Source organism: Rosa rugosa, chromosome 4 (genome assembly GCF_958449725.1).
Source record: "Rosa rugosa chromosome 4, drRosRugo1.1, whole genome shotgun sequence".
Taxonomy (NCBI): Eukaryota; Viridiplantae; Streptophyta; class Magnoliopsida; order Rosales; family Rosaceae; genus Rosa; species Rosa rugosa.
The window spans coordinates 45,044,020-45,166,997 of NC_084823.1; the positions used below are offsets into that span (position 1 = coordinate 45,044,020).

Here is a 122,978-nt window from a genome sequence, read left to right on the forward strand (position 1 = left end):
AGATGATAAAAAAGATAACGCAGCAAGTGGTGCGGCGCAAATAAAATGAAAGCTAGGGTTTTTAGGCCTGCTTTGATACCATGTAAGAAAAATATTTGAGGTAGAATAATATTCTCATTGATACTAGAAGATTATATACAGACTAAGTTCTTGTACAACAAGTAAATCCCTACAAGTTAGGGATACAAGGAATATTACAATGATCTCCTAAAGATATACATAATTACAATATTAATTACAGAATATTCTTAACAATTAACACTATGTTAAAGGAAAAGCACATTATGAGTCTTCGTCAAAGCAACTGACGAGGAGGGAATCAAGGAATTACAATCACAGCTCAATCAACATTTAGTATCATTATTATAATTGAAATTTTCGTTGTAATTCTATCCCTATATAAAGGGACTATGAAATGAAATGAGTAGACCAATTCGATTTTACTTTTACACGTTATCAGCACACTCAGAGCAAATAGCCAAGAGAAAAAAGCCATAGCTTCGGAAAAAAAAAACCAAAACCCTCAAATAAAATAAAAAATCCCAGAAAATTAAAAGATTTTTTTTTTTTTTTCTGCCGCCAACCCCCTCGCTAGCGCCTATAGCCTGCACGTCCTCATCACAACGCGCATCTGCCTAACAGCCCTGCCTGCGCGCATCTGCCTGCACGTTCTCCAAGCGGCGCCGTCCTTCATCAGACCTAGATCTGATTCGTCGCCATTCATCAGGCTAGCCTAGCCTCGCAGCACCCTTGCCTCCTCGTCTGCAGCCCAGTTGCAGACCACCTTACACAGCCCAGCCTCGATCCCGTCGCTGCCTCGGCCTAGCGCCGTCCAACTCGCGACCTGCAACAGCCCAGCACCTTTGCAGCCTCCAGTTGCCCGCATGGTCCCTCGCCTCCACCCACCTGCAGTGCCCAGGCCCGGCCCTGGCCCAGGGCAGGCAGGGCGATAGCCCAGGGCCCAAGTTTTGAAAGGTGACGGCCTAGGGCCCAAATTGAAGCAGTAGATGGGTAAAAAAAAAATGTATTTCTGTTAGGAATATGAGAAAAGGAACAGCAAGAGTGCGATCTTTGGGCCCCAAAGTATGCATTGATGGGCAATTGTTTACAATATATAGGGCAGGCAGGGCGATAGCCCAGGGCCCAAGTTTTGAAAGGTGACGGCCTAGGGCCCAAATTGAAGCAGTAGATGGGTAAAAAAAAAATGTATTTCTGTTAGGAATATGAGAAAAGGAACAGCAAGAGTGCGATCTTTGGGCCCCAAAGTATGCATTGATGGGCAATTGTTTACAATATATAGAAGAAATCATTTTAGATGAGATTTGATTGATATAAAGTGATGTAATGTTTATTTTTCGGGGTATTGGTTTTTTGTCCCCCCCCCCCCCCCCGCGGTTGTATCATATTTTTTTTATCAATATAAAATATTTTTGATTTTTTTTTTATATAAAGGGCCCAATTTTATTTTTCGCCCCGGGCCTTGAATTTCCCAGGGCCGGCCCTGGCAGTGCCCCCGCGCCAGCAGCCCCGATATCAATTGGGTCTGCAAACCAGAAGGAAAAGAAGAGAAAAAATGGAAGGAAGAAAAAGAAAAAAAAACAGAGAGACAAAAAAAAAGAAAAAAACGTGACCCGGCCCAAAAAGAAAAAAAAAGCAGGCCTCTGCAGCCCAGACAAGAAAAAAAAGAAAAAAGCAGGCCAAGAAAAAGAAAAAAAAAACAAGGCCCCGCGGCCCACTGCTGAAAATAGAGAGAAAGCGTCCCAGTTTTTCTCAAGCCCAAAAACATCGCTACGCTGCATCAACACGCACGTGCGCTAGGATTGTTTTATTTTTCTCGAAATCAAGTATGTTTTTTTATTTTTTTATTTAATTTCATACTCCGGTATATTTAATTATTTATCATTAGAACTTTTGAGCATGCTATATTATTGCTTATTATATATGTGATATATATTCGTGGAATCTAAAGCATGTGAATTTTATTTATGTTTACTATTTTTTTAAGCATGCCTTATATTTTATTGTTTATGTTTTTATTACTTATGAAATTTTGAGCATATTTTTATTTTATCTACGCTTATATAATTATGCCTACGCATGCCTTTATATTATCCTATTGTTTATATTTTATTTTACGCATGATATATTATTGCTATTATTATGTGTAGAATATATTTTGTTGTATATTTGTGAAATTTGAGCATGCCATGTAATTTATTTTTATATATGTTATGTTTTATTCTTTATTACGTGCTATGATTATTACTTATTTAGAATGCTATACAAAAATTGCGTTTTGCCATGATAATGAAAATTCATGCGCATTATAAATACATACATACTGTGATAAAACATTTTCACATAGCATCGAAAAAAAAATGTGACCATTACGAATCCTGGTCTTGAAATCTAATTCATATTTTTGGAAAATAATTCACGTGGATGTCTTTATGACTGCGTAATTTATTTCTTCTCTCTTGTTTATATTGATGGCTGATCCAACTCGACCTAAATTTGACATTTTGGACTCAGAAGGACTTGAGTACCATCGTTGGATTTCCGATGTGGAAACTGCCTTTGTGTCAAAAGACTATACTGCCACCATTATCGACCCCAAAGACGATGTACCGTCTAATAAGGTGAAAGCAAATGCCTTAATGTTTCTGAGGCGACATATTGATCCTAGCCTACGCTGGGAGTACCTTCAGTTGAAGACACCCAAAGAACTGTGGGATGCCCTTAAGGGACGTTTTGGGAACATTCATGACACTTTGCTCTCAGAACTGACCGTTCAGTGGAATGAAATCCGCTTGCTTGACTACAAAAGGGTCAATGACTTCAACAAGGACATGTTGCGCCTCAAGGCACGTCTCAATTTATGTGGAAGGGAACTCACAGAAAATGATATGATCGAAAATACTCTTTCCACCTTTCCTACTTCAGCACTTATACTGGCGAACCAGTATAGGCTGGAGTATGACAACAAAAGAATCACAACCTTCAATAAGCTGATCAACCTACTGCAAGTGGCTGAGAGGCATAATGAGGTTCTCTTGAACAACAATGCCAGGCCCGTTGGGACTAAGAAAATTCCCGAGGATAATTATGGCAAAATGAAAGGTGGAAAGAACCCCAATGCAAAGGGGGTTGGACGTGCTGATCCTTACCCACATGGCAACAATGCACCATGTGGAAAAGGACGTGGGGGTTGTGGAAACAAGGTGCAAAAGGCACCTAAGAATCCTTCTGTCAAAAAGAAAAGAGTTGGCAATGAACCATGCTATAGGTGTGGAGTCATTGGGCATTGGTACAAGAACTGCCAAGAAAGCAACAGAGTAGCAGCCAATTACAAGAGGTATAGGGAGTCTAAAGAACAAGAGGCTCATTATATGGAAGAAATAGGCCATGACCCAGATGTCAACCTCACAATTGTAGACTTTAATGGCAACGAGGAACTTGCTCAGTCAATGGATGCTCTCAATCTTGATTGATCTGCTTTATTTATTTTATTTTCCAAAGACAGTTGTGAAGGCATAATGCTTCATTTTTAATTAGACTATTGCTTGGTCTTAAAGTTTATTTTCAATAATGGTTTGATGAATTAGATTTCTGAACAAGACCTTGATTTGATTATCGTTGGCTTATTAATAAATTTCAGATTTTATTCTAAAGCATTGAATTTATTTACTACACACATTTACATAGTTCGAAATAAGCACTATAAAGATGTAAAGCAATACATCTAGAAAAGAAAAAAAAATTATTAGAATGAAAAGATTATCATTCTACCTAAAATAGAAATACTCTACAGAATATGAGATATATTTTCGAGTTAATTAATAATACCTCCCATTTATTTGTAGGAATGAATCGAGGAGAACTTGAGTGCTTAGTTGATAGTGGGACTACCCACACCATATTAAGGAATAGGCAATTATTCATTGAATTAATAGCCTATAATTTCTCTGTGACTACGATGATTGGATCATCACGTACAAGTAATAAAAGAGCGAGGAACTGCCAAATTTTTGCTGCCTAATGGCACAACATTTAAAGTCACAGACGCTCTATATGCACCAAGAGCTAATCGAACCTTGTTAAGTTTCAAAGATATTCGTGCCAATGGTTATCAGGTAGAAACACACTGTGAGAATGGAACTGAATACCTTTATATGACCTCTAATGAATGTGGAAGGAAATGCATTTTAGAGAAACTTATGAGTCAATCTAGTGGACTGTACCTCACTACGATTCGGATCATTGAATCCTATGCTGTCACCAACAATGAAATGTGGGACACTGACTCATACAGGTTTTGGCATGACCGCCTAGGGCACCCCGGTCGTGACATGATGATCCGTATTTTAAAGAACTCACATGGACATCCCTTCTTTCGAGTGAAAAATAAAATGAGAGAAAAATCCGCCACACTGCAAGGTGTCGGTCCTAGTACTGCTCAAATGCATCCATTGCCTTTTGAAGTACCAGAAGCACTATCTCCCTCCCATTATGCCTCATTGACTATTTCAAAGGCACATCACTCGTTTTACAAAGCCTGCTCTTTAGCAAAAATAGGATCGAGACCTTCCTATGCTAAAGACACAAAACAAAACATTCCATTCTTACAAAGGATACAAAGAGACATCTGTGAACCTATTCATCCAGAATGCGGACCATTCAAGTACTTTATGGTTCTGGTGGATGCTTCGACACGCTGGTCACATGTCGCTTTATTGTCCACAAGAAATGCTGAATTTGCAAAACTCTTAGCATAGATTATACGTTTAAGGGCTCACCACCCTGATCACCCTATCAAGTCTATAAGGCTTGATAATGCTGGAGAGTTTACATAAAAAGCATTTGATGATTATTGCATATCTATTGAGATTGATGTAGAGCATCATGTACCCCATGTGCATACACAAAATGGTATCGCAGAAGCCACCATCAAAAGGCTACAAATAGTGGCTAGGGCACTGGTTATGCTCACCAACCTACCTATATCTGCATAGGGTTATGCAATATTGCACACATCTTTACTTATTCGTTTCAGACCCACTGCTAGCCAACCATTTTCTGCGTACCAATTGGTAACTGGATATGAGCCTAACATTTCACAGTTACACATATTTGGATGCGCAGTATATGTGCCTATTGCGCCCCCACAGCGCACCAACTTGGGTCCTCAGAAACGATTAAGTATTTATGTTGGATATGAATCTCCAACAATTATCCGCTACTTGGAACCCTTGACAAGTGTTTCTACTGAAGAATACGGTAACTAAGAAGCATGATGGGGAGAGAGAGAGAGATGACACCGGATGTATAGTGGTTCACCTTGCACTTGGGGCAAGGCTACGTCCACTTAGATATTTTACTATGAGTGAGGTCAAGTGACCTTTGTAGTGATACAAGTGTGGGGATCATGGATCCATCCCTTCTAAGAAGGGGAGGACTTCCCTTTATAGCTAAGGGAAGTCCCCATCTATTCTATATTTCCGATGTGGGATACAATGTACATATTGCTTCTCTTGAAGCCTCTTAGGGAGCATGGGAGGGTGGCCTCCCAACTAGATACCGGCCGACCTCCACCATGACAAAGTAGCTCGGGTGTCGGCCTACCGGATGCATGCCATAGGCGGGGCTAGCCATGTCGTGGGGCCCACCTATGAGGTCGTTGATTATGCTTGGCGGTATGTAATATATGTGGTATGTACAAGTCCCCCAAGTCCCCGAGTAAGAGGCGCTTCTTGGTTGGGGAGTTTAAATGTGATGCCGCCAAGTATGAGTGATGACCTCGTTGAACGCTATACCCATACTAGTCCCCCAACTCCGTAAGTAAGAAGGGACTCTACGGGTATGTTGGTGCCCCGGGGCCCTCATCAAGCTAGTACCTGCAAATAAGATGAGTGCACACAAAGCATATTGATTGCGCTAGGGCAATCGAAGTGACATTTGAGTCAAATGCATCGAGGTGCATGAATGTTTATGTGAGATGCATGTTACACAATGTGTGTATGCACATATTATGTAATGTTTGACATACGACGTATAAGTCGAAAATGTATGTGTTATGATAGTATAACGAAGTGCATATGATGCATAGATGTGTGATGAACTCGTTGACACATAATGATATGTAATGTTGTATGCACGTGATACATATGTGTTAGGATCGGGAGTGTTGTTAGTCGCCGAGTCCCCCAAGTCACGTAGTAAAACAGGAATTTGGATTTAGGCTACGGTGGACGAAGCCGGTAAGGCTAAGAATGAAGCTCCGGTATCGAAGTAACCATTGACAATACTAGTGAGACTATGGCGTGACCATGATAGTCCCCCAAGTATAGGTTAGAGGAAGAAACTCTAACTTACTTAACCCGAACGTATAAGCCATAACCTGATTGTTTGGCTCATGTGTAACGGGAACGTAAGAGATGAGCTCGCTCATGTTAAGCGGGTGTAAGTTTTGTCCTATGGTCTTATTAATGGGATGTAAAAGAAATTTAATTGTTGCGATCAACAATAGGTGAAAAATTTCAATATTTCCATTAATAGACCATAACACGAAAATATGAGCGTGAAGCTCAATGATAGTCCCGGTCGGGTACTATCTCCACTTGTGATAAGTGGTATGAATAAGTCCCCCAAGTATAGAGAATGCTCGGGAGGTGAGATGATTCAAAAGCAAAGGATTGGACCTTGGCTTACCCCGCCTCCGGTACCAAGTGGGGTTTTCTGAGGGCTTGAGCCTATGGTACCCGATAGGGTAGAATGAGGATTTGGGTCTCTGATACCCGTAAGGGTAAATGAGGACTTGAGCTTCTGATACCCGGAAGGGTAGATTGAGGACTTGAGCCTCTGATACCCGGAAGGGTAGATTGAGGACTTGAGCCTCTGATACCCGGAAGGGTAGAATGAGGACTTGGGCCTCTGATACCCGGAAAGGTAGAATGAGGACTTGAGCCTCTGATACCGGGAAGGGTAGATTGAGGACTTGAGCCTCTGATACCCGGAAGGGTAGAATGAGGACTTGAGCCTCTGATACCCGGAAGGGTAGAATGAGGACTTGGGCCTCTCGTACCCAATGGGGTAGAGTGAGGGTTTGATGCCTCTCGTACCTGATGGGGTAGAGTGAGGGCTTGATGCCTCTCGTACCCGATGGGGTAGTCTGAGGGCTTGATGCCTCTCGTACCCGATAGGGTAGAGTGAGGGTTTGATGCCTCTCGTACCCGATGGGGTAGCCTGAGGGCTTGATGCCTCTCGTACCCGATGGGGTAGCCTGAGGGCTTCTACAGCGTGGCCCGATGGGGTCACGTGAGGGCTTGAGCCTCCTTAACCCAATGGGGTTGAATGAGGGCCGGTGGGCCTCCTTTACCCGGTGGCGTGGCCCCGGGTAGAATGATGTAACTCTGTTGGGGTAACCGGTGGCCTTGGGCCCCGGTACCCGGTGGCCTGGCCCCGGGTAGAATATATATTGGCTTCGTAACCCCGCTGGGGTACCTCGCCGATTGGAGAGGATTTTGTAAGGACATGACCTTGGCTTACCCCTTGGGGGTACCGCACTCGGAGCGAGGATTTTAAGTGCCGCACGTAACACGTTGTTTAGTGTCACATGCATATATGTAGCAATTTTTATTGGTTTGCAATTAAATTAAAGCATGACATTAATAAATAGGCACAATGAATATGCTATTGAAAGTATCAAATGTTGTAAGCATATGCTTAGATTATAGAAATCGTTATTGAAGCATGTAAAGCATTTGTATTAGCTCAAATTGAAAGAGCGTAAGTGAGAACTTACTTGGAACCGGTCGAAAATGATATAAACATTGTAAACAATGACGGAGTTGTCCGAGTATGAGATTTCCATGTTTTGAAAAGTGGTGTCACAGTGTAGTGTGGATAATATATCCAGTTCGACTAATCGAGCCTTCTCAAAATAGAAATATATAGAGGTTAGCCCATAGCGTGACTATGATAAAATATATAATTTGTGAGGAGTGATAATTCGCTAAAGCTCTAATCAATGTGATTATGGCATGTAAATTACATGAAGTAACTTATGGAGGTATAGTGTATATGTGTGCACAAAATAGTACATATATGCCTTAATTGAAAGGTAATGCATAATAAGATTTGAGAAATAACCATGGGTATCACTTAAAGCGTACTTATCACATGGATTGGATGGTAATAGAATTCATGCAATAGTAGTCGTAGGTGAACTTCATGGTGGGGTAATTAATAATAACTTCTAGTTTGAACTTGGTGTAATATATAGAATTAAAGTTGTGTTTGTGTGGTGCGGTGAGACCACGTATATGACTAAAGCAAATATGTTTTGCAATTGTATATGTACGGGATCATGTATAATAGTTGGTACCGATGAAATGGCGTCATGGCCAGTCAAGTTTGACATGTGTCCTCAAGGTGAGAGTCATGCATGAACTGGTCATATACTTTGAACTTGGTCAAATGGTAGAGGCAAACACGTATAGATGCCTTTGTGTTTAAAAGTAGATGCTGCCACGTTCTATATGTAGCCACGTGCGTTAATAGTGGCCTATGGCAGATGTTAAAGCTACGTGCTTGCCTCCCTGGTGGATGCGTGTCAGGAGGCAGCAAGTGCTTTTAGCTACACACTAAAATGCATGGTATCTAATTGTGAGGGCAAATGAACGTGTACAACGGAGTTCTGCAGATTTATGGAGATATGAGAAAAAAAACTCATCTGTAAGTTGCAGTGTTGCTGCTGATGGGTGCTTTGCTTTGCCCGGGAGTGCAAGCTTGAAGTTTATGCGGTGCCGAGACCAAGATATTCTGTCCAGGCGGAGGGACGCCAAGCTCAGTTGCTAGACCTCTAGTTTTTTTTTTTGAACCCCGGACGAGTGGCTGATACATTCCCGGAGACTAAGAGTTGGAGAGGGTCAGCGGGTTCCGGAAGCAAGTTCCGGGTTGGGTTACCGGGGGGTGCAGGCTGCCGGGTTCCGAGTTTGTCACCGAGACATGATGAAGAGATTACCGATGAGGTAACCAGGATGAGCTTCCGGGGAGCGAAGTAGCTGGCTAGGAGAGCTGTCGATGAAGATGATCTGGGATTCCTGGGTGCCCAGAGAAGTTCGTTTCTTTTTTTGTGAACGGTACTTGGCCAAATTGAATACCGGCTTCATGAGTTTCATATGCTGAATGAAGACGGGTCAGCGAGACCAAGACAGAGCACCGAGAGCAAAGGGTACCGATAAGGGCAGCTGGTAGTACCGGTGAGGGCATGGGGTATCGGAGACAGCGGTAGCTGTGTTGCTAGCGGTACCGGAATTGCAATTGAGTTCGGGAATTGACTATGCCGGCCGGGGTCCAGATAGGATCGGGGTCTTGCCTGTCGAGCGAGTTGAGCGAAAGTCCCGGCCATGGAGATTTCTCAAGCACGTATGGGTGCCCAGAGAAGATTTTTGGGTGCCGGAAGCACGTTGAGTTCCCGGAAACAGAGATATCAATAGGGGTATCGGTGGCTTGAAGCCTGAGACTGCCGGTGAGCAAGCTGCTAAGTTCTTACCGGTGTGCATGAGGCAGGAGGCTGTTCGAGGATCGTCGAGGTGAAATTCCCGGTGGGGTACCAGAGTTCGTGCATCTGGACGGAGGTTTCTCAGAGACTGGAAGAGGCACCGAGACCGAATATGAAGGCAACGTTGCCTCCCTCAAGGCACCATAGCTGTGAGCCTCGAAGCTTTGGGTGTACTGAGCAAATGTTCATGCGGCCCCCCTTTTTTTTTTTTTTTTTTTTGGAATCGGTACTCGGTGAGAGATACCGCTGAGTTTGCAATAAGCAAGGTACCGCTGCAGATGCATGGGCAACTGGGGAGATGAAGTGCTGGGGAGAGAAGCTCTCTTCTCCCCCTTGTTTTTTTTGTGTCTGTTGCCCGAAGTGAAGGAGACCAGCGAGTACCGGTGATGACAGCGGGTACCGGTGAGGCAGCAGGTACCGGTGATGCAGCAGGTACCGGTGATGGCAGGGGGTACCGGTGATGACAGCGGGTACCGATAAGGGCAGTTGGTACCGGTGATGGCAGGGGGTACCATGAGGCAGACCAGAGCGGGTGGGTTGACGTACGGGACTATATGGCTAGACCTTGATTCTTTAATTGGTAGCGGGGTGTTGTATGGCAGCATGATATATTTTTTTTTCTATGATAACTTGCATGGCAGCATGTATGTAGTGATTGCAGTTGTGCACATAGTGACCGAGTAGATCAATTATAGACATGTACCTGAGGTTGCTCAAGTTGCTGCAAGGTTGCATGCATGTGTGAGAGCTGCTCGTGCAAGCAGCTACACGGCTACTCGTTTGAGGCCCAAAGAAGAGTTGAGGGTGCGGGGTGTGTGCATACCCGCTAGCTTGTGAAAGTACCGGAGGCTTAGGGATGGAGGTACCGCTGACTTGTGAAAGTACCGGAGACTTAGGGATGGAGGTACCGCTGACTTGTGAAAGTACCGGAGGCTTAGGGAGGGCGAGGGGTGTCCGGCATGTACCCATGTACCCGATGACCTTTGGTACCCGAACATGTCTCGTTGTACCCATCCATGACTCTTGCTCAAGGTCGGAGGCTCGTTACCCAAACTTAGGGGCCCTCCTCCTAGCGCCAATGTTTCTACTGAAGAATACGGTAACTAAGAAGCATGATGGGGAGAGAGAGAGATGACACCGGATGTATAGTGGTTCACCTTGCACTTGGGGCAAGGCTACGTCCACTTAGATATTTTACTATGAGTGAGGTCAAGTGACCTTTGTAGTGATACAAGTGTGGGGATCATGGATCCATCCCTTCTAAGAAGGGGAGGACTTCCCTTTATAGCTAAGGGAAGTCCCCATCTATTCTATATTTCCGATGTGGGATACAATGTACATATTGCTTCTCTTGAAGCCTCTTGGGGAGCATGGGAGGGTGACCTTCCAACAAGATACCGGCCGACCTCCACCATGACAAAGTAGCTCGGGTGTCGGTCTACCGGATGCATGCCATAGGCGGGGCTAGCCATGTCGTGGGGCCCACCTATGAGGTCGTTGATTATGCTTGGCGGTATGTAATATATGTGGTATGTACAACAAGTGATCTCTTTACCGTTACATTTGCGGATTGTCACTTTGATGAGACAGTCTTCCCGTCATTAGGGGGAGATAGGAAAAAGGATTTTCCAAGGGAACAACAGGAATTGTCGTGGTTTGTTCCCACTCTATCTCATTTTGATCCCCGCACTTCACAATATGAAAGTGAAGTGAAAAGAATAATCAATCTTCAGAACGTAGCAGATTCGATGTCTGATGCGTTTACTGATATCGTAAAAGTGACGAGATCACATATACCAGCTGCAAATGTGCCTGCAAGGTTAGAAGTCCCCAACAAGGGGCACGGCGCCGCAGATAGAGGCACTGCAACCATACTTAGTGGAGGTGTGGTTGAGGCCATGGCTCCCCAAAGGAAGAGGGGGAGTCCACTTGGTTCGATTGACACTCACCCAAGGAAGAAGAGGGGGAGTAAGGCGCAAACCGATCCATTAATCATCAATGTAGAGAACCCCTCTCATGAGATTGTCTTTGATTATAGTTATGTCCATGAATCAATACTGGAGGACGCTCCGATGTTAGAAATCATTCCAGAGAACAAAGAAATCTCAATGGATTATGAGAGTGCGTATGAGTTGATGGAAAGATCTTCCATACACATTGATGATGTATTTGCATACACTGTTGCTCAAGAAATCATAGAGCACGATGACATCAAACCAAGCTCTGTTGCAGAATGTCAACAAAGAGCAGATTGGTCTAAATGGAAAGAAGCAATCCAGGCAGAGCTAGATTCTCCGGCAAAGAGACAGGTATTTGGTCCGGTAGTGCTAACCCCACCAAGTGTAAAGCCTGTAGGACATAAATGGGTCTTCGTCAGAAAGCGTAATGAGAAGAATGAAGTCCTGAGGTACAATGCTCGCCTTGTGGCCCAAGGTTTCTCACAGCACCCTGAAATTGACTACGAGGAGACATACTCTCCCGTAATGGACGTTATAACGTTCCACTACTAAGTTAGCTTGGTAGTTTCCGAAGAACTGGAAATACAGCACATGAATGTGGTTACTGCATATCTCTATGGGAATCTGGATTCAGAGATATATATATATATATATATATGTGAAAGTGCCTGATGGCCTTTCATTACCCAAGTCAAGTGACTCTAAACCACGGAGTGCGTTTGCAATTAGGTTGAAACGCTCACTTTACGGATTGAAACAATCCGGGCGGATGTGGTATACTCGTCTAAGTGACTACTTGATTGGGAAGGGATACAAGAACGATGAATTATGCCCCTGCGTATTCATAAAGAAAACAAGTTCCGGATTTGCAATTGTATATGTCGATGATATGAACATAATAGGTACTCTTGATGAAATAAGAGAAACCGCAAGCTATTTGAAATCCGAATTTGAGATGAAGGATCTTGGGAAAACTCGATTCTGTCTAGGTCTTGAACTAGAACACCGAGTTTGTGGAATACTAATCCACCAGTCTGCGTATGTCCAAAAGATGCTCAGGTGATTTAACATGGATAAAGCGCATCCTGCTAGCACTCCCATGATCAGTCAAACTTTGGATGTAAAGAAAGATCCATTTCGTCCAAAGGAAGATGACGAAGAGGTGTTGGGAGCAGAAATTCCATATCTAAGTGCAATAGGCGCATTATTGTACTCGACCAGACATTGCATTCTCAGTGAACTTGTTAGTTAGATTTAGCTCAGTGCCAATGCAGCGTCACTGGAATGGTATCAAGAATATTTTTCGATACCTAAAACGAACCATTGACTTGGGACTGTTCTTCGACTTGGGACTGTTCTTTCCCTACAGAGAGACAAGAGGGACCGCAGATGGAACTGCAATCCCTAAAGAAAATATTGATGGCAAAAGAGCCACTCACTATACAACTCATGCACCATTTCGTCTTTGACTTGGCATAAGGGGGAGTGTTAAAGGAAAAGCACATTATGTGCCTTCGTCAAAGCAACTGACGAGGAGGGAATCAAGGAATTACAATCACATCTCAATCAGCATTTAGTATCATTATTGTAATTGATATTTCTGTTGTAATTATATCCCTATATAAAGGGACTATGAAATGAAATGAGTAGAGCAATTCGATTTTACTTTTACACACCAATTCGATTTTACTTTTACACACTATTAGTTCTTCTTAAAAAAAAAACACTATTAGTTCTACTTTTGAATTAAATTTCAAAAACTTTAATATAGTTATTAGCTTATTGCTTTAGACAATTTACAACAAATTCCTGTGGTTTTTTTTATATATATATTTTTTATGAAGTATTATTATTTTGTAAGTGCCCCACCTAAAGTTAAATCCTAGCTCCGCCACTGCTAATAACCAATAAGAACCCTAGGCGACTACCCTACAACTAAAAGGCAGTTTCAACAATCAATGTTTAGCAAATTCATGAGTGAGAAATGAGGGAAGTAGAGAATGTTGAAAACATGGAGAGATTGAATTTACATATTTACATAAACTTTTAGGTATGTTTTAAAATCTAGTTCTTGGAAAGAGACTACAATAAAAAGACCAATTAGCAAACTACAACACTCAGATGTGGCAATGAAGAGAGCCACATCGGACAAAAACACAATGGCACCATTCTAGAAGATGGGAAAATTATAATATGGTCCCGTATCATGGTACATGTGGTGGTTCGGATTGATGTCATTGAACCGTATGATTTGTACTTATTTCTGATTGGTCTTATAATTTTATTTTAGGGTCCTTGACCAAAAGCCCCAAAATGAGCCAAGCCCCAAAATGAGCCAAAGTTATCTCACTTACCCCAGTAAGAGATTTTTATTCTCACTTACCCAATATAAATCGAAATGACAATTTTAACCTTCAATTAATTAAAAAATTACAGCTTCAGACTCTCTCTCTGCAGACCGATCTCTCTCTCCTCTGTGCGTCTCTCTCTCTCTCTCTCTCTCCCCAATCACCACCTCCGGCGCGGCATCGATTTACTTCAACGACGAGTTCTTGTCGAGATCGGACCGGAGTTTTGCCCCCGTACAGAAGGACGGTGTTTTTTATCCAACCGGGGAGAAGCGTCGGCAAGGATTTGAACGAATCGGCGAGAAGCATCGGAATCGTTATCGGACTGAACGAGGTTCGGGTGAGTCTGTTTCGCCAATTTGTGGAACGATGCTTTGATTTCGGCGAATGAGCTCGTCTCTGAAACGCCTAAGAGCTCGCAGGCGTTCTCTTCGGTGAACTAGGTCTGAGTTGACTCGGCTCTTTGATTTCTTATCAAAGATGAAGAGTCGAAATGAGTGAAGGTTAATTGGGTATGAAATAGAAATAGCCACCGATCAGAATTTTGTCTTTGATTTTTGAAATGGTGCATTTGCCATTGTAATGGTTTTGTTTTGGGTGTTATCTTCTTCCTCTGGACATTTATGGTTTATGTTCTATTCATGGTTTGCCTTTCTTTTGGTTTTTGTGTTGACTGCTTGTGTCTCAATGTATAACAACTTAAAAGGAGGGGCATGCTGTGTGTTACTTCAATAGCTTTTCTGCGACTTGGGTGATTTATATTGATTCTCAATGTAGACTTGGAAAGGAAAAGGGTATAGTATCAGATTGGGCATGAATTAGTGAAGATGCTCCTAAGAAAACAAGGTAACTTTGACATGTAGAGATGCTTTCTGTTATGTGTAGTGAACTATTTCGAACTATTCCATAGCATCCTGTACTTTCAATAGACGTGTATTGCCCCCCAATAGATGTCTGATAAAAGTCTATTGGAGGGCAATACATGTCTATTGGGAGGCAATAGACGTTTAAATTGATGCAATCTCTGATTTTTTTTCTTTAATCAAAGTTTTATTTGTGTAATTTTAGGAAAATTAGTTCTCATTTCGGTAACCGAAACGTCTAATGGGGGGCAATATATGTCTATTGGGGGCCAATAGACGTTTTGAATTGATGTAATCTCCTCATTTTTTTTCTTTAATCAAAGTTTTATTTGTATAATTTTAAAAAGATTGGTTCCCATTTCGGTAATCGAGACGTCTATTGAGAGGCAATATATGTCTATTGGGGGGCAATAGACGTCTACTGGGGGGCAAAACACGGCTGATAGTCGTCTATTGGGGGGCAATACATGGCTGATAGTCATCTATTGGGGGCCAATAGAAGTCTATTAGGGGGCAATAGACGTCTATTGCCCCTCTATTAGGGGGCAATAGATGTCTATTGGGGGCAAAAAAACTTTCCGGTGAGATTTTCAGCAATTTCCGGTGGGCGGCAGCCAGTGACCGGAATCCAGCGACCGGATTCCGGCGAAAGTTGGCCGGATTCCGGAGACTGGTGACCGGATTCCGGCGAAAGTTGGCCGGATTCCGGCGACTGGTGACAGGATTCCGGCAGCCGGTGACGGGCTCCGGCGAAGTCTCCTATAGTTTTTCTCTCTTCCATTTTCTCTCTCTCTCTCTAAGTAACAAAGGGGTGAGGGGTAAAATGGTATTAAAAAAAATTAAAAACAAAAAAAAAAAATCTTAATGGGGTATTAGGGAAGACTCCCTTAGAGTGTATTAGGTAAGAGGGAATTAAAAAAACTTAATGGGGTAAGGGAGAAAAAAATCCCTAGAAATGGAGTAAATGGACAAAACCCCTTTATTTTATTTTCACCTCCATGCAAGGTCCCCACCAAATTCGAGTGATATTATTGACTCGGACCACTACATGGCAATGCCACGTGGTAGTGGGACCATAGAATAATTATCTCTAGAAGCATTCTCGGATCTCTTCTTTTAGTTTTTCTAGTCCTAGTGCAATACTAGTTGCTTGTCGGTGGTTGTTTTTATTTTATTTTTCAGTACCTAAAAGCAGCCTGTGATTCTACTAAACTCAACCTGAAACATCTATAACTGTTTCAAACATTCAATTAGTACAAAGAAAACTGATATAATTGTCATTTCTTTTCATAACTAGACTATTATTATTTCATGATCCAGATAAAAAACACCATATTGAACTTTGTTTCCTATGTTTGGTACACAGAACCTCTCTAAGCAGCCTCTCTGCGCACAAAGTAGAGCCAATCTTTATGCAGAGAAGGGGAATTTAACTATAATTAAGGAACCGCCAATCTTTATGCAGAGAAGTACTATAGGACCAATTTTGTTCGGTAGGTTTTGTCATGTTTCTTTTGTTGATGCAATTCTCCATGGTTGGGAACTTGGGGATCCTCCATCTCCTACCATTCTGAAGAATGGAAGGTCCAACAGAAACAATTTAGAAAGTCTATTTTTTTTCTTCTAGATAATACCATTTAGAAAATTATTTGCTGTTATATCAATTAAAGAAAATCTCAATGGCCGTTACTCCTTTAGTGGTTGAGATTTTCTGAGTTATGACAAAATCTCTCTACGGTTCAAAGTTAAAACAAAAAAAAACCAAAAAAAAAGATGAAGGCCGGAAAAGCCAGTGGAAAGTCGGTTTGCACTTATTAGGGAAAATCATAAGGATAGCTACTGAGATTTTCTTAGTTATGATAATATCTTTAATATCTGACACTATGCACGTAACATTAGTAATTGGGCAAATAGCTAGTTTCATCGAGGTATTCATTACATATAATAAGCTGAAAGTTTATTTACTACTATTACGAAATTTCAAACATGGAGTTGAAGAGCGTCTATGTGGTGCTAATGATAGTGATTCTATTCATCAGTACTGGATATGCAATAGATAAGGAATGTCTCGAAGATTGCCGCTTTAAATGTGGAGGCGAAGAATTTTGTTTCTATAGATGTATAATACAGTGCCCGGGCCGAGCTCAGATACCTCTGGACGATCACGCTCACCATTACTATTGTAAACTTGGCTGCTCTTCAAGCCAGTGTCTCAAATATAGCAATGGTACACATTCGATCTCCCCTTTCTTTCTTTGTGTTCTCTCTCTCTCTCTCTCTCTCTCTCTCTCAAATACATACGTATGCTTAGTTATGTTTTCATGGCAGATAAACTAAAGATGAAAAGTTGCATGGATCACTGCGAATACACAATCTGCAACATCAAAGCTGGAGCTCCTAGTCTTGATTAGTCCGGCGGGTTAATTTTATATGTATCATTGTGATCGGGCTTGTCCATGGCACGATGTCAGTGCATGATGGGAATTTAATCAATTTATGATTCAATAAAATGCCCTTCTAATAATAGAATTAGAAACTTCGAAAGTTTGTATCTTATAGTTCCTTTTTCTTGTTGCGGCTAGAGAGGAATTCTTCAAATTTAGTCAGTATCATTCATTTTTTATTTCCCTTACAATTAAGCATCAATACTAGGGTTTTCGGAGAATTTTCTTCTTCGACCAAACTACACAACTCGTCCCTGATCTCAATGGCGCAGATTAGGGTTATGGCTACTCGTAAATCGTAATCCCTTCGACTTTGCAAGGGTCACGCTGGGTGCGGCGGGAGCGGCGGCGTTGCAGAACCCTCACTGGTATATGGTTGGGCGCCTACTCGGGAACAAGACTCGATTCCCTGGTTTCAAAGGGACTATAACTTCGATCTGGAGTGTGAAATCCGGTCTCACCGTCCAGGATGCCTGAGATCGTTTTATTTTTAACTTTGATCACGAAGCTGATCGCAATAGGGCTCTGCATGGCGAGCTGTGGTTTTACAGGAATACGATGTTGTTGCTTGGAGACTATGATGTGATTGGTTTGGTGGAGACAGTCCCTTCATAGTCTCCAAGCCCTTTGTAACTGTGAGCCCCGGAAAAATATATCGAGCTTAATGGAGATTGTATGCGAAATTATTCAACGATCTCGATAAATGTCAATATGCTCGAGGAAATTTTCAGAAAGTGAAATCCTCAATCTAGGAGTTGGATAATAAAGTACACGACCTGACGAGTTCATGAAAATTTTCGGGAAATTTTTCTGATACCCGACCTATTTGTTATGATTTTCCAAAATTTTGAGATTTTGGAAATTAATTAAGGAAATAGAAAATGGGTGGAGCGATCCTAGCCATCCACCGTCTCCACCCCTTGATCCTAGCCATCCATAAACCCACCAACTGATCACAGCCGTCGAAATTAAGTTAGAGCAGCCTATAAATAGGCCTTGGCTCGGTTGGACGACCAGAAGGATCGAGATAGAAGCTTGAAGCTTCTGACCCGAAACGGAGTCGCCGACCCGAGAAAGAAACCCGACCAAAGTGGCGTCTTCCGGCCACCGATCGACGACTGACGACCACCATCTTCTTCGCCTCGCCGTCGCCAACAGCCTCCTATCCTTGGATCGTCCATGCAACGATCGTGAACGGAGAGTCGAAGGCGAGAAGCAGCGCCTGATCCGCCGGTTCTGTGGTGTTTTCCGGTGACTCCGACCACCGATCGACTTGCATGAGGTATGAAAACAATCCTCTCGTCGTGCTCTACCTGTTGGTGTAACTAGTTTCTGAATTAGGCTGAGTTTAATGATCTGTGTTTTCTGGGTTGGTACCTGACGCCGCCGCGATTGTCGTCGCGGGCAATCGTTCTGGGTTTCTCGATTCATTTCCGGCATCCTTGAGTACGAACTCGCCCCTGGTCGAACTTAATCCGTGTTGCTTGTCGAATTTGGAGCTTCGAGGCCGGAATTGTTCTTTGTTGCAGAACTCGTGAACTTGGTTTGGATTTTAAGCACCAAGCTGAGTTGATAGAGGAAAATTCAGAAACTTGATATGTGGATTGGTGCTTGATTACTTTGTGATGAGGAGATTAGCCTCGGCCTTGTTTTGGTTAATGTAAATTGGAAGTCTCACTTTGAAATTTTGAACTTTGATAATTGTTGTGCTAAAAACGCAGAGCTTGTGAATTGAGGAAAAAGAAGAGCAAGGAGAGGAATTCTGGTTTACCGTGTTCTTCCATGGAGAAGCTTTTCTGCTGAATTGGGGCTTCTGTTATTAAGTAGAGTTTATATCAAGGTGGGTAGGTCCTCTTTGAAGATCTGTGAACCAAACTGTGTGAAATGGGTGAATTTGGTTGCACTAGTTTTCTGTACGTTTTGTATTGGTAATGATCAAGTCATGATTATATCCTGCTGGGTGAGACAAATGATTAGAAACTTGAGTTGAGTTCTCACAGGTTTGTGGTAGTTGGACAGTGTGTTAAAGCATGTTGAAATTGATTTATGAAGCTTGGAAAATAGTTTAAGGTAAATGGGTGTCCATAGTAATTTGAGTAGAATTACTATGTGACGAGAACATTAAGTGAATTCAAATTGAGATGTTAAAGGATTTAGGAGGTGAAGGTAAATGCATAGAAATTGTTTATATAACAATTGCAAGTGATGTGTTCGGTAATTGTCCCGATTAGTGAGTTGGTCGTGATTGGTCAAACCTTGGTCAATCCTGGTCAAACTAGGAAAGTGGTCGGACAATTAAAGTGTCGATTGTTTCCTTAAATCTTAAGGAAAGTTATTAACGATCCTTATGTCGGAACTTAGGACTCCAGTTACCCGAGAAACGGAAGGTTCGCGACTCTCGAAGTACGTGCAGGAAAGCATCGGAATCTAGGTAGGGATTCAGGACTCTCCTCGGTTAGTGATTTTTTATATATATGTTGTTATTAAAAAGATGCAAGTTAAGTGGTACGGTTTGGTTAAGTTAAAATGCAACGCATACTAACCAAATCGTGAGAAATGTGATGGCTTGAGGGCGAAAGGGGCACTGACTTCCTTGGGTTCGATTCCCTAAACCTCCGGAGGGTTAGCTATACCGGTTGGACGGTGCGCGATCGCAATGACAACCCTATCCGTGTGTGTAGCTAGGTAGCGGACGCTCTCGCTACGCTTACCTGGTGATAACTTAAATTGAGGTAAGGTCGTGTAGTGGGTCTATGGGACCGGCCATCAGGTAAAACTTGGATTTGGCGCCGTATTTATTTAAGCATCATGCATCAGTTTTCAAGTTGAAAAACATTAAAGTTTGTCGTTCCTTTTAAAATATTTGGTTTAAGCATGTTTTCATACTGGAGCTCCAAACATTTATCTGTTGATTTTCAAACCTGGTCGAGTTAGAGTTCCTATTGAGCAACGAGGACGAAAGCTCACCCCTACAACAGTATGGATGCAGGTACTGTGCACTGGTGACGGGACAGTAGCGGACGGAGCTGGGTGTGCGGAACAAGTTCGGTAAACTGTCTCTGGACTTTACCCTAATTTCTATTTCTCGAACTTTGTATCCTGAAACTATGCTTGTGTCGACCTAGTTAAATTCTTATTCCTTGAATTTTGTACCTCCCGAGTGAGTATTCATTTCAAGTCTAGACGAACAAATTGAATTTAGTGATTCAAGGATTTTCACCTCAAAAATATTTGTAGCTTCCGCTGTGCTTATACAAAAAGTTTTCAAACAAAATGTCTAGCGGTTTTCTAGAATGTAAATCGAGCGTTCGGTTTATGTTTTAGAGACTCGCGGCACTGTGACGTGCTTAAGCTGGTGAGGTGCAGCTTGGGGCGTTACAGTAACAAAGCAGCCCTAACCCTGATAGGGTCTGCGATTAGCCAGGTAATTCGTTTTGATCAGTCGGCACTTCGACGGAAGGAGGAGGAACAAAGGATCCGACTGGTGATAGATGTTCGGAGTCGGGTCCGGAGCTGGATGCTTTTTGAGTTCTCACCTACGGTGCAACCTGAGATCTCGCTGGTTTATGAGAAAGTGAAGGGCTTTTGTCGTGAGTGTGGTCTATTTGAGCATAGTGAATCGGGATGCGATGGATTCCTGGTGGCTGAGAAAGCAGAGTTTCAGCACGGGCCGCCAGCAGCAGCTATGGCAGGACTGTCGTTGGCTATGGGTGATCTGTCTCCGGAAGATGCTAGTGATCCAACGCAAGAACAACAACTGCCTTCTTATGATTCTGGAGTGGGCATGGAGATGGTGCTGCAGCAAGTGGACTCTGGTGTTGACGGGTCGGGTTCCAGGATTCCTGGAGAGGTGGTAGCCCATGCGTCATTGGGGGAGAATAGGTCGTCTGGACCTAAACAGGGTGCAGATGTTATTGGTACGTCGCATGGTATGATAGATCATGGGGATGTTGCATGGATCAAGAATTGGAAGTCTTTGGTTCCGGACGGCTCTTTGACCAAAGTGGTGCCAGTATCGAGTTTCACTAAGGTGAAGAAAGCAATTCTGAACCCGGAGCCAGATGTGGGATCGTCTTGCTTGGCTCGGGTGGGGACAAAACGAAGAGCGAGTGTTGGTCTGATTATGGCAGGTAAGCGGCTGTTGTCCCCGGCTCATTCGGCTCTTAAGGTGGATGAGAACATGACTCTAATGTTGCAGCATAAAAATGGTACACTACAAGAGAAAATGTCATCGGCGACAACCCAAAGTTGTTGTAAAAAGTCAAAATTTCTCGCTAAATTTAAAATGTGACGACTTTGGGTTGTCGCAACCAGTTGTCGCCTTATGTGTTTTACTGATTGTCAAAAGCGACGAAATTACACAGTTGTCGTTTTTCCAATATGCGATGCAATTGGTTCCTCGCATATCACAAATTGTGACACTCACAAATGTGTTACCAAAAACTATATGTGAGACTTTATATTTGTCACTATTTTTAATATACGAGGCTTTGTTTACGTCGCATATTCCATATGCGAGGTTTGGATGTTTGTTGCATTTTCAATTGGCGACGCAATTCGTTCCTCGCATATGACATCTTACAAGACAAGAGAGTGCGTTACAGAATGCTATAAGCAAGACTTTATATTTGTTACAATTTCCAATATAGGAGACCTTGTTTACGTTGCATATTCCGTCTGCAAGGTTTATATGTTTGATCAAAAATTTATATGCGAGACTTTTTTTTGTTGCAAAAAATAACTGCGAGGTTTCATTTTTGTTGCATATATTAATATGTGACACATATGCATTTGTTGTAGAAAATTATATGCGAGGCTTCTTATTTGTCTCCAATAATTTAGTCGAGGAACTTATTGCGTCGCATATTGAAAAAACGACAACCCTGTTATTTCGTCGCTTTTGACAATCAGTAAAACACATTACGCGACAACTGGTTGCGACAACCCAACTGTGTCGCATATTTAATTAAGCGAGAAATTTAGTCTTTTTACGACAACTCTGGATTGTCGCCAATATCTTTATAAAGATATGTCAAATTAGCATAGTTGTCGAAAATATAAAATGCAAGATTAAATATTTGTTGAAAAAAATAATAGGCAAGATCGCATATAATGTTGCATATAATGATTTGCAACATATGCAAAAGAATCATTGTTTGTTGCAAATGACTTTAAATGAGGCTGGATTGTTTGTCTCATTTGATAATTATTTATTTAAAAATTTCAAAATAATTTGAATATTTAAAAAATTAATTTATTAATAATAATCAAAGATTTATTAAATCATAAATCAAATAGAGTTTACAAAATTCTACCCAAAAATAATAATAGCTAATAAAAAGAAAAATTGTTTGCCAAGCTAGACTAGCTAAATCCTAATCCAAAAATTACTAAAAATGACTTTATGAATCACAAATCTTCCTCCAAATCCTCTGTTTCAGAATTATCTCCATTGTTTTGGACACCGTCTTCATCTCTTCCAAAGACATCATCTTCTTCACTGTTGGGTACTACGATATGCATGTCAATGTTTTCTGTATCAGCAAAGCAGCCTTGGCTATTATTCATCAAGAACTTCTTCAACATTGTCATTAGCTGTGCATTTTGTGACCGCATAGTGTCCACAGTTGATTCAAGCTTCTTCACTTTATCTTGCATTACGTTCATCTCAGAACTCACAGCTGTTGAAGACGTAACAGTTGGAAGCTCCATGCGAGGAAACGACCCTAAACCACGAACTCTTTTTCCCTTCCTTCCACACTCTTCAGCCATGATTGGAATCGCATCACGCGCAGTAACTTGTACAGATTCTGGTGGAGTACCCTCTGGTGCCTCCAGGGTTAGTTTCTCCTTATGCTCTTCTCTCTTATTTTTCAGTCGATCCTACAAAAAAAAAAAAATTATATATATATATATATATATATATATATATATATATATATATATAAACAAAAATAAATAATTTATTTACTTATATATTTAAATAGTAATTATTTTCCCAAAACTAATACGACTTTAACAAAATTGATAACAATACTTACATATTTATCACGTGCAGCATCACTAACCCAATTGCTATTTGAATCTTGATACATAGCTGCCCAATTGTCTATGAAAGACAAAGGATTGCCCTCCTGCAATTTAAAAAAATCTCCCAAATTAACAATTATTCAAGATAACATTTTTAACTCACTTGAAACTCATTAAATTTACCTTGGCTGTCCTCAAAGCATGTTGAATGAAAGGCATAGCTCCGCCACGATGCGTACTCCTTTGTCTCTTTCGGCTAGTTGAATTCTTCTCGCATTTATCCTTTATAAATATTGTGAGGTTAATTATGTACTCTAAAATTTTTAATCAAAGCATAAAACTGTAATAATTCTTTTAAAAAAACATACAACAATAAAAATATTTTGAAAAAATAAAAGAGTAAAGAATACATACAATATATTTTGGATCGGTGTAGAGTTTATCACATAGCCAATGCCACTCCTCTGTCGATCTCTCACCCCATAGATCAGGTGGAGGAAGTGTGGCTCGTCCCTGAACAGGTGTGCCACATTTTTGGTAGTGATCGTGCAACTTCCACTTGAATTGAGTATACGCCGAGCGCATCTTATCATCCACAAAATAGATAATTTTTGTAAAAGTCGTCACCTTATAGGCCTTTTGTGAGAAAATTAAAGTTGTCACATATACATTAATCGACAACTAGTAGAAGTTGTCGCCTAATTTATTTTCAGTGAGGAAATTCAAATTGTCTCATAAACATTAAGCGACAACCCATTAAAGTTGTCGCCAAATTGATTTTCAGAGAGGAAATTCAAATTGTCACATAAATATTAAGCGACAACCAAATAAAATTGTCACCAAATTGATTTTCAGTGAGGAAGGTAAGGTTGTCACATAATCATTAACCGACAACTCACAGAAGTGGTCACTAAATCAGTATTCAGTGACAGAAATCTAGTTATCACATAAACATTAAGCGACAATTCACAGAAGTCGTCGCCTAATTAATCTTTTGCGAGGAAGTTAAAGTTGTCACATAAACATTAACCGACAATTGGTAGAAATTGTCGCTTAATTGATATTTTGCAAGGAATTGGGTGTCGCATAATGTCATATGGGCGACAACTGTCAATTTCTTGCAAATTCCTACTTTATGCGACAAATTGGTTGTCGCCGATGGGATCATGTACGACAACTGAAATCTCCTTATATTTGCCAAGCTTTTGCGACGAATTTTAGGTTGTCACAATGAAATTCCTCGCTTTTGCTATTTTCTCTTGTAGTGGTAAGATCATCATTTCTCCAAGGAAGAAAAAATTGGGACGCCCCCGTGGGAGTAAGAATAAACCTAAGGTTGCTAGGGTTTTGGAGCCGGAGCTGCAAGAGAGGAAACAACGCAAATGGAAGAGTCATATTGACTCCCATGGTGAGACTGCGGATTGTTTGCCTACGGAGACTCCTTCTCCTGAAGTTGATGGAGGGGATAAGATAGGAGAAATGAAAGAGGAGGCTACGGTCCCTCTTCCGGGGAACATTTAAATTTTGTTAGGTCGCAAAGATCGTAGTTTCTTAGGGTTTTTTTATCTTGCTTCGGAAGCTACTGGTCTTTGTATGGAATAAAAGCTCTAGAACTGTCTAAAAGGTGGGTGTACTGGAGGTATATTGGGTTCTTGTTCTTGTGTAGAATAGGAGTCTCAAGGTACTCTGAGGAACGATTCTTTCTGTCGACCCCTTAGGGGTGTTTCGTTTTTGTACTGCTTGCTGAATCTATATAATTGGCCGACCTCTTTTGATCAAAAAAGAAAAAAAAAGCATCAATATTCCTACAAACAAAACATATGAATAGGAAATTGTTTATCCATGTGATAAGCCTAATTTAGTTATACTATTACCAGATAGACGTACTGTTGATGAGCTAGAGCTTCAACCATGTATTTTTAGTACCCAGGAACTCTAATTCGAACTTGTTCAACATTTAACATGTGATCAATATGACATTTACTTCACCGCTAAAATCTATAATATGCGAAAAGATCAAAAAATGAAATGGCAGCCTATAAAACCAGCAGAGAAATAACAGTAAGGTTTAAGTCGTTATTTGTAGTACAAAAGAAAAATGGCCCACCCACGTGGAAATTGGACTTAAAAAAATAATATTCTCCAAGAAACCAAAACTATGATTTCTCACTTAAAACTGTGGGGACTATAACACACCATTTTTGGCCAAAATTGCATTTTCATATTTTCGTACCAAAATTTACCCACCATAAAACAATGATTTATAAGCACTTCTCGAACTAACATAACTCAGAAATCGAGATAATTTTTTTGTTACGATTTATCATAGTTAGAAAACAATATATATGGTGTTACTTGTTGGATCATAATTCATATACATATTTGTCCCCTAAAACATGGAAATTACTTGTTCTAAAGTCCAAATTTAATGTTGACTAATCCAATTTCATTATTTCCCTAATCTTGTAGTTTTGCTTAATCTTTGTGTTTATTTATATATATTTATTATGTTTTCCTTATCATGCTAGGAAATGATGGAGAATAATGGAAATGCACTAAAAAGTCAACCTTAGCACATTTTCTTACTCCGGCTAGGAGAAAGTGAGCTAGACAAGAAAGGAGGGGTAGCCGCTTGACCAAACGAACTCCGAATGAGTTGAAACTTTCCAGTTTCATCCTAGACATCCCAAGGATCATTTGTTATGAAGAGTTCCAGAGCTAGTTTTGAGTGGAAAGCCTTCAAACAGTCAGTCCAATTTGCTGAAAAAGGAAAACTGGAAAACCTGACCTGTACGTATTTCAGAAGCATTTACGGCCGAACCACAGTGAATTTAACTCTGAAATTTTACCAGGATGATCCCAACTCATGGAGGAACATTTTATATGAAGAAGTCAGAGGCCCATTCTATTAGTATAAATGTTGGCATTCCTTCTTCACAAAACTCTACTCATTAAAGAAGCCCAAGGTTGCAGCCCAAGCCCATAATTGTTTAATTACAATTGTTGTGGTTGCCTTGCTGTCAGCTTCCCATCTTAGCATGATTGCAACTTGCTTCTTCTTCAAAGACCCACGTGAAGACTTGAAGATCAGTTTGCTGGCAGCTTCCCCACCTTAGCTTGATAGAGAAATTGCAACTTGGTTCTTCTTCTCTTTTGTGTGGCTGTGTTGCTGTCGAAAGCCAAGACCAAGTTTGAAGAATTAGTTCAATTACAACTTGATAACCTCATCACAGTTTGCTGCGTTGCTGCCTTGTTGTCGTGGTTCCCAATCCCATCTCATCTTGCTATCTTGTCCAAGATCAAGCTTCAAACTTGAAGATCAAAAGAAGACCCCTCTTCATCATGGCTCAAGTAAGCTCATACATGGCATCTCTTTCAAAAAGTCAATGGTTTTTCATGGGTTCCCTTCCTATGTCAGTTTTGATTATGGAGCTTGAGTGTTTTGGTTTCTTGAGTTGGTTTCCCAATTGAAATTAGGAGCATGGGTTTACATGGGCAATCTGAAATTATGGGTATGGGTTTACCTACTCAAATTGAGATTAAGGGGTTTTTGAGTGAACCTACCTTCCTCTTCATACTCTATATATATGGGTTCTCTGTTCCTATTCGGGGATTGAAAATACTTTTGTGTTTCAGTCCCTTTGTTTATCAAGAGTTTATCTCTTTGGTTTTCTGTTTTTCAAAATGTCTTGTTCCATGTTGAAAACAATTTGAAAAACACAAAACCATTCATGCATATTCATCTCTTGCATCCCATGAGTTCAGTTGGGAATTGTAAGCTTCAAAGGTGAAATCTCCAAGTCGAACTTGCTGCGTTCATAGCTTGTGTCATAATTGAGATTTCTGAGTTGTTCACTTGTGTAAACAATTAGCAAGGAGTGATTACAACAGTCTAGTGAGTTAGTCTAGGAGGATTGCCGCGTCAGTGCAATCCAAGTGTTGTAAACTTGTAATCTGTTTCATTAGTGACTTGGTTTTGGTCTTTCAAGAGTAAAGGCCACGCAAATGTTTTCCCTTGATAGGGTTTTACTGCGTCAACAAAACATGTGTTCTTTATTGCTTTAGTTGGTTTGTTGAATTTACAATACAATCTGTTCATTATCAGTTCTCAGGATTGATCACCCTGTTGCAATCCCTGAGAAAGTTTTTTGAACGAAAAAATTGGCTGTGAGCCTATTCACCCCCCCCTCTAGGCTCCTTCTAGGATCTACACATTCCGAATTCTTGGTGGAGATATAATTGAAGAAATAAAGGAGCAGAAAGTGAACCCATAATATCCATACTCCACCTCCATACTTCCACTATCATACTCCACCTCATTTATTCTACTTTCATCCAACTTCCACTATCATATTCCTCTTTCTCTTCTCTATATAAACATCTCTTCATCACACTCATCCATCTACCAATTCCACCCCATTACATCTTCTTTCTCTCTTCATCTCCTTCATAAAACCTCACTTACCACCACCACAACCTGCATCATCTTTTCCATCTACCCATTCCATTTCATAGACAAAAAGCTTCACTACTCGACCATTTCACCACTTGATCATCTCTACATCTCATATTCCATCATCAACCTTTGAAGAAGAATAAGAGGAGTCTAGCATCACTTGAGGAATCATCACCACCATCACCATTTTTACCATGTCAATGCCTTCATGAGTTCATCTACACCATCCTCAACTTGATTATCACTAGTCCCTTCTCTATCCCTACTTTTTAGTTTGATGTTCATAAACATGTTGAAGCTTATGTATTTGATTATGAGTGAGTAGTTAGTTTGTTGGGGCTAGGGTTGAAAGCCCTAGCCAAACTTGTAATGAATTGATGTTTGAGTCTTATGTGATGCATTTTTCATGATCATCTTCACATGCTAATTCAAGAAGTGAATGCTTGTATTTGAATCTAGCTAATTTGAATACTTTGCATTTGTCATTACATGAAAAATGTTTAGAGAATAGCTATTTAGACATTGAAAGCATGATAGCACACTAGGTGTGTATGTGAGGGTAGTCAGTTAAAATCACCTAGATCTAGGATTGGTTTGCTTGCTTGATTATCTAACTCAAATCTTTATGCATCTAGGAGCAAGGAATTGATACTTATCCGGTAATATAACTTGTTCTTGGGTAGTTAGTTTCGCACTTATCCGGTGGAAATTGATAAAATAAAAGGAGTTTAGGCCTTAGTAGTCTTATCCGGATGCTAAGAGGGTAATTGGATATTTGGGATTGCATTACTTATAGTTTGAACATCAATGCATGCAAGGGAGGCTATGGTGAACAACCTAAAGCTCTAACTTCTATCCATTTTATCACATCTAATTTAACATAGCCTAGTTTACATTTCAAGTTTCATTTTGTGTTAATTTGATTCGAAACCATTTTCAAAGCCAAAAATCAAACCACTACACCATCTTGCATATATTCACCATAAACTTTGGTTCACTTGTGAGCTCTTGTTTATGACTTGTACATTTGCATATTCATCTAGCATCCTCTAGGTTTTCCTTAGCTAGAGTGGATTTTCTAATCCCTTGGGTACGATATCCCTTACTCATAATCCCTACACTATAACTTGGCCCTTATACTTGAGGGTGGCTATTTGGCTAACATTACTCCGATATAAAGGATCAGTGGAATGGCCGAAATATCTTCAAGAAGTAAAGAAGTAGAAAACTATATATATATATATATATATATATATATATATATATATATATATATATATATATATATATATATATTCGGCCATATATATATTTAGAATGGAATGGCATGTCGAATTATGCTAAATCTCAACTACTAAAGGAGTAACGGCCATATATATCAATGGTAGGAGAGATATATAATGGAATGGCATGCCGAATATTTCGGCATTATTTGCTGATATATTGTTTTCTACTCCTTTATCATAGTTAGACAATCTCAATGTCCGTTACTTCTTGAAGATATATATAGTGTTAACAAGATTTAGCATATTTCGGCATGCCATTCCATTGCACACGTTCCCCCAATGGCACCTTCTAACGCGCCAAACCATGTCAAACCTCATTTCTTCAAGTTTTTATGTTTACCAATCTCAACATTTGTAAAGCGTGATTTTTAGAATGTGTTCCAATTGATGGAATACCAAAATCTCTAACGATATTTTTTTAAAAGATTTTTCAAAGTCGAAACATAAGAAAATGTATTTTTGAAAAAGAAAAAAACTTTAATTTATGTTTCACAGGTTTAGACACATTTTGAAAATCATAATTTATGAATACTAAGTTCATGACACAGCTAATTTTAAATACATATATATAGTACATAAGGTGAACCATCAACTTTTATAATGTCAAGTATATGTTGGTTAAGTGAAATCAAAGTAAGCAGATGATAACCACGGTAAGTGGTTCAGTGGATGCAATGGGCCAGGTCTTGTCATGGGAACGTTCAAGATGTAAAACCTTCACGTCCTACATTCCAACGTTGGGTTGGTTGTTTAGTGTTATTTACTGAATTATAAACGTGGTCATAGGAGGGACTGCGGCCCTATTAGCTATTCGAGCTCCCAGTGGATTAATCTTTGGGTCTAAAAAGTGTTTGGGATACCACGAACAATCCAAAACGAGTGTCAGAAAAAAAAAAGGGAAAAAAAAAAAGAGTAAATGGATGCAAGGGCGGAACCAGATTCTAGGATTTTTTTTTGGGGGGGGGGGGGGGGGGTCCAAATTTAATTTTTTTTGTTGGAAGATAAACTTGTTTTTTGTTTTAAGAGAGAATACAAAATGTGGTATATAAAAAATGAAATATCAATTGTTAATTCTGTTATGCTTATTAAGGAATACAAATAGGAAAAGAAAGGAAATAAACATTTCAAATTTGATATAATTAACATAATGTAACAAAAAATGAAAGAACTGATAGATAATTCTTTATTAGATTTGAAAACAAATGCATTTTTGTTAATCGATCTATGGGTGGTCCATTAATGAATTTGAGTAAGAAATAAGCTATAATTATGCTAAACAAGGAAGCTTAGTTAAATTGTTTAGGATACCCAGGGGGGTCTGGAGTCTGGACCCTCCCAGGCCTGACTATAAAGTCCACCCCTGAGTGGAGGATCTGTATCCTCGTTGGATATGACATAAGCAACCAATTAATGACCATCAAACTTTTGATATTACATTGAGATTTTCTGAGTTATGACAAAATCCGTCCACTATTACACTAGAAAAGAAAAGAAAAATCTAGTTGAAAGTGGCTTTTCTCTGATTAGGTTAATTACAGTAATCAGATTTTCTGAGTTGTGATTTATATGTCCGTATCTGATTTTCACCAACCTATGATCAATGGGAGGGGAATGAAAACCATAAAAGGTGTTCTTGGGTCCCTGGTTTGGTCGACAAGGTGTATTTCAGTAGTATTCTCATCAAAGGCTTCAGAAGCTGAAACATATATACTACTATATATTACGAAAGTTCAAATTAAGATGGAGTTCAAGAGTATCTCTGTGCTAGTGATGATGGTGATTCTATTCATCCATACAGCAAATGCAGATATGAAGTCATTCAATCCAAATGGGGATGCGAAGAAATGTATATTTGATTGCGCTGATAAATGCCCAACAGGAGACGATCTATGCTTCTTGAACTGCCTACAAGATTGCCTGAAACAACCTCAGACACCTCGAGATCCCCATTACTACTGCAACCTTGGCTGCTCTGCAAGCCAGTGTCTCAAATTTAGCAATGGTACCTCTCTCTCTCTCTCTCTCTCTCTCTCTCTCTCTCTCTCTCTGTGCTTGGCTAATTGTGTTTTTCATGGCAGATAAACTGAAGATGGGAGATTGCGTGGATCACTGTGCAGACGGAATCTGCAAAACCAAATAATTAAGATCCAAGCCCTAGTCCTCTGTGTTAATTTAATATGTATCATTGTGGGCTTGTTATACCATATTATATATGATGTCAATGATGTATTGGAATAATTTTTTTTTTTTTTTTTTTTGATCAAGAAGAACTTCATTAATAATGAACTGCTTACAACGAGTTTTAGGCAACATTTCTAACACAGAAATGACCACTAGACTTCACACTGGAACTCTAAAATGACTGACTCAAGGAGCCAAAAAAGGCCCCGACTCCAAACATGCATTACAACTATATGACAAAGACAACAAACGCAGGAGCAACTCACTTGTGTCAACACTAACTCGCCACCCAGAGTCCACCTGACCGGCTTTTGATCGACCAAGCCAACACTCGTTGTGACCTAAACCCGACCAAAATAATTACTGAACATTCAGACCTGTGACTAAAATAAACCCAACACCGTCACCACCATATTGTCAACACCGTCAACCCACAACTGCTCCAAATCGCCATCGCCTCTGACCCAAACCCAGATAGGCACAACCCACTAGAAGGCCAATAATGCTCGTCTATGGCACAACCAGACTTTTTCGCTGACCCAAAACTAGATAGGAACCACCCACCGGAAGGCCGAAGCGAAGATTGTCTCTACCACATCTTGTAGTACACACGACCCAACAGCTAATACCTAATACAATTGGAACGACAACTAATACCACAAACCAAACCTTGGTCGTGGCTTAATACCAACAAAACAAAAACCCAAAATAAAACCAAACCCTAAAATAAAATTGAAACAAAAATAACCATATAGCCCAGTCCTGGCCCAACAAGAGGGACCAATCCCGAGCATTGACCCAGGAGAGAGGACGACCACAGGAAGCCTGCCAAGCCTCGCAACCCCGCCACAGCCTCCGTCGCCAGACGACTCCCTACGCCACCCCACCGCATTCGCCGGACCACCGACTTGAACCTACTGCCATTCCCGACGAGCCATGAAGAAGCGCCGCCCCAAGCAAACAAACAAACCCAAGCCCAGGCCGGATCCATGAATTCCAACCCAGAACGGATTGATCCGACTGGCACAACGCCGTGCCTCCAAGAACACGCCACCACCGGTCAACCTCCGATTGGTACGACAACACGTCACCACGAGCATGTCACCGCCAGACCTCCGATCCCGAGACACCGAACTAGTCCACCGCTGAAGCCGTCGAGTGGTGAAACCAAGCAGAATAACTGTTGTGATCTCCCCCTCCCCCATGGCACCAACTGCTACCGCGACCCAAACAGAGTCAACTAAAACTCGTCCAACGACGGCGCAAGGGCTCGCTGCCGGACAGGGATGGAACTCGAGAGAGAGAGAGTTTTTAGGGCTAGGTTATTCTTTCGTCACGTACTCTGTATTGGAATAAATTTACAATTGAATAAAATGTCCAATTATACATTTTAAAAAAAAAAGTCCAATTATACATTTAAAAAAAAAAGTCCAATTATAATGTGTTTTTATTAATTTATAATAACATTTACAAATTACAAGGGAGAGGACTCAGAGAGCCAGAGGAGAGACCAACATTTCTTTTCACGAGTGAAGACTTCTAATTTCATCGTCAATGATAGGACACTTATCGCCTTGCAACATCCTCTGAAAAGGGTTCTTGTTCTTACTATTTGGAACTTAAAAAAAAAATGAAAAAAAAAACAACAAAATTTTTTCCATCATAATTTGGCCTATATTCAGAGGACATGACTGCTATACCATTTTTTTATAAAAATTTAGAAAGATAGAAAATTTCATTTGGAAACCACTTTTCTTAACTAAGTAGGTTTGTTACTATTGAATTTTTTTCTATGCAGCGACAGTATAAGTGACCCAGCATCTATTAGGTAATTTCAGCCCTTACTATTTACAGTTAAACTTTTTTTTTAAAAAAATACAATTGATGTTGTCCAGCCGTCCATTTTGTTGATGGAAGTGCACATCGGTGCTCTGAATGTCTTTCCCGCCACTATAAGTTACAGAATTGAGTTATAACTTCCAACATAACTAAGAATGCACAGTAAAATTGATTGAAGTAATTAGAGAGTGAATGAGAACATGCATAACATGTGCGTCGTATGCTATAACCAAACACTAGTTAAACCCAACAATGAGCAATCCCAGTTTGGTTCATAACCAAGTGGGTGGCGTTATTGGCGGAGGGCAGTGGTGTTGTAATACCCCGAAAAATCCAAATTAAATTCCATGGATTTTTAGAAATGATTTCACGATAGTGGGAGCGAGTACGAAGCTTGGAGAAGTTGTGGAATTAGTTCGAACGATTTTATTTTCGACAACGAACGTTTTTTAGGGGGTCGAGAAAGTTGACTTTTTATACGTTCAAAATTTGGGAACACTTCCTTCATGAAAGTTATAGAGTTCGTCGATACGATCGCGTGCATATGTGGAACGCAATATTCGGAGTTCGTATGAATAAGTTACGAATATTTTAAAATTGGGATTTTTCTATAAATAGGTGGAAAACCTGAATTTTTCAGAAGGACGAAATTTTCTCAAAATTGCAATTTGGTCCCCCAAACTCTCTGTTCTCTCTCCTCCCTACGCAGCCGACCCGACTGACCCGACCCGGATCCATCTCCGTCCTCCGGCGTCCTCCGGCCACGACCCGGCCATCCCTAGCTTCGCCGTGAGCCGCCCAGTGGCCTGGTGCCACCGCCTTGCTCCGCCGCTGCCCCCAGACCTGGATCGAAGCCCCCCCGAGCCTAGCTTTTGACCCGATCGGATCTTGGCCGTGCCGGCGTTGCACGGGCCGATCCTTCCCATTTTCGTGATCTCCTCTTCCCCCTGATCATCCCCATGTAAGTCTTTCAACACGATTTTGAGTGTAGAACACTAGATCAAGGTTTGACTTTTTCGACGTCCCTGATTTAATAAGAAATCTGATCGGACGCACAGGATTAATCCGACTTCCAAGCTTGATCTAGGACGATCTAGGCCAAACCAGACTTAGCTCCAGGTATGAAAGACGATCAACTCTTCATTTTGAACCAGTTTGTAGTTGGTCACTTTGCCATCGGAGGTGGTTGACCGGCGTTGACCGCCGTCTGACCTCCGCTTGTGGCGGCGCGTCGGACCTTGTTTTTTGAGTTTTCATTATCTAGGCGATGATCTACGCATCCATTAGAGCGTTTTGATATATAACAAGGTTATGTTAGAAAAAGTTGATAAATAGTGGATTTACGTTTTTACGTTACTATTTAACGTTTTTACGTTTTATCTTCGGTTTACGATCTGCGAAGATCTGACCATCGGTTTTACTTCAAATTTAGATATGTTGATCGTATGACTGTCCCGATGACTTTGTGTGGTCACGGGCGAAGATCCGACCGTTGGATCTTCGTATAATTGTGAAGTAGTGATTTGGAAGGCGATTCGTGAGAATATGACCGTCGGATTATAGTATAATTTTGTGGAGATGTTTGTGAGGACGATTCAGGAAGATCCGACCGTTGGATCTTCGTGATAATTTTGGAGGATGATCCTAAGGGCGATCCGTGAGGATCTGACCGTTGGATCATCATTAAATTAGAATCCGACCGTTGGATTTCCGTATATGTGTGGTTTATGATTGATTTACTAAGTCAAGATAGTATCTGATTAGGTGATTGACGAATCGAGTTGGTGGACGATTCGGATCGATATTTGGCTTTTAGAAGACGCAGCGGGAATTAGAGGTGAGTAAACCTCACGTGGTTCATATTACGAACCGAATAAATTTAATTACTTTATTTTTATCGCAATTGTGTGAAAATATTTGTGGAATAAATATTTGTTTTAAATCATATGGACTTGATCAACTACGGTCCATAGGTAAGTAAAATGATTTCATTTTTACAAATGAATTTCACGGTTTTTATGCTTGAACTATAGTTGATATTAGTGGTCATCACTGAGCGGATGATTACGTATATATATATTTACGTGAAATATATATATTGGTTGATGTGTGATTGATGTGATGAAATGATTGAGAATTGATTGGTTATTATTATTCAAGCTATTAATCTCGCATTTTAATTGTTGAATAATGAAATGTTGATCATGTGGTGTGAAAGCTATTTTATATGCCCAAGTGTGATTATGTGGAAATTATTTTAAGAAATAAAGATTTATCTTGAAATAATATGTCTCTTGATGTGGGTGTACATATACATATATACGATCTATAAATGATAAAGATTGTATTTTGTGAATTTGATTATGTCTGAGAAGTACAGTTGTGAAGCCGGGTGATTCCTACAACCCCGTGCTTAAATGAATTACTGGTAAATATGTTTTGGTGTTATGAGACGTTAAGCCTGGGCCCTAGTCCCTACAGATAGTGCACTATTATACTCATAGGAAGGAAGTAGCCGACCTTGGGTATACATACTTTGGAAGTAGCCTTAGTATGCTGCGGCTTACCCGTATTTTGGGTATAGTAGACATAACCTAGTACGTGGATTTGTGATTTGTTACCAGTTAATCCGAAAATTCACTAAAAAGAGAAGTGTGCTTATATTATCCTGATCAAATATCTATCTGTGATATATTGCTAATATGTGAAGGTGTTAGTGAAAAGAGAATCAAGCATGCTTTGCTTTAATGTTATTTCACATATTAATGTTGCAATAGTTGTTGGTTGTGATCAGTCAAATGTTGAGTTTTAAAAGAGAGTATCGAGAATATACTTGCTTTTATGTTTATGTGATTTTTGGAGTTACCGTGTGACTGTGTTGATTGTTTACTTGAGTTATAATAAATATAATTGAATAAATCAACAGTTCTTTCTTGTTTACTCATACGGGCTGTCAAAAGCTCACCGGGTTTTGTGTTGTTGCAACTCCCGGTACACTATTCAAATTGTGTAGCGGGTAGTCTTACAGGTCAGGAGAATCAGGGCAGTGATCGTGCGGTTTAGAGTATTAGTATTAGATTTATAGCATTTGTTTTGTGAGGAGAATTGTGCTCTCTTGAGCTTTATAATTTGTTTTGGTGAGAGTGTATTGTAATAAGTAGCTTGAGGATTTGGTTTATGTAATTATCGAGAGGTGTAATGTACAGTTGATTTTGAGAAAAAAATTCTGAGATTATAAACAGGGTATTTGAGGTTCATGCTTCGAATATGAATTACTTAAATTCAGAATTCGGGGTGTGACAGGTGTGAAGTAGGGGAAGAGGAGGTACAAATAGAACAAATAATATGGACAAAATTAAGAGGTCCAAAGAGCACCAGGCCCATTTCAAAAAAAAAAAAAAAAAAAAAGAGCAAATAGGGAGGTCTAAAAAAAATCACCATTTACAATTCAATAATTGTTTAAATTTTCCAAAACTATTGACTATGCTGATAGAGGCTCACATTTTGATAATAATAGGCTTTTATTATTTCTTTTTTATTTTTTATTTTTGGTTCTACCTCATCTTTTATGTGTGTCTAGCATTTATTGCGTGTAGTGAGGTTGAAAAATGAAAATCAATGAAGCAAATAAAAGATTGTTGACGAGGATTGGGCAAAGGCTGCTGGTAGCGGATCGGTGAGGCTGTTAGAGTGAGGATTGGAGGTGGAGTCGACATGCGGAAGTCGAGTTAGGATGGCTCAAGCCTGCTGGCGGTCTTGGGGTTACGATGTTCTGGCGTCGTCGGCGCTATGCGGTGGTGCAATTCTGAGCAGGGTGGTAGGGACGTTGCAATCCAAGGCTGGGCATCGGTGTGGCTTGCCAGCAGTGTCAGAGACCAGGTTGCTGGTCTGGGTGCCTAGAGGATTTTCTCTTGGGCTTAAGCCTATGCCTTGGGTCTATTTGGCCCTTTGTAGGTTTATGCTTTTAGGCCTACTCATTTATAGGCCCGTATTTGCGACCCTGGTGGCTTTTGTATTACGGGATTTAGGTCGTCTTCGGGTTCGGATTTAATTATTATTGTTCTAAGGAAGCCCCCTCTGTGTTGGGTTGTCCTGGAAACTTTTGAATAAATTAGGGTTTGAACTAGACTAGCCGGCTCGGTTCATTTCCCATTAGTGTCAGGTTACTTGGTTATTTGAATTACATACATTGCTATCCAAGGGCTTCCTTAGTTAGGGTTTAAGCTTTCTAGGCTCTAGGCAGTAGCTCGATTCTGACAGGCTGTGTATTCTATGACTCTCTCTACTTATTTAAAGGATTGACAACCCCTTGTTCAAGGAAAATTATAACATGGTCCCGTACCATAGTACACGCGGTGGTTTAGAGTGATATTATTGGCCCATGTGACTCGTAGTGATTTATGATTGGTCTCTTAAATTAATTTTTTTTTTTAACCCCCTGCATGGTCCCCACCACATTCGAGTGATATTATTGGTTGGGACCACCACATGGCAGTGCCACGTGGTACTCCAGGACCACAGAATAATTCCTCGTTATTCAAAAAAAGAAAAAGAAAAAAAACAAATAGAAGATTTTTGTTTATTAAAAAAAATACAAATAGAAGATATTGTTATTGAATAAGAGCAAAAGTTTTTTTTTTATTGTCAATAATAGTGATTTGATATGAGAATATATGTCATTTTTTTATTGTCAATCTTCTATTTGGCGGTCTAGAGGTCGTTCCTGTTCTGGAGTTAGGTCAGCAGCGGTGACGAAATTGTCTGGCGGTGGCATACTGGCATAGACAACCATCCTTGGCCTTCTAGTGGGAATGTTCTTGTTTGATCTCGGGTTGGAGGCAATGGCGTTTTGGAGCAGTGGTGGATGGATGGTGTCGACAATTAGGTGGTGATGGTGTTGGGTTTTCTTTAGTCCCAGGTTTGAATGTCTGGCAATCCTTTTGGTCGAGTTTAGGTCACAACGAGTGTTGGCTTGGTCGATCAAAAGCTGGTCAGGAGGACTCTGGTTGGTGAGTTCGTGTTGACACAAGTGAGTTGTCTAGTCTTAGAGTCCTTACTGGCTAGACGAGAGGCGCGATGTCAAGGATTTACTGCTCCTGCGTTTATTGTCTCTGTCATACAGTTGTAGTGCAAGTTTAGAGTCAGTATATAGAGTTCCCAGTGGGAAGTCTAGTGGCCATCTCTGAGTAAGAGATGTCGCCAAAAACTCGTTGTAAGCAGTTCATTATTAATGAAGTTCTTATTTGATCAAAAAAAAAAAAAAAATTTATAAACAAGAAATGTCAAATGAGTAGATTTAGAGATGGAAGAAAAATCAAAAGGCAGTTAAAAGTCGCTTTGCATCAACTAGAGAAAATCAAAAGGAATTAATGTCCTCGAGATTTTTTGAGTTATGATTATATCTATCAAAGTATCAGTATCAAATTATATAAACTTTTCTTTACAAATGGCTGGGCAAGGAGGACTATTAATTTAAGTTGTGTTCATGGGGCTTCGGTTTGGTGAAGGCTTGCTTGGGAAGTATATTAGTTGTTTCATCGATCGAGTTCTCCAGCTTAATTAAATAGAAGCTGAAACTTGAATTCCTAATAGTAGTGATCAAATTCAAAGATGGAACTGAAAGCAGGTGTCTCTCTGGTGGCAGTGATGGTGACTTTGTTGATTTGTACTGGAAATGCAAAGCATGAGGTGGCGTGTTTATTATTTTGTGTTGACAAATGCGGACCACATGCCCCTGAATGTGCCCATCAATGTTATTCTTGATGCGATTGTGCATCTAATTATGCTTTATTGTTTTTTCTTCATTACAGATGCGGTTGTGCATCTCGTTATGTTTTATTGCTTTCTTTTGATGTTTTATGCATCACTCCATGTAATCCTCAATTTTCACTTAATATAGTTTGTCGTCTTCCTTTCAAAAAAAAAAAAAATGTTATCAAGACTGCATCAAGCAGAGACCTCTGGATCACATTACTACTGCAGACTAGGCTGCTCCACAAGTGGGTGTCTCAAATTTAGCAATGGTGCATCACCTAAGAAATGGGTAAAAGGCAGACATGTAGTATCTGCAAAACCAAAGCTCCAAGTCCTTGTTCCGGCCGTGTGTAGATTTAATTTTTATTATTGTGTGCTTGCCTCATGGATGGCATACTATATGATGTCATTGTCAATGTATGAGAATAAGTTTATGATTCAATAAAAAGCCTAATTTTAATGTGTTATTTTTTTTTTTTGACAGGATTTGATGTTATTAGATATCAAAGCCATAAAACAGGCCAGAGTCTAACAGAACTTACATAAGAAAACCCGGGACAAACCGGATAACCTATCTAAGCCACTCTAAACTCATTAAGATCTAAAGGGACGCTCGCTGAACAGCAAGCCTAAACTAAGCAAGAGTAGTCTCGCTCTCTAAGGGAGGAATATTCATCTAGTCTAATCTGCCAATCACGCAATTGTGGTACAAATATCAACTAGAAACGTCTTAGAATAGCTTATAGAAATTACCCCTACTTCAAAAGGCTTGAGTCCAGAATGTCTAGAAGCTTGGGGACTTAAGAAAGCGCGAGTCCCTTCCCCGTAGGGTTGGAACCAACACCATCTGCATCCTCCTCAGTAGCCAACAACCTCGGCATCAGGTTGCTCCTTGAGCTCTTCTTGAGTGTCTGCCGCATATAGCCCCTATTTTCAGAATTGAGCCGCATAGGCCCATTCCTTTTCTTCAGCCCAGTCTCTGCCTTTGGCCCATTTCCTGCCCTAGGCCCAGTCTTCAACCCAGCAGCTGACCCAGTCAAGCCAGCAGATAACCCTAGTTCAAAACTAGGGCTTCCCGCCATTTTTTCCGGACCATCTTCTTCCTCGCGACTTACCGCCGCATTGAGCCAATCCCAAGACCAACCTTGCCTAGCATGAATAATCTCCTGCCCCATCAGCCCAAAGGCCAACAATTGAGGAGCATTCCAGCCCAACCTAGCAAGAGCCCAGATCCTCTTCTACAACTCCTCCACCACCGCCATCAATTCTGGCGGCCTTCCTGCCCACATTATTTGAGCCGCCGCGTCAAAGAACAACCTCGATCGACGTCTCAGAATAACAGCGCCCAGATCGAAACACCAATCTACACACCCCAGTAGCCGGCCTCGTCCAGCCACCTCTGTCGACGCTGCACGACGCTCAAAGACAGGATCTAATCCAAAAGAAAACACGGTCAGCGAGGCCTCCAACCCAGAAACCTCGCGCCGCCATTCACGATCAACGTCGAGGCCCCGCTCCACGCCGCCGCATCCTGTTGCTCCACGATCGTCGCCTTGCCTGAGGAAAGATAGCCTTGCCTGAGGGAAGATCGCCGCCACCAGATCGAAACCTAGGTTTCGAAAACCAAGGTCGCTCCGAGAAGCTCGGAGACGCCTCTTAAGCATTCTCTCTTACCTTTCTAATGTAATTTCACTTAATGTGTTATTATTAATATATCACAATGTTTAAATAATTGAATAAGATGAGAGAATTGACATTAATTTCATTTCACAAGTACAGACTTACAATTTTACTGTGAGTTAATAATCCAACACACTTCTTTTTTCTTTTCTTTTTTTGAAAGAAGGCTGAGGTCCCAGACATGGATTATGCAATATTAGTTTTGTGAAAGGCAACAATGTAGGAATAAGGTCTCACCCTCATATCCAAAGTGAAGAAACAAAAAAAATGAAAGAAAAAAAATGATAGAAAAGCCAAACAAAGGACCTCCCATCTCCTGTACAAAACCAACAGGAAAATCAATTAACCAAAAGAATGAAAAGACTAATACTCGATGGCCTAAAGAGCAAGTAGACCAATTTGAAGCTCTAGCCTCGTCGTTGTAGCAGCTCCAAATGAAGAACCTTTGCAACTCATCAATATACGTACCATAAGCTGCATTTTAAAATTGGCAAGCATCCCTCCCCGTGCATCCCTTGCAAGGCAATAATAGCATTAGCAACACTTAGCTCTACCTTAATTGTCTTGTAGCAGCAAACTATATAACTACAAAACAATAAAGACAAGGTGCACTACAAGAGCTTCCCATTCTTCCTCCCTTGCCCATTTGTATACGGCCAATGATGGGCTTTATCTGGCTCGATTTTCTTGTTCTTCCCATTAGGAACTTCAAGAAGAGGATTGGGCAATGAGGGCTATAATAGTTGTTCTTCCGAGTTGGGACCTTAGACATACTCACATGAGCGAACTAGTTTTAAGAATTAGAGTATCCAACCACAATTAGCAATCAGTGGAGAAGGAGGCCTAAATGGTGGATTAGAATTAATTGGGATACGCACATCAATACATTTTCCTTCTCTCATTCAACAAGTTGGGAAAAATTCAATGTAAGACAAACAAATGATGCTAATCTGCCATATATTGATGTTCTTGGATCATTATAATTGAGATATAGATGAGAATAGGCAGAAGATTGTATTTACAAAGAATGTGCAATCTTCACAATGAAGATTGTAATACATGAACTTTTAACTAACATAGTTCAACCTTGATTGATTTTTGAGACCTCGATCTCGATCAGTTTGCTCATCATCATCATCATCACGTTTTCTTTTCTTGTTCAACGAGTTTGGCTTGCACTCATCGGATTGAGCCTTGCAGACGAACGGGTGGGTCAAAAGTTGAGCCGCCGTCCACCTCTTGGAGGCCTCCTTGTGCATGCAACACTCAAGAAAGCTCCAAAAGTCTTCAGACGCACCCTCCGGCAAGCATGGCGCCTCTCCAAAACAGATAGCGCACATAAGGGATGCCCAGTCCTGTCTCTGACACTTGGGAAGCAAGGGAAAGTAACCCATGTAGAGTTCCATTATAGTCACCCCAAAGCTCCAAATATCACTTGCATAGCCATATGGATCTTTCCGGGTCAAACCTCTCCTGGACTCATATAAGCACAAGTCCCCACGTACGAACTGCAAGACTTGTCAGTACTATTATGGCTCATGATCTCGCTGCAACAAAAGTCAGCGATCTTGACCTCCATCTTGCTATACGTTAAAAGATTCCCGGGCTTGATGTCGCGGTGAACAATCTTGTGAGTGTTGTGAAGGCAGTCAAGGCCTTCGAGCGAGGACTTGGCGTGCGACGGGGGCAAGCTTTTCTTCGGATAAGGGACTTTGGGACTTGAGCAAGGTTTCAAGAGAACCCAAGTCCATGTACTCCATGAGAACCGACACGTCTCCGGAGGGCTTCTCAAAGATGGCGTGGCAGTGGACGACGTAGGGAGAGCCGGCCGTGGATGTCGAGTTCACTGTGAAGTCTGTTGTTATGGGAGGAGGAGTCCGCAGCTGGCTTGAGTAGTTTGAGAGCGTAAGTGGTGGAAATGGGCTTGTGAAAAACTTTGTAGACGGTGCCGCCGCTTCCGTGGCCCATGATTTGGAGTCGCTCGAGGTCTGAGGCCGAAGCGGGTGCGGTAGAGGAGGAGATGAAGGTGGTGGTGGTGCCAGCGGGGCGAGGAATGGTTTGAAGAGAGAGAAGTGGGCGGTGGTGGACGGAGATGAAGGGTAAAGACAAGGGGAGACGGAGATTATTGATCTTGCGGCGTTCTTGGACAAGAGCCATACTGATCGAGGTCAGGTGAAGTTTGTGAGTGGGATAGTACACTGATGGTCTTGTCAGGCCTGGTTATATAAAAAAATTGGAAACTTTCCGTTAACTAGGTTTTTAGCTTTTTATGTTTGGTGACTACGTTAGGGTTTTATGGCTTGGTGACTAAAAATAGTTTTAATAATTCTCTAAAATTAAGAAAGTTATTGTTTATATTTTTTTTTTTTTTTTGACTATGAAAGTATTTGATTGAAACTGCAGAAAAGCAGCAGAAACCCATGCAAACTGTAAGCAGGAAATTAATTATAATCCCCTTTAGGAGGTGCAGGCAAACCATCACTCTTCAGCACATTGACCAGAGAGGATGGAGGGTGCAAATACCCAATTACCAAGATCCATCCCTCTTTTAGCTTGACAAGCAAGTCAATCCGCAGCTGCGTTTGTAGATCTCTTAACCAAATTTCATTGACAATAATGAAGCATACTCTGAAGTCCTCTAATGTCCATGAGAAGAGGGCAGATTTTTCTTTTATGAAGTGGCCACTGGCAGTGAACTGATTCATGTTTAAATACAGAAATCCAAATTACAAAATAAGTACTTCAACTACCTACACTGGCCAGAAAAAGGAATTTATATGCCTTCGACCCAGATCAATATGATTGATAATTTCAGCCAAAGTAGTTAAGATATTTTGAGTTATTTTTTCTTTTCTATCCAAATTACATGTTTAAGCTGTGTCTCCAGCTCCAAGTCTTCTTCATTTGATAATCTTCCCAATCCTTGGCTCAGTTGGCTGCATCTTCGCAAGAAAGCTTTGCCAGCAATGTAATTATCATTTGTTGGAGAGCCTAGCAGCCCATTCTCATAGACCAGCTTATGAACATATATCAGAACTTCTGGATGTCAGTTTAATATGAACTCAGAAAATTGTATGACAGATCCTTATCTATTAGACTACTTATTTATATTCTGCCACTTCAGAGAGAAGATAAAATTTCACTCTGTATTAAATGAACAGAAACTAGTATTGTCGCCACCAATGAATTAAAAAACGCGCCTTGAGGCGCGCCTGAGGCCTAAAAAGCGAAAATCAGCACTTAAATTGAGTCAGCTTCGCTGAGAAGGCGAGCAAGGCGCAAAAAACTACGCTTGAGGCGTCGTAGGCGTACGCGCAGCGTGGTTTTTTTTTTTGGGTCTTTTCTGAAATGACGTTTTGGGTACTGAGGTTTAAAGACCTATCTAGGTCGCGACATTGAGCAGCCTACATCAGTCGCCTCCCCTTCTCTGTTTCTCATAGAACCCAATCAATCCATTATCTTTCTCAACGATTTGGCTGTCAAGGAGACCAAGGAGTTCGATTTGGCTGTAAAGGAGACCAAGGAGTTCGAGTTGCAGACTTGGGAGTTCGATTATTGGAGTTTGATTTGCAGCCTTCGGGTTCGATTTGGATTTTGGAGTTCGATTTGCAGACTTGGAGTTCGATTTGCAGACTTGAAGAGGAACAATAAGAACAACAACAACACCCACATCAACTGTAGCAAACCAATTCCGGGGTAAATTCTTTTTCAAAACTATGTTTGATTTTGAATTATGGGTCATTGAGATAAACTCTGTTTTGTAGATGATCAATTCTGGGTTTTCATTTCATATTGTCTTTTCGGTTTACCTTTGTGGCACACTGCCGTTATAGGTTTGTGTATGAATGCAAGTCAACAACTTTGAAAATGAAATTTAAAATTCATCTTGAACAACAGAAGCATTTGTATTTAAGAGACTGTTAGACATTACCACTGTTAGAATGTGAGATGGGTGAGAGGAGTATGTTTATGGATGTGCAGGACAATAGATTGAGATAGAAGAGATGGAGTTGGAATAGAATGAATAGAAAACTTCTAATCATAACACAGGCGGAGAAACGTAGGTTTGAGCTTGTTACTTTTGTAGTCTTACTTTGGTTTTTAAGCTAGTACTTACATGACACAGGCCATACTTATTCATATGTGAATTATTTTCAACAGAAACCATAAATTTGAATCCAACATCTTTAACTATTTGGGGTGTTGAAGGTTTTGAATTAGAAAACACAAACATAGTAAATCATTTTACTCACAACTTTTCTTCGATTTGTGTGATAGAATCAGACCTGAATTTCTCAATTTTTTTTTTTATGTACTGCAGCAAGTCAGCAACAATGAGTTCTAGTACTACTACTAGTGGGACAACAAAGAAAGATCATGCTTGATAGTGATGGTGGTGATAGTGATGGTGGGGATAGTTTGGATGGTGATCTTCTAGTTGATGAGGAAGATGATTTCCAAGCATGAAGTAGATTTCAACATTTGTTCTTGATCTTTGGTGTTTGAACTTTAAATCCTTGATTTCATTTTATGTTGGTAATTTTGTTGAATTATATGCTTCTAGTACTTCATTTATTGTGAGTGAATTCATGTTCTTTTGGTTGAATCATAATGTGGTATGTATAAGAGTAGAAATTACATGAATATAGGTGATTAATACGTAAGGCTTACGCCTTATGCGCCTTATGCCTCAAGGCTGCAAGGCTCTCCCGAAAACGCCTCGGGTACGCCTTCAGCGTTTTAAAACATTGGTCACCACCACTTTCAAACATTAAAAGTTCTGATTCACTACTTAATATAGGTTCTAAGTTAGCTTACCAAAAGCAAAAGGTGTTCTGATTCAATATTTACCAATGAGAAATGGGTTCTGATTTAAACTCTAGCTTTCAATAATTATCTCTCTTTAAGAGCATTGTGCATGTGAGGATCAACAATGGAATTAGCCCCTTATCAACCAATATGAAGTGTTATTTCAAAAATAAAAGCCTCATATATATTGACCAACTATCAACGCATGGACTACTCATCCGGTCATATTATTCCTTTTCTTTAACTGTAAATTGGATTTGGGGGGATGAGGCATAACAAGAAACAAGTGCACAGCAGAGGACTGCAAAGTGCAAACTATCCAAACACATAGAAGAGCCTAGGCACCCCAGCAAGATCTTTCTTTAAAGCAAAAATTAGTACCTATATATGAACTATACACAATATACAGGAAACTTGAGCCTTCTATTGGATTCAAGGGTATACCGCAGAGGTGCAGACCGATCATATGTACATCTGGCCATAAAGATGTGTTCAATGGTGTACTGCAACAAGAAACCTCAGAAATCCTCCCATATCGTCATCTCCCCATGTTGTGGTCAACTTGTAAAACTGTGTTTGCATGATGTGTTCAAGGAATCCGAAGGCATTTCAAGTATAACTTAACACCCAGTTTTTCTAACCTACTGATGCTCAACTAATTTCCTTAGTCCAGCGCAGACAAATGTGCGTCTATATAGCAATATACTATTCGTCTGAAGGGCAGCTGCTAAATTATGGTTTCTATTATCAATTCTTCTAAAACATCTTCTACCATCTGAAAAACGACATCCTCAGCATCCTTCCGGATATCTATCCATGTTCCAGATCGTGCTATATCCATCTGAACAACCTGCTGCAATGTCCGGGGTGACGGATGAAGTGAGAGGTACCCGTCAACATACTTCATCACCTTATGAATCACAGTTTTCTCAATCGGAAGTCGTCGAACATTTGGCTTGATAAATGACGGCCAAGGGGAATATCGAAGGTCACTGTGGTATACTTCGACAAGGACTTCATCTATACAGTCAAAGAGGAGCATGCAATCACCTTTGAGTAGGTTTGCCTGCAGCTTTACTGTGTCAAACAAGAACGGGTCAAGCAGTTGGTCTGTTGAGTCGCACATCATTGAGATTTCATCCCAATCTAAGCTTGCAGCTCGGAGCACTGCCTGAATATACTCGGAGATCAATTCATGTTCATTCAAAGAAGAGGTACTGCTACTGTCAGTGTCCGTAGGGGACCTCACAAGACGAGCAGAATGGTGCTCTTCAGCTGCAGATATATTTGGCGTAACTCAATTAGAAGAATTGAATAGAGATAAAAGAAGAGAAAGAAAGGGGAAATGGTAGTACAGGATGAAGGCCTACCAGGTTCAGATATGGTATCTACAAAAAACTGCTCAAGTACAGATACCGGACTTGGGTGCTCTCCTTTATCTTCGATGCTAGCAGAATCTTCCCCTCTCTGAATTCTTGGAGGTGACTGGAAAACATCAGGTGAGGATGTTGATGGCTGCTCCTGAAATGTTAATCGAGAACAAGCTTAAGATCAGTAGCGAAACAATGTAATTAAAAGCACATGAATTTGCAGCAAAAGTGAAACCTTCTACATAATTTGAAAGACAAAATCAATTCAAGTAACTCACCTGTCTGGAGGTCCTAATATATTCATCTTCCTCGTACAAGTCGGCTTTATCTGTACTCCAATCAAGAGCCTTGTCTTTGCAATTTAGTTCAGACAGTGTCTCTGCAGGATCAGTTTCTCCTTGGTATACAGTATCACTAGTTTCTGTGGTACTGGTCTTCTCCATGCAATTGGATCTTCTTAGAGCTCCCAAAGAACTATTTTCTCCTGGGTGGACAGTATCTTTAGTTTCCACAGTACCATTTCTGCAAGCGCTTTCTGATTCAGAGGGCTGTTTTAAAGAATTGATTTCTCCTTGGCGCATGGTGCGATTATTCTCTGCAATTCAGGCAGATGATTGCTAAACAAAAGAGCACATAAGACAATGCAAGATCAACAATTAGTAACTTCAAACCTGTAGGACTTGAGCAGCTGGTTTTTTCTTTCTGAAGCCTCCATTTGTTCTCATATAACAGTTGGCAGTTGCTGTTGGGTGAAAGTCCTACAGGACTGCGTGTAGGCAAGAAGTCGTGCTCAGGAAATGATATCACCCTTTCCAGGGTTTTCAGTTCCTGCTTTTTGTGGTTTCTGTCCTTGTTTCCACTGTTTAACAATTCCAACAATCTAGCCTCCAAAGAACTTTCAGATTCCTTTAGCCTAGGATGGCAAACAACCGAAATGTTTAAGTTCCCAAGACCACTTCCACTGGTTGATGCAGTTTCACACTGAATTTGTGATTCACATTCTCTCCCCTCGCTCATGTTGTCTCTTTTCTTTACATCAAGAGAAGACATTATCATTCCTCCACCAGGTGAATTTCTTCTAATGATCTCCACACCTTTTCCTTTACAATCCTCTTTCGAGCCTTCACAGGGAGATCCATGTAATGTACCATCCATTGACTTAGAGTGTTGCTCTTTTCTGCTTACCCCTATAGCATGTCTCAACTTCTTCTTTATCTGACTAAATGAAATATTCGCAGGCATTTCACTCTGCCCGTTATTTCTCAAGCTGTAATAAGATTGCAGAGAGGAACACTTAATATTGTCTTCAGCACTTTGCATGCTAGTTGGGCCGGGTTTCAAAACTACTATTCTGTCTGAAAAATGGGAATCATCACTTTCCTCAGAAGAGTAGGTATCACAGGATTTCGACTTCTGATTACCAGCAGGACCATCATATCGCCTTGGTTCTGAAACATTGACGTCAGAGGGAGATTTAATCTGATGTTTTACTGCCTGAGATTCTCTGAGGTCTTCAATATGTTTTGCTAACAGAGAATTTGGGTCTTGTAGGAGCTTTATGAATAATTCTTTATTAGAATTCAAAATCTCTAATGCATCTGATAATTGTCTAGACTGGTGGTTCACCCCATCTATCCTGATGTACTTTTCATCAATGAATTTCTGATTTCTGATGGCCTCAGCTGCATTCTTCTGTACTTGTGGAAGAGTAATCTCATAATTAATACTTTTACAACCAAATCCTCTTCTCTTTTTGCCACGCACCTCTTTTGCCAATGCTGCGGAGTTGAGCTTGTTTGAAGATGTTTCTACTGAAACTGAATAAGAAGGTTTCCCATTCTTAGCTTCATATTTCAGACCCTGAGGTGAAAGAGGATGAGATATCTGACTAGATTTGCTAGCCTTTCCTTTCTTCTTAGGTAACTGACAAGCAAGTTTTGAATTGGATTGCATATGTTTCAATTCATCAGAATCAATTTTCTTATTCATCTGCAGCTCAGTGGATAACTTTTCCCCCTTATGCTTTCTTTTACTTGCCATACCAGAATCAACTGTTTGAGTTCTGTTCGTCATTTTATCCTGGAACAAGTAAAGTTGCTAATCAGCTGATCAAGTAATCAGCAGTCAATTACGTGAGAGAATACTGAAGGCAAAGAAAACAAAAGTAAATAAAGAAGAAAAAATCCTGCGTAAAAAGTTGATATAAAACTGCTAAAAGCTCATGCATCCAAAGACATCAGTCTGTTGAAGAAGCATTCGGAGTACTTAAAAATATGCGCCAAATTCATAATAAAATAGTTAGGTGTAACTTACATCCATGCTTTGGCTCTTCTCATCCAAATTGTTAAGCAAATCCAACTTGGTCTTAGAAATTCTATAATCTGCATACAAAGGAAAAAAATTATAAAGCTTTGATCTTATTGAATATGAAACAGGGGAATTTATAAAAAAATGCATGCATTTAATGAGAAATCAAGAAACAGTATAATCATGGTGAATCTTTTCAGTACTTTTAGCAATTATGATTAATCAGATGTGGTAACCGGGGAGTAAAAGCAGCTCCTAAGGACTTGCACTTGCCATCGTTCAAAATGATTCAAAAATTCTTACCAAATCTGTTCGAATGCCTCTTATCTGAAAGCAGCTTCTTATCAGAATGACTTTGGCGAAAGTCGAAGAGGCCATATAAACGCCACATACAACCTGTCTGGTACTTCTCACATACCATAGGGCTCTTTGGTGGTGTCATCCTTGCCATGATGACTGAACTATGAGAGGTTGCCTATAACAGACACCAAATTTACAGCATCAAACTAGGAAAAAAGTAGAAACTTCATAGCATACAAATTTTCTTCATTTGAAATCCAATGATCCAAATAACAATCCTTTTCTTTTCTTTTGGGGCTGCATATTTGTTCTGTGCCCTGGAATGTAAGATTAGAAAAACATAATTGCACACAGAGAAGGTTTGCATGTAAAGGACAAGGCTTTCTAGTATCCAAACACATATATAAGTACAAATAAATCTATTTGTGGACTTTAATCTACAATAAATATCCAATATAATTTTCAATTATGGATGTGTTAGAAAGAGTATGATGTAGGTGTGCCAGAAAGAAGTGGGTCTGTGCTGAGAGAAAGGGGGGTCTTCTCTACATTTTGTATAACTAATTTGTCTTGTTTTAGTTTGTCCTCTTTTTTTTTTTTTTTGGCAAGTAGTTTGTCCTCTTTTTATGCATTGTATTTGTCCATATGACCCACCATGTGTTTTCTTCAACAAATCATACCTAATAAGATTTGTTTATTGAAGAAAAAAGGAAAATTGAAGCGACCTTTTTCTATGAAAGAACATAACCCTCAAGTCATGACTCAAAACTTGAGTGATAGAAAAGCCATGAAGATGTGAATTCATTTCCCAAGAAAGATGGGACACTTAAAAGAAACTCTTCCCCAATAAATGGAAATTAAAGAACAAAAAAGGAAAAAGAGGAAAGTCAGGCCACAATATCTTTAACTGTGTTACCCAAATCTTAGTGCTGTTCCACCTGTCCCTATAAGGTGATTATCAGCTAACTTAATCACCAAAATTAGCATAAACAGGCATTTCTGTATGTTTCTGGGGAAAATTTCTCAGAAATGAAAATTTGTCAGACAACCAAAACAATTTTACTTATATGAACTTACCCACAATTTCATAAGTCAGAAGCATCAAAACCCAGAAACAAAAGTTGCATAATTCCTCATGAGGTAAAACATAACAAAGTGAACAAACAGAGAGAGAAGTACCTGAGACAATTAACTTGAAGATCCTGCTCAATGCTTGAGAAAAAAATGGAAGCTTTTTGCTTGGACAGGACAGAGAACACAGAAAGCTTAAACCTTTAGCTCAAGGACTTGTTGTAGTAGTATACCAAGTTCAAATTTTTAGCATCAAACTGAAGTTATAAGAAGAAACCCAGAAAAGTTGAATGTTGAATGGGAGCTTGAAGATTGATGAAGAAGAACTTGCTCAATGCTTGAGAGCAAAATGAAAGCTTCCTGCTTGGATTTGACAAAAAAGCAAAGAAAGCTTAAACCTTTATCTAAAGGACTTGTTCAAGTTCCATCCCAATTTGGAGTTTCTAACATGAAAATGGAACTTACAAGAAGAAACCCAGAAAAGTTAATGTTGAATGGGAGATTGAAGAGTCATGAAGAAGATGAAGAAGAAGGATCGAAGAATTCAATGTGGGATGAGAAATGTGAAAAGGAGAAGAAGAAGATAGGAGGGTTGGGATTTATGGTGACAATGACTGATAATATTGCAATTTGGCAATGATGACACCAAGGATGAGATGAGGATTGAAGACAGAGAAGGAAACTGGAAAGCTTTCAACTGAAGCAAAAAGTAAGTTTAGTTGCTTTCTTTCCCACCTCTCTCTCTCTTTCTTGTTTCTCTCTCTAAATTTGCAACCTTCAAATCAAACGGTCATTAGAGACCCATCACCTCCTTGCTTTCTCTCTCTCTTCACGGTAAGCCAAAGAGAGAGAGATGTCAGTTACGTGTTTGGATTTTTTTTAACATAAGATTTTCTGGTCTGCCATAAAGAATTGCTTACAAGATCAACGTAGCACAGGAAAATAATATTGTAGATGAATAGATTAATATATGGGAGGTATTTTTCATGAGGTCCAAAATTTGTATCGTTCATCCCCTCATAATAAAAAAAGAAGGTATAGCGTATAGGGATCAGAAATCGGTATTGAAATGAGACTTGAGACAACGTTCTCGTGAAAAATATTAATTAAAATAGATATTATGAGCTATTGTTAATAGGCAATATTGTATCTTCTACATTGTACAAACACGGAAACAAGGGTTTACAAGAACATGAGCCGTCTGCTCTCTCTAAATTCTAGCCGTTAAAGTTTGGAGTTCCGTTGATGTCGCAAGGCGTTCGTTACAGATCAATTATTAGGAGATTCTTTCTCCGTCTCTCATTATCTATTGGTCAGCTCTAGCGTCGATCAGTGTCAGCAGTATGAAGATATGTGCGTTAGTTTCAAGATCAGCGTGGATTGTTGCACCACCAAAATCACATCTCATTGGGTTAGAAGTGCAGTTGCCGGCATGTTTGTTTTCGGGCACTCAGATTTGGCAGCCTTAGGCATTGGGCTTTGGGTAACATAGCTGGTATGGAGGCTTCGTCCACACAAGGAACATCTCAAATATGATCATATTTGCCTGTAGAATCAAGATTGGATCTTGATCGATGTTCCAGGTCCTTTTCAGATTTGGACCTGATCGAGATTCGGGTTCTACAATAGGTTTGATTCTGCCCTGCACTTCAGAATAATAGTTTTGATGCTTGTTTATTCGGTGGATTGATGAATACTACACTTTATGAGTCTATCTATCAACGTTCTGTGAGTACCACAATTACGTACTTAGGCGAGCAGTTCAAGCTGTGCTGAGCGAGCATAGTATGGATCCGTATGTTGTTTTCTTTTTCAAAAAGCACTCCATGGTTGTTTAATTCACAACTTTCAAGATCATAATAATTTCACACTTATGGGTAATTATCTTCTTGGAGATGTTTACAGGTTCATTTGGCTTCTGCTCAAATCTACATAGTTGTTTTAGAGTTACGCTCAACTTCTCCTATAATAGGACATGCTATTGGTGTGTACATCTTTTAGTGTGGTATACATTAGCTCTAACTTCAAGCAGTTTGTGGCTTGTGTCTGCTCTCAAAGTTGTTTGGGATGTCATTCTAACAACGATTGTAATCGTTTAAAGTTTCAATAAAATCTTTAAAAAAAAAAAAAAACCGCAACATGTGTATACAATTAAGACATTCAATACAAAACCAATTGATCATGTGGTGAGAATTTAAAACATTATAAATTATAATTGTAGTTTATGACTTTACACCTCGGTGAAGGAGATTCTAAATCAACACATTTTGTCAACTTGAGTTAGATTTTTTTTTTTTTTTAATGAGGCAAAAAAATTGTCCATCACCCGTGTAAACGTTTTTTTTTTAGTAAAATGAGATCAGCCCTTTATTGAAATTGAAATGTTACAACGATACCATGCCAATAGGCATAAAAAAGAAAATAAACAATGCGAAAGGAAAAGATGCAAAAATTGCATCTGAAATACAAAGAATTAAAAATGCAAGAGCAGCAGCGTCGAAACGCAGCGCTGATTTTACACTACGGATTGCAGCCGTGTAGTGAATTAAGTAGTCGGTGGTTTGACTACCCATCGAACTCCAACGCACAATTTGACAAAAATCAACTTGGCGCCAGAATGAAGGCACTCTCCCACCTAAAGATCGAAGCCGACCAAGGGTGTCAGAACATGGCCATGTTGGCAGACGATCTTTCACGAACAGGTACCACAAGCTTGAGTCTCGAATCCAATACCAGTAAACAAGAGTCCCAAACCAATCTAGCAACTGATATGCAGCCCACCAAAGATAGTGGGCCATATACCGAGCCCAATCTCCACCCGGATCCCAGATCCAGACCCGTGTGCCAAAACCACCCGGATCCCAGATCCGGATCCGGAACCTTCTGCAGATCTGCCATCGTGATCCCTGATGGCCAGTCCACCACCACCGCCGGCTCGATCCCTGATCCCCAGCCCACCATCGACTTGGAGAAGTCGAAGAGAGAGTATGAATCAACCTGCACAAACAAGACCAGAGGCCAGAATCACCATGAACCCATAAACCCCCAACAGTCGAACGTGAAGACCAGCCATCGTCACCATCAGCCAAAACACCACTATGAGCGACAGCCGAAGACCATGATTGGCCTTGCACTCCTTCAAGGCCAGAACTCAGAACCTTCGTCCCCGAGTCTCCAACCCTCAATCGGCCAAAATCCCGGCAAACCACCCCATAGCAGAAGGCAGGAAGAATGGCAAGAGACGGACCAAAGCCCGTGAATGACTCCATTGAAGTGGAGTAGATGCAGGGAAGACCGATCTCAAAGGAGACGCCGCCGCCCCAAACCCTAGCAGAGCTAGGTCGAGAAGAAAAGAAGACGTTTTACCCGTGTAAACGTTGTTGATACCTATACTCGGACCAATTGCATATTCGATTCATGTGTTCTATTTATATTGTAATTCCGGTCATTATGTTTATTGATGTGGATTGTGGAATACTAAATTTAGTCATTATAACGTAGTAAAAAAACTACCATTGTAACTGTTAATGTAAGAACATGAAAAGCTGCAGTTTTTTCTGGTCAGGGATTGGGACTTGTTCTGTGGTAACTCTTTTTCTCATGAAATAGGGTGCGTTTTCGTATTTTGTGGAAGTGTTGTCGTCGTAGGTGACAAAATAAACTTATTAAGTTCTTGTCAATTTGATGATAATGTTGAAGCAGCCCCCTCCCCTAGATTTGATTTACTTGTGTCTCTCTTCTCTTCAAAGCTTTTGAAATTTTTCGTATCAAAAAAAGCTTTTGAAATTTTTGTCTTACTTATTTTTCAAATTTCAACGCCCTCGATTTCATTTCACAATGCTTCTGGATTGGCAGGCTGGACTCTCTTGCCTTGGCACTATCTTCTTCACTGTCAAAAAACTCAGAGAGAACTCATATTTCCAGTCAATTTTGGTGTCAGAAATAGTTAAGGCTCTCAAATATCAACGTTTGAAATTTTATCGACTCCATATTTGAATGTGTACTGTGTAGTAAGTATCATATACTTATCTTACACCACGTAAATACATTTCTCTGACAAATAAAATTATGGCCTAGAACTGAACATGTTAGTTCATTTTTCTAATATAATATATGGTTTTCTTTAATTTATTTGACAGAATTTATTGAAAACTATATTTTGCATGATATTGGACCTTTAGTAGTGTTAAATCTTGAAATAATTTGGCCGTCGTGGATTTATTTCATGCTAATAATCTTATAAACCTTAAAGATTACGTGACATTAAATTGAAATAGAAGCTGTGATTTTCTTAGCAGCTGTGACTCTGTGAGGGTTTCAAAATGAGCTAACTAGCAAGCTGTCGATGGTTGCCACACCACAAAATGTGATGGTCCCAAACTTGAGAATGTAATCAAGTGTCTTCTAAGTTCATATTCGTGAACCAACAATGAACTGTGCAAATTAAAGACAAAGGGAAAGACATGCTTCTTGGCTCAATCAAAACCAATGGCTCCAATAAGTTCTACGTACATAGCTCTACAATTCCAACGAGATAGAACAAGGAAGATATGGGGACTAATCAAAGCAATCAATTGAAGATAGCTATATCATACACATCCACTAGAATGAATTAGAGATGCATTTGAGGAGCGGGTTTAAAGAGTGTAAACATAGCAACTATCCAAGAATATCGTTGGATAGTTGAGCTGCTTATCTATACTATTATTAAGAGAAGAGAGCCTGCTCTCTAAAACTGAATTTTTTTACCAATTTAACCCTTATATATTAAAAAATTATGAAATATAATTAATCAATAGGGATAATATAGTAAATTGTAAAATAGAAAATAAAAGAATAAAAAAAATAGCAAAAAATGTGATATATTTTTTTCTTTTTGGTAAAAAAAAAAATGTGATAGTTGTACGAAAAGTTTTCTCATTACCTTTAACTTCTCTCTACACACAAAGTGAGTAGTTCCTGCTAGTATTCATTATTTTAATTAAGAATTGAGGGGTATGTGGTAACTACTCGATCGATCAAATTAATCAAAGTTCATCTCAATTATGTTTATGATGAAACTAACAGTCTTGGTGATAGTTTAGTCACTGTAATCATATATATTTAGAGAATATTTCACTGTAATCATATATATTTGGAGAATATTTCTCCCCTTGTAGTATAATTAAGATTTGAAGCATTCACATGACTTATTAAAAATTAATTTTAAGATAAAACTTCACACATATTGTTGCATTTCAGTGTGGTTAAGCGGAGATATATTCGTACTATATGCATAAGAATAAGACTTACTAGAATGAAGGTCACGCATAATTCGCTGCACAACATTACAATTTTAACCGTTAAAAAATTGCATGGTAGTTTTAGCCATTACGTTGGTTAAAATGTTTTTAGCGACTTCACAATTTTACTGACTATTCAAAACAACCTACTTGAGGAGGTCGATCGAATCTATTGATTTGGCCATATATGCATGAGACCGGACAACGGACTTCCTTATATATAAACATATACGCCCTATAGATAACAAAAACTAGATAATCAAGTCTATGATTATAATCATATATATCAAGAAAGAAAAAAGTCACGAATCATAATGATAATATTGATTTGCATATATGAAACTAGTATTGGCAATTGCATTGCATGCGTCGGCTACTTCGGGTTGGGAAATACGCCAAACTGGGGAGAGTACCAACAACCACATGACGATGGCAACACAACGATAATTGTGATGGTACAATATTGTTGTTTGTTCACACAAGAAACAAGAGCCTAGTCTTATTCTAATTTGCATACGGTCAATGCCTGTCTAGCTATATATACATAACAAATCTTAGTTAGATAGTTGTTGGTGTTATGAATGACAATTGACATATGACCATCCATATTAGTGATTATAATAATAGGAGGTTTTTTTTTTTTTTTTTTGTTCCGGTTAGATATACCTTTTTATAAAAGAATAGAAATTACTTATTTTGGACACGTTCGATATAAAAGTCATTATAAAACAGCCTCATTCATTCACTATGGTGATAACTCGTTTGTAAAAACAAACTAAAAATTCTAAAATCAACTAAGAACTAATATAATCCGTTGATATATATATATATATATATATATATATATATATAATCGTAAATTATAACCAACAACCCATTAAATCATTTTTTTATTTTCCAAAAAGATTAGGAGGACAGAACAATGTATCTATCAATTATTATTATTATTATTTTTTTTTTGATAACTCTGATTTAAAAAAACAAAAAAGTAACCTAATTTTTAATTAATATTACTGTTTTTTTTTTTTAATCAAAGGAGGTCAGCCATTTATTGAAAATAAAAATTACAACGAAACGATGTCAAAAAAGACATCAAGAAGGAATTAAAACAGTACGAAAAGAAAATTACATAAGAAATATAACAACTTAAAAATGCAAGAGCAGCAACGTCGAAACGCAGCGCTGATTTTACACTACGGATTGCAGCCGTGTAGTGAATTGAGTAGTCGGTGGTTTGACTACCCATCGAACCCCAACGCACAAATTGACAAAACTCAACTTGACGTCGGAGTGAAGGCACTCTCCCACCTAAAGATCGAAGCCGGCCAAGGTTGTCAGAACATGGCCATGTTGGCAGACGATCTTTCACGAACAAATACCATAGAATAGGGTCCTGGAGCCAATACCAGTAAAGCACAGGAGCCCCATGCCATCGTAAAAAGCAAACAGCCCACAACAGGTAATGGATTGCAGTCCAAGCCCAACGTCCACCCGGATCCCAGATCCGAAACCAATTGCAACACCCTCCCGGATCCCAAATTCGGATCCAAAACTGTGGAGGCCCAAAACAAGCTGCTCCAGCCCACCCACTGCACCTCTGGCCCAAATCCAAAGCCACATGGGCCCAGAATCCACTGGACTGTCTCCCAGAAACCACTCCATCTGGGCAGACGACCCTGCCGCCGATGACACACCCATTCCCCGGCAAGCCGCCAATCGATGGGCCATCGTCTGCCTCTCCGCCATGGCATCGAAGAACGTCGAGCACCCAAAAACGATCGCCAACACCACCAAGCATAGATCCGCAATAGGGGCTCGACACCGACAGCAACAAGCAATCCGGCCAGAGGAAATCCCTCTTTTGCACCCACCAAGACAGCAGCACCACCGGGACCCCACTCCTCAGCACCGCCGTGGCTTCTACCCGGATCCCACTCCTCCCAAAAGGCGCTGCCATCCTCCGATACCGCGCCAACAGTATGTTGGCTCACCGCCCCAGCCTCAGCAGCGACCAAATTCCTCACAACAGGCACACTGCCTCCGACAACAACGAAGACACAAATGAATAGGCCGAAGCCAGAAATTTTCTCCATGAATGGAGTAGGTATAGGTCACGACGACAAAGAAGAGCCGCCGCACCACAAACCCTAGCAGAGCGCTCTGCTAGGTCAACTTTTCAGGGTGTATTGCATAATGGTACTGTTGGTCACTTGGTCTATTATTCCTTCACTTTAATATGAATTGTGTCTTTATCCAAGTGGATCGCCTTATTATTGTCATGCAAATACGTCAATGTACAAATTAAAATCAACATCAAACTCACATTTATTGTTGATTTATATGATGATATTACAAGTTAAAGTCGTTGTTTGAGAGAAAAAAAAAACATGATGATCGAGGATAAATTTTGGAAGTTACATACAAAGAAAGAACAAGGATAGAAGTTATGTATATTGTAATATATCATTCAAACATTGAAGTCTGAAAATGAACATAAAGGAAGAGGCAAGAAAAACTGCATGCATCTAGAATATCTATGAAGATAACGATGCAGGCTTATTTGGTCATATTAGAAGTAATCAAACCCTTAACCCTGTGACCTATCCATTCTTTAGTTTGTTTACACGGTTTGAGGACTCGGAATAGAATAGAAAAATGTTTCATTTTTCATGTTTGGTAAGAGTAATATGGAGAAAACAAAAAATTCCTCTACAAGAATAGGGAAAAGGTCAAACTTCCATTCTTTTCATGATTTAGGGGACATAATGCTTAAATGGCAAGCAACATTACGATCATCCTTTTAAAATAAAAACACGAGTACTTATTCATTGTCAAAAATGAAAACAACATACAAGAACTAATCTATGAGTCATACCACTTGCTTTACAGAAAACATGACATACATGCATAAACATATTATATTTAGATAACTAAAACACAAATATCTTCTCTCATTTCATCATATATCAATAGTATCTTCCCCAATCACGGTGAAACAATCAGTCTCGCTTCAATTGACATCCCATGATTTTGAAGAGCGAACATAATACCTTTGCCCTAAGAAGTAAGAACAAGCTACGACTCCACTTAGTGGGGCCAACCTCGCACAATAAAACTTGGGGCCCAAACAGTTTACAGTCCTTCTCCGGCCCAAATTCATAAAGAAGCCCAAAACAAACCAAAATGGAAAGACTTTACCCGCCACGCCAGCAATAAACCTCCCTATCCAAAATCTTAAACCTCTTACTCTCTGCAACTTCACTCTCTCTGTCTCTAATGGCCTTCACTTTCCTCTCAATCCCTCACTTTCTCTCTCCCCAACCCAACTTTCTCTCTCTAAAACCCCAATTCGCCTCTCTCCGACCCTCCATCTTCCCTCTCCCGGCCCGCCCACTCAAACCCGCCCACGCAATCGGCCCCGACGGCAAGTACTACCCGGACCCCTCCGACGACGACCCGCCCGAAGCCCCCGAAGACTCCGGCCACGGCGTCTCCAAATTCCAGCAAATCCAGCGCCAGGCCTCCCGCCACCAGAAGCTCCAGGAGGACGACTTCAAGAAGCACCAGAACACCATGCTCTCCGCCATTGCCGACGTCGAGGACCCGCCGGAGAACCCCGGCTCCGGAACTAGCCCCAGCTCCGGGGACGATTTGTTCGGCGACATCGACGAAGCTATTGCCTTGAAGCGCAAGGAGTTTGTGAAGCAAGGGCTTTTGAAGCCGAACCCTAAGGTGGAGGCGGTGGAGGAGCTGGGGCCGGAGGAGGTTGTGGACTTGGACGAGATTGATGAACTTCAGGGGCTGGCGATTGTGAGTGAGGAAGGGACTGAGAAATTCGACTCAAAGGTTAGTGATTTGGATGAGAAGGATGGTGTTTCGGTTTCGAGTTCTTTGTTTGATATGGATTTTGATAATTATGGTAAGACTAGGGCTAGAATTGTGGAACCTAAGTTTAAAATGAGCTTAGCTGAGCTTTTGGATGAGAGCAAAGTGGTGCCGATTTCGGTTTATGGTGATTTAGAGGTGGAGATAACCGGAATTCAGCATGATTCGAGGGTGGTTAGTGCCGGGGATTTGTTTGTGTGCTGTGTTGGGAGGAAAACCGACGGTCATTTGTATTTGAGTGAGGCTATTAAGAGAGGAGCGGTGGCTGTAGTAGCTAGTAAGGAGATATACATGGAGGAAAGCTTGGGGTGCAAGGCATTGGTCATTGTGGAAGATACCAATGCTGATTTACCTGCATTGGCTGCATCGTTTTATAGGTATCCGTCGAAGAATATGTCGGTGATTGGGATAACGGGGACAAATGGGAAGACGACGTCAGCGTATTTGATAAAGGGGATGTATGAAGCGATGGGATTGAGGACGGGTATGTTGAGCACGGTTGCGTATTATGTACATGGAGATAATAAGTTGGAATCGCCTAATACAACCCCGGATGCTGTTTTGGTTCAAAATATGATGGCCAAGATGCTCCATAATGGGGCTGAAGCAGTTGTCATGGAGGCTTCTTCTCACGGGCTAGCTCTGTCTAGGTGTGATGAAGTTGATATTGACATAGCGGTTTTCACAAATTTGACGGGAGACCATTTGGATTTTCACGTGACTGAGGAGGAGTACAGGGAGGCAAAGGGTAAGTTGTTTTCAAGGATGGTTGATCCAGAACGGCACAGGAAAGTTGTCAACATTGATGACCCAAATGCACCTTTCTTCATTTCACAGGGGAACCCTGATGTTCCAGTTGTGACCTTTGCCATGGAGAATAAGAATGCAGATGTCTATCCCTTGAAGTTTGAACTTTCCTTGTTTGAGACACAGGTTTTAGTCAATACTCCCAATGGTATATTGGAGATATCATCAGGGTTGCTTGGACGGCATAACATTTACAATATACTGGCTGCAGTAGCAGTTGGGATTGCAGTTGGAGCACCATTAGAAGACATCGTTAGGGGAATTGAAGAGGTTGATGCTGTTCCAGGGAGGTGTGAGTTGATAGACGAGGAACAGGCATTTGGAGTGATTGTGGATTATGCTCACACTCCTGATGCCTTGTCCAGGCTATTGGATTCTGTACGGGACCTTGGTGCAAGGAGGATTATTACTGGTATGCTTTTTTAACTTTTAATTATAGATTATCAGTTCTACAGCTCGAATTCTTGTTTAGTTGCATAATTCCAGTATTATATCCATTAGTCTGCCTTTTCAAAACTTTGCTTTTTCTAATAGGAAGTGATAATGTCTAGGCTGACTAAATAGTGGGGTTGAAACCATTTTGTACGAAGACGATGACTATAATAGCATATTCTGTGTAAAACAGGCATTTTGACCATAATTTTTTTCTCAGTTTTGTTGATTAAAGTGCGATTATTATTAGTTTGGCAGCCTATCAGTACTCATCTGAAATATAGAGTTTGCAAAGAATGCAATTCTTTTATTTATTTTTTCTAAGCTGACTGACTTTTGGTGCTCTATGTGAAGTAATCGGTTGTCCTGGGGAGAGTGACAGAGGGAAAAGACCTATGATGGCGAAGATTGCAACAGATAAAAGTGATGTGACAATACTGACATCTGACAATCCAAAGAATGAAGATCCATGTATGTATAGCAAACTCCAGATTATAAAACTATGATATAGTTGTTTTTGCATGCTACCATTGATTTTGAGGGAACAATTAGTTACTCTTATAGATGTTCTTTTTGATAGATTGTGTAATTTTCATAAGTTTTGCATGTCTATTCATCTAGACATGGCCTGTGTGGGTTCATGTCTTTAAAAAAGCTAGTTTACAATATTTAGCCTTGTAAGATCAGATGCTTAGTATCCTAAATCTTACACTTACATCTCCATCAGTGGACATCTTGGATGATATGCTGGCTGGTATAGGATGGACAATGCAGGAATACTTGAAACATGGCGAGAATGATTACTACCCACCTCTTCCAAATGGTCATAGGATTTTCCTGCATGATATAAGACGAGTAGCTGTACGGTGTGCTGTTGCCATGGGTGAGGAAGGTGATATGGTTGTAAGTTCTTGAAGCCCCAATCTACCTCCATGTGCAGGATTTATGTCTAAACATTAGAAAGCAGGAAAGAAAGAAGTCACACAAAATTATATATCCACTCTCTCTAATACTGGAAAGAAGTTAATGCTTCATATTGGAATTTTAACTACAGAAACATTTGGATTTAAATGGAAAAATATTTTTCCCCCCTTTTCGGGCCTCTACATTATCAGTTGTACAAAAGTTTCAAGTGGATGCACTCCATCTAGTCATTTCAAATCCTATATCTTATATTGTCAACGCGTATCAAATACATTTTCTGGTGATTTTTTTTTCTCTGACCACGGAAACAGATTTTCTCTTAATATTGAATCTGAACCGCTCTTAAATTTTGCATCCAACTGCACAAAAAGAATTGCTATTTATTTACTTTCGTAAGGTGCCGAGTTGTATTCATCTTTAGGTTTTGGAAGTACACCAGTTGAAATGACTAACAACCGTAAACATTTTGAGAAAGAAATAAGCTTCAGGAATGCAGTGAACAAAGTATGATTACTCTAGTAACTATAATAATGATGAAAAAGGAAATTCTGATTTACTTTCCTTTTTGCTTGTGGTTAATGAGTTAACTGTACCCTTCCTCTAGTTTTTCTTAGATTATGTTGCCTTGCTCCAGGTGGTTGCAGGCAAAGGCCATGAAGCGTATCAGATAGAAGGGGACAAAAAAGAGTTCTTTGATGACCGGGAAGAGTGTCGAGAGGCATTACAGTATGTTGATGAGCTTCACCAAGCTGGAATTGACACAAGTGAATTCCCGTGGAGGTAGGTTAACTGTATTGCATTTCTCGAAGCACAATTTATCTCTGACTTTTAACATCTCTAGAAGATTGAACTATTCCTTTGAGGAACTATCTCCATCAATGGAAAACAGAAGACTTGACTAATAGTTTCAGACTTTCAGTCTTGTAAAGGATAAGTTTATCCTAAGGTGCACCATGCACTGCACATCGTACAGAATGATATATTCATCTGGAGTGACAAACAGCAATACTAGCCTCTCTATCGGAGTCTCTTTTAAATAACTATGGGGCGCTTTTTCAATATTTTTCAAGTGAGGTATCATCCATGTAATGTGCTGATCAATCTTTGTTTTTTCAGGTTACCCGAGAGTCATTGACCTCTTCCAAAAGGAGTAGGTGAGTACAGGCAAATTTCAGGGAGTATTATGCGCACATGCTGTTGGTTGCAGTTAGGCGATTATTGCTGGAAACACACGAGCACATGTGAACCAAGTGTATCAATCTGGGTTTGTAGGAGTGAATGATGTAGAATTTGTGTGAAGGCAGTTGGATAGTCTTGGTTACGAAAGAATGGTATAAGTTCTACTACATAATCTTATTGCCCGATGTTTATTTTCTTAAAAATACAAATGCTATATCTTAACTCTCTCTTTACGCAGGCTAGTGAGCTTTTGCTCTCAGAAGGGGTGTACTTTTGGAGAAGGCTGAAAATGTTCACCCTTGAAAGGTTATAGGTACAATTTTTGTAGATGTATCTGTAGACTGTATTGCTATGTAATCTGAAATCCTGGCAGTTTTAAATTAATCCAATTGGTTGGTCCAGTTAGTTGTTAAAATATAGTAACTTTCTGTATAAAGGTCAATATGGAGCAGTGGTTGTGGTCATAACTCATGAGAACTTTGTTGTTGGGATGACAGAGGATCAATTAGTTGGTCCACAAAGTTGAGTATGCTGTAATGGTTCATTTCTGTAGCGCATTTCTTCTAAGAACACTTACCCATGTCTCTCTAAGACAAACAAGTCAGCAAAATTAAGTGTTAAAATGTCGTATAATTTTCGGGTTTGTACTATGTAAAAGTTGATATCGACCTACAAATAGTAAACTCTTCAATCTTTGGAGTAGCTATGTACCTGTGGGTTGGATTAGTTATTGGCTTAATGCATATACATAATATGTGGTGAATACTGAATAGTATGACAATACAGAATATTAGTACATATAGATTTCTTGGTGTACTATATATGTAGCGAGTTTTATGCGTGTGCATTTCATGTGTTCTGTGCCAACCTGTGATTTATGGTGGTACTAGCTTTATGAAACAAAAAGATGGTAAGCAAATCAGTCCTTGAATTATTTTAATTAATCCCATTCATTATATAACTAAATCAATTTCAAAGTAAAGCATCAAATACACTCCCAATTGTGTCAGCCTGGCTCAGATTTATTTTCATTTCTTTTCTAAACGAGGATATTACCTACCTAAGATATCAGTTATTTCACAACCCAAAAAACGTTTTTGAATAAACAAAAAATCGAAACGAAATAAAATGAAGAAATGATATAAAGGAGAGACCTGCAAATTTTTATATCCAAAAAAGAACAAGGAAAGGCAGGAGAAATTCTTGGTAATGCAAACTCTGCCTGCCATCATGAAACGAAAAGGAGGGGTTTGGTGGAGGCAGATATGAAGTGTTGGGGTTATGAATTTGGGTTCAGAAAATCACCAACCTACAGCTAAATTAACAAACTACAATTCACTTACCAAACCCAGAGCAATTACCCACCTCCATAATATTCCTATACCAAACTATATTTATTGGACATATCAAATGCCCAATAGGAAACACCACCATAGCTATAACTTTCTCTCTCACTCCCCTCCCCCAACTCACTGAGCAACATACACTGCACACAGTGCCTGACACAAATTAATAATCCTCACAGCCCACAGATACTGTTGCTTTCCTTCTGAAAAGACCCAGAATGAGAAATCATATAGTCTGAGGCAAAAAAGCTACTTTCGAACATGGAGTTATGGATTAGGATGAGCAGAGAAAGTACATGCTTTCATCAACATTCCATCCACTGATGCTTTCACGGTTTGTCTTTGTTATCTTCCATACTATTGTTGATGATTTCATCATTTATTTGATTCCAATGTTTCATATTTTTGTGATCATGTTTCTGGGTTTTGGTGATATTATGGGATTGTGCATATCAGTCTTTTTTCTTCTTTTTTTTTCGAAATGATCAGTGTTTTCTTAATGGTTTGTTGTTGCATTTTCTTTGATGATTATTGGAGATTGAATCACCTCGGTTACTTCTTGCACGTGAGATTTGCAATTTGATTATTGATTACTATTTCCAGATTAATGTTCTTGAGTTAGTGAGGCTTTAACATATTGATCAAAAAGGAAGCTTTCTGTGCATGTCTTCCTTGGCTGTTGTAGCTTTTGTGTTAGATATGGGATTCTTAATCTGATTATTGTTCTTGATCATTTGCATTAAATGTGCCCCTCTGTAGAAATTGAGGTTTGTAGCAATTCAATTCCTCCATATTATATTTTGTTTGGAACTTTGGATGGTATATAAAAATTGGATATAATTATTTATTTCTGGATGAAATTTCTCCATGTAACTAGATTTCTGCTATTATTTTTTTTTTTTTGTTCATCCATGAGTATATTGAGGTTGTTTTGTACTGTTTGATTCTGATTCAGCTATGTTTCTGATGACTACTCATTCTGTATACCAGTTATTCATTCAAATTTGCATTGGCTTCTCATTTTCCAGGTTTGAGAAAGTAAAGCAACGAAAGATCCAGGCTAATTCGACTTCTAGATAGCCATATGTCCAACTTGATCTGGAAATAAGCCCAAGTGGGTGGTAGTGTTGTTAGCCAAAAAGTAATGTGCTTCAAGAACCAATTGGGGTATTGATAGGCGGGCCTCATAGTCTCTGTTCAATATTTTTTGGGTGTTGGGTTCATTCACAGTTCTTTAGTGATACCAACCGAGTAGTGCTGATCTGCTGTTACCCAGCTCTATCATGGGTGGTGACCTGAGGTGGGAGTTTAGGAGGAAGGACAATGGCGATGAGTCTTCAAGTGATGAATCTAAATCAAGTAGTGAGGCGGCTCACGAGAAGCATAAACTGGTTTCCTCTTTGAGTTCGGTTGAAAATGATGAAGAAATTGGAACTCATAGAGTCAAGCAGAATGTCACGAGCAATCCTCATACTGAGGTTAAAATTATGTCTGGGAAAGGCAAAAATGTGCACTCACAAAGGAGTGGAAAGGAAAGTTCAATTCATGATGGCACAGAGAGGGATTCTCATGAAGAAGGCAGTAGAAAAAAGAGTAAAACCAGTGTTTATGAGCCTGCTGCCATGGATGAGATTAAGAGATTCATGGAGTCCTTATTAGAGGATCTTAAAGTGACAAGAGAAAATTTGTTTTCATGGATGAGGCAGGAAATGCAAAGATTGGTGACAGATGATACTCTTCCACCTCTTGAACGGAGAGAACAAAGTTTTGGAGCGAAAAATCTCCTAGTGCAACATGGAGAAATCGTTGAGAACACCACCTCCAAGGAGAATAGACAAGTGAACAAAAGAAAGTTTGAAGAGAATATTCAGATTCGTCATCAAAATAACTATCCAGAACATCTTTCGGTGCCGCATGAAACCAACTTTGAGGATAATGTATTTGCACGACATCATAACAACTTAAAGGAGACAATCCAAGTGCAGCATCAGAACAACTCCGAAGAGGCAGATGTTCAAGTGCAATGTCGAAGCAACTTTGAATCTGGCATGAGAGCTCAAAAATGTAATATTGGATCTTTGGAGGGTACTGCTAGAAGCAATCAAGCAAGTGGTTATGATAATGGCTATCGAGTACTTGGAAAACAAGTTGATAATGGCCGAGACACTAGATCCTTGATACCAAGGGAAAAGTTTGGTTCATTTGTCAAGCCAAATTTTCAGTCCTGTTCCACAGAAATTAATGTCCAGAGGCAGCATCAGACAAACTATCTATTAGGCATAAGACCTCCAAATTACAATTGCAGATCTTTGGAGAGTCCTTTGAAAGGCAAAGAGAGAGCTCAATCTAATAATTGCCATCCATGGATCGAACATCAAGTTGATTGTGTTCGAGATGCAACAGGTCCATCATCTGAAATAGAACCATCATCTGAAATAGAAAGAGGAGCGAGGTTGACAGTACCAGTCGAGTCAAGTTTTTCTTCCAATGTTTCCAGTCAGGTAGCTTCTTCCATGTATTTGACATTACCCTCTGTGTTAACTAGGCCCTATGGTGAGGACCCTATCCTTGGCACTTCTTCATATAGTTATATTCAACCAACAGTTGCCGGAAACAGATTAGGCATGAACTATGAGAAAGCAAACACAATGCTCAAAGTAAATGCTCATTATGGAAACTTTACAGGCATGAGTCACCAAGTAAGAAATGGAAGCATTGCTCAAACAGGGTCCCAAAATGTGAGTTATAGTGATAGGCAAAGCATCCCTAGTTCAAGTATTGGAACTGGGTTCCCGGTTGCACTTCATCAAGGTATGGATTTTGGTGTTAGCTTTCCAAGCCAAGCAAGTATCGAATATCTTCCTCGAGATGAAAAGAACATAAGGGGTTTGAGGATGAATGAAGGAGCCAAAATGTTCTCCGGAGGAAGCTATGCTGTACCTGAAGACTATGTTTCCAACAATTTTTTCAGTCGTTCTATTAGTAAACCTCAAGGTACACTTCAAGCATTTCAAAAAGAAAACCTTGAAAAGGGCAATATGTTCCCAAAGTAGTACAAGTTATAAGAGGTTTGAAAAATGGACAGGATTCAAACTTGTGTTATAGAATGCTTTTGTAGTAACCAAATGGTGCTTTCTCTACTTGGTTGTTCCAAAGCATGAAATAGTCAAGTGCAATTTCTCCTGCCCTTTTTGATGTCTTTGATCATTTTGATATTTAGATCAAATTTTCCTTGGTTTTCTCGATGAAAAGCTTAGAATAGATTGCCTTTCCCAATCTCATTGTAGAAGTCTTCTTGACAAGTGGATGTTGATATTTGTTGCTGAGAATCTGAGATAATAGAATAGTGGGTTGTGAATTCTTTTTTAAGATTTGGACATGATTTGATAGTGACAGTATTCCTGTTACTTCTTTGTCAAACTGTAACTATTGATCTGTTCTGTACTTCTGTGAATCTTGAAATTCCCTCCCTACAACAGTATTTGATTGTCTAGCGAAAATCTCTTATATACTTGTTTGTCCACTAATGATCAGCTAGGATCGAAAATATTGGTCGTCAACACTCCTCATTTTGGAGTGCAAGAGGGTCGGCAACCTCTATTTTATTAAATTTGTTCATTAAATTTCTATTTCCGCATACGAAATATTTAAAAATATCAAGGTGAATGGTGTGCTTGGTGTTCAAAACTTGTAACATTTATGTTTGCGCCACCAAAAATCATGACATAACTGGCTCCCATTCAATCTTCAACATCAAACATAGTTCCTAGACTTCATTTACAAGTGCAAGTGTCAAAACAAAAAGACTATGAAATGGAACTCAATTTAATGGAGTTACAATTTTTTTTTTTGTCTGATCTGTACTTATGATTATCTATTTCTATTTTCACATACGAAATGGTCAAAAAGGTAAATCATAAATGTTATTATCTTGCTTAGTGTTCGAAGTCCCGATAATTTCTGAAGTTTAACCTTTGATGAGTAATGAATATTATAACACATAAGTTAATAACTGTATCCTTGAATCATAACACCTATGCTATAATTTTCTCATATAATCAATCTATGGAGTGAGTTATTTGTGGAATGATTTTTTTTTTTTTTTAGGGCAACGGAAGACTAATCCATTGATGAAAATCATAACAACCTCACTCGGTCAAGCATGAAGGGTATAAACACCCTTCATATTACAATGCAAGCTCATCAAGAACTCAAAAACCAAAAGGAAATCCAAAAACTAAAGTTCAAACCAAAGAAAACTACCAGCAGAAGCAAAAGAAACCTAAAATGCAATAACCCTACAGCTGCCAAAGTGTGACACCTCCTTGATTCAGTTGACGCCTAAGACCCTTCTGGTGTACGCCGCCCAAAACAAACAAGCACCAACACACCTAGTAGGCATAGGGGATCTCTCCTAATCAGCCCGGGAATACAGCGGAGCTGTCGCTCCCTCAAACCGTCCATGCACACTGCTAGGACCAGCCTCAGTAGAGACCATGGACCCGGAACCACCACACACGGACACCGCCGCCTTAACCTTGTTTCTATGTCCTCGAGACCTGCCCTTCTTCTTGTATACCTTGGGAGGCGACGTCACCTTCACCTCCACCAAACCATCAGAGGAGAATTCCAGCCCTAGGTTTTCCGGTTGCAGAGTGCCCGGAACCAGAGCTAAACTATGTTTAGCTCGTTTACCAACATCCGCATCCTCCTCCTCCCTAGGGTGACGCATCCCAACCACAGGGACAAGAGCATAGGTGCCTTCAGTCCCAGGCGAAGATTCGGACGAATCTGCACTTGTTTCTTCTTCAATAAATTAGGAACCTTGAAAGTCGAAGGCAAGGAAAGAGGGCTGGGAATTAGCCCTAAACACGAGACCTGGGAGAGTCGGCCCCGGAGCCAATTGCGAACCATCTTCCACCACAGTGTCAGTCTCCGCCACATCCTCCTTTGGACACCGCTGTCCTCCATGATTCAAGAAAGCACACAGTCTGCACCTCCCCAAAAGCCGCTCATACTGAAACCTCAAAGTGAGAATGTCGGTAGGCAAAACCCTAACACGACGATCCAAGCGCACCGGGTCATTGATGGCCAAAGTAATCCAAACTCGAGCATCACCACGCCGGATAGCCGATGGATCCACCTCCATTACCTCACTGATCGTTCCTCCCATCAGCCGGACAGTGGGTTCCGTCAAGATACCCGGAGGAAGACCATGAATCCCAACCCAGATCCAAACAAAGTCAAGCTTCACCTCATCAATCGCCGAAATCAACAAAATCATAGCACGCTGAAAACTCCACGGGCCACCCTTCTTCACCCGTGCAACATCACGTTCAAGAGTGAACGTAAACAGAAAACGATCCCTGCGTGGTTGGACCTCCACGGTTCCCGTCAGTCGCCACATTGACCGCACCGCACTCTAGAAAGAATCCAAAACCACCGCCCTACAAGTGTTGAATTTCCCCACCAAGTAGAAGCGACGAGCAAGAAACTCCTTCCCCGGAACCCTAAGGTTTCCCAGGTCCACCGGTTCCTCACCCTCTCTGAGCGACAATTTGGTCGCTAGCCTGGCCGTCATGGAAGCAATAGTCGCTGCCATGAAGCGGGACGCCGCACAACTCAAAAAACTCCAAACCCTAACCCTAGCATAGCGAGAGAGAGGGGAGAGAAAGTCGCGGTATGATTTATTTTTTTGTTCTGTGTAATTCAGAATGAGTTTTTCTTTGTTTTGTTGTCAAACAATGTTAAGAGGTGGAAAATTTATTGACCAACAAGAAATATATTCAAATTTTTAGAATTTAAGACGGAGGAATTTGAGACCCTTGAAATTTTTATGTCGTTGAGACTTGAGACGTTAAAAGTTGAATTGTAGAGATAAATGTTCTTGAACTCTTGACGCCAAAATTACAGACCCTTACATTTATTATTATTATTTTTGTGTTCTTGAGTTGAGCGTTTCACGCAATATTTTATCATTTTCTTTTGTATGTATCAATTAACTACAATGGCATTTTATATCAATTTATGTTACACCTACCTATAGACATGGCACATGCCATTTAAAAAACAACAAAACACAATGGCCGGTCCAAACACGTCTCTGTCGAGGACTTCTATGCAAAAACTATAAACAATAAACCTTTTATGGATCATTTCTGCGAAGAAAATAATGGAAGTGACATGGAGTAAAGACAAAAACTCTCTCTTATATATGAGAACACTAATAATAATTCTTATCATTTTTTAAACAACTTCGATTGGACCATTGAAAATTTCTTATATTAAAGTGGAATTGTTGAAAATTCGTCCGGTCACAAATTACACTAATGACACGTTTACTTACTTGGAATGGAAAATAATTATGAATCGGATGCAACTGGAATGGGAGAAGAAATGAATCGGTATTGACTCCGGAGGAGTTGATGCCTAAACTCATCTCCCCCCTTTGTAATCAAATTCCTGAATATTCATGAATCGATTCCTTATAAGGAAGTGTGACCTACACCCATTTCGATTCCTTCATGTGTTAGTAAACACAAGAATACTTTTACCCGGAATCATTCCGATTCCTTTATGTGTTAGTAAACGTAGGAATAATTTTACCCCGTAATCATTCACTCCCATTCTAAGTAAGTAAACGTGCCCTAATTATTAATTAAGACTTGACAGATCTCACAAGTTTTTTATTTTTGAAATTCTCAACTGTCTTAGTTACTCACTGCATAACTTATTTAATTACATAAATTTTGTCATTTTGTGCATGATTTACAAGGATATTGAGAGAGTTTTTAATGAGTATATTATAAGAGCTTATTGAAAACTTTGAAGTTTAAACCAACTTATTATACTCATTTAACGAAGTCTTATCTATATTTGAAGCCAACATCAAAATATCTTGGAATGAATCCAAAACTTCTAGATCATTTTAATGCTTCAAGCACAACTTTGATAAGTTCTTTTATTTATATTGTACTAAAACTAGATTAGTATTTACAATTTATGGACCTAGCACCAGCATCCTTATTCTTTGTTTTTCAGAGTTAATAAACGAAACAAAATAAACCCTAACATCACCCTGGACTCATCGTCATTGGTAGAAAAAAACCCTAAGTGTGCTCTGCCGCGCCTCCAAGCTCCTAAGCCGCCATTGGTAGTGCCTTGCGCACCACCCCGCAGCCGTCTTACGGCCTTTCTCATCCTCTCCTCCATCTTTGTTCTCAAATGGCTTCTCTTGAGGAAGTTACTGCAAGCTTCCAGGCGTCTCTTGCCCTAGCAGGAGATGATGTAGTTGATATCACTATGTTGTCACGTGGAAAAACTAGAAGAAATTCTCAAGCCTACTTGTTGGGAAGATCCCTATCTCCCAAGCCTGCGGAAATCAATGATCTTCATCGTCACTTTCGTAGGATTTGGGTGGTGGAAAAAAGCTTCAAAATTCAAGAGAGATCAAACTCCATTTTCCTCTTCTCTTTTGATCACCGTGGCGACCTACGCAAGGTGATTAGGGGAGGGCCTTGGAATTATGCTCGAGCTCCAATGGTGTTGATGGAATATGATGGTGTAACACCAGTTGAGAAGATCCCTCTGAACGTACTTTACTATTGGGTACGTATCACTAATAATCTAATATCCCTCCTGCTTATGAGAAAAAAGAAACTATCATGGATATTGCTACTGTGGCCAACCATCCCCTTGAACTTGATGAAAGGCTTTTTAACAACAAAAGGGAGATTAGGGTTAGGGTTAGCCATAATATCCTGAAACCAATTTTTTTTGGAGAAAAAGCTGAAAATTGATGATGGGGTTGAAGAGGTAATCCATTACAATTTTGACAATCTCTTTGGACGTTGTGAGGATTGCTTGTTGGTCTTCCATCCTACAGGTTCGTGTACTGCTGCAGAAAAAAATAAAAACACAACTGTGGTGCAAACTCATGTACCAAAAATTGATTTTCTGAATAGGAATTTTCTGGTTGATGGCATGCCATTTACTTTTAAATCCTCTATTCCAACTGCTGTAACTATATCACATTTTGTGAATCTGAAAGATACAGGGGCTCGTAAGGCCAAAAGGTCTATTGTGTTTCGTGAGCTTGACACAAGAAAAGACAATGGTTTAGCTATTGTGCATGTTGAAGAGCAGTTGCCCAACAAGAGAGGTAGGCGTACTCCTACCCTTTCACTTCAGAAAGTTCAAACCCCAATTATGATTGATGAAAACAGAGGACAAGTGGCTCAACCAAAGAAGCTCAAGATGCCTGAATTCACCACCAAATTTACTGCAAAATCTTTGGGGCTTCAGGAAACTCCAGGAGGTTTAATGGTGATGCAGAACAGATGGCAATTAAATTTGAAGAGCAGTTAGATCGTGTTAAAGGAGAAAAACGAAAAGTGACTAGTAGATGTGAAACAGCTTCTCGGAGTCCGATTGGGACGCACCATACCTTTCCGGAAAGGGAATCGCGCCAGAAATCAAACTCGTCGCTATGCCACGACGTGTGACCTTTTTCGGGCTTTCGGGGTCGTTTAGGGCCTCAAAAATGCGTTTTTCTATTTTTACCCGTTTTGGTTTTCCTAGTTATTTTCGGGTTGTTTTCGTTTTTACCCATGGGCTTTAGGGTTTCATTGTTAGTCGCCCTAGGGTTTATTTTCTCTTATTTAAGCCGCCTTAAGCGACGGCAAACCTATCTTTTATCTTTTATCAATAAATTTGAGATTATTCTCTTTTTATCTCTGGCGGACTCCAGAATCTTTGCTTAGGTTTATTGCTGGTAAACCTAGTTTATCAATCCGATCATTCCGACTGCGTCAGGTGGTATCAGAGCAGGTCTTCCCTGTCTCTCCTATTTACCTTGGTAGCAATGGGGGAAGTTACAAAAGCAGATATCGAAGCTCTTACAACAGCGTTTACCGCTGCCATCAATTCCTTGAATAACCAGATCGGAGATATTCGTGGATTGTTGGGTGAGAGGAACAACAACAACAACAATAATCGGCATAGAGGCGGGGAAGGAGGCCAGCGAGTTAGGGCTCCGCGTGGCGAAGTTGTTGTTAATACTTCAGATGAGGAGTCTGAAGAAGAAATTGTGCAACATGAACAACAGGTGCAAGCTGACCAGGATTACAAAGTCAAGGCCGAAATTCCTTTCTTTTCGGGCAACTTGGGTGTAGAAGATTACCTGGATTGGCAGCTTCAGGTGGACAGATTCTTTGAAATTATGGAAGTGCCTGAACACAAGCAGGTTAAGCATGTTGCATGGAGGTTGAAGAGTACTGCTGCAGTATGGTGGGATAAGTTGCAGAACACTCGAAAGAAGCAGAGGAAGCAGGGTGTTAGAACATGGCGAAGAATGAAGCAGCTGATGATGGAGAGATTCTTGCCAGATGATTATGAGCAGATTTTATACAGGTTGTATATTGAATGTGTCCAGGGAACTAGGCCAGTGGCTGATTACACGGCTGAGTTCTTACGCTATTCAGAGCGTAATGAACTAGGGGAAACTGAAGGCCAGAAGGTGGCTCGTTATGTCAGTGGGCTGAAGCCTTCCATTCAGGAGAAAATTGGGTTACAAACTGTTCATACTATGGCCGAAGCTTCAAACCTAGCATTGAAGGCAGAGTTGTTAGAGAAGCCTTCACGAGCTTCTTCTTTCCAGAGATATAATTACCAAAGGAGCACAGATTTGGTAAACTCCTCAACTGACAACAGTAAAACCACACTGCAGAGATCAGAAAACGCTTTTAGGGCTTCCAATCCTCCTTTTAAAGGGGCTGGCAGTTCTAACAGTTCTAGTGGTGTTCAAACCAGGGCACCGAACCAAAGGCTTAATAATCCTTACGCTAGACCTACAACCGATGTCTGTTATCGATGCAACAAGCCTGGGCATAGATCTAATGTGTGTCCTGAGAGGAGACAAACTGCCCTTATAGATGATTATGATGAAGATGAAGAAGAAGTTGGGAGAGATGGTGATTATGATGGGGCTGAGTTTGCGGAGGAGGAGTCTCCTGAAAAGGTTAATATTGTGTTGCAGCGGGTCTTATTATGTCCTAAAGAAGATGGGCAGCGACGCAATATTTTCAGGTCATTTTGTTCCATCAATAACAAAGTGTGCAATTTAATTGTGGATAATGGGAGCTGTGAAAACTTTGTAGCCAAGAAGCTGGTGGAATACTTGCAGTTACCTACGCAGCCTCATGAAGCACCTTATTCTCTTGGTTGGGTCAAGAAAGGTCCACAAGTTCGAGTTACTGATTCCTGCAAAGTACCGGTATCCATTGGTAAGCATTATAAAGATGAAGTTCTATGTGATATTATTGATATGGATGCTTGTCATATTTTATTTGGACGACCTTGGCAATATGATGTGGATGTGATTTATAAAGGCAAAGATAATGTGATGATGTTCATGTGGAATAGTCATAAAATTGCTATGGCTCCTGTGTGTCAATTTGAGAAATCTGATGGAAAGAAAGGGGAGAGTTTCCTGACCTTGTCTAGCAGTGAATTTGAGATGGAGAGGGCCTTTAAAGAATCTGAAGTTTTCTGTCCAGTGGTGATAAAGGGGTTGTTGGCTGCAGAAAAGGAAGATGTGGTAATCCCTAAGGAAGTGCAGAATATGTTGGGAGAGTTTGAAGAGTTGATTTCAGATGAGTTGCCCAATGAACTACCACCTATGAGAGACATTCAACATCAGATTGATTTGGTTCCTGGAGCTAGTTTGCCAAATCTGCCACATTACCGAATGAGTCCCAAGGAGAATGAGATTTTGAGGGAGCAGATTGAAGACTTGTTGAAAAAAGGGTTCATTCGTGAGAGTATGAGTCCTTGTGCAGTTCCAGTCCTTCTTGTTCCTAAGAAGGGCAATCAATGGCGGATGTGTATTGATAGCAGGGCCATAAATAAGATAACTGTGAAGTACAGGTTTCCTATTCCTCGTTTGGAGGACATGCTTGATGAGCTGGAGGGTTCCAAAGTGTTTACCAAGATAGATCTTCGAAGTGGTTACCACCAGATTCGAATCAAACCAGGAGATGAGTGGAAGACAGCTTTTAAGAGCAAGGATGGTTTGTTCGAGTGGATGGTTATGCCATTCGGGTTGTCTAATGCACCCAGCACTTTTATGAGGCTTATGAACCAGGTTCTTCGTCCTTTTATTGGTTCCTTTGTCGTAGTGTATTTTTGATGACATATTGATCTATAGCAGGACCAAAGAAGAACATCTGGTACAGTTGAAACAGGTTTTGAGAGCTTTACAGGAAAATAAACTGTACATTAACTTGAAGAAGTGTACTTTCTGTACCAACAAACTGCTATTTCTGGGATTTGTGGTTGGAGAAGAAGGCATTCAGGTTGATGAAGAGAAGGTGCGAGCAATAAGAGAATGGCCAGCTCCAAAAACAGTTTCTGAGGTGCGGAGCTTCCATGGTTTAGCTACCTTCTACAGGAGGTTTGTGAAGAATTTTAGTACTATTACTGCCCCTATTACTGAATGTTTAAAGAAAGGCAAATTCCAGTGGGGAGATGAACAAGAGAAGAGTTTTGCCTTAATCAAGGAGAAACTTTGCACTGCACCAGTTCTTGCTCTTCCTAATTTTGACAAGGTCTTTGAGGTTGAATGTGATGCTAGTGGTGTGGGAGTAGGTGCTGTGTTGTCACAGGAGAAGAAACCAGTAGCATTCTTTAGTGAAAAGCTGAGTGAAGCTCGTCAGAAGTGGAGTACTTATGACCAAGAATTTTATGCAGTGTTCCGGGCATTGAGACAATGGGAGCACTACCTGATTCAGAGGGAGTTTGTACTGTTCACTGATCATCAAGCCTTGAAGTACCTTAATAGCCAGAAAACTGTGAATAAGATGCATGCAAGGTGGGTGAGTTTTCTGCAGAAATTCCCTTTTGTGATTCAGCATAAATCTGGTACTCTTAACCGGGTTGCAGATGCTTTGAGTAGGAGGGCTTCCTTGCTGGTCACTTTAGCTCAGGAGATTGTGGGGTTTGAGCTCTTGAAGGAGTTATATGAGGAAGATACTGATTTTAAGGAGATCTGGACCAAGTGCAGTAGCAATAATGCAGTTGCAGATTTTTATGTGAACGACGGATATTTATTCAAGGGCAATCGGCTATGTATTCCTAGTTCTTCTTTGAGGGAGAAACTGATCAGAGATCTGCATGGAGGGGGATTGAGTGGACACTTGGGCCGAGACAAAACTATTGCTAGCCTTAAGGAGAGGTATTTCTGGCCACAGTTGAAAAAGGATGCAGGAACTATCGTGAGGAAGTGCTACACCTGCCAGGTTTCTAAGGGTCAGTCCCAAAACACAGGACTTTATCTTCCTTTACCTGTTCCTGATGATATTTGGCAGGATCTTGCTATGGATTTTGTGCTGGGATTACCCCGTACCCAAAGAGGTGTGGATTCTGTGTTTGTGGTAGTTGACAGGTTCTCCAAGATGGCGCACTTTATTGCTTGTAAGAAGACTGCTGATGCGTCCAATATAGCCAAATTGTTCTTCAGGGAGGTGGTCCGTTTGCATGGGGTGCCCAAGTCCATCACCTCTGATAGAGACACGAAATTCCTTAGTCATTTTTGGCTTACGTTGTGGAGGATGTTTGGAACAGCCTTAAACCGTAGCAGCACAGCTCATCCTCAAACTGATGGACAGATGGAGGTCACTAATAGAACTTTGGGTAACATGGTTCGGAGTGTTTGTGGAGATAGACCCAAGCAGTGGGATTATGCTTTGCCACAGGTGGAGTTTGCTTATAATAGTGCTGTGCATAGTGCAACAGGGAAGTCCCCATTCTCCTTAGTTTATACTGCTGTTCCTCGACATGTGGTGGATTTAGTACAGCTTCCTAAAGTTCCTGGTGTTAGTGTTGCTGCTGAGAGCATGGCTAAGGATGTGCAGTTTGTTAGAGAATCAGTTAAGGCCAAGCTGGAACAAACTAATGCAAAGTATAAAGCTGCAGCTGACAAGCATAGGCGAGTTAAAGTGTTCCAGGAAGGTGATGACGTGATGGTGTTTCTGAGGAAGGAGAGATTTCCTGTTGGTACCTATAACAAGCTGAAGCCCAGAAAATATGGTCCTTTTAAAGTGGTGAAGAAGATCAATGATAATGCTTATGTTGTTGCACTTCCAGATTCGATGGGCATCTCTAACACTTTCAATGTTGCTGATCTGCATGAGTTTCGTGAAGATGAGGCTCTTTATCCTGAAGAGAACTCGGGGTCGAGTTCTTCGGAAGTGGAGGAGACTGATGCAGAACAGATGGCAATTAAGTTTGAAGAGCAGTTAGATCGTGTTAAAGGAGAAAAACGAAAAGTGACTAGTAGACGTGAAACACCTTCTCGGAGTCCGATTGGGACGCACCATACCTTTCCGGAAAGGGAATCGCGCCAGAAATCAAACTCGTCGCTATGCCACGACGTGTGACCTTTTTCGGGCTTTCGGGGTCGTTTAGGGCCTCAAAAATGCGTTTTTCTATTTTTACCCGTTTTGGTTTTCCTAGTTATTTTCGGGTTGTTTTCGTTTTTACCCATGGGCTTTAGGGTTTCATTGTTAGTCGCCCTAGGGTTTATTTTCTCTTATTTAAGCCGCCTTAAGCGACGGCAAACCTATCTTTTATCTTTTATCAATAAATTTGAGATTATTCTCTTTTTATCTCTGGCGGACTCCAGAATCTTTGCTTAGGTTTATTGCTGGTAAACCTAGTTTATCAATCCGATCATTCCGACTGCGTCAAATGGTGCCAGTTGAGGCTACAGAGACAAAGAAGAAAATGGGGCGTCCTCTTGGAGCCCGAAATAAAAATCCACCAAAGACCAAGAATGAAAAGAAACCTGCTTCTCCATTGTGTCTCATTGATTCACCATGTTCCTCTAGCCCTTCGGGTAAGGGCAAGGGGAAAGGGATTGAGTAAGCTGTAAGTTGGTCTTTAGCTTGCACACTAAACTCTGCTATGTTTTTGCACTAAATATTTGATCCTTCTGGCGCACCACAATTGTGTGCATTAGCAAAGGGGGGCTCAAGTCCAAAGTATTTTTTGTAAGCCTAGTTGTTTGTTTAGTTTTTTAGCAAGCTCTTGAATAATTGAGCAAGATTTATAACAGTGAATGGTACCGGGTGTCCTTATGGACGGTTTGTATGTGCCGTTCTATTAATAGAATTTATTTGAACTCAAAAAAAAAAAAAAAAAATTATGGACCTAGCTCTGCTAGGGTTTGGGGCGGCGGCGTCTCCTTTGAGATCGATCTTCCCTGTATCTACTCCACTTCAATGGAGTCATTCATGGGCTTTGGTCCGTCTCTTACTATTCTTCCTGCCTTCTGTTATGGGGTGGTTTGCCGGGATTTTGGCCGATCGAGGGTCGGAGACTCGGGGACGAAGGTTCTGAGTTCTGGCCTTGAAGGAGTGCAAGGCCAATATGGTCTTCGGCGGTCGCTCACGGTGGTGTTTTGGCTGATGGTGACGATGGTTGGTCTTCACGTTCAACTGTTGGGGGTTTATGAGTTCATGGTGATTCTGGCCTTTGGTCTTGTTTGTGCAGGTTGATTCATACTCTCTCTTCGACTTCTCCAAGTCGATGGTGGGCTTGGGATCAGGGATCGCCCCGGCGGTGGTGGTGGACTGGCCATGAGGGATCATGATGGCGGATATGCAAAAGGTTCCGGATCCAGATCTGAGATCCAGGTGGTTTTGGCATACGGGTCTGGATCTGGGATCCGGGTGGAGATTGGGCTTGGTATATAGCCCACTATCTTTGGTGGGCTGCATATCAGTTGCTAGATTGGTTTGGGACTCTTGTTTACTGGTATTGGATTCGAGACCCAAGCTTATGGTACCTGTTCGTGAAAGATCGTTTGCCAACATGGCCATGTTCTGACACCCTTGGCCGGCTTCGATCTTTAGGTGGGAGAGTGCCTTTATTCTGGCGCGAAGTTGATTTTTGTCAAATTGTGCGTTGGAGTTCGATGGGTAGTCAAACCACCGACTACTCAATTGACTACACGGCTGCAATCCGTAGTGTAAAATTAGCACTGCGTTTCGACGCTGCTGCTCTTGCAGTTTTATTCTTTGTATTTCAGATGCAATTTTTGCATCTTTTCCTTTCACATTGTTTATTTTCTTTGTTATGCCTATTGGCATGGTATCATGTAATCTTTCAATTTCAATAAAGGGCTGACCTCATTTTACTAAAAAAAATAATTTATACTGTACTAGCCTTTTACTTGTGCATTTATAAGAACTCACAAAGGCACATAAAAAAATAAAAATACTATTTGTTAGCATGATTTTTGTACTTACATGAGCATTTGCCAAGCATAATTAGCTATAATGAGCCACGCTCATACTACCGCCAGCAGTACCAACGACTATAAATGGTGAGACCTACGGAAACACCGCCAGATAGGCTATCGCCTGAGCCCCGGCTCACCCCCAGATCACCGCTAACGCGCCGCGCCAAAACAACATCAGAAGCTCCAGAAGCTGGGAACTGAAGCATATCAATCCCACATCGAAAACATGGAAGATGTCAGCCTCTTCCCCACCTATAAAAGGTTCACTCCTCTCTCCTCATTAATTACGTATTTACTACTTACCTACTGTTATACTATCAACATAAATACATTGACTAACTTAGGCATCGGAGAAGAGAAGACCGCCCAGCGCGGTCTCCCTCTGACGCCACTTTGTATTTTATTTGACAGATAGCGGAAGCTCCGAGAATACCACAAGTAGCGGTCCGCCCACCGGACCCGCGTTAACCAAGATTAGGCTACTGCCCAATCTTAGACATTAACAATCTTTAACTCTTTCTTTTCATCCTTGATCAACCTATTTTCCTTCCTTAAAAATAGCATAGGTGGTTAATTATAGTTTATCGCTTTATCCACTTGCTTTTAAATGAGGGAATTTGGAATAAGTGTAGTTATCTATCATATACTCTTCTCAAGACCCACGTCTCTCTTCCATCATTATCTCTTTATTTATTTACTTGTGTTTATTTCTTTTATTTTTTACTATAATAACATTTGGGTGGTGCTATTCGCACACTCATTTCCTCTATTCACACACTCTATCTATTTTTGTATTATTTTAATATTTTTTTTTACAAATTATCCTAACTATCCTCCCTTATAATTATATATATTTTTTCTTTTTTCTATTTGGCAAGTCAATCATGAATTAAACATCATTATACAATAAATCAATTTTTATTGTGAATGTCATTGCTGATTAGTAAAAAAACAAAAAAAAAACTAATGGGCATAACGAAGTGCAATATGTCAAAAGTTCTGCAATTAGTGCGGCAAAAAATTTAGGGCTCAGATGAAAAATCATGATGTAATTGAGTTTGGAGATTTAGGCATGTCATGTCTGCTATACAAAACTAAAGAAAGGTATAAGCTTATCACCTAAACTAAACGAGATCCAAAACCTCTCACATCTAATTAAGTAACATTGATTCAAGATACTATTCCAAGTGACATAAAGCATTTTGTAGAGTGATGATATGACTAATTTTTTTCAACCCTTTAATCTATGTCTAGCGTACGTAGCAAAAACATAAAACAATAATAAGAATGTATTATGCATGGCCAGAATAATCAAAATATGATTGAACATACAGTTGTCAACAATGTTAGTCAGCATCTTCTAAATCATGTAGAATGATTACCTCAGCAAAATTTCATGATACCACCAGTACTTTATACTACAACACTATAGTTAATCTGGTTTGTAATATCCTGAGTGTTTGGACTCAAAATGAACATTTTGGCCTGACAAGGCACGTCTTGGAGAAATTGAGCCAATATCAGTGGCTCAAGCTATATATTGTCGACAAGCTCGAAATATATATTTAGAGGCTAAATAAAGCCTACTATGGAAGTATGACAAGTCAACTTTAGCATATTTTCCTACTTCGGCTAGGAAAAACCGAGCTAGACAAGGAAGGACTAAGGAGGGGTGGCAGACTAACCAAATGAAATCGAAATGTGCTGAAACTTTCCAGATCCATTCTAGACAGCCCAAGGATCATTTCTTATGAAGAGTGCAAGAGCTTTTTTTGAGTGGAAGGCCTTCAAACAATCAGCCCAATTTTCTACAGAAGCAAAACTGGAAAACTGGACCTGTAAGAGGTCCAGCAGCATTTTCGGCCCAACCACATGGAATAAAAATCTGAAAATTTGTCAGGATGATCTACACTCATAGTGGAACATTTCATATGAAGAAGTCGAAGGCATATAATGAAGTCTTGTTGGAGAAATAATTGAAGGAATAAAGGGGCAGAAACTGACCTAAAACCAGCTCAATATTCACATGTTCATGTTTCCTACCCACATGAAGAAAGCTAGATGCTTTTCTCTTTTTCCTTGGATATATTTTTCTTCTACAATCTCTTTAATAGATCATCACCACTTCCATGTTGCTGCACCTTCATGCTTTGCTTTCATTTCATCTTTTCTCTATCTTTTCCATATTTTACAAGTGAACTTAGATCTACTTTCATTATTTTTCTTCCACTCATCATTTCACTCTTCTTTTTCTTCCCTATATAAACACCTTCTTCTCTCATTCTAACAGACATTCACATTCAACAACAACATCTCTAAGATGATCTAAGTTCTCTCTAGAGCAAACCTCTCTAAGAGCAACTCCTCTCCCTCTCCTTCTCTTTCTCTTAGCGGTGATCACACTCCTAGTCCTAGTCTTCTCAGAAGCCGACTTTCAGTGCCACCAAACCCTCTGTCAACGTGCTTCGGTCCTAGTCTCCTCGGGAGCCGACGGTAGTGCCGCGACCACAACGGTTACAGAACCAGCCAAGCAAGGGTAACGCCCTAGCAACCCAGCCAAGCTAAATTCACGCTTTAGCAAGATCTCAATACTTCCCGGTGATGTCGCTCTGCTCGATCTACAATATTGAGTATCGATTGTGTTAACAAGAAGAAACTTCAGCAAAGTCCTCGCCACGAGGCACAAAGAATCCCGCGACGAGGTTGGTGCTCTCCTCGTCTACAATCGCTCAACAGAAGTCAGGTCAAGGGACACCCCTGACGACCGCACCCGAACGGTGCTGGCACGCCCGCGCAGAAAAGAGACTGTTGACCAGCTGCAGCAAAATTGGAGCCAAACACTGAGGAACCTCAAGAGAGAAGACTATAGAACCTCTGTTTCTAATCTCAAAAGAATAAGGAAAAATCGTCTAGCTCCAAAAGTTAAATTTATAATAGCAGAAAACTACATGAGAAAACACAAGAGCCCTTAGAACAGAACTTGCATCCAAAGAAAATACAATAGCACTTTAAGCAAAAGATTGTTGCTACGTAATGGCACTACGAACCTACACCAAATAAACTTCAAAGCATCACATTAGAGAGATAGAATGACTATGCTAGAGAAATTTTTGATGGAAAATAAAAGAGAAACTCGCAAAGAGTTTTGAAGTTCTCTGTGTCTGTGGGAAAATAAGGGTTTGAGATTTGGAGATGATTGACTTGCCAAAAAGAAAAAAGAAAAAAGAAAAAAGAAAAAAGAAAAAAGAAAAAAGAAAAATGAAAAATGAAAAAATGAAAAAGAAAAAGAAACAAAATTGCAAGGGAGGGTAGTTAGGGTAATAGGTAAAAAAAATTAAAGTAATAAATAAATAGAGGGGGTGTGTGAATAGAGAAAATTAATGTGCGAATAACACCACCCTAACGTTTATATTTATTTGTCGGTGAGCCGTGACCTGTTGGTTAGCTAGCCTAACTAACACTGTGGAGGTCACGGTTTCAAATCTCACTGACATCAGGGATGGGATGGGGGAGTTACATTGTCGTCCTGAGTAAAAAAAAAAAAAAAACGTTTATATTTATTTATTTGAATTAACTCAGTAGAGGTAATTATAGTAGTTTAAAAGTAGATACTTATGTTTTATCTAAACTTTTCTCTCGTTTCTCTGACCAAGAGTGTCGTTCATCTAGGTCTCTATAGTAAAGGCTTATGCCCTGTCCGACGGCACGCCCTTGCGGCGGTGTCGTCGGACGGGCCAAAGGGGACCTTGTGTCCAGTGGTTCGCCTAGTCGATGTAATGGCAGCGTGGGAGATGCTTCGCTGGTCAGAACGCGTGGGTTTTTTGTCGGGGAGAGGAAGGGGTGGCTGGCGGTGTGGAGATCAGAGTTCGGTAGGTGGACTGATTCGATGGCGCGTGATGTGACGTCGCCGAATGGTGATGAGCGTGTGGCGGCACCGTCGGGATCTACTGTGCGTAGATCAGATCAGAAGACAGCGATCTGGTTTTGGTTGCTAGGGTCCGATTTGAGGATGGGGGATGGTGGTAAGGATGACACTCTTAGCTGGCGGCCTGAGAATGATGGCGGGATGGAGGGATCTCAACGCAAAGCAGGGGACGCCGATGATGCTACCGGTGGTGGGACACCATGGGATCTGCAGGTGGGCTGGTGGTGCAGCAAAACTCACGCTGGACACCATAGACTTGGTCTTGGTAGTTATTGGGCCTGGGTTTTGGATTTGGGCCCATGTTATTTTTCTGTTATGTTTTATTATCTTTTACTTATAGTAGGTTATGGCTTTATGCTAGCAATAATATCCTACTATGCTTTGGTAGGACGAAGTGGGCTTTGTCCCGGTATGCACACTCAGTGTGCCTTGTCTGGCCTAGAGAGGCGGCGAGCTATTTGCTTGATCAAATAGACGCAACCTCCTAGTGGCAGGATGAAATTGAGTGCCATCAGATTTATTTCTGTGCGGCAACATAGTGGGAAAACTGTGCTATTTGAGTATTTGTAATGATGCTTCTTCATTATAGAGTTATCTTTCCGGTGTGTCACTGCTATGTCAAAGCAAATGGAATAGTCTTTCATGCACTCTTTGCTAATTGGTACTTGTTAGAATACATAGATTTTGTAGAGAGTCCTGATATTATTTCAGGATATTCTCTTTATGCTTATTGTAATATGGGGTTCAGGCTTTACGTCCCCCCTTGTATTCTGCAATTTCATTAATCAAGGCTTGAGGGCAGCCGCACCAGTCCTATTTAAAAAAAAAAAAAATTATAGTAGTTTAAAATTTGATGAAAATTTTGAGAGCTTTCTTTATAGTAGTAGAGATTTAAGAGTTGTTAACCATAACTGAAAATTTTGATATAAATACCCCATAAATAAATACAAAAAACATAGAAAATCTGTTTAATATGAGGTGTAATAACGTCAGATAAAAAAGCAAAAAATAACCTCACTTCACCTTTTATTACTACATACTCTCTTATAAAAAATAGCCACTCAGCACCCAAACACCTCATCGAGTGTGTAGAGATTTCTAATAAACATATAATTAATCAAAACCAAACCTTATTCTCTAAAAAAAAAAAAAAAAAAAAAATATCAAAACCAAACCTTAACTAAATGCATGTTCCGGTGTCTTGAACTGCGTGAACGTACGGAAACCCATTGGGCTGACAACAATCAGTTGTATCATTCTAAAAAGGGAAATTCGTCCAAACAGTGTCTGAACTTTTTCAGACTATTAATTTTCGTACCTAAACTTTGAAAAATGTCACAATGGTACCTGAAGTTTTGGCCCCGACCCAATTTCCATACCTGGAAACAGTAAAATCGTCTACGGTGTTAAATTTTGAAGGATATTTTCGTCATTTTACTATTCATCTTCTCTGAAATTGACGGGCCACCACTCGATTGGCTCTATCCTCTTCTTCTCCTCCACCGAAACCATCACCAACACCTTTCTTAGCTATCAATGTTTTTCCTCCACCAACTCGATTCCTTTCCAACCATGTGAATACATTAATCTTTGGAAAGAACTACCGGAGCTACGAGACCATGAACACATTTATAGGCTGCCCAATGCAGCTCACACATTTTCGCCCCCCCGGCATTGATCCCATAGCTTTAAGCAAACAGTTACTACAGTACTTTGAGTCACACACCAAGCACCACTCCCTCTCCTTCAATATGTTCCCTTTTCCACACCTGCTGCAAATCCCTCTCTTACTCGCTACCTTCAGCGGCGAGGCCCAAGCAACCGGCGATCCCACCGGCTCCGATTGCGGCGGCGAGGACCGGTCGCCGTCGTCTTCCGTCTCCGATTCTCTCGGCGTGTTGAAAGTCACGACCGCAGCTCTCTTTCCTCCTCCTCCGGCGTCGTCCTCGACCGGTTTTGGCTCCGAGTTTGAGTCCTGAGCTGAAAATTCAGAGCTGAAACCTACCGAAAACGACGTCGAAGTCTGCGTTTCGTTTGCGGCGTCGCCGTTCCTGATCCGGCTGAACCGAGAGGCGTCCCGATCGACCGGCTCGACCACCGGAATCGAAGAAAGCTCCGAAACCGAACCTGAAGCTCCGGAAGCAGCGCTGCGAAGCGGATCGATGTCGACTGGATCAACCTTGGGGACTTCGTAGGGCAGCGGAGGGCCTTCGTACTCAACTGCGATGGAGTAGTAGAGATGGTCATCGTCCGGCAATGGCGCGCCGGAAGGCAACATCTTTCTGAGTAGCTCCTGCCAGCTTTTCTCATCCTCGGGTTCCGGAGCCGCCATGGCGAGGCCGTTAGAGGACCCGCGAGAAAACAGGAAATGGAAGAGAGAGAAAGATTGTAACTGACGGTTTGTGGAAATGGAATCATCATCATCATCATCATTACTGTCTTCCTCGTCCTCTTCCGCCACCGGAGCCTCGGGAGTGAGCAAAGGACCTCGCTGTAAGCGCTTAAAGGTCTGGACTGTCTGTTGAAGCAATTCGAATTTCTTGGGATTGAGATTGGGCTTGGATTGGAGAGGCAAAGGCATGGTGGAGCTAGGGCTGGAACCCGGGCTGGGATTAGATTTAGAGACGGGAGTTGGAGAAGAAGGAAGTGATTTGGCGCTGTGGGTTGATCAATGGGGACGCGCCGTCGATAGCTAAGAGAGGTGTTGGTGATGGTTTCGGTGGAGGAGAAGAAGAGGATGGAGACAATCGAGTGGTGGCCCATCGATTTCAGAGAAGATGAATAGTAAAATGACGAAAATATCCTTCAAAATTTAACACCGTAGACGATTTTACTGTTTCCAGATATGGAAATTGGGTCGGGGCCAAAACTTCAGGTACCATTGTGACATTTTTCAAAGTTTAGGTACGAAAATTAATAGTCTGGAAAAGTTCAGACACTGTTTGGACGAATTTCCCTTCTAAAAACAAAACTCAAGTTGTCAAGGCAAAACGCAGCGTTTGGTTCGTCTTTGTTTTCGGGTAAAACGTCACCCCCCTGCAACATAGACACACAGTAGATCCAAAGGCTCAATTTTTATTTCTATTCCCTATTCACATTTATTCCATTTTGGCATTTCCAATTTTTTTCTGAGCTAATACTAAACCTCTTTTCTGTTAGCAGTAGCATCACAAAACTTTAAAGTCTTTCACTTTTCTCTGTCTCTCTGTCTCTCTCTCAAAGCTTGGAGCTTTTGATGCAGAGGAAGAAGACCCAGAAGGGTTATTGAGGATTAGTGAGTCATCATGGATTTGCAGAGCCTTTGTGGGTTGGTGTTTGTTTCAGCTTTGATTCTAGTGGTCTGTAATCCCAGCTCTGTAGAAGGTGGGGATATAGTGCATGATGACAATTCAGCTCCAAAGAAGCCTGGTTGTGAGAACAATTTCGTTTTGGTAATCTAATGCTGCTTTTTTGGCTCTCACCCTTTTGTTGTTTTTGGGTTTTGGCTACTGGGTCTTTGCTCTTTTTGTGTATGAGGGTTTGTTTGTGGAAGAAAAATGATGTGGTGACAGTAAAGAATTGATCTTTTTGTGTTATTTGGAGGTTTAGTGAACCTTATGAAGTTGGAAGTAATGAATTTGCATTTGGTTTCTGTTGTTTTTGGATTGGAATTGGATTGTGGTTCATTTAATTAGGTTTACTCAATTTGACATAGACTTTTATTGTGTAAGTATCTACGTTATCCCCATCCTGGTGTAGGACTCAGGAGCATACTTAGATTTCCTTTCCTTTTTTCCCTCACCATCAAAATGTTGCTCTTTTGGGTTTGGAGGAATTTGGGCTTGAGTTTTAGTTGTATACCTTTAACACGCATTAACTTTGGTGATGTTTTTAGGTCCTTTGGTTCAACTGTACAATGATTATAGATCAAGAACTGGTAGTGGCAATGGTATACCGGGCAAAGTTTAGGAGTTTTTGAGAAGTAGAAGAGAGAAACTATACCTAAGCTTCTTAATTCTTTTGATTCAGAATCATGGTATTTCTGTTTGTTTTCACTTCTCTGTTGGTTGTTGTAATTGACTTCTGGTCCTTTGTGATTGGGTGGGGATATTTGCAGATGTTTCCATCAAATATGCCTTTCCTATAAGGTTTAGTGAAGTTTATTCTGGATGTATCATATCTTTCATTCAAGTTACTGATATGTCACAAACTGTATTGCAGGTAAAGGTACAAACTTGGGTAGATGGTGTTGAGGCTAGTGAGTTTGTTGGTGTGGGTGCTAGATTTGGAACTACCATTGAATCAAAAGAGAAGAAGGCAAACCAAACTCGCCTTATACTTTCAAACCCTCGAGATTGCTGCAGTCCACCGAAAAATAAGGTTTTGAGAGTTAACCTATATTATTTAGACATTTAGGGTCATACGCATAAAAGAAAAAATTATATGTTTGTCAATATCAATGTTTTTCATTTATATGTTGTGTAGATTGCTCGGGATGTCATTATGGTCGACCGAGGGAACTGCAAATTCACAACCAAAGCAAATTATGCCCAAGCTGCTAATGCCTCAGCTATCCTTATTATAAATAACCAGAAAGGTAAACAATATATGTTTCTGTTGTATGATACATGTGTTGACTATTAATTGTGTGTCAAAGAAGCTTCAGTATCCTGTATCCATATTATGTATACAGGAAAAGGTTCGGGTGCCAAAGTGCAAAGATGCACGGATCGTTCCAAGCTCAAACACTCAAATCTTTGGGAGTTTGAATGCTCACTGCATTTTGCACAGTCATGCGACTGTATATTTTATTTTTAGATTATTGCTGCTGTTCCATTTTAGGTATATGATTATTAGAATATAAAATGTAAGTTGCAGTCTGATTTTCGTATCAAACTTGTCTCTTTTTACTACAGAACTTTACAAGATGGTGTGTGAGCCAGATGAAACTGCTCTAGATATACACATACCTGCTATCATGCTCCCACAGGATGCTGGCGTGACCTTGGAGAAAATGTTAATGAGCAATTCAGTAGGTAAGCTCTTCTATACTCTGATGATGTATATACCACACAAATTGTAATAATTTATTGCCTTAGCTTTTCAGTCAGATGATTCTTAAGCTATTTTTTGCTTCGAAATAATCAACATTTGTCTTAGCTTTTTACCATTTTTTTGGGAATCCATGTGCATGTTATATGGTTTTTTAATTTTACTTTTCTACAGTGTCTGTGCAGTTGTACTCTCCACAACGGCCAGTGGTTGACATTGCGGAAGTATTTTTATGGTTGATGGCAGTCGGTACCATCTTGTGCGCATCTTATTGGTCTGCATGGAGTGCCAGAGAAGCAGCTATTGAACACGAAAAGTTGTTAAAGGTTAACTTTTGGCAAACTTAGCTATATAGGTCACGGTTCTTTTTATTTTATTTCCTTGCTCATAGTGGTGTTCGGCTGACCATATTTTATTGTGTATTGATTACAATTTTTTTTGTCTTGTAGGATGCTGCTGATGAAATTCCAACTGTGAAAGCTCCTTTAGGTGCTGGTATCGTAGACATTACTACAACATCAGCAGTCTTGTTTGTCATTATTGCTTCATGCTTCTTGGTCATACTGTACAAGCTTATGTCAGCGTGGTTCATTGAGCTTTTGGTTGTTCTTTTCTGCATAGGTGGTGTAGAGGTATGAGTGCTCCCAATTCTAATTATCAACCTTTCGTTCATCTATATACTAAAATTATTCAGTTTTATATATATACTTGGACAAGAAATTTATCTCAACTTCCATTTTATATATATGCACAGTAAAAGTTTATGGTCCAAAGTGTGGGTGTTCTGCAGGCTGTGGTTTCGTAATTTGAACGTATTTGGCATTATGTAACTTGTACTTATTGCTTTGTCCAATAGTTTATTCTGCTGGTTGTATATCTTACTTCATTGTTTCTTTGTATCCAGGGCTTGCAAACATGCTTGGTGTCTCTCTTGTCGAGGTACGATTAGTTCCTTTCTTATTGGGATATAATGGCTGGAATTTTATGAAGATTTCTCTTTCGAATACCTAGCTAACTGTACAGTGCACTTGCTGGCTGTTGGTTCCAACTCTTGTATGTTACTTGGGAAGATTAAAATGAGTGTCATTGGTGTGATTGTATGCATGTGTCTTAATCAATTTATCCGTGTAATTATTTAAATGTCACGTTTATCTGGGAATGGTTTTTTATACACATTCGGAATTTGCTGTCAATGAGGATGTTGTCATTTTTCTGATTTTCTTATTCTCTTAAATGTGTGCATAAGCATTATGAAAGGTTTTGGGGTTTTAACTAAACTCTTAAGCTGCTGTAAATTTAGCTTTGACATTATTCGACTGAATCAATTCATAAGTCAAGGCAGACGAGAAAACTGGTGGTGCATACTTCTCATGCAGTGATAACTTGTTTTAAGGCCTTAAACTAATTCTATACTTCTGCAGGTGGTTTAAACGTACCGGAGAGGCGTATGTTAAATTACCTATCCTGGGAGCAATCTCATACCTAACTTTGGCTGTTTCTCCATTCTGCATAGCATTTGCTGTTCTCTGGGCAGTTTTTCGCACTGTTTCCTTTGCCTGGATCGGCCAAGATATACTTGTAAGATATATTTACCCATCCAAGAATTATTTTCTGTGGAATCATAGTTTTCTTTGTGCACTTAAAGTGTGGCTATTGCTCGGCTGTGGCTTAGTGCCATTGGTAGCTACACAAGCCCTCCAAAGAGGAGCCCAAGTTCAAGTTTCCCCTTAAATGTTATAAAGCTGGCTATTACAAATGCCGAAAAGGCAAGTGATTGACTATTCATGGCTTTACTTTCAATGATTCTTTTGATCAGGGAATTGCACTGATAATCACAGTTCTGCAAATTGTTCGTATACCCAATCTCAAGGTAATAATCCAACCTGGATGATTCTTTAGCACTGGGTAGTATCAGTTTATGTCGAAATCTTTAATGAAATGAATATTGATTATGTGCATACATTCCTGGAAACTGATTTGGGGTACTTTTGTTAATCAGGTCGGTACGGTCCTCCTCAGTTGTGCCTTCTTGTATGACATATTTTGGGTGTTTATTTCTAATAAGGTGTTCCATGAAAGTGTGATGATTGTGGTAAGTGATCCTTGTACTTTTCTCTTCTTGCTATAATTAATCTATGCCTGCATATTGGATGGGTTGGCTATTCAACGAGTTAAATGCTCGAGAGCTATTAACGCCTTTTATTTGTTTTGCAGGTAGCTCGTGGTGACAGAAGTGGAGAGGATGGTATTCCAATGCTACTCAAGATCCCCCGCATGTTTGACCCATGGGGTGGTTACAGCATAATAGGATTTGGTGACATCCTGTTACCAGGCCTGCTTGTTGCATTCTCACTCAGGTTTAAGCTTCAACCTATCTTAATTTGCGGAAAAGACTTGTGCTCAACTTTGCTCCATAAATCAGATCTTGACACAAAGTAGTACTGTTGATTCTTTATTGCAGGTATGATTGGTTGGCAAGCAAGAGTCTGCGAGCTGGTTACTTCTTGTGGGCAATGATTGCTTATGGATTAGGTAACAAATTATAAACAGAATCACATCACATATTTCAAAATACATATTTATGGACAATTCATGTACTGGTAAACTAGTTTTTTAGATTTCAACAAAACTACTTGATTAAGATCGCTTAGATGTGTTTTCCCAAAAAGACATACATCTGATTCTTCCAATTCTATCGCAGGTCTTCTTATCACATATGTGGCATTAAACTTGATGGATGGGCATGGCCAACCAGCACTGCTTTACATTGTTCCATTTACACTAGGTAACCCATTTCTTCCTCGTTCATAAGAGTATCATCCTTTCCTTCAAAATTTAAGAATATCAGCCTGCGCAATGATACCAGAAGCTGTTGCTCTTTTTATAAGATAGGCATGCAAGGTGGTGTAATCTTGAATTATACTGATCTCACTTAAATGCAGGAACCTTACTGACATTAGGGAAGAAGAGAGGTGACTTACCGATTCTGTGGGGTAGAGGAGAGCCGGATAGGCTCTGCCCGCATGTTCGACTTGAACACAGTCGAGAACTGAGGGAAGAATAAATAGTAAGAATACTTGTTCCTTGTATGATAATGTAGTTTTGGCAATGTATAATCAGTAGAAATCTGGTAAAGAACGGTGGCGCAAGAACTGCACTTTACTGTAGTTTTGCTGTATGTAAGCTTGTATTATAGCCTTTGAAATGAACAACGGGGCTCTTTCTATTAATTAAAATAGAATTCATTTGGCATTTTCAGTTGGTCACCTCCTTGATGGATAATAAAAGAGAGAATATTTAGTGCACCGACATACACTTATACCAATAAGATAGAGGGCTGGATAACATGAAGTATTTTTTTAATATTAAAAAAAATGTTGCCTATAAATATCAACGGTTGAGATTAACTAACTTTACTGGTTCACTTACATCGTCGGTGCATAGAAGAACTTTTCATAATAAAGTTTCATCGCATATTATGTTAATGGACATGAGTCATGAAGTTTGTGCGCGTCCTCATCAAGAAACATATGGAAAGTTGAAAAAGTAAAGGGGCAAAGTGGCAAACAGGACTTGGTCCCAAACGGGCCTATCTGGATTAGCACACCATAGCACAGCTTATGAATATTATGTTCGTAAGCTTATCGTTTATGAAAGGGATTGAAATGCAAATGAAGCTGAATGATCTCAACAAGAATATAATCCGGATATTATGTGCTTATTATGCACATTTTAATCTTATAGAACTATAGAAGATGATATATTCGTAGAAAACTATCAGGAGGAAAAGAAGAATATTGTGATTCCATCACTGGCATGATTGTGATTGGTGCATCAGTTCAATGATTCCTCGTTCCCACTTACCAGAATAGCCCACTTCAATGTTTGGCAGAAGTGTATCCATTTATATTTTATCTTTTTATGGGAAGTTTATGTAAACACGAAAAATCCTGCAACGAATAAAATGCAGACACGTGTGCAAAATAATAATTTTATTGATTTAAATGCGGGTTACAATCTCTGTAGATGCTCTTTCACAAAATTCTCCTCTGATTCGATCTTTGACGTTGATTTGATCCAAGGGTGGCGAGCACTTGATCTTGAATCAAACGGTTGCAATGTGGACTTCCTGCTATGTTGACGATTTGAGGAAGATGATTGACCAAGGGCTGTAGAAGCTTGATCTTGATCGGATTTAGGCCACGAGTGGTGTCACGTGGTGAGTGTTCTTCGGCTTTGGTAGGGGATGAACCAGCACGTGTGTTTGGTGCTTTGTTGATTCTCCACGAGCTTGATGAGAAACTTGGCAGAAGTTTTGCTTTGCTGACAACTTGAAGACGACGGATGATCAAGGGCTGTAGAGGCTTGAACTTGATCAGATTTGAACCACGAGCGGTGTCACGTGGCGAGTATGGCTTTTGATGGTGGATGAATCAGCATGTGTGTTTGGTGCTTGTTGATCCTCCGCGTGTTTGACGACTTCCGAGCTTGTAGGTGATTTCCCCTGCTTGTCTGAAGTCAGCGAGGTGAAGAGACCGGCTATTTGGTAGCTTGATGGTTCTTCACGAGCTTGGGAGACTTCTGAGCTTTGGAGAGGTTTCTTCCGTCTGCTTGCGTCCCTCTGTCTGTCGTCGTCCTCGATGGTGTACTTGGCTCAAGGGCGATTGACGCTTGATCTTGAGTCGTATGATGGCCACGAGGGTTGACACGTGACGAGTGCTTTGGCTTGAGGTTGGTGATGAACCGGCTATTTGGCAGCTTGAAGGCTCTTCACGCGCTTGAGGACTTATGAACTTTGGGAGTGATTTTTCTCTCCTTCCGCTGAAGTCCTTCTCTTGATTTGAGAGGGGTTATTTATAGTGTCAGCGCCTCTCTCAATTTGGAATGCCTTGATGACACGTAATTAATTGTATTTTCCTTAATTACGTAATCAAATCAATCAGCCCTAATTAACTGATTTAATCACGATTATTAAGGAATTATCCAATCAATTTGATGGCTGATTTTAATTGTATTTCATTAATAGCATAATCAAATCAATCACCTTTAATTAACTGATTTAATCATGACTATTAAGTAATTAGCCAATTAATTTGATGGCTGATTTTAATTGTATTTCATTAATAGCATAATCAAATCAATCAGCTTTAATTAACTGATTTAATCATGACTATTAAGGAATTAGCCAATTAGTTTGATGGCTGATTTTAATCTTGATTATCAATTTAAATAAATTGATATCTAATCAGCAGACGAGATTTAATGCTTGATTTTATTCGGAATCAATTAATTTGATTGATCCGCTTTAATATCAATTGATTTAGCCGGAGCAAATTCATTTATTGTCGTCGAGCCTTTCATGTATTGCCAACTGTCATTCTCTGAGTCTGCGTGATTTTGCTGACTCACAAGCCATGTGGACAATTTGCGGGACCCACATGCTGACTAAATTTGTTCGGTCATAATTTCAAGTGGTGACCGAATTATTTAATGAATTTTATTTTATTAAATTTTTGGTGCCTACAGTTTATGCCGTCAAAATTCTATAGGTATAAGTCCGTTTCTTTATATTTTATTTTGTTGGGAAATTTTTAGCAATGAAATGTTACTTGACAACTTTTTAATGTTATTTTTTAGGGTCATTTACCCAAAGCCCCAAAATGAGCAAAAATTATCCCACTTACCCAACAACAGATTTTTATTCCCACCTACCCAATTTAGGAGAAAATGACCAATCTACCCTCAGTCTAATTAAATAATTACACAAATGCAACTCCTCTCTCCAATAGTCCAGATCGTGCATTCTCTCTCCTCCGATTTGAAAAACTCTCTCTCTCTCAGATCGCCTTAAGACAATTCCGGATCGTTGGTCACGCCGTCGACAGTGGACGAAGCCGGAAAATCCATGGCCACCATCTCACCTCCGCGGCCATCTTCGGTCTGCCCAAAACCTTCCACCGGCGGCTCCAAATCTATGCCGGATCGGCTTTCGCGACATCGCTGAAGCTTAGCTTACTCCGGTTGCTGTGTGACGTGGACCACTGTCACTATCCCCGCCTTGATTGCGAACTCGATTCGGATTCCAGCCAGCTCCACGTCCGAGGCTCCCAGACGGATTCCGAATCGGAGACTCCCCGAATCGCAGTTCAAAGCCTTTGATTCCAACCTGCAGATGAATGCCGAGATTGGGAAGATCGGCGGCGTCGTCGTCGTCGTTCAGGTCACTGGTTTCCATGAAGAAGGCAAAGAAGCTCCGGTCCTAGATACCTCGCCAGAGGCGAACTCGGGCCTTGATGCGAAGGAAGAAGTTAGGATTCCGGTCTGCAACTGTGGAAGAAGGGAGAAGAAAGAAGACTGGGTGCCCAGAGTAGTTTCTAGGTGCCGAAATAAATTTTTTTTTTTTTTTTTTTTAAGTAATGGGACAGAAGGAAAGAAAAAAAATTGAATGTCTATTGGGGAGCAATAGGTGTCTATTGGAGGGCAATAGATGTTTTCAATTGAAAAGCAATAGTTGGAAGATATGAAGATGGATGAAGCGTCTGAAGAGGTGGCAGTGGAAATAGCTGCACAAGGGGTCCTTGGGAAGAGAGTTGATGAGATGGAGGCCAGTTTCATGATGGTAGAAGGCCCAGAAGGAAAGAAAAAAGAAAAAAAAAAGTTTTATTGGTGGGCAATAGAGGTGTATTGCCCTCAATAGACGTCTGATAAAAGTCTATTGAAGGGCAATACATGTCTATTGGGAGGCAATAGACGCTTTAAATTGATATAATCTCTGATTTTTTTCTTTAATCAAAGTTTTATTTGTGTAATTTTAGGAAGATTAGTTTTCATTTCGGTAACCGAAACGTTTATTGAGGGGCAATATACGTCTATTGGAGGGCAATAAACTTTTTCAATTGATGTAATCTCCTCGTTTTTTTTCTTTAATCAAAGTTTTATTTGTGTAGTTTTAGGAAGATTAATTACCATTTTGTTAATCTAAACGTCTATTGGGGGGCAATAGACGTCTACTGAGGGGCAATACATGGCTGATAGTCGTCTATTGGGGGGCAATAGACGTCTATTGGGGGCAACAAAACTTTCCGGTGAGATTTTCAGCAAATTCCGGTGGGCGGCATCCGGTGACCGGAATCCGGCAAAAGTTGGCTTGAATCCGGTCACCGGATTCCGGCGACCGATGACCGGATTCCGGCGAAGTCTCCTATTGTCTCTCTCTCTTCCATTTTCTCTCTCTCTCTTTCTAAGTAACAAAGGGGTGAGGGGTAAAATGGTATTAAAAAAAAATTAAAAACAAAAAAAAAATCTTAATGGGGTATTAAGGAAGACTCCCTTAAAGTGCATTGGGTAAGAGGGAATTAAAAAAACTTAATGGGGTAAGGGGGAAAAAAATCCCTAGAAATGGGGTAAATGGACAAAACCCCTATTTTTTATGGTAGTCTTTTAGCGACAAAGTTTTGATTGTAGCACTACATCTTTTGTGTTTTAATTTTTTTTTTTTTTTAACAGGAGTTGCCTGAAAAAAAATGTTGGTCTGTAAGTTTGTATCTCTTTTTATATAGAAAAATTGTGAGATTTATTGGATCAGAAGTTATAGGGGTAGGCATATAGCCAGTTGTGACGGCGGAATAGTTTTAGAGAGAAAAACGGAGCGTTTTAGGGTTGGGGTTTTCAAAACGGATTTCTACTGCTTGTCCGGCGGCCCTTCTGTGCCAGCGACGGCGCCATGCCTCGCCGACATGAGGTAGGAGCAGCCGGACGGGCCTCTGGTTCTTTTGCTCTCTGCTATGATAAGCTTGGCTGTTTGGGTATGGTCTTCTTCCATTCTCTGGTGGCGGCGCTGCTGGTATTGATTGCCAGCCTGCTCAGATCTGGTGTGGGTTGGGGGATGGCTTCGGGGCGACGTGATCTGGTTGGGTTTGTCCTTAGTTGCCGTGGTGGTTATGTCTGGTGGAGCGTCGGTGATCGACATGATGGTGGTGGGATACATTGGAGATGGTGGAGGTGGATGACTCTTGGCTTATGGAGGCTGTGCAGAGGTGAAGGTGGTGTTAGGATTGTTTGGACCCAAAATGAGCATTTTGGCCTGACAAGGCGTGTCTTGGAGAAATTGAGCCAATATCAGTGGCTCAAGCTATATATTGTCGACGAGTTTGAAATATATTATTTAGAGGCTAAATAAAGCCTACCTACATAATTATGGAAAGAAAAGAAAATGATGGAAGCATGGAAATGAAAAGTCAACTTTAGCACATTTTCCTACTTTAGCTAGGAGAAACCAAGCTAAACAAGGAATGAGGGGCGGCAGACTAACCAAATGAAATCCAAATGAGCTAAAACTTTCCATATTAATTCTAGACATCCCAAGGATCATTTCTTATGAAGAGTTCCAGAGCTAGTTATTAGTGGAAAGCCTTCAAACAATCAGTCCAATTTTCTGCAGAAGCAAAACTGGAAAACTGGACCTGTAAGGAGTCCAGCAGCATTTCCGGCACAACCACAAGGAAGAAAGCTCTGAAAATTTGCCACAATGATCTGCACTCATTATGGATCATTTGATATGAAGAAGTCGAAGGCCCATTTTGAGTTCTTGGTGGAGATATAGCTGCAGAAAAATTGGAGCAGTAAGTGCCTAAACCTAACATTCCATTAGTGTTTAAGTGCTTAAACCTAACAGTCCATTAGTGTTTTTAAGTGCTTAAACCTAACATTCCATTAGTGTTTTAAGTTCTCAAACCTAACCCATCATGATTTGTTTAAAGCCAACCACTATGGCTTAGTAGCATATATATCGAGGCTACAACAAGTAACAATAAACAACACAATTCAACAACAATCTCTAAGATTATCCAAGCCTCTCTAGAGTAACCCCTCTCTAAGAGCAACTCCTCTTCTTCTCTTACCAGTGATCACACTCCAGTCCTATTCTTCTCAAGAGCCGACTGTCAGTGCCACCAAACCCTCTGTCAATGTGCTTTGGTCCTAGTCTCCTCGGGAGCCGACTGTAGTACCACGACCACAACGGTTACGGAACCAGCTAAGCAAGGGTAACGCCCTCGCAAACCAGCTAAGCTAAAGTCACGCTTTAGCAAGTTCTCCCTACTTCCCGGTGATTTCGCTCTGCTCGACCTACAACGTTGAGTATCGACTAGGTGATACAAGACAAAGTCCTCACCACGAGGCACAGAAGAATCCCGCGACGAGGTTGGTGCTCTCCTCGTCTACAGTCGCTCGAAAGAAGTCAGGTCAAGGGACACCCCCGACGACCGCACCCGAACGGTGCTGGCACGCCCGAGCAAGAAAAGAGACTGTTGACCAGCTCAAGCAAAACTGGAGCCAAACAAGGATGTTGATTGACGAGATCTGTGGCATTCTCGACTGGGTTCATGATGCGTGGCGGTGGTTGGTGGCTCTGTGGGCGTGGAGTCTGAAACTGGGGCGTTGGCTTGGATTTGGGATGATGTATGGAGCTTGGTCAATCACCGACGGTTGGTTGGATATCAAGTGGTTAAATCGATTAGGGCACTAGCTTTGCAGTGGGTGGGTGGCCGTCCTTGGGCGGGTAGAGGTGGCGGTGCCTGAGCGGTTGGTCAATCATGGTAGTTTCTTTTAGTTTTTTATTAGGGTTTTAGTTTCAGGTTTTTGGTTAGGTCAAATAAAACGTCCCTACTCAATTGAGCTAGGGTTTGGAGGTTTTTGTCGTGTTGTGGAGCCATATATATGGTGTTACTCCTGAGAACAATATGTTACAATTTCGATGCTATTTGGTTATCAACGGAAAGGTGGATTTCCCTTGCACGTGGTCCGGCGGTTTAGGGACACGGTGTGGAAGAGGGTGGAGTGGTTCGTCTGGATGTTGGTGAAGAGGTCGTATCGTGACACTCGGGATTGGTTATCTTTCTTCGTAGCCTGGGGTGATAGGCGTAAAAATTGGTTAGGGGTTGGACCTTTTCGGTTCATGGATGTTACTATTAGTGACCTGTTTAAGGATAATAGATTCGAGAGAGATTGATGAGAGAATTGTCAAATCATATTATTGAGAATAGGAGCCCTATATATAGGGATTACAAAGTACATGTTCTAATGTTACAAGGAATACTAATCCGGGTAGGATTAGGAATTCTAGAACCTTCTTCTCCTATTACTACTCCTAGTTTGATAAGGCACACTAAGTCGATTTTCCTTCAACACTCCCCCTTGTGCCGCTCCAAACTTGGTGGTGACGCTTCATTCGTTGCCTCGTTAAAAACCTTGCCAGCTAACAAAAATCCTGTGGGACAAAAATAACCCTGGTCGAAGGACAAAAAGAGCACAACACGTCATTCACTCTTCGAGATTGAACATGTAGACATCATAACTCCCCCTGATGTCGACATCTCCCCCTGATTGCTACAATCATGGGAGTTCGGATAAATTTCTCAATTCGATGCTCTTCATATGTTTCTCGAAGGTGGATTTAGGTAACGACTTATTGAATAAGTTCGCTACATTATCCTTTGATCGGATTTGATTCACTTCAATCTTTAGAAGTGATTGTTGTTGCTGATTATAAAAGAACTTAGGCAATATATGCTTGGTGTTGTCGCCCTTGATGAAACCTAACTTCATTTGTTCAATACAAGCTGCATTATCCTCATAAATGCATGTAGGTTCATCCGTGGTAGACTTCAAACCACAACTTCCTTGAATATGTCTAATTATAGACCTTAGCCATATGCATTCACGCACGGCTTCATGTAGAGCAATAATCTCTGCATGATTTGAGGAAGTAGCAACAAGGGTTTGTTTTGTAGACCTCCAAGATATCGCAGTGCTTCCCATGGTAAAGACATAACCCGTTTGGGAGCGACCTTTGTGAGGGTCAGAGAGGTACCCTGCATCAGCAAAACCCATCAAAACATCATTGTCGTTTTGATGGAGGGGAGTAGGATGAGGCCGGCCACCCTTGGTAGTGGTGGAGGCGTTGGCGGCAATATGGCCGGCCACTTTGTCATGGTGGACGGTGGCTCCATGCCTAATGGGGTCCGATCCCATTTTTCCGTCATTCCTCTTCTCTCTGTAGGGATAAAATAGGTCCATATCAATCGTACCTCTTAGGTATCGAAAGATTGTCTTTACACCAATCCAATGGCGGCGTGTTGGCGCAGAGCTATGTCTAGCAAACAAGTTCACTGCGAAGGAGATGTCTGGTCTTGTGCATTGAGCTAAGTACAATAATGCGCCTATTGCACTTAAATAGGGCACTTCGGCCTCTAATGATTCTTCGTCCTCATCCTTTGGAGGAAACGGATCTTTTCCTGGCTCAAGACTACGACCAATCATGGGAGTACTCACAGGCTTTGCTTTATCTTCATGAAAGCGCCTTCGAATTTTCTGAGTATATGCAGACTGATGGATCAAAATCCCATCACTACGGTGCTCAAGTTCTAAACCGAGACAAAACCGTGTTTTCCCAAGATCTTTCATCTCAAATTCGGATTTCAAGTATTTAGCAGTTTCCTTTAACTCATCTAGAGTTCCAATTAGGTTCATGTCATCGACATAAACTGCTACGATTGCAAATCCGGAACTTGTTCTTTTAATGAACACGCATGGGCATATTTCATTATTAATATATCTCTTCCCAATCAAGTAGTCACTTTAGTGAGCGTTTCAACCTCGTTGCAAACGTGCTCCGTGGTCTAGAGCCACTTGACTTGGGAAAATGAAGTTCACAAGAACCTTCATAATATTCAGTATCTAGATCCCCATAGAGATACGTAGTGACCACATTCGTAAGCTGCATGTTCAGTTATTCAGTAACTACCAAACTGACAAGGTAGTGGAGTGCAATGACATCCATTACGAGAGAATATGTCTTCTCGTAGTCAATTCCAGGGTGTTTTGCGAGAAACCTTGTGCCACAAGGTGAGATTATCATCTCTTTTTCTCATCACGCTATCTAACGAAGTCCTATTAATGTCAACAGGTTTGATGTTAGGAGGTGTTGGCATCTCAAGCTCGAAAACCTTCCTCTTCGTTAGTGAATCAAATTCAACCTGGATCGCATCTTTCCATTTAGGCCAATCTGCTCTACGTTGGCATTCCTTTCAACGGAGTAAGGTTCTAACATTGAGGCGTCCCCCAACGATGTCTCTTGGACATAACCACAATCCAGAATATTCTCATGAGACGGATTTTGAGTATCAATGATCAATGGATCAAGTTGTGCCAACTCGTTCTCTTCCTAGGGCGAGAATCCATCGAACCTATGGGTCTCCTACGCTCTTTAGCGAAACCCATGGCCTATGACACCACTATGCCGTATTGTGGCGTCACTATCTCACCATCCATGGTGGTGGTGTCGTGCCCATCTCTTCTGGGTGGCGCCATGTCCTCTTGAGTGGACATCTATCCTTGCAGGCATGTTTGCAGCAGGTATATGTGATCTCGTCACTTTTAGGGGATCAAGATGAGACATAGTGGGGACAGACCACGACAATTCCTGTCTTTCCTGTTGAACATAGACGTTCTAATCTCCCCCTAACAACGGGAAGACTGTCTCATCAAAGTGACAATTCGCAAATCTAGCGAAAAAGAGATCGCCTGTCAAGGGTGTTACATAGCGGACTTTATGGTTGGAGACTTATGTCCAACACAAATATATATGCATTCGTTGCAATGACTCATGTTGATGCGCGATGGCGGCACAATTGGCACATAAACCGCACACTCAAATATGCATAAGTACGAGATATGTAGACTCGAACCCAGTCACGAGCTGTAACGCAAATAAACGTTGAGTGGCTGCTATGAGTCGTAGATGAATTAGCATAGCTGCATGCGATATTGCATAACCCAAGAGGAAATATTGGTGCGCATTACCAAGGTCCGGGCTACCATCGTAGTCTTTTAATGGTTGTTTTTTCCGCGAGACCAATTGGGTGTGTACATGGGAATAGGATACTTGATACCAATACCCAATGATATGCAATAGTCATCGAAAATATTCGATGTAAACGCTCCAGCATTACGAGTGGACAATGGCACAACATGTGATCAGTGTGTTTGCATATCAACCAACACCATAACATGTCTATACGGTCCGCAAGTTTGTTGAATAGGTCCGCAAATATGACCTTGGATTCTTTGTAAGAATGGTATATTTTCTTGGTGTCCTTTGCATAGGATGGTCTCGATCCTAATTTGGCTAAAGAGCAGGCTTTGTAGAACGAATAATGGGCTTTAGAAACAACCAATGAGGATTTTGGTTGAGCCACGAAGTCAAAAAGTGACTTTAGAAGTAAATTTTGGATTGGAAAGAGCAGTGGTGGCGTCAATGCCACCCTGATCGCCGCAGGGGGGGACGGCGGCACCGGCCAAGGATGGCCGGTTTTGGGGGTGAAAAGCGCCGTGAGGCGCAAGGGCTCTTTCGGAGTCCAAAATCCGATTTTTACTTCTTTTCGTTCTGAAAAAAGGGATGTCCGTGTGAAGTCTTTACTATACGGATCATCAAATCACGACCTGGGTGTCCCAAACGGTCATGTCAAAGCCTATATGTGTCTGAATCCCATAAATCATCTCTCATAACATGATTAGATTCAATGACTCAAATAGTGGTTGTATACAACCCACTAGAGCGACACATAAGTTTCTCTAATACTCGTTTATGTCCGTAGTCATTAGAGGTGATGCAAAGGAATTCTTGTCCATTCTCACAATGTGTTTCCACATGAAAACCATTGGCTCTTATATCTTTGAAGTAATGAAGTTCGAAAAATATGTCTACGACTTGAGATGAAATAAATCGATACTTTATTAATAGTAGCCAATGATTACATCAAAGTTTCGTGACCATAATCTAATCCAATATAAAAATCAAATCGTAGACAAATCGTAGTCACTCTATCCGTTTGGTAACTCTAATCAAATATGACCAGGGAAGTAGCTAGAGAGATGTCAGTGGAGCGAGGCTCTCTTAAGTACCACTAATTTCAATTACTTTCCTAGACATCATACTTAATTCGATGCGCCACATAAGATAGAATTAATACAAAATGTCATTTATTGACTAAGGCATATTGCCATTACATAATTCTTGGAAATTAAAAGACTATTCTAAATAAAAATCTGCGGCATTCTATCTTCATTGCCAGATTTAAAGTCTTTTATAGCTCGATATCTTGATTACCATTGATCAGGTACTCCATAAAATACCATGAAGAGGATGCTCTCTTGATTGAGGTGTATTGACACAATACATATGGTCCCTAGGACCAATGGCGTTGGAATAGTGCAATCATGGCCAAAAGTGGCGCCATGGTGTCCAACCCTATACCCTCAACGTCATGACTCCTATGGTCATGTTAGAGTTTTCTCAATCAATTTGTTCTTTTGTGTTTTCCACAATCATGCATAAATAATATGATGCAGAGAGCCTTCGAACAATATTTCATAACTCTTTCAAAGTTTTAGTGAAGCAGATATTATTCCATCGTGCTTCCATGTTTGGAAAGTTGTGAATGTTACTAAAACGTTCACTAGGCGCAACCCAAAGGTTGTTAGCGTTATCCTCATTCATGTACTCAAACTGGAGGGCCATCTTCATGTGGCGCTTCATCAGGGTAAATGCCCTGGAATTTTCTATCTCAGTTTGTGAGTCTTGAGCAGTTCCTTTAGAACATGGCTCTTGGATTATAGGCAAATAAATATCTCGTGCCCGTAGAATCCAATGGAGTAAAATCGAGCTCGTTCAAGTTTGATATCCAAAAAGTAGAAACAAGAACGGATTAGTTTCGGAGTCAATGCTTCCACGAAAACTAGTATTAAGATTTCCGAGCCTTAATGCTACCAAGAAATCGATTTCCAAGAAATTTGGATTAGACCGAAACAATGATGTTTGAATGGTCAAAATAGATGCTCACGAACGCTCTTAGTCCGTAGCTTACGAACGCTCTTAGTTCGTTAAATCGATGCTTACGGACGCTCTTAGTCCGAAGTCTTACGAACGCTCTTAGTTCGTTAATTGCGTGAATCCCCACGATTCCGCTTTTCAATGATCGAACCCACGTTATAAGAAAGGTGGGATGTAGAAGAAGGGAGGTTTTCAAGTCCCCGAAGAAAAGAAGGAGAAATTAAAGTACGAAAAACGGGAACTTTAATTATAAATACTTACTTGTTTGTTTGGAGCTTGAACACTTGATTCTTGAATTTTTGAACTTTCGGAAGCTTGATACTTAGTTGGGATTGCAGATGCTTCTTCAATCCTAATCTAGGATTGCAGGTTATTTACAATCCTGGTCGTGGCTTAATTGTTCGGTGGTGATGGCGGTAGTAGGTTTGAGTTACTACCGAAGGTTGCAGGGATGCAGGCCGAAAACTGCTTCAATCCGGAGTTAGGATTGCAGTAGCAGTTCAATCCTAAGTTAGGATTGCAACCAGTTTGCAATCCTGATCGTGGTAGATGCCTGGAAGTGGGCTGCAGGGGCAGTAGACTTGCGTCAAAGTTGCAGGAACGCTGCAGGGGCAGCGCGGAGCAGGCGCACGAGTGCGGGGTTGCAGGGCAGCGAGCTGGGCGCGGGCTAGGAGGTATGCTGGCCGAGAGTGCTGCAGGAGCAGGCGGGCTAGCAAGGGGTTAGGGGCTGCGGTGGCAGTAGGCACTCAGGTAGGCAGAAAGTTGCAGGCAAGTGCTTGCGGCAGATTTCGGTGAGAAGAACTTTCGGGTTTTTGGTTTTTGTTTTTGTGGTTAGAACTCGTGCTGATAACGTGTTTAAGGATAATAGATTCGAGAGAGATTGATGAGAGAATTGTCAAATCATATTATTGAGAATAGGAGCCCTATATATAGGGATTACAAAGTACATGTTCTAATGTTACAAGGAATACTAATCCGGGTAGGATTAGGAATTCTAGAACATTCTTCTCCTATTACTACTCCTAGTTTGATAAGGCACACTAAGTCGATTTTCCTTCAACATGACCGACCCATAACTATGGATTTTGGTAGGAATATGAGTCGTGGTGTTGATACCACAACCAGTTATTCCAATGCTTTGTAATTTTTTTGGTTATTAATGGATTCTATTTCTTCTAAAAAAAAGAAGAAGTTATAGGGGTAGGCCTAGTTCGGTTGGGTGAGTCCCACCACCATATCAGTGGCCACTATATATGGAAGGCCATATGAAATTTCCTCCTCCATAATTTATTCAAAAATGTGTTATATAGTGCTTTAGAGTATTGAACTTCATTGTCGGGAGTGGTTAGATACTTAGATTAGCTCATTCTATTGGACACACCGTAAACTGTGACTAATTTAATGACTCCCGACTTCAAAATTTAATTACTTTTGAATACTACAAAATTTTTGGATAGAAATTTAAATTATTGTGTTTAGTTATAGATATTAAAGACCTCTCCGGTGCATTATCTGGATGCCAAACTTCTGATATCACCAGACATAACCATTTGTGACATAAGGTGTACAACTTGCTCCACAAGGACCACGTACCAACTCTGAAAAGTTCAAATCACTTGCACAAACACAAAACTTAAAACCAAATGGTTTGGCTTAAGCTTCTTTCTTCAAACTCAGAATTGGTTTGGCTCCAAGCAGGTGTCTATTTGGAACAGTGAATACAAAAGATGCACATCAAGAAGGCCAAAAGCCATGTTAACGGATATCTTTTCTTGATTCTCCCTTTTCTCTTTATGGGTTTTTTGGGATATATAACCTTTTCTGTGTTGTTCCTTTTTTCAATGTTTGCAAAGTCACAGAAATGGTTACTGGTTGGCATGGACCAAATAAAGGCTGCATGCATTTGTGGGGTTGAGGAGTACTGCATGTGATGGGTTGAGTTGAGGCAAGCAGAAGACCAGGAACAAGAAGAAGAAGCATGGCTATCCCATGAATATGAGTTGTCCAGGGCCTACTACCCCCATAAACTAGTTTACAATTCAAAATGACAAGGGTTGGTCCCCAGAAAGAAGAAAAGGTGGCCGGGTAGGGACGAAGGCATGCCCTTGCATGCAAATCTTGTTAAGGTATTATTACAACTGATCAAGTGACAGGTAGGGTTTTCTTACTGAACAATTTGATATGACTTTAAATCAGGCATTCCTACATAAATGTGAAAAGACTCATAACTAAACAGAGTTGAGATTGATAACATGACGATATCAAGTGGATAGCCAAGAGAACAAGTACCTATATCTCATTTTACAGGAATCCAGAACATTACAACCTTGATGAATAATCTTACTCCATATATACCACAACCTATCTCCGTAGCGCATATCCATTGCTTAAACAATGGGTCTCATGCTCACCCCTTCTCGACAATCATTCTTTTCTAACAGAAAGGAGGAAAATGTCACACTCCGATCATCTGAAGAAATCAAGATCTTATACTTCGAAGATGGAACATAATGCTTCACTAGTGCACACCAATAAATGATGGTGAAAGTTTCGTCACCGGTTAGGTATCATCTTTTTTTGAGTGAAGTAAAACTGTAAAAACTTGGCCAGTTTCCCAAGCTCACCTTCGAATTCACCCTCCCCATTTCTGTGAAAATGGACCTGGACCCGGGTACATGTTGGGCGACATAGATACCACAGTAATATCCGCAGGTTCATGTTGTCTTGTTGTGTCCACGTGCTTACAAAAGTGATGCCACTTTCTTACGGTCACAAGAAAATTAAAGCGCCAATTTCTCTAGGCCATACAATCCTCCCTCCTTCCCGTTGTGTTTTGTAGTTTTCTGTGCCCTCTGGTCTTCGTGTCCTTTGAGACAAAACCTAATCACCTTCTTGTTTAGGTTTTACTGTTTTAGGTTTAGCCCCTTCGTTAAGGTTAACAATATCCAAGAAGAACCTCTCTCCTTCACAAAAACTAGTGATGATGACCAAACTGGACCACTAACAATTTACAGAAAATCAAAATAATGAGGATAAGAACAACATAACCAACCAGCAGGCACAAATATTGTCAACTTCCGATCCCCCTCCGGTTTCTGTCCTTTCCAGAACCAGGCAATGCCACACAAACTTTTAAGGAAATTTAAAGAAAAAAACAGAACCCGGCCATTATTTCATGTGTCATGTAGTAGCAGTGCTAGTTAGACACCTTAGCTATACAGATCTCCCCTTATCTACACATTTGTAGCAACTCACACATTTAACCTCTGCTTTGAGTTTCTATAGAGAGAAACAAAGCTAGTTAGAGAGAGAGAGAGAGAGTGAGCAGCAAGAATGGAGGGTAAGGAAGAGGATGTTAAGGTTGGAGCCACCAAGTTCCCAGAGAAACAACCTTTGGGGACATCAGCTCAGACACACAAGGACTACAAGGACCCGCCACCAGCTCCATTGTTTGAACCTCATGAGCTCATCTCATGGTCTTTCTATAGAGCTGGGATTGCTGAGTTTGTGGCCACATTCTTGTTCCTCTACATCAGTGTGTTGACTGTGATGGGGGTCAATAGGGAACCAACCAAGTGTACCTCTGTGGGTGTTCAGGGAATTGCTTGGGCCTTTGGTGGTATGATCTTTGCACTGGTCTACTGTACTGCTGGTATCTCAGGTATTTTTAGCTTCTCTTACCTTTAATTTTGCAGTCTTTCGTCTCTTTATTTTTGGAGTCTTTAATTAAAGTTGATAACTTTAAGTGAAATTGAACTTCCTGTGTGTCTAAGTTGATGTCTTTTTACTTTGGGTATATTAATATGGTGGCTAGTTTAACTAATCTTTGATGTGCTTTCTTTGTTGTCTGTAATTTTTAGCCATATAATACTTTGTCAACTTTTAATTGGCTTTGGGTTCATAAGTTGTTTTTTTTTTTTTTGGTAAAATTCATAAGTTGTTTTTCCTGTGCTTCAAAGTTGATCTTTTTTTTTTTCCTCCAGAAATTATTGTTTTGGGTTAAATATTGTGGGTTTCATTTACTATCATTCATCTTGCCTCTTAGAAATTGTTTATTTTTTAGGGTTTAATTTCTAATGTGTATTTGCATCTTCTGAAGTGCAATTCTGTCTAGTACAACCCATGATGCTTAGAAATTAAGGTCCTTTAGTAACAATATCTCTGTTACTTCTGTGTAAACAGGTGGACACATTAACCCAGCTGTGACCTTTGGTCTGTTCCTAGCAAGGAAGCTCTCCCTCACCAGAGCTGTTTTCTACATCATCATGCAGACCCTTGGAGCCATTGCTGGTGCTGGAGTTGTGAAGGCCTTCCAGAAGACCCAGTATGAGCTTTTGGGTGGTGGAGCCAACTATGTGAACCATGGCTACACCAAGGGTGATGGCCTTGGGGCTGAGATTGTTGGCACCTTTGTGCTTGTTTACACTGTCTTCTCTGCTACTGATGCTAAGAGGAATGCTAGAGACTCTCATGTCCCTGTAAGTAATTCTTTACTTTAATCAAGTTGTAAACTTCATGTTAAATAACTTAATATACATACTTTTTGCAGCTTCTGATCCAGTAATTGTTTTGTTACTTTGACCCATGCGTCCATTAGAAATTAATTATTATTGTTGCTACTTGCCTGCAATTTCTAGTGCTTCGAAAGTTACCCATTTTTCATGGGCTAACTGCTACTGAATCTTTTTGGTTGATTTTCTAGTTTTTTTCATTCTTTCATAGTTTTCATTTCTTATTTTTTTTAATTAATTAATTAATTAATTATTTATTTATTTATGAATAGTATTCTTTCATGGCTTTAGAGGTTCCATATTGCATATTCTGAAATCGGGTATTCTTATTTATTTCCATTGAAGATACACTCAAATGGTTGAAATGGGTGTGGATTGAGTCATTAAATTGGACTGTGCAATTCAAATCTCTAGTACTGGTAAATGATGATATACTTGCATGCATGTGCTTGCTTTGTTAGCTAGTGTCATTGGTTGGTGTAGTAGTGTCTTTTAGGTGAAATATGTTGGTGTCCGAAGGGTCTCACATCAGATAGTCACATGCATGTAAGAGTAAGACCCACTGGTGGGGGTTAACAGTGCTTCCAGGAAAAAGATACCTCCTCCTTTAAGCCGATGTGAGCATAAATGCTGTAGGGTTAATAGCGCCTTCCAGGACAAATGTTCCTCCTCCTTTAAGGCAATGTGACCCACCATGTAAAATTTAACAAGATATTGTTTGAACTGTGGATCTACTCATTTGTACATAGCAATATTGAACAACTCCTTGGCACTCATCAGAGTTGTTATTCCTAACTTAAACCTCAACACTTTTCTTTGAACTCAATGAGGAATTTTGTATTTTGGACAATGTTTAAGTAAAATGCAGACATTTACATAGCAATGTTGAATTTGTTAGGAGCTGAATCAAAGGTAGTTAATTGGAGTGTCTTTTTAACTTAGAATGTATGGATGCAGATTTTGGCTCCTCTTCCAATTGGGTTTGCTGTGTTCGTGGTTCACTTGGCCACCATCCCCATTACAGGAACTGGCATCAACCCTGCCAGGAGTCTCGGAGCTGCCATCATCTACGACAAGGAGCATGCTTGGGATGACCAGGTATTTTGTTAAAGCTAAAACATATTACTTGTTCATTTGACTTTTTATTGAGCTTATGTCAAATGTATAACAATGTACTTGTTTCTGTTTACAGTGGATCTTCTGGGTTGGACCATTCATTGGTGCTGCACTTGCTGCTATGTACCACCAGATAGTCATCAGGGCCATTCCTTTCAAGTCCAGGGCCCAATCTTCTTCTTCGTACTCACTCTAGCTAGCCCTACCTTTCAAGTCCCATCTTTTAGTCTTTTTAGTTTTTAAATTCGGTGCCTTCATTTCTCCTCCCTTAACGTTGCATTTGGTGTTAATGCGAGAGATTATGTGTGTAAATTATGCAGTAAGCTTGAGACATGTTTTGAGTTGATTGTGTACTGCTAGCTGTTTTTAATTTGCTGCTTATGATGGTTTGTGTATCATTTGGGCTAGCCGGCTAGGCTAGACAATAATGCTGATCGAGTCCCGTGAACCATGTAAAGTTCTAATTTCGATAGGATGAGACGGTACCATATAATGATCTTTGAGGGCATGAAGAGCTTGCATGCTGATTTGATGGCGTACCAAATCCGGCATGAAGAGCTTGCATCCTGATTTAATGGCATGAAGAGCTTGCATCCTGATTTAATGGCGTACCAAATCCTCCACAACCCAACATAATTCTTTTTTTTTGAATAAAAGGTGGTGCGGCTGTCCTCAAACATTCATTAATGAAACTGTCGAATACAAAGGGGGGACAATGAACCAAAACCCCTGATTACAATACGCAACTAGAGAACATCCTGAAGTACTATCATGAATCTCTACTAAACAACTGTATTCAACTGAGCACCAACTAGCAAAGAGCGCTCTACTGGCGACTCTATTTGCTTTGACATAAGTCACACAACAGAAAGATAACTTGATCTAGAAGATTGAATTCTTAAGAACTCTAGAAGATTGAATTGAATTCTACTATTTAATTTTGTCTACTATCTCCAAAAATTAGCAGCGGCGCTTTCAAGTCTCTGTTTTATAGAGTTTAAAAGAATGGACTTTTTTTTTTTTTGATGGAAATAGGTAAGCCATTTCATTAAAATTCAGCAAGCAGTACAAAAACGAAACACCCATTTGGGGTCGACAGAAAGAATCGTTCCTTAGAACCTCAAGAACCCTATTCTCAAAGAATAAAATCCCAAAAATCCTGAGTACACCCACCTTTTAGGAAGTCCACGCACCATTATTCTAACAAAAACCTAGAAGCCTCAAAGCGGACATAAAATGATTTCAACTAAGGCTCTGGTTTTTGCGACCTAAACAAAATTTAAACAGTACTATGAGTTATAAAGACCCATTCCATTCTACCCCACAACAAAGAGGGATTCCAACTCCCTAGTTCAATGAGCCCAAGGAAAAAGCCCACACAACAATTCAAGGCCCCAGTGGCCTAGTCCATCCACAGTTTGGGTAAAGCAGGGAAGGCAGGGACGTTGCCACTGCACCAGCCACCACCTCCACATCCATCTCCACCATCAATGCTGCCATCTCCGACTCCATCATTAATAGCCACATCGCCACCGTCATCACCACCAGATGCCACATCAAAACCATGTCTTAAACCAAAGGAATTAAAGCCATGCTCACCGCCACCATCACCGACAGGATGAAGACCCAGATGCGCACCACCAATTGCGACACCGACAACACGATCTGCACCACCAGTCCTCCACAAACCATCGCTGGCCTTGCATCCATGCTCCCTATCGTTGCCACGAGGCCACCACTCCGACTAGGAATTCTGAACACCACAACCGCCAGTGCAGCTAGCCTCGTTGTCGCCCCACACGGTAACAAGAAGGGGACTCCAGTGCTGCCTCCTCACCATCACTCCAGGATCCCAATCCGGCAAATTCCGGAACAGATCCAAATACCACCCCAGGTCAAACTCCTCACTCATAGCCACCAAATCGGACGTGCTCCCTTTCGAAACTGAACGGACCACACCGCCTCCAACACTGATCGCTCCACACACACACACAGTATAAACATGGCGAAGCCTGCCATGTACACCATTGATAAATCAACGGAGAAGGTTCAAGAGAAAGCAACGCCCAAAAGAGAGACTCTCTCAAAACCCTAGCAGAGTGCTAGGTCAGTTTTTTTTATATATAAATTGAGTTAATAAAAAAAAGTTTGAGAGATTTGTGTATTTTTTTTGGTGCTTAAAAGAATGGACTTTAAAGGTTATATCCCTTAGGGTCCTTGCCCAAAAGCACCAAAATGAGCCAAACTTTTCTCACTTACCCTAGCAACAGATTTTTATTCTCACTAACCCAATTCAGAGTACAATGACAAATATACCCTTAGTCTAATTAAACAACTTCATTTTATGCCATTCTCTCATATCTCTCTCCAGCACGATATTCTCTCTCTCTCTCTCTCTCTCTCTCTCTCTCTCTCTCTCTCTCTCTCTCTCTCTCTCTCCATATCCGGTACAGATCACCGGCCACCTTCGCCGGAGAAAGTTTCACGACGACATGGAGAGCTATTCTTCTCGGACGGTGACTTATTCAACCACGGAGGCGACACAGAAGACCCATGGCTCTACATTGTTCGACGTCGTCCGATTTGGATCGGACGATTTGCAGAACGGCAGCAGGGATCTGTCGACGTCGCTCCTGGCCTCGTCGACGACGCTAAGTCATCATTGCTGCTCTCGAGAGGTCGCTTCAGTATGACTTGCGACGTCGTCGAGGAGGTCATCACCGGCTTCGATGAGATCGATCTCCACCGCTCGACCTGAGGACCCGATCCAGCGAGGGCCTCAGCTCCGTTTTGCAGAACCACCAGCCACCGTCATTTCATCCTCGGGCTCCGGCGAGTTTGGATTTGTTTCAGTGACCGGCCAGAGTCGAATTCGATTCAGGCCTTGTCTCCAATTTGATCCTTTTTTTTTTTTTTTTTTAAGTAATGGGGAGGAAGGAAAAAAAAAAAGTTTTGAATGTCTATTGGAGGGCAATAGACGTTTTGAATTTATATAATCTTTTTGTTTTTTTTTCTTTAATCAAAGTTTTATTTGTCAAATTTTAGGAAGATTAGTTCTTCTTTCGGCGACCAAAAGTTCTACTGGGGGGAAATAGAAATAGAGGTTTATTGCCCCTCTATTAGGGGGCAATCGACGTCTATTAGGGGGCAATAGACTATTGGGGGTTATAGACTTCTATTAAGGGGCAATAGAGGTTTTCAGAAAATTCTGATGGGCAGCAGTCGGTGACCGGCTCCGGCGAAGTCTCCTATGGTTTCTCTCTCTTCCATTTTCTCTTTCTCTCTCTAAGTAACAAAGGGGGAGGGTAAAATGGTATTAAAAAAAAATAAAAAAACAAAAAAAAATCTTAATGGGGTATTAGGTAGGGCTGTCAATGGGTCGTGTCGGGTTGGGTTCGTGTCGGATTAAGATATTTATGGTGTCGCAAGATATAAACCCAAACCCAACTCATTTAATAATCGTGTCAAAAATTTAAACCCAAACCCAACCTATTTATTAAACGGATTACCCGTTTCCAACCCGCTTAACTCATTTAATAAATATGTCATGTCTTGTTAGACAAAATGACTCATTCAAGCGTTAACAATGAGATCCATTTAACTAAAAAAATGCATAAATTGATTAAATTCACTAAAAACTCTACAAGACGAAGAATATAAATAATTATATATAATTCATAAATAATTAAATCTAATAATTAAAAAATAATTAAAAAGCGAAAAATTGTCTAATCCTATGATCAAATACGTCGAACGTCCAAAATTTCAAGAAGAAACATAGCACAATCGGATTACACGGGTTCATTTCGTGTTGGCGGGTTGACCCGTGGCCGATCCATTTATTAAATGGGTCATGGCGGGTTGACCCACCGCCGACCCACTTTTTAATCGTGCGGGTTCAACCCGCTTTATTTCGTGCGAGTTTCGAGTCGTGTTGGAATTGACAGCCCTAGTATTGGGGAAGACCTCCTTAGAGTATTTTGGGTAAGAGGGAATTAAAAAAACTTAATAAGGTAAGTGGGAAAAAAATCTCTAGAAATAGGGTAAATGGACAAAAACCCTTCCTATCCCTTAAATTTTTGTTGAGACTCGCAATTTATCAAAACAAATGTCATATAAAACTATACTAATATACCAACTTAAAAAAAAAAAAGAACAAGACTATTTCTTCAAGGGAATATTGAGGAGGAGACCTCCGAGCAAATCGGAGCGACCTCGAGAGAGCGAAACCTAGGGTTTCGTGTGGTGGCGGTGACCGTGCGGTGTCCAGACCAGGGCGACGGCGAGAATACATAGCAGATCCTTTCTTGGCGACGTCGGATTCTGGGGATTGTTTCGAAGGCCCATTTCGAGGCGGTGCGACTCTAATTCGCGGCGGCTTTCGGCTGAAGCTTTCGAGGATGAGGTGTGTTTCGATCCAGTGGTGACGGGCTCCGATCGCTGCTGCTTACGGTTGTGGCGGTGAGGGTGGTGGATTAAGGCTTTGGGTTCGATTTTCTTCTCGGATCCGTGGTGGTGCAGGGCTTATTCTCGGAGGTTCACTAATTTTCGGCGGAGGCTCGACACCACATGTTGCTTTCAAATCGGAGGTCGAGGTCTCGGCTCTTAGGCGGAGCGGGTGCCTCTGTTGATCGCTCTTTTCTTTTGGATTAGACTCAAGGAGGACCCAGTGATGGTGGAGAAGCGATGGAGGCCGCCGGAATGGTGAAAGGCGGGGCTGCCTTCCGAGAAGGCTGGGCTGGCCTGGGCGGTGTGAGAATGTTGGATTTTGGCAGTGGGCTTGGGCCTCTGCCTTGCTGGGTTGTGTTGTGCAGCCTAGTGAACTGGGTCTAGTTGTGGGCCCAGTTCTCCTATTTTTTTCACCTAGTTTGGGCTGGTCTGGGCTTTTGGGGAGGTAATCTTTTGGGTAGTCTAACCCTATTTTGTCTCTTCAATGTTACCGTGTGACTGTGTTGATTTGTTGCGACGTACACCATTTGGGTCTTAGGCGTCAAAATGCTCAAGACAGTGGTTCCATCTTCGGGATAGGGTGGGGTTAGGGATTTATTTTCTTGTTTTATTTTCCACAGTTCCTTTAGGTTTCAGTTTTGTTGGCTAGTAATAATTTGGCTGCTTTGGGCAGTTTGTTTTCTGCTTTGTGCAGACCTGATCATCGCTTTTTCGATTCCCTCTAGATTGATGCAGTGACGTCGTTGAAATATTATATGGAGCCTGACTCCGTTTCCCTCAAAAATATACCAACTTAAAAAGAAAAGTCGAGAGCTTCTTCAATGGGCTTGCTTATAATGTGAAGAAACATGGAAAATTTTATTCCTTATTTAATAGGTGATGCAAATAATAAATCATGAATTTCAGAAATTACTCTCACCGTTGTTTGCTACGTTTCATTTCTTCTAGTTGATGTACCATGGATTGGCTAGAGGAACAAATTACATAGATTGATCAATGCTTGATCAATGCCCAAAAAAAAAAAAAAAAAACTATATCCTCTCCTAGGATTCAATGCTTGATCATGTCATCACCTATCATAGGCATTAAAAGAAGATCAACGGCTAGCAATTGTCCATCAGAAGTTCAGAATCAAAGTGCGATCCACACACTGCAACCTCTAAGTAAAGCCCAACTTGCCAACCGCAACAACAGCATACATGACCTTGAAGGAAGAAGAAAGTAGCAGTTTGTTGAATAATGTGGATGTTTGGGAGGAAAGGGCCTTCTGGGTATTCAGCCCGCTCTACAGCTGAGGATGTTACTCAAGGGATTGGCGGAACTGGCCTCACTGCACTTGTTACAGGTCTTTCTTTTTGCTCACAATTTATCACATGTTTGATTGCTGAGACAAGAAAGTTTTTAACTTTATCAGTTTCTTTTGACAACCCATTTGTGATTTGGGTGTTTATGATTTCGTGGTTTATTGTTTGGTGTTTCTGTGGTTTGGTATTTTTGATTGAAGGTCTGTGTAAAGTTAAGAGCTTTTTCCAGGTGGTAATATAGTTACTGAGTATTGATAAGATGTAGTTGTGAGGGTGAGGACCAAGGTGACTGTTGATACTTTCTCTTATACATATTCATACAAACTGATTGTTTAAGTTTGTAGAGAGTGTTTAGATTTGATGAAACAAACAAATGTGTTGGATGATAAACCCTATTGTAAAGACTTAAAAGTCAATAAACAAGAAGTAAATGGAGTTGATCAAAGTTTTGGTCAAGTTGAAATCTTTGTATTTCAGCTTTTTCTCTTTCATTTGGATTGTTGCCCTATGAATTCAGTTAGAAAGAAGAAGATAAATTACACTGATATTGACTTCTGTACCTTGGAACTTTATAAACGCTTTGCTTCTGGCTTGGAATTGGTGAAATTTGCACACTAGGCTTTATGTTCTTATACTGATGTTGGATCTCAGGAGCTTCAAGTGGTCTTGGTTTGGAAACAACACGTGTTTTAGCATTGCGTGGTGTTCATGTTGTCATGGCAGTAAGGAATACAGATGCGGGTAGGGATGTCAAAGAATCAATACTTAAGGAAGTCCCCACTGCCAATATTGATGTCATGGAACTAGATCTCAGCTCATTGGCATCAGTAAGAAAATTTGCATCGGAATATAAATCATCTGGTCTTCCATTGAATATCCTGATGTAAGAAATCTAAATTAATTACTTATGATTACTCATGTCACATTTCTTATAGTTAAAAATGATGAAAGTTTATTTTGTATAAGGGTTCAACAATTAGGAGTTATAATTTCTCTTCTCTCTTTGAAGTAATAATGCAGGTGTTATGGCAACTCCATTCATGCTTTCGCATGACAACATTGAACTGCAGTTTGCAACCAACCATTTAGGTATACAAAGCATTAAATTTCTTTCATGTTCTCCTGATGAACTTTCATGAGGGAGCAGGGTTGAACTATTGGACATAAATAAGTTCTAGTTGAGGAATTTCAAATTTTATGTTTCTATTTTGAGAAATCTTATTAGTTAAACTGCAACTTTACCTTATTTTTTGGCCTTCGATGACGTTTCTGTTTCTCATTAGAAAAATTCTGGTGATTTGAACTGTCCTGTCATCATCCCTTTATAAATTGGAATCTTAGAGGTCTTAGTTCTTACCATAATTTACAGGTCATTTTCTTTTGACAAACCTTCTATTGGATACCATGAAAAAGACAACAAGTGAAAGCAAAAAAGAGGGAAGGATCGTGATTGTATCATCAGAGGCTCATCGGTATGCATATAGTGAGGGGATTCGCTTTGATTTGATCAATGATGAATCAGGGTAACAGTCTATTCACCAAGTGCTGCTAGATAATGCATTATATAGTTTTATGGTTTGAGATGTTTACATGATGTATTGAGTTACTTGTATATCTACAGGTACAACAGTATGTATGCTTATGGACAATCAAAGCTAGCCAACATATTGCATGCTAGTGAGCTTGCAAAGCGCTTGAAGGTACCATGGAATTTATTTAAAGAACCTGATACACAGTTCTTGAATTTTATTTTTTTTTGTTTTGTTTTTGTCTGGAGTACATAGTTCTTGTTGGTTGGTAAATAATAGGCTAAACAAGCTCGTTGGTTGGTGAAACCGTAAAAGTATTTAAGAGTCAAATCTTTAAGCATCTGCAGGGCCCTGGCTTTATTACATCTCTTTTGGTCAATATAAGAGAAAAGGGTCATAGCCTACTTTTAGTGCGAGTATTTTCTTCTTCCTAAGACATGTATACTTAATTAAGTTTGTCATCTGAGGGTCGACCACTCTCAGTTGTTCACTGAAAAAACGTTGCAGATGGTTATTCTTCCCACCTTCATCCTTAATTTTTATTTTTTTTTATTTTTTTAACAAAAAACATGAGCAGTAAGTATAGGGCTCTACTCTGCTGGGGTTTCCAACATTTGCAGTGTTACAGTTAACGCTCCAAACGAGCCATGTCCGCATGCAAGAGAAATTCTAATATTGTGTTGGTGTCTGTATTATTATGATTTTCTCATCTTTATAATTTTTTCATCATTAACAGGCAGAAGGGGTTGATATAACTGCTAATTCCCTTCATCCTGGATCAATTGTTACCAATCTTCTACGGTACCACAGTTACATTAATGGTAAGTTTTTTAATTACTGATATGCTTGGAATTGTAATTTGTGTCTGGGTTGTTGGGGTTCACATGAGAAAGTTCTCGCTTCATTGATCAGGGATTAAGGTCATGCATTCTAAGTTTAATTTGTACAAAATTTTTATAATTATCAGTATCATGTCTAGTTACAGACCCTTGGGGAAGAGGGTTGTATATTATGCCATTGACCAGGACATAGGGTCTACAACTCTACCATATCTGTTCAGTATCAGTACATAATGACTAGGAGAACAAACCATTTAATGATATGTTCTATGTGCATATGCTATATACAATGAAATAATGAATCAATACTAGTAAGGTAAAAGGAAGGACAAGTGAAGGCTCCTTTTAGGTATTTTGTCAAATTGGTTATTCAACATAGTTCTTAACTATGGCAAGTGCTTAATCAAGCGAAATTTACTGTGTCAATGGACAATGATCTTTAGTATCGGTTTCTCTGATAAACCATCTTGCAAATTGGTTATAACTTCCATCATTTCCTGCAATTTTCTGGGTTCATACTAAGATATTCATTGTTTTGGCCTAATGCAGCTGTTGCTAATATGGTCGGCAAATATGTGCTTAAAAATGTTCACCAGGTATGCTACTAATCTGATACGCCCAGCAAACAATAAGTTTAATGTTTTTCTTCAAATTTTAATATCCTTGCTCAAGCAGCTTCACTGTATTGTAGTTGTCTTCTTATATATATTCAACATAACTGCAGGGAGCTGCGACTGAATGCTATTTGGCATTGCATCCGCAAGCTAAGGGTGTAAGTGGTGAGTATTTTATGGACAGCAACATTGCCAATCCAACGGCTCTGGCTAAAGATGCAGAATTGGCAAAGAAGCTATGGGACTTCAGTTTGAGCCTGACAGAACCGAAGTAATTGGGTATAAGGCTTCAACTAGTTTGAGTAGATTTCTGTTGTAGATCGTAAGTCGATGTACTTTTTACTGGTTCTGAGTAGCCGCTAAAACGTTGAATGACCATGTAAATTAAAAGCTTTGTTGTTTTAAAGCAAGGCAGTGGAATCTATTAACAAGTGCTGGAGGTCTAACTAAGCAAATGAAAGGGTTCAGAATCCAATTATTATTTTTATTATTATATTTTTTTTCAACAAGAAACATAGGCCTTTCTTTTTTGGAGATTTCTTTTGGTCATGTTCTTTAAAGTTTGGGAATCTTTGAGAAATCTTCCAAAAAATAACATGTTTGCGTTGTAATCCAAAAATGGTCGCCATATTCCTATGCTAATTTGCATTACTCTCATCGAATTTAACCCTTTTGTATTCTTTAGCGGAGCAATATCATAAACGTCATAGCTTATTACATTTGCAAGAAAATTTTGCCACCTAAGAAAGACCATTATGTATTCTATCGGTTTCTAATTATCTATATTAAGTGGTGCACTCGTAGCATCCCATTGTCCTAACATTAGCTGTCACTCTCTACGTGCAAATATTATAAGAACAGAGGTAAGACTTGAGAGTACTATATATATTGCTTTCTGTGTGTTGAAAGTTGAAACCTGACTATCATCTGGACACTTTAATGGGACTCTTTAGCAAGAAAGGGCCTTCTGGGTTTTCTTCAACTTCCACAGCAGAGGAAGTTACACAAGGGATTGATGCAACTGGTCTTACTGTCATTGTTACAGGTTAGTTTCTAGTTTTACCTAGGCAGATAGAATAAGAATTCATTTTGAGAGCAATTGAAATAAGTAAGTATGTAGGAGATGTAGTGCGATTCAGTGTGTTCCCAGAAAGTAGAAAGATCACGGATTTCAAGTGAACTTCACTAATGCTTTTGGTGAGTTACAATGGGTTTTTTCTTGATTAATATATTGGATGATCATATGTTATATTCTGAAACTAGATGAAAGAAAGATGGTTCCTTCTATTCAACAAGTTTTTTTCTTATTAGATATTCTCTTTTGGGTCTTGGATGTATAATACATTATACATGATCAGTGTGAAAAAATTTTCAATATTCTTTTTCCTTTTCTAAATTTACATGTTAATGAGCATTTCTACAAACATTTCAGGAGCCTCTAGTGGTATTGGCATGGAGACAATGCGTGTTCTTGTGTTGCGTGGTTCTCATGTGGTCATGGCAGTGAGGAACAAGGATGCTGGGACAAATGTCAAAGAAGCACTTCTCAAAGAAATTCCGGATGCTAAAATTGATGTTATGGAGTTAGACCTCAGTTCATTGGCATCTGTAAGAAAGTTTGCAGAAGATTACATTGCCTTGGGTCTCCCATTGAATATTCTTATGTAAGTCAACCGATTGCCATTGTTATTACTGCCACTCGAAAGTTTCCATTCAGTGTGTTCTGTTAAACAATGTAGATAGTATACTTGCAAGTTAACATGAATACATGATAAGTGATGAGTGGTTCTGATGCCATAATTGACAACTGCTGGCCCCTAAAAGCTTGAACTATCCTTTCAAAAAAAAGAGAAAAAAAAGAAGAAGCTTGAACTATTAAAAAATAGATCAACAACTTCTAATTGTATTAAAGCTAATCTGTATGTTGGTGCTAGCTCTAACTTTCATACATGCATAAATTGCAGTTGAAAGCTTATATAAACAGAACTTACTTTTATTTTTGTGGTATATGAAACTAAGAATAAGTTGAATCTTTTCTTTGTTGAAAGTAACAATGCAGGGGTTATGGCAAGCCCATTCAAGCTTTCTCAAGACAACATTGAACTCCAGTTTGCAACTAACCATTTAGGTGTGCTACTGCTACCTAACAATTTCTTTGGATATTGTCATGTATGCCAATGCATAAGTTTTCTTTGAGTTTCTTTGATCAGTTTTTTGGTTACTGATATTTCCATCCAATCCGCAGGTCATTTTCTTCTGACAGATCTTCTGTTGGATACCATGAAAAGCACCTCAAGAGAAAGCAACATTGAGGGGAGAATTGTTAACTTATCATCACTCGGCCATCAATACAGCTACCGTGAAGGAATTCGTTTTGATGCAATTAATGATGAATCAAAGTAAAACTTTGGCAGCATTGTTTTGATGAATCCTCTCTAGGGAGTCTAGGCTACTCTCTTTTAATTGAGGTGCCTTTGTCGACATATATACATGTCAATAATCTGTCCTTTTTACTTGCAAATTTGCAGATACAGCAAATACTATGCTTATGGACAATCCAAGCTTGCAAACATACTGCATGCTAAAGAGCTTAACAGGCGTCTCAAGGTATTCAATTGCTTAAAGACGTCAATCAAACATGTGTACTTTCTATGAAAATGATATGTACCTCTTGGTTGACGTGGTATATGTTTGGAAAACTAACTAAACAGGAAGAAGGAGTCGAGATAACTGCTAATGCTGTTCACCCTGGAGCAATTCTCACCAATCTTATGCGCTATGATAACTTTTTACATTGTAAGCTTCGTCTTCTCTACTTTATCAGTGTCATTTGATTCTTTAGGAGAATTTTCTGCAGTGATGATTGTAATCAGTTTATACAGTATTGATCACCATTTGTATTCTATGATAATCGGAGTTCTTGACATTGAATTTTGTCTGGTTTTCTACTGATCCACTCACCTTCTGTGTTTTTCTTGACACAGCTGTTATGAAGGTGCTGCGTCCATTTATCACTAAATCTATTCCCCAGGTACTCTTTTACGTTCCAAAGTATACATAGTGGAGGATTCTGTATACACAATCGTCTGCTGTGTGTGTGTGTGTGTTTGTTTGCTCAAATTCGTTTGTGCTTAATTTTGAACATGGCTATGCAGGGAGCAGCGACCACATGCTTTGTGGCACTGAATCCACAAGTCAAGGGAGTAAGTGGCGAATACTTTGTGGACTGTAATGTTGCCAAGCCGAGCTCTCAGGCAAAAGATGCAGATTTAGCTACCAAACTCTGGGATTTCAGCTTGACCTTGACCAATGTCAAGTAGTAGTGAAGGTTTTCATCTTTGATGGGTGTAGCTGGCTCCTTTTCTGCACTGTTTGTTATGAAATCAAATTGCCAAACCACATTTGTACCGTACTTGTAATTTATTACCAGTTGGCCGTCAAACAATGTGTCCTAGTTAATGACACAGCTCCATATATAAGAGCAACATCACAAATTTCATTGCTTATATTATATATTCCAAATGTGTTCCATTTACGGAACGTCTAGGCTTATTTACATTATTACTCATCTTTCATAATAACCATTTTGTTTTCTTAGCAGATTAAAACCACAAACGTACTAACTGGGATGTTTGCATGAGTTGAAGACTGTTATGGTTAGGTTATGTCATTTATTGAATCCATATTGTTTGATTCTTGTAGATGTCACTAGTTACATGAAGGGCTGTTTAAAATGCATAGGAGTAGCCCTGTGTAAAGGACAAAATCACATCAATCTAATTTGAACGCATTTTTATCCCCTGTATTGATTGGGTACTAGCTAGCCCAAAGATAAGACATTACAGAAAAGAAAATAAGATCTATAGACTTGCTACTCTAGGAGCTTAAACTCAAATCTTGTAGTGATCTTGTTACTCAGTACAACATTTGAGTTTAGGTGATGCTTCTTGTAGACCTTGAACTTTATTGAAGGTCTTACATGTGATTTTTGTCTTTGATACACTTAATGATTATCATTAATCCAATTCTCTGACAAGAATGTTAGCTGCTCAAGATCTCCCAACAAATCTAGAATACTACCATTGAAGAGACTACCCTGTGTTGGTTGGCCAAATGAAAGTTCTGAATTCTCTGTTGGACTTTGGTCTTGACTGTAAACTTTAAAGAGAAAGAGTTGATAACTTGAATTGTGAATACAAACCGTTGGTGATCTCTGAGGCTTCCATACGCCAGGTTCACGGCAGGCTGCAGGCGCTACTTGGTGTAATTCAAACATGTTGTAGAGAAAAGAGATTCGGGTTCCATTAATAATAGGAGCCTCTATCTATAGAGGATTACATGTACAATCGTCTTGCTTAGCAATGAATCCTATATAGAAATAGGAGATCAACATAATATTCTTTCTTATTACATCTAGGGTAAATAACCCTATTTGGGCTAGGTACATCCGTACATAAATGCTAGATTTCCTGCAACATTCCCCTTGAGCAGTCCAAACAAGGCGTCATGTAACGTTTATGACGCTCCTCATGTTGCCTTATTAAAAACCTTGCTGAGTAACAAAATTTTGTGGGGACAAAAATAACCTCGGTCGAAGGAAAAAAAAAACGCACAACACACCCTTCACATTTCGAGATAATCATGAGAGTTTGGATAATTTTCGCAGACCAATTCTACTCACATGTTTCTCGAATGTGGATTTAGACAATGATTTAGTAAATAAATCTGTCGCATTGTCCTCCGATCGAATTTGGTTCACTTTGACATTGAGGAGAGATTGTTGTTGCTAGGCCTGGACATTTTAGCCCGAAAACCCGGATCGGACAGATCCGGACCGTCGGGTTTGGGCTTGGCTTTGAAAAAAAAAACACACGAAAAACTAAGGCCTGGATCGTTTATGAGAAAAACGGGCCAGTCCCGGGCCTTGACTTCCACCAATCATAAAACCCAGAAAACCCGAATTAAATATATATTCCACATGTCGTTCTGTGATAGGCTATCTACGCAAGCCTATACTTAAAATTTGTACTCGACCTTGGGTTATCACCGAAAACCCTTCCTCAGCTTTACATTCATGACTTGTCTAGAATCATTTTCTCCCCAATTACAAACCTTTCTTCTCTGTTCGTCAAAGAGAAAGAAAAACAAGAACTCAAGAACCCTAAATTTAAAGAAAATCCCAATTCGAAAAGAAAGAGCCCAGTCAGCCAGCCTTCATCACTTCGTCTAAACCTCAATCCCATTTTCCCCGATTTCTGAGTTCTAACCCTTTCTCTTCGTTCTTTGTTCTTCGAAGAGAATGAAGAACAAGAATGAGGACCCATCCATTTAAAGAAGAACCAACCTTCATCTCTTC

At 40.2% G+C, this 122,978-nt stretch overlaps 8 protein-coding genes, 3 long non-coding RNA genes and 1 pseudogene across 12 annotated transcripts; 9 read left to right on the plus strand and 3 right to left on the minus strand.

Annotated features, from left to right (window-relative positions):
- Nucleotides 1–18,208: 18,208 nt before the first annotated feature.
- LOC133746264 (uncharacterized) lies at nt 18,209–19,160 on the plus strand. Its single transcript, XR_009864048.1, has 2 exons — nt 18,209–18,457; nt 18,897–19,160. It is a non-coding gene; the product is annotated as an uncharacterized LOC133746264 (long non-coding RNA).
- A 3,290-nt stretch (nt 19,161–22,450) lies between these two features.
- Nucleotides 22,451–23,813, minus strand: LOC133742235 (uncharacterized). Its single transcript, XM_062169912.1, has 4 exons — nt 23,620–23,813; nt 23,389–23,487; nt 23,217–23,309; nt 22,451–23,058 (listed from the first exon to the last, which is right to left on the minus strand). Exons 1-4 carry the CDS (start codon nt 23,788–23,790, stop codon nt 22,585–22,587), a joined length of 837 nt encoding a protein of 278 aa, XP_062025896.1. The 5' UTR covers nt 23,791–23,813; the 3' UTR covers nt 22,451–22,584.
- Nucleotides 23,814–26,120: 2,307 nt separating this feature from the next.
- LOC133707067 (uncharacterized) lies at nt 26,121–31,185 on the plus strand. Its single transcript, XR_009844900.1, has 3 exons — nt 26,121–26,556; nt 30,746–30,949; nt 31,026–31,185. It is a non-coding gene; the product is annotated as an uncharacterized LOC133707067 (long non-coding RNA).
- A 10,283-nt stretch (nt 31,186–41,468) lies between these two features.
- On the minus strand, nt 41,469–42,558 carry LOC133744891 (mitogen-activated protein kinase kinase 9-like; annotated as a pseudogene).
- Nucleotides 42,559–43,822: 1,264 nt separating this feature from the next.
- On the plus strand, nt 43,823–45,007 carry LOC133743550 (uncharacterized). Its single transcript, XR_009863150.1, has 2 exons — nt 43,823–44,097; nt 44,731–45,007. It is a non-coding gene; the product is annotated as an uncharacterized LOC133743550 (long non-coding RNA).
- Nucleotides 45,008–45,489: 482 nt separating this feature from the next.
- LOC133743549 (uncharacterized) lies at nt 45,490–51,057 on the minus strand. 2 transcript variants are annotated; one of them, XM_062171525.1, is made up of 8 exons: nt 50,724–51,057; nt 50,367–50,618; nt 49,191–49,362; nt 48,894–48,961; nt 47,252–48,659; nt 46,859–47,175; nt 46,581–46,731; nt 45,490–46,485 (listed from the first exon to the last, which is right to left on the minus strand). In XM_062171525.1, the coding sequence occupies exons 3-8, from the start codon at nt 49,336–49,338 to the stop codon at nt 45,938–45,940; spliced, it is 2,640 nt and encodes an 879-aa protein (XP_062027509.1). In that variant the 5' UTR covers nt 49,339–49,362; nt 50,367–50,618; nt 50,724–51,057; the 3' UTR covers nt 45,490–45,937. The 2 variants fall into 2 exon arrangements, with proteins under 2 accessions (XP_062027509.1, XP_062027508.1); XM_062171524.1 differs by having other exon boundaries at nt 50,367–51,057.
- Nucleotides 51,058–58,752: 7,695 nt separating this feature from the next.
- Nucleotides 58,753–63,510, plus strand: LOC133745611 (UDP-N-acetylmuramoyl-L-alanyl-D-glutamate--2,6-diaminopimelate ligase MurE homolog, chloroplastic). The gene is made up of 6 exons (XM_062173716.1): nt 58,753–60,644; nt 61,019–61,135; nt 61,392–61,567; nt 62,223–62,368; nt 62,705–62,919; nt 63,006–63,510. The coding sequence occupies exons 1-5, from the start codon at nt 58,817–58,819 to the stop codon at nt 62,721–62,723; spliced, it is 2,286 nt and encodes a 761-aa protein (XP_062029700.1). The 5' UTR covers nt 58,753–58,816; the 3' UTR covers nt 62,724–62,919; nt 63,006–63,510.
- Nucleotides 63,511–64,006: 496 nt separating this feature from the next.
- LOC133745702 (uncharacterized) lies at nt 64,007–67,589 on the plus strand. Its single transcript, XM_062173820.1, has 2 exons — nt 64,007–64,447; nt 65,142–67,589. Exon 2 carries the CDS (start codon nt 65,397–65,399, stop codon nt 67,164–67,166), a length of 1,770 nt encoding a protein of 589 aa, XP_062029804.1. The 5' UTR covers nt 64,007–64,447; nt 65,142–65,396; the 3' UTR covers nt 67,167–67,589.
- An 18,846-nt stretch (nt 67,590–86,435) lies between these two features.
- LOC133744089 (signal peptide peptidase-like 2) lies at nt 86,436–91,622 on the plus strand. The gene is made up of 14 exons (XM_062172220.1): nt 86,436–86,770; nt 87,540–87,698; nt 87,804–87,915; nt 88,235–88,354; nt 88,545–88,696; nt 88,820–89,002; nt 89,275–89,309; nt 89,792–89,948; nt 90,187–90,240; nt 90,370–90,462; nt 90,585–90,727; nt 90,832–90,902; nt 91,072–91,155; nt 91,313–91,622. The coding sequence occupies exons 1-14, from the start codon at nt 86,624–86,626 to the stop codon at nt 91,432–91,434; spliced, it is 1,632 nt and encodes a 543-aa protein (XP_062028204.1). The 5' UTR covers nt 86,436–86,623; the 3' UTR covers nt 91,435–91,622.
- A 14,695-nt stretch (nt 91,623–106,317) lies between these two features.
- Nucleotides 106,318–109,233, plus strand: LOC133745175 (aquaporin PIP1-3-like). Its single transcript, XM_062173184.1, has 4 exons — nt 106,318–106,921; nt 107,443–107,738; nt 108,729–108,869; nt 108,964–109,233. The coding sequence occupies exons 1-4, from the start codon at nt 106,594–106,596 to the stop codon at nt 109,081–109,083; spliced, it is 885 nt and encodes a 294-aa protein (XP_062029168.1). The 5' UTR covers nt 106,318–106,593; the 3' UTR covers nt 109,084–109,233.
- A 5,195-nt stretch (nt 109,234–114,428) lies between these two features.
- Nucleotides 114,429–118,115, plus strand: LOC133745335 (short-chain dehydrogenase TIC 32, chloroplastic-like). Its single transcript, XM_062173391.1, has 8 exons — nt 114,429–114,681; nt 115,292–115,523; nt 115,650–115,729; nt 116,010–116,163; nt 116,262–116,340; nt 116,906–116,990; nt 117,558–117,604; nt 117,733–118,115. The coding sequence occupies exons 1-8, from the start codon at nt 114,576–114,578 to the stop codon at nt 117,895–117,897; spliced, it is 948 nt and encodes a 315-aa protein (XP_062029375.1). The 5' UTR covers nt 114,429–114,575; the 3' UTR covers nt 117,898–118,115.
- A 327-nt stretch (nt 118,116–118,442) lies between these two features.
- LOC133745336 (short-chain dehydrogenase TIC 32, chloroplastic-like) lies at nt 118,443–121,183 on the plus strand. Its single transcript, XM_062173392.1, has 8 exons — nt 118,443–118,667; nt 119,055–119,286; nt 119,671–119,750; nt 119,868–120,021; nt 120,151–120,229; nt 120,334–120,418; nt 120,607–120,653; nt 120,778–121,183. Exons 1-8 carry the CDS (start codon nt 118,562–118,564, stop codon nt 120,940–120,942), a joined length of 948 nt encoding a protein of 315 aa, XP_062029376.1. The 5' UTR covers nt 118,443–118,561; the 3' UTR covers nt 120,943–121,183.
- Nucleotides 121,184–122,978: the final 1,795 nt, after the last annotated feature.

Bases quoted from the DNA above. Each gene is read 5' to 3' on its own strand.
- LOC133742235 (XM_062169912.1), bottom strand. From the start codon at position 23,790: ATGCGCTCGGCGTATACTCAATTCAAGTGGAAGTTGCACGATCACTAC. The intron at 23,488-23,619 runs GTATGTATTCTT...ATATTTATAAAG, and splicing joins ACACCGATCCAAAATATATT to GATAAATGCGAGAAGAATTC. The intron at 23,059-23,216 runs GTAAGTATTGTT...TTTTTTTTGTAG, and splicing joins ATGCTGCACGTGATAAATAT to GATCGACTGAAAAATAAGAG.
- LOC133743549 (XM_062171525.1), bottom strand. From the start codon at position 49,338: ATGGCAAGGATGACACCACCAAAGAGCCCTATGGTATGTGAGAAGTAC. The intron at 48,962-49,190 runs GTAAGAATTTTT...CTTTGTATGCAG, and splicing joins GAGGCATTCGAACAGATTTG to ATTATAGAATTTCTAAGACC. The intron at 46,732-46,858 runs GTGAGTTACTTG...TTAACATTTCAG, and splicing joins ATATTAGGACCTCCAGACAG to GAGCAGCCATCAACATCCTC.
- LOC133745611 (XM_062173716.1), top strand. From the start codon at position 58,817: ATGGCCTTCACTTTCCTCTCAATCCCTCACTTTCTCTCTCCCCAACCC. The intron at 60,645-61,018 runs GTATGCTTTTTT...CTCTATGTGAAG, and splicing joins TGCAAGGAGGATTATTACTG to TAATCGGTTGTCCTGGGGAG. The intron at 61,568-62,222 runs GTAAGTTCTTGA...GCCTTGCTCCAG, and splicing joins GTGAGGAAGGTGATATGGTT to GTGGTTGCAGGCAAAGGCCA.
- LOC133745702 (XM_062173820.1), top strand. From the start codon at position 65,397: ATGGGTGGTGACCTGAGGTGGGAGTTTAGGAGGAAGGACAATGGCGAT.
- LOC133744089 (XM_062172220.1), top strand. From the start codon at position 86,624: ATGGATTTGCAGAGCCTTTGTGGGTTGGTGTTTGTTTCAGCTTTGATT. The intron at 87,916-88,234 runs GTAAACAATATA...TTTTTACTACAG, and splicing joins TATTATAAATAACCAGAAAG to AACTTTACAAGATGGTGTGT. The intron at 90,728-90,831 runs GTTTAAGCTTCA...TCTTTATTGCAG, and splicing joins CTTGTTGCATTCTCACTCAG to GTATGATTGGTTGGCAAGCA.
- LOC133745175 (XM_062173184.1), top strand. From the start codon at position 106,594: ATGGAGGGTAAGGAAGAGGATGTTAAGGTTGGAGCCACCAAGTTCCCA. The intron at 106,922-107,442 runs GTATTTTTAGCT...CTGTGTAAACAG, and splicing joins CTGTACTGCTGGTATCTCAG to GTGGACACATTAACCCAGCT. The intron at 108,870-108,963 runs GTATTTTGTTAA...TTCTGTTTACAG, and splicing joins AGCATGCTTGGGATGACCAG to TGGATCTTCTGGGTTGGACC.
- LOC133745335 (XM_062173391.1), top strand. From the start codon at position 114,576: ATGTGGATGTTTGGGAGGAAAGGGCCTTCTGGGTATTCAGCCCGCTCT. The intron at 114,682-115,291 runs GTCTTTCTTTTT...GTTGGATCTCAG, and splicing joins CCTCACTGCACTTGTTACAG to GAGCTTCAAGTGGTCTTGGT. The intron at 115,730-116,009 runs GTATACAAAGCA...CATAATTTACAG, and splicing joins GTTTGCAACCAACCATTTAG to GTCATTTTCTTTTGACAAAC.
- LOC133745336 (XM_062173392.1), top strand. From the start codon at position 118,562: ATGGGACTCTTTAGCAAGAAAGGGCCTTCTGGGTTTTCTTCAACTTCC. The intron at 118,668-119,054 runs GTTAGTTTCTAG...CAAACATTTCAG, and splicing joins TCTTACTGTCATTGTTACAG to GAGCCTCTAGTGGTATTGGC. The intron at 119,751-119,867 runs GTGTGCTACTGC...TCCAATCCGCAG, and splicing joins GTTTGCAACTAACCATTTAG to GTCATTTTCTTCTGACAGAT.